Source organism: Echiichthys vipera, assembly GCF_963691815.1.
Source record: "Echiichthys vipera genome assembly, chromosome: 13".
Taxonomy (NCBI): Eukaryota; Metazoa; Chordata; class Actinopteri; order Perciformes; family Trachinidae; genus Echiichthys; species Echiichthys vipera.
Genome location: NC_139838.1, coordinates 26,461,872 through 26,606,050, shown reverse-complemented (window position 1 = coordinate 26,606,050; position 144,179 = coordinate 26,461,872). Strand labels below are relative to the sequence as shown.

General features: G+C 41.0%; 5 protein-coding genes across 13 annotated transcripts in view; 3 read left to right on the top strand and 2 right to left on the bottom strand.

Moving 5' to 3' along the window:
* Nucleotides 1-10,906, top strand: part of LOC310955406 (uncharacterized protein) — a 13,924-nt gene extending 3,018 nt beyond the window's left edge. The window contains exons 3-13 of the mRNA XM_083925225.1: nt 177-455; nt 598-900; nt 1,748-1,840; nt 2,176-2,193; nt 2,376-2,407; nt 5,779-5,896; nt 6,356-6,622; nt 7,722-8,000; nt 8,106-8,819; nt 8,917-8,970; nt 9,447-10,906. Of these exons, the coding sequence (XP_083781351.1) occupies nt 177-455; nt 598-900; nt 1,748-1,840; nt 2,176-2,193; nt 2,376-2,407; nt 5,779-5,896; nt 6,356-6,622; nt 7,722-8,000; nt 8,106-8,695 (1,979 nt within the window). The 3' untranslated portion in view covers nt 8,696-8,819; nt 8,917-8,970; nt 9,447-10,906. The remainder of the gene's footprint in view (nt 1-176; nt 456-597; nt 901-1,747; nt 1,841-2,175; nt 2,194-2,375; nt 2,408-5,778; nt 5,897-6,355; nt 6,623-7,721; nt 8,001-8,105; nt 8,820-8,916; nt 8,971-9,446) is intronic.
* Nucleotides 10,907-27,878: 16,972 nt separating this feature from the next.
* Nucleotides 27,879-50,861, top strand: rxrba (retinoid x receptor, beta a). 4 transcript variants are annotated; one of them, XM_083925884.1, is made up of 13 exons: nt 27,879-27,955; nt 28,570-28,755; nt 30,953-31,185; nt 32,579-32,732; nt 32,890-33,069; nt 36,134-36,154; nt 38,155-38,315; nt 38,937-39,066; nt 39,335-39,467; nt 42,730-42,765; nt 44,263-44,354; nt 44,492-44,597; nt 44,910-50,861. In XM_083925884.1, the coding sequence occupies exons 2-13, from the start codon at nt 28,740-28,742 to the stop codon at nt 45,055-45,057; spliced, it is 1,410 nt and encodes a 469-aa protein (XP_083782010.1). In that variant the 5' UTR covers nt 27,879-27,955; nt 28,570-28,739; the 3' UTR covers nt 45,058-50,861. The 4 variants fall into 4 exon arrangements, with proteins under 4 accessions (XP_083782010.1, XP_083782011.1, XP_083782012.1 ...); XM_083925885.1 differs by lacking the exon at nt 36,134-36,154; XM_083925886.1 differs by lacking the exon at nt 42,730-42,765.
* A 17,703-nt stretch (nt 50,862-68,564) lies between these two features.
* On the top strand, nt 68,565-118,263 carry col11a2 (collagen, type XI, alpha 2). 4 transcript variants are annotated; one of them, XM_083925876.1, is made up of 65 exons: nt 68,565-69,037; nt 81,098-81,259; nt 82,599-82,809; nt 83,011-83,173; nt 83,974-84,096; nt 88,297-89,487; nt 90,843-90,956; nt 92,436-92,651; nt 93,837-93,890; nt 94,656-94,697; nt 94,986-95,048; nt 95,197-95,271; nt 95,593-95,679; nt 96,077-96,133; nt 96,402-96,455; nt 96,808-96,861; nt 97,208-97,261; nt 97,689-97,742; nt 98,145-98,198; nt 98,332-98,376; nt 99,958-100,011; nt 101,464-101,508; nt 101,593-101,646; nt 101,836-101,880; nt 102,598-102,651; nt 102,768-102,812; nt 102,916-102,969; nt 103,280-103,324; nt 103,498-103,551; nt 103,705-103,812; nt 104,438-104,491; nt 104,591-104,644; nt 104,799-104,843; nt 105,863-105,916; nt 106,296-106,340; nt 106,480-106,533; nt 106,738-106,791; nt 107,511-107,564; nt 107,709-107,906; nt 108,051-108,104; nt 108,342-108,449; nt 108,553-108,660; nt 108,773-108,826; nt 108,974-109,027; nt 109,430-109,537; nt 109,665-109,718; nt 109,831-109,884; nt 110,141-110,194; nt 110,319-110,372; nt 110,491-110,598; nt 110,778-110,831; nt 110,941-110,994; nt 111,092-111,145; nt 111,538-111,591; nt 112,193-112,300; nt 112,420-112,473; nt 112,646-112,807; nt 112,906-112,959; nt 113,115-113,150; nt 113,261-113,314; nt 113,402-113,687; nt 113,881-113,993; nt 114,380-114,448; nt 114,669-114,905; nt 115,900-118,263. In XM_083925876.1, exons 1-65 carry the CDS (start codon nt 68,920-68,922, stop codon nt 116,044-116,046), a joined length of 6,507 nt encoding a protein of 2,168 aa, XP_083782002.1. In that variant the 5' UTR covers nt 68,565-68,919; the 3' UTR covers nt 116,047-118,263. The 4 variants fall into 4 exon arrangements, with proteins under 4 accessions (XP_083782002.1, XP_083782004.1, XP_083782005.1 ...); XM_083925878.1 differs by lacking the exon at nt 88,297-89,487; XM_083925879.1 differs by lacking the exons at nt 88,297-89,487; nt 90,843-90,956.
* A 1,899-nt stretch (nt 118,264-120,162) lies between these two features.
* Nucleotides 120,163-125,943, bottom strand: hsd17b8 (hydroxysteroid (17-beta) dehydrogenase 8). The gene is made up of 9 exons (XM_083925895.1): nt 125,449-125,943; nt 124,567-124,769; nt 124,279-124,395; nt 122,925-123,020; nt 122,517-122,602; nt 122,327-122,411; nt 120,823-120,865; nt 120,382-120,456; nt 120,163-120,299 (listed from the first exon to the last, which is right to left on the bottom strand). The coding sequence occupies exons 1-9, from the start codon at nt 125,492-125,494 to the stop codon at nt 120,280-120,282; spliced, it is 771 nt and encodes a 256-aa protein (XP_083782021.1). The 5' UTR covers nt 125,495-125,943; the 3' UTR covers nt 120,163-120,279.
* Nucleotides 125,944-134,699: 8,756 nt separating this feature from the next.
* brd2a (bromodomain containing 2a) overlaps nt 134,700-144,179 on the bottom strand; it is an 11,727-nt gene continuing 2,247 nt past the window's right edge. Inside the window, exons 2-12 of one of the 3 annotated variants that reach the window (XM_083925880.1) lie at nt 141,153-141,453; nt 140,602-140,739; nt 140,094-140,235; nt 139,726-139,925; nt 139,084-139,611; nt 138,864-138,992; nt 138,536-138,727; nt 138,163-138,428; nt 137,545-137,864; nt 137,244-137,375; nt 134,700-136,570 (exon numbers count right to left, since the gene is read on the bottom strand). In XM_083925880.1, coding sequence (XP_083782006.1) covers nt 136,443-136,570; nt 137,244-137,375; nt 137,545-137,864; nt 138,163-138,428; nt 138,536-138,727; nt 138,864-138,992; nt 139,084-139,611; nt 139,726-139,925; nt 140,094-140,235; nt 140,602-140,739; nt 141,153-141,453 — 2,476 coding nt within the window. In that variant the 3' untranslated portion in view covers nt 134,700-136,442. The remainder of the gene's footprint in view (nt 136,571-137,243; nt 137,376-137,544; nt 137,865-138,162; nt 138,429-138,535; nt 138,728-138,863; nt 138,993-139,083; nt 139,612-139,725; nt 139,926-140,093; nt 140,236-140,601; nt 140,740-141,152; nt 141,454-144,179) is intronic. The other 2 variants (XM_083925882.1, XM_083925881.1) reach the window with 2 other exon arrangements.

Sequence of the window (144,179 nt, the reverse complement as noted above, 5' to 3'; positions counted from 1 at the left end):
TTTTGCATCCCCACTTTTTAATCGTGCAACTTGAACTTCTCTTGAATCATGAGCACCCCATGAGACTGGGATAGAAGCAGTGTATCACACAAATCCCCTGTAATGTTCTCATCATCTTTCCACTGGATCATTATCACCTGAACATCCTTTTTAATGACGCTCTCTGTCTCTCTCAGGTGTCCACATTTTCCAGAGGTTCAGTGGCTGTGAGTGGGACGATGAGACCGGGGAGGCTAAAGGTTTTAATCAGTACGGTTACGATGGAGAAGACTTCATATCATTTGACCTGAAGACATTGACATGGATCGCCCCAACTCCACAGGCTGTCATCACCAAACACAGATGGGAAGCTGAAAAAGCCAGAACAGAATTCAACGAGAATTACCTCACTCAGATTTGTCCAATGTGGCTGAAGATGTATGTGAACTTTACTAAGAGCTTTCTGCTGAGAACAGGTACAATAACATCAGGGCTGCATCTATTGATTATTTTCCCAATGAATCAATTGGTTGCTTTGTCGGAAAATGGTGAAAAATGTGGATCAGTGTTTCCAAAGGTCTATGATGACTGTGCCTCTCTCTCTCTGTTTGTCTGCAGTCCTTCCCTCAGTGTCTCTCCTCCAGAAGTCTCCCTCCTCTCCAGTCAGCTGCCACGCTACAGGCTTCCACCCTGACAGAGCCATGATGTTCTGGAGGAAAGATGGAAAGGAGCTTCATGAGGACGTGGATATCGGAGAGATCCTCCCCAACCACGATGGATCCTTCCAGATGACTGCTGACCTGAAACTTTCATCAGTCGCACCTGAAGACTGGAGGAGGTACGACTGTGTGTTTCAGCTCTCTGGGGTGAACGAACCCATCGTCACCAGACTGGACAAAGATGTGATCAGGACCAACTGTGGTAAGACTGACACACGAGGGTGCTGGGGATCCATCATCAAAAAACGGATAATAATAATAAACCAATGAAATTACTGAATGAAACCAATGCATGTTGCTCGCCCCTGGATCACTGATCAGATCATGTGAGCCTCTCAACCCGTCCTCATCCCATGTTAGCACATACGGCAGTTTTGTCAGGACCCTTTAGCGTCACTTGACAATACACCGGTTAGTCCTACACATCACACGCATGGTTCTTCGCTACAGACGCTGTTTTAAACACGGGGAACACTGGATTAACATTGTAAATTCACACAAAACTATCTGGTTAGATTAAGCAAAAGATCGTGGCTGGGGTTAAAATAAGTGTGTGTGTGATGTAATTACAGTGGCCACAGTCGTCTGGGTGAAAGTTTGTTTAATCCATCCACCACCACAATCTGCCTCCTTCTGTGGAGTTTGGCATTCTTAAGCCTGGAGCACTTGCTCTTAGCGTCTAATGTCACCGCAGACAGGTTTGTAACTGTGCGTTGGTGTCAAACACAGAGACTGAAAACCCCTTCAGGTGCCAAACTCTGAAGGCCACGATAAAACGGTGACAATGACACTCTGGGAATGAGAGCGGGCTGGGCAGCACTGTACAGACAGTATAGTTATTACCACACAAATGATAGGTTTGTGCTAAAACGATATCAGTATAAGTAGTTTCTTATTTAGTATAAGTATATTTATTCATTTACACAGAGACACACACTGCAGTCAGTCTCAGACACATGTATGAATGAAATGTTGGATGTATGGGTATTCTTCTGCTCTAACTTTCTTTATCTGTGCCCGTATTATTTTATTTCTTTTTTGCCCAACAGCGAAGCCCATCCACATGATCGTCCCCGCCACGGTTGTTCCTGCTGTCGTCTTCATCGCTGTCATTGGATTCTTCGTTTACAAAAAGAAGAAAGGTGAGACATTAAAAAATGTAAAACTCTACTTAATTTATTGATTTTTTTTTTTTTCAGTAGCCTTAAGTCTTTGAGTTGATGCTCTAATCAGGTTGCATTTGAATTGAATTGAAACAAGCATCACTTACGCAACCAACAGTAAACTCTGTCAAGCTCAGAGCCTGTGAGTCCTGATAATATGACTATGCCACCATGATGTGGGAGGGAAGAGAGAAGAAAATAAAGTGAAGTGTAGGGAGGATTTATTTAGTTTGAGTGAGAGGAAGAGGAGGTCATATTCATAGGAAGAAGGTGATGAAATATTCTTAAATTATTGTCTTTTCTCTTGATTTCAGCCCGATGTCCTCCAGCTTGTGAGTAAAACAAGTTTTTCATTCCATTTCACCTGATCTGACACACGTGTTGTGCTGTAGATTAAAGAAGGGATTCACATTATTGTGCAGATGAACCTTTTCAAGACTGCCTCCTGCATTCCCGAGCAGGATGAGACGACTTTTCGCAGGTTCACACTGACAGTTTGTTTCTGACCTTACAGCTCCTGACAACGTCTCTGAGCTCTCTGAGAAACTATCTCCAACCTGACTGACAAAAACAACAGATATGCACTGATTTATCGGCATCGCTGGAACATTGGTGTCGGACGGTCTTTGCTGATGTTTATCTGTTGTGTCTCATCAATTTTGCACTGGCTAAGAGTACTGTTAAAAGGTAAATGTATTATTTTTGATCTTTTTCATATGAAAGAAGGTTATATTAGAGGTTGTTTGTATGGATGAATCTGTTCTCCTCAAAGATGGTATTATGAACGACTGACTGAAATTAAAACTGGTGATTAACCGCTGGGCGACTGTGGATCATTCTCCTGTCGAGAGATTGGCAGTTCGATCCCCACCTCCCCCGGTCCACATGTCGAAGTGTCCTCGGGCAAGACACTGAACCCCGAATTGCTCCTTGTGCTGCGCATGGGTGTGCAAATGTGGTGTGAGCGGTTAGATTAGATGGTATGTAGATGTCCACTGTCATCAGAGTGAATGTCTTAGTGAATGGGTGAATGTGACAAGAAGTGTGTAAGAGCCTTGAGTGGTCAGAAGACTAGAAAGGCGCTTTATAAGTACAAGTCCATTTACCATTTACCAAAACAGTTCAGTTATGATTTTATATTTAGGATGTCTTTGTTTCCCTGGCACAAATGGGGGAGTAAATAACAACAAACATCAGTATCAACTATCAGCCCAGAATTTGACCTGTGTCATTCAACCTTAGAGAACTAAAACACTGAAATGGGCTTCCTGCAATAAAACTAAAGTAGAAGTTTTATTGTGTGTGCTTGATAATTAAACGTTGAATGTAATTGTGGTAACCCGAGGGCAATAATGCACGCACACTTTCAATGCAGCTCTGCGTACTTTACTGATCTTTGGTGTAGCCAGCCATCCATGTGTACAAGTGGGGAGCAACCACAATAACAGTCCCACAGGGTGCAAAAACCCGACACAAAGGTTCCGTGGTGCAAACCTCTAATAAAGTACCGACACACCGTTAAGGCTTTAACAGTAATAGTCACAATAATGTAGAATTTCATTTCATTTTATTCATTTATTTAACATTGATGCTAATGTGTTTCCTGTCAAAGTTTCAAAGCATTTTAAAGGTTTTTGATCATTTGATTATTAATGTTTTATGGTTTTAGAATGACTACATGAAATACAGGTTTCTGTGAACACTACAAGATTTAGTAAAATGATCTATGGTGCATTTCTAACATGCTAGTTAGACGGAGCATATTCTGGGTGCAGAGTAAACCACAAGGGGCAAAGGGGTTGTATTTAGTCTCGTCATTCATCAAAGCCGTGTTTTGGGCGTAAAATGAATTATATCAATCAGAGTGTCGGGTGTTTCAAGGCAGCTGTGTTGCAGCAGGCACATTGATATGTAAACAGGTGATCAAGAACTCAAATATACCGATAAACTATTTAACTTAGGAGGAGGAAAAGTTTGTGTTTGCGTGTGCGTGTGTGTGTGTGTGCATGTGCTTGCGTGCGTGCGTGCGTGTGTGTATGTGTGTGTGAAGCATTATGGGGCAGAGCTGCTCTGAAGCCACCCTTAAATCATCCACCCACCGCCCACCTCAATGAAGTATTTCCACTCCCCGTTGGCTTCTGCTTTTTAAATGATGTTCTGATGTAATTGTTTAATTAACCTTTTGCTTAAATGATGACAGAGGCTGTTTTCATGCGTGCAGTGAAGTCACTGCAACAGATATTGTGGGGCATTTAACCAGCAGAGTTAAAAACTATAGTTGTAAACTTGACAGAAGAAACAGAACTAAGCTGTTAAAACATGTGTCAGTGTGAAACTGTGCGCTGCTCTGCACCAGATCTAAGACAGAGCCTGCAGACACAGAATATGATGCTCAAAATCATAAATTATTGAAACCATGTTCTTTTGTTTGGTCAAACCGGTCAACGGACACAATGAAAAGTTGCCATCACATTCATGAAGTTGCATGTAGAGTCAATTAGTTCAGCCTGAGCAGATCCAATGTAGATCTAAGGGAGCAGATTATTGGCTCTTTGCTTTGGTCACTAAAGGGTTAATGGGGTTTTAACTGAAAGACATGTGTGGTCAGGGTTAGAGAACGGTGGCTCAGTATTTATGATGGCAAAGCCAACTGCACAACCCAATAAAAGGTCCATGTTTGGTACATTTCAGTGTGGTGATAACCATAAATGGATGTCAAAATCAAATGTATTGTTCTTTGTTTTGTGCTGATGTTTCATTTTTCAATAAAGTCCACCACTTTCAAAAGTTTGTCTGGAGTCCAAATGCTCATCTGTGACGATCGGGCTGTTACATCGTGACGTCACGCCCTTTCAAAATATGAATTCCGGGTCCAAGCCGGCCCGAGTCTCATATTTCTAAAGTGTCGCAGTGCCTCGTTCCCAGTTGTTTGAACAGATCTGAGTCATTTTACCTCATGTAAAAGGCGTCTAACTGACACTAGAGGTGATCGTAATTGTTCACGTTCGGCCATTGTGTCTGTTTTATTTCAACGGAGCGTTTGGACCCGGAAATCTTATTTTGAAACGGTGTTATGTCAGACTTAACGGCCAGATAGTTGCACTAATATGAACATTAACTGAGCGTTCAGTTTTTCTCACCAATCAATGAAAGGTGTCAACTATGAGCAGAGTTAGACCCCAGACAAGATTAGCTTAGTTTAGCGTGAACATCAGAAGACCGTAGAGAACAGCTAGCTTTGTAAAAGAAAACATGTACACTGAATCACATTCTTGTTGGTCTATTGTGTTAATTATTTCTTTTTTCAACTATACACAACTGAGTTAAAAAAAGAAAACCTTTTAAAACCAGCTTAAGGTTAAGAGGCCAGTTCAGCAGCGGCGTCAGCGTCAGGTCCATCCAGTGGTAGAGGCAAAGTGTAAAGGTTCTGTAGTGGGTCCAGTTTCTCCCTCAGAGTTTCCTGCTGCTCCTGTTATTGGAGTTGTTGTTGGACTGTTGCTGCTGGCACTGAGCGAGAAACTCACTGAGGTTATTCTCTGTCAGCCTGCAGCTGGAGACATTGTCACTCTTCAGGTGACGAATTGCATCACTTTTTATGTTGTGCATTACATGATATGATGTGTTTTGGAATTTAGCAGCAGACAAGCACAGACAAAGAGCGCTAGTGAAGCAAGCAGGGACAGGTAACAGAGACCTAACATAAATAGTTTACACACCAGAACCAGAAAATTCCTTTTGAATTACATCATTGATCAGCTGTGAGAGTCTTCTTACAGGGGGGGGGCGGGGGTGCAGTGGTGGTCTAAAGGTTAGAGAAGCAAGACTGTTTAACTGTGTGTATTCCTGCAAAAGAGAGGCTTCCTCTCAGTGACACTCCCCTGTATAAAACAAACAGGTGAACACACGTCGTACTCTAGAATCATTCCCATCTCATTAAACCAGGAAACTGCTTCGGACTGATGAAAAGATTGACTTCTTTTATCAAAATGATGCATTTATTTTTCTTGCTCCTCTTCTGTCAGGTTTCATCTCCAGGTAAGATGACATTTTAAACCCTCTGTCAGTTTGATCTACGAGCTCCTGTGGGGGTGGATGACACCCTGACACAGCCGTGTTCGTTTAGTCTGAGTGACTCTTTCATAGAGTAAACGTGTAGGACATTTATGTTTATTAAAATCTTTTAAGAAATATAAATTACATCATGTATCTAATGATAGGTTTTTCATATGATTCACGAGTGAGCAGGTGTATGCTGTTAAATCAGAAATGCCATGATGAGGTGTGCCCTATAATTGTTTTCTATTTATAGAGTTATTAAAAACACATAATGGTCGCTGCTCAAGACACATTAGAATTGAATGATACTAATGCTTGTATTTATATTTATATAACATTTTGTCTTTAAGGACACACCATCCATTTATCCCAAAGAATGATAATGTACCAAAAAAAAACAAAAATCAAATCCATGACCTGAACCTGTTTGTCCAACAGTGAAACACTCCTTCAAGGGTTTCTTGACTGCGTCGTCTGTGGTCCAGAGCTTCCCAGAGGTTGTGGCTGTTGCATTGGTTAATGACGTCCTGGTGAGTTACTGTGACAGCAAAATCAAAACAACAATACCCAAACAGGACTGGATGGAAAACTTAAGAGACGGGGATCCCAACTACTGGAGGTTGTACGCACATGACTGCACTGTGCAACAGCAACTCTTTAAAGAGGAGTTTCTCATTTTGAAGCAGCGCTTAAACAAAACTGGAAGTATGTAACACATTACCTTTTTTCTTTGTGTGTGTGCGTGTGCGTGTGCGTGTGCGTGTACGTGTACGCGTGCGTGCGTGTGTGTTTCTTCATTAAAAAATTGGGTAGTGGGAACTACAACCGAGGCAGTTTTCAGTATTTTGCACGTGTTTGTCTCTGGACATATTTTGTCATCACAAGAGTTCGATACAGTCATGAAACCTTGCAGGTGTGAGTTAAGATCAAAACGAAGGCCAAGACCAAAAAGGGTGTGATTCAAGCAGTGAGCAATGTGAAAATACAACCGGGCTCTCTCTTTCATACACACCTCTCTCAATTAAATTAAATTCAATTCAGTTCAAATGTCTTTATTGGCATGAATGTTATACAAACAATATTGCAAAACATAACATATTAATACATTAACACAAAAAAGCATATCAAAATATACAATTCATTGATAAAGTGGTACAAAACAATACAAATCAATTCAAATCAAGAAACTTTTTTTTTACCAGAAACCATCCACAATATATTGATGATCAGATGCTACTGATGGTTAGTCCTTCAGGTTGTGGCAGGCAGAGACACATTGAGCTGCCAGTGCTGCTGCTGTCCCTTTCCTCTGTAGCCGAGGTCTCTTAGTGAAGAGAACTTCTCACAGTGAAGGAGGAAGTGCATCTCCATCTCTACCTCCCCCGTCGAGCAGTGACCACATGCATGCTCCTCCCTGGGCATGGTTTCAGCATATTCATGTCGTAGTGTCGTGTCAAGTCTGTGTCTGTGTTTTTGGTTTGATAGTTTCTTTACATTCACCGTCAAACCCCTTTTTTTCAGAGATTTTCTGTTTACCGTTTCCACGGTGGGGTTTGTTAGTTTTTAGATTTGCATTGAATGCAGCTTTTAGATGAAGATATGGTTAATGTCTTTAGCTGCATTATTAACATGTTCAAAATTGTTGAATGTGTTAATTGCATGTTTCATTTCATTCGAATTCAAGATTTGAATAAATTCTCTCTCTCTCTTTCTCTTTCTCTCTCTCTCTCTCTCTCTCTCTCTCTCTTTCTCTTTCTCTTTCTCTTTCTCTCTTTCTCTTTCTCTTTCTCTCTCTCTCTCTCAGGTGTCCAGATTCTACAGAAGATGCTTGGCTGTGAATGGGACGATGAGACAGGAGAGGTTCTTGGATATTTGCAGTACGGGTATGATGGAGAAGACTTCCTAACTTTTGATTTTACCACAGAGACATGGATCGCTCCAAAGCCACAGGCTGTCATCACCAAACACTTTTGGGACAGACAGAGAGCTAAAAATGAGTTTTGGAGGGACTTCCTCACCCACAATTGTCCTGACTGGCTGAGGAAGCATCTGAACTATGGGAGGAGCTCTCTGCTGAGAACAGGTAGAATCACATGATGGAACAACAATGTACACAACCGTTTTTAGTCTCTGTAGTGTGCAATTACAGTGGTTTGAACCTCTCTCTCTCTCTCTCTCTGTCTGCAAGTCCTTCCCTCAGTGTCTCTCCTCCAGAGGTCTCCCTCCTCTCCAGTCAGCTGCCACGCTACAGGTTTCCACCCTGACAGAGCCATGATGTTCTGGAGGAAAGATGGAGAGGAGCTTCATGAGGACGTGGACATCGGAGAGATCCTCCCCAACCACGATGGATCCTTCCAGATGACTGCTGACCTGAAACTTTCATCAGTCGCACCTGAAGACTGGAGGAGGTACGACTGTGTGTTTCAGCTCTCTAGGGTAATGGACAACATTGTCACCAAACTGGACAAAGATGTGATCAGAACCAACTGGGGTAAGCGGCTTCAACATCAGGTCCATCCAGTGGTAGAGGCAAAGTGGGAATATTCTATTATGGGTCCAGTTTCAGAGTCGCCTGCTGATCCTGGTATTGGAGTTTTTGTAGGACTGCTGCTGCTGCTGGCACTCTGCATCACTGGACTCTTCATCTGGAGGAGGAACCAAAATGGTGAGCGAAGAAAGATGCTTTTACTCACCATAACGCCACTGTTACTCCACTGTTTCGGCACAGAGTGCAAATTAGACGTCAGTATTTCAGGGAAGAAGATAAATTCTGATTAAAAATTACAATGGTGACAAAAAGAAGGAGCTGGAAACTGTGAAATGAATGCAGTGCGTCACGTCTGATCTTAAATGTTTTAATATTGTAATCTCTCCTGTATTCCAGGATTCAGGCCTGCAAACTGTAAGTATTGTGTCAGTGTAAAGGTCTGTCTCTCTCTCTGAAATGAACACAGTTAATGCTTTTAATCAACTACTGACACTTAGTTTTTCCTGTATAGCTTCGGACTATTCATCCTCTGAAACGTCTTCGGTCAGAGATGCAGCTGAACACAGTGAGTACTTCATCAAGTCGGCTACACTAGGCAGACACTGTATGCTGAATCCCTCCTTTGTTTCTTTATATACAACACAAATTATTATATAATTCTAACTTCCAAAAGCCTGGTGTCTGTCATATAGACACTAGAAGGTGCCAAAAAGATTTCCTACCAGTGTTTCTGTGGTTTGCAGAAACTAACAATGCTATACTAGGTGAGCTAAAGCTACTAGGGCGGCCTGACTGATGTTTGACACTTGCAGCCCCCTACCAACCACTTAAGAATGGTGGAGAGTCAAGGAATGAATCAAACAGTCAATAAAATATTTTTTTCAAAATGTGCAAATCACGGTAACCACAGCAGGTCCGTGAGCATACAGTCATAAACGTGCAGAGAAATATAAGTACAGAGACACACACTACCAACCAAACACATGATGATAATAAACATTTCTAGTCCACGTTCCTTTGTATTTCTCACTGTCGTTACAGCTATCCAGTGAAGAGTGATCATCTGAGAAGTGACAGAAGCATCGCTGAAGCAACAACATCTGGAGTGAACTGTTCTCCGGTTCTTTCTGCCGACCTCGGGTAGAGACGAATCACTGCAGCAGCTATTAGCACAGAACACACAGCCAGTTTTCCAGTGCAGAATCTTTTATGTTTATATATCAAATTCATGTCATTCAGTCATTCAGTGGGGCTGCAACTAATGATGGTTTTCAATATCAACCCCAGTTGTTTGGTCTAAAACTAAACTTTATCTAATGTTGATCAGTGTTTCCAAGATGACTTGTACGACCGTTTACTGCCACAGAGGAGGAAACAAACCAGATGTTATTTATATTTCTTATTAAAGAAAAATGAATCAAAACAATTCATCAGTTTTCATATCAGTTAGGGACTCATTCACCTGTTGACAATCTATCATTTGTATATGTTCAATAGACTAATTGTTGCAGCTCAGTCATTCAGTCATGTGATCTACTGTCTTATAGCAAAATAGATTTGACTAAAAGATGATGTCCTACTTTTGAGTGTCTGGATCTGTTTTTGGCTAAATGTGTTCACTTCAGCTCGGACATGGGGCTGTGCAGATGATCTTCCTCTACCTTAGTTTATGATGAATTATGGACTTTTAACGGATGATTCATAAAACCTTTGGAAAAAACATTTTTGGGGGGTTCAAAGGTTCAAGTCTTAAATGATGTCACGTTCTGCCTCTCTGTCCGTCCCTCCAGCCACATTCGTACTTCCTCAAACCTCTTTCTCTCCGGCCTGTCACCTCACCTTCCCTGCAGCCCTGCAGCCCTGCACCTGTTCACACTTTCCTCATCAGCCCTGCAGATATTCAGCCAGTCCTTTTCCTACTCCTCAACAGCTCATGTCATTGCTTTCTAGTCTCTGTAATATTTGCTCCCTGAAACCATGTGAAAAATGCCACCTGCCTGCTTTGAACCTCTGCCTGATATTTGTGACTTTTTCCTCCTGGTTCTGACTCTTGCCTGCCTCATTATTCAGTAAGCGTAAGCACCTGCATTATTACCAATAAATCGCTGAACTGTCCCTGTCTGCCTCGACCATCTGGTTTTAGGACCTTCAAGCCTCAAATTCTCCGGACAAACGATGTAGAAATGATATCCAGTGTGTCGAATGGTAATCAACAGAATTATCATTTTTCTATGCGATAAACTGAATTTTGTGTTGAGGTGCTGCTAAACTTTCTTAGATCTTTGTGACACTTCCAACTTTGATCTAGTCTTCTTCAAATATGGATATAATACAAGTGTGTTGTATTTAAGTTACATTAGAGTTTTGCATTTTCAGTAAGGAAGCCGAATTCATATTTACCCACATTTATTTTTTATAGGATCTGAAGATTTACGGACGTTTGTCAGGACTTATTCATAAACTAATATAACTTTTTTGTTACATTTGTAAGAATAAAGGAACACTGCAATCAAGATCCTTGACATCTGTTTGTGTTGTGAACTTGAATCTGGAGGCTCGGAGTGTCCTTCCTCATGTCGCCACCAGAGAGCAACATAACTCTGAAAAGAGTCGGCTGTGAGTGAAGGCACCGCAGAGAAACAACTCAGCCTTTCAGTGAGTTTCCATACTCGCACTTTTCAAATATTAGAACAAACTTGGTCTTCTGTGGAAGATCAGAAGTTAGTTTAAAGATTTAAATTAATATTGTTTTCCATTGTGGTGTTGATACTAGGATTTGAGCACAATTTAAAGAAAGTAATGTGCATCATCAGTGATTTTGTCTTCAGTACAACAAATCTGAGTGACCTTTAGAAGTGTCCATCTGCAGAACGTTGTGCACAGGGATGATGGCGGTTGTGGTTCAGAACGTCTCAGAAATGGACACTGAAAACACTGAAAAGTCAATTTTACCTCGCTGAAACTGCTGCGACCCACATGCATCATGTAGGTGTACCAAAAAGGTGTCTGAGGATGGGTGTCAAATAAGGCAAGAGTGACTTACACACACAGCCCCAGACCAATTGTATGGCTAAGCCCTAAAACCGCCCCTGCTGTAGATGTCTTGGCTCTTTGCTTTTACAAATCTTCCATTAAGTGCGTTGCAGCTTGGCGTGCGTTGTATGTATTTCATGCAGTGCTAATATTTACATTTTAAGAACAAGAAGGTTGGAAATGCAAGGAACCTGTTCAAGCCTTGTTGATCATGGTGGAATCTAATTATAGATCTTTTCAAGTTGTAAACATAAACGTTTTAAATGAGTGAATGTGAACGACATCAGCTGACAGGAAGTTAACAAGGACTAAGGCGGTTGCCTAGCAATAGAATTCCATTAAAAAGGTCTATACATCTTTACTTGATTATTTTCTTTTCATGCCACTTTATACTTTTTTCAGTTTTTTTGTCAGGTTATATGTTAACATTGTGAAGGTGTTACTTCGTGTAGTTATGACGGCTTTTTTTTACTATTTTCAGAGATTTTACAAACCAGACAATCAGTCGATCCATGGAAAACATAGTCAGCAGATTAGGCCGCAATGAAAATGAGCATTAGCCTCAAAATAGTTAAAAGTTAGCTCCACCTCAGCTGCAACAGTAAAAACCTGATTTTTCATTAATGCATGAGTAATCATACTGGAATGATATAGAATAACAATCACAGGGGACAGTATTTTACTTTACTTTTAAATTCAGAGTAAAAATATTCAAGTATTAAAAGTGTCCACACTTACATTTCCTGGTGAATGTGCAGTGATCAGTGCAGAGAGTTTTTTACAGTGGTATTAGTACTTTTCCTTGCTGTTCTCTACCTGTCCACCCGAGGCCCTCTGTCAACTCCTTCCTGCAGTGCAATAATCAATGTCCCTCCAGTCCCTCACCTGTCCCCTGTTCCCAGGACCAGTGGGTGACCTGTTCCCATTTTCAGCATCAGCCTTGCAGCCACTCTTTTCCACTCACTCTTTGTCAGATGGCCATAGTTGCTTTGTTGCTTCTTGCTATTGCTTTTAAGCCTCTGTTACCTGGAACCGACCTGCCTGTCTGCACCCATCTCTGACCCTTCCTGCCATCCTCTGGACTCTAAACTACCTCTTGTTTGGACTCGCCAGTAAGCTTATGTACAATCACTTTTTAAAGTTCATAGTTCCTTTATTGTCCCTGACGGGGACATGGATTAGCAGCCAGGAGTTATTTAAAAACAAGCACAAAACACTGAAGTGCAACAACAAATGGGTCATCTGTTAAGTCGTGACGTAACGCCATTTCAAAATATGATTCCCGGGTCCAAGCCTTTTATTTCTACAACGCCGCAGTGCCATGTTCCCCGTTGTTTGAACAGATCTGAGTTTTTAAAAAACAACGTAATTGTCATTTTACCTCTTTCTCATCATTTAAAAAGGTGTTTAACAGACGAAAGAGGTGATGTAATGGTTCACATGTTTGACCTTTGTGTCTGTTTTGTTTCAACGGAGCATTTGGACCCAGAAATCTTATTCTGAAAGGGTGTTACGTCAGACTTAACAGCCGGATAGTTTACAGAGTGGGTGAGCAGAAGGTTCTTCAGCCTCCAGTTCAAAGTACAACTAAACTATGTAAGCAATGTGTGCAAATGAGAAATCTGAGCTAATATATAATATAAGTCATTTGTGCAAAAGAGAAATCTGTGCAATTCATGATCAGACAGTAGTTATTTTCTCCCATTGAGCTTGTGAATGACAAGTCCCTTGGTCCTCATATCCAGCACTCTGAAACGACGACCTGAGGGGTAACGGTCGAGTGTAACTTTTTGCAATGAATCCCTAATCCGTCCCCGTCTGTCTGCATTTGCGGTTCGTTCCTTGCTGCCTCACACTCACCCCGTGGACAGTGTTGTGTCAAAAACTGGTGGCTTATTTTGCGTAATTACAATTCTTAATAATATCAGAATAGAAATTCAGCCTTTCTTTTCCTGTCATTTGCATCGGTGTTTCAACATTTCGAATGAAACTTAATAGTCCTTTGTCCAGTTTGAGTTTGATCACAGAGAAGTTGTGTCTTTGGGGGCTCTCTTCAGAGACGTGTCTTAATGTGAGCTGGCTGCTCTCTGCTCTCTGTTCCTGTAACCTCTGTCTGATTGAAGGTCCTCAGAATCAGGAATACTTTAATAATTTAGTCCTGTTCCTCTGTTCCAAATGTTGCTGCTCAAGGAACTGATCAAAGTAGAAGAAAAGGTGAGAATTCATGCTGCTTTTTTAGGCATTAGGGTGGGAAAGTTAAACCATGACAAAAAATTGGGATCTCCCTCTTTATTCAAAACACAATTGGTCGCTGAATTCCTAGTCTTGGCCCTCTCCCTGAAAAACATAAATCTGAAACTTTACATTCAGTACTTAAGACATTTTAATCATTTGATGAGGTTTGAGCTTTGAAACCGTGTATTTGTGTGTTCATATATATATATATATATATATAAAATGGTATGTCAGTCAGGACAGTAAGACAGCAGCATCTGAGTGTCCTGTTTAGGTTTTTTGGAGCAAAGCACTAAAAAGCACTAAACACTTTTTCCATTTCATACTTTGAGAAACAACATCTTCACTGGAATGACAGATGTCACATGCACTCCCAGACAGACAGACAGAAATTTAAATCAATCAATATCCTTGTCATTGAGTAAAGTCTACTTCAAGTTCACACGTTCTCAGGGGCCTCTGCAGCCGGCTGCTCATTTTGTCCGGGGGAACTCCGCTGACCCCTGAGCCACTGCCAGGGATTGTCCTGATGCAAATCAGGAGGGAGAACCAATTCATTGGCGCACAATTCGATTAGACATCTGCATATTGAGCATCTGCACCCCATGAAAACCTGCCAATACCTACTCTCCCTCCCCCCGCTGCCCCCACATTCCCTGCCCCCCCACAGGGGTAGCACCCCACGACCCCAGGGGCAGCCTCTGTCCCTGTTCCCCACCCGCCTCACCGTCTCCCCTCTTGTCCACTCCTGACCCTGTCAGGCCGGGCTACAATACCTGACCCCGCCCCAGAGACGGGACGATTGGAGTTCAAGGTAAATGTCCCTTTCTCTGGGTCCGTCTACAGGCTGCCCTGCATGGCCCCTGTCCGGCTCTTGTCCGATAATTACATGCACTGCTCTTTTTTTCCACACTTTCTCACACACACACACAGAAACATTTTTTTTTTCATTACAACCGTTTTCCTGAGAAGACATGCTCTGAAAACGAAGGCTTTCCTTTCTCTGGAGCTGTTCCATTGTAATCAAATCGGACTGCCGGCTCTTATTCAGACGTCTCTGCCACTCAGACGATTTCCCTCCTTTTTCTTTCTTTATCGCTCTTATTGATTCATCAGACTCTCTTTCAGTGCTGGGAAGAGAGAGAGAGCATGTCAAGAAGTTTAAAGCAACATGTGCTCAGACTTACCACACACAATGCAAAGCTGAGATGTGATGCCCATGCCATAAAATCCACAAGAGTTGTTAGAACTGCTAATATGTTATAAGTTCATTTTGTGGTGATAGAGCAGGTTTTTAGGTTGACATTCATTATTTCAGCAAAGTGCATTTTGTCTTGGACGTAAACACTTTTTTAAAAAGTGACATTTCTGGCCATCTCCTTGTAGTTTTTGTCTTTTTAAAGACACTTATGATAATGGTATGTTGATGAAGCACTGCTGGTCACTGCTAGCTGCAGTTGCATGACAACACTTGACTTAATTGCTGTCTGTTAATGCATTGTTTTATGTAATGTGTTTAATCTATCTATCTGTCGTGATCTGTTGTTCTTGTTGTTCTGTGTTGTTGCTTCTGTGTGACGCTGTCTTCTGTAGGTCTCGCTTGCAAAAGAGCTTTTTAATCTCAGTGTGGACGGTGCACAGCCAGGGCTCCATGTCTGCCCATCCTTTAGCGTGGCTCTGTGAGTCGGCCATCCACTCAAGAGGCTCCTCAGGCCCCCAGCCTCCTATCTGAAGCAGGCTCCAATATGTCGGCCTGTGACTGATTATCTCCGATGTTTAGCCATCCTGATTCGTTCTGCTTTTTCGGAGAGAAACTAGATTGTAGTCACCAACCTGGTGCAAGCACAGGCAGCGGTGAACGAGGTGATGCCAGATCCAGAACTTCTCAGTGAGGTAGAATGAGTAGATGTGCTTGAGTTTTTTCTGATTTTCTATGTGGGAAAAGCAGAATATGGATCATAGCAGAGTGTTTTTTTACATACTTTAAAACATGTCCGGGGTTGGGACTTTAAATATTGTTGCCCTCCTTTAAAAAAGCTCTACTGTAGGTAAAGTTCATTTGTGATAAGTTGCTGTAATTGACTCTTTTATTCAACTCACTTTCCCTTAACCTGTTACGTCTACCTCTTCTGCTTTTCTCAGGATGCCTTTTGACAGCAGAACAGGCCTGGACTTGTTCCATCCACCTGTTGGCTGTACTTTCAGTGACAACGTTGTCAGAATTACACAATATCCAGGTTTTAGAAAAGACAAACTGTTCAGGTTTAAGCACAAAGTCAGATGGTGTGACACGTCCAAAACTAAATCTTTAAACAAGTGTCGGGGTTGATGTGCGTTCCCTTATTGCACATGTGTTGGTATGTGTGCCGCTGATCACTTTGAACCTTGTCTCGCTGATTCTTGGCAGGAAGTGAGCGTCAGCAGCTCTTGGTCATAAAACTGCTTTTGTTCGCTCTCCCAGGGTGCACTGGGAGGAGAGAAGACAGAGAATCTCTGTGTCACCTCGCCATGGCACGGGATGTGAGGAGATCGTTGGGAATGTCAATAATCACTCGAACGAGGGCGAGCTGCTGCCTCCTCTCAGAGCGACAGAACCACCTGAATATCAATGTAAGAGACATTCAAATGCAACAACATTTCAAAAGACAGTGGATGCTTTTTTATGTTTTTACCATGAGCAATGGAGATGATCCCTTTCTACAAATTCAAAGCACGAGGGTTTGAGCTGGTTTGAGTTCTGCTAACTGAAGGTCCGTCTCCAGAGCTGCAGCTCGCTCTCCTCCCAGCGAATTTCAGTGTCATTCATGGTCATGGTCTTTTTCGACACTTACATTCATCAAATAAGCCATCGAGACAGTTTCTTTGTGTAACAACTATTAACAGTGAAATCCGGGAGAGTTGCTAACAGCAGGACGTGGCTAACACTGATTAGCTCGGGGCAGTACGGTGAAGGCATTCAAACGTCTTTTTTAACCACTGATACTGCTCAAATAACAGCAAACCTCTGCAGCAGCATGAGAAGAGTCCCTACGCGGAAAACAAAGCACCAACAACGGAGTTATTGAACCCAGAGTTTATTAAAAGACTGTTTTAAAGACTTACCTAATGACCCCTGTACCAGCTCCTCTCATAGTAAAGTCCATTCAAGTGGATTACCAAAGTCAGTCCTAAATGAAAGGAGCCCATTGGTGCTTTGTTTTGTGTGTAGGGACTCTTCTCATGCTGCTGCAGAGGTTTGCTGTTATTTTCAGCAGCATTAGTGGTTAAAAAAGAAGTTTGAATGCCTTCACCGTACTACCCCGAGCTAATTACTGTTAGCCACGGACGGCTGTTAGCGATTCTCCGGGATTTCTCCGGTAATAGTTGTTACATGAAAAAACTGTCTTGATGGAATCACACTTTTAGTCTCATAGCAGTGGGGAGAGAGCAGCCACATTAGTTTGTTATTGGGGGTCAAATGTACATGTTCTGTGTCCCCCACCCCCAAAATCTACACCATTCATCAAGGAAGGAGGAATCACTTGCATTTTGTGAGAAGTTAAGAAAGTTAAGTTTTAAGCAAAAGTTAAGAGAATACTCTGTTGTGCAATTGGATAAAAAAAATATCCTTGCATCAATATAATTAATATAATTCTCAGGAAAATCTTGAAAGCATTAAACGTAGGTCATGGCCTGTGGTGTCATAACATTTCCCCTCCAAAGGTTCGATTGCACTCATTTTAAGTGAGCAGCACAGATCTTTTTTGTTTGCAGGTACAACATTAAATTGATTTATTTATAAGGAGAAAACAGGATTTCTCTAACACTTGATCATCATCCACTGATTGAGTCGTCAAAATCACTGTCTGTTCGTTTTATCTGCTGTGGGACTTAAGGCTCAGCGTTCTCCCATCAGGGTATATTTGTAGCTACAACACAATGTTCAAAAGCCTTTGTACCTCATCCCATTGCTGTGATCTGCGTCTCAGGGATCGTGGACAAAAGGTGTCAAACGGAGCGTTGGACTTGGCCTGCCATGTCCTCCCGAGGCCGCTCCTAATCCTATTACTGTGAGCTGTGGAGGAGTATGGATCCCAGCAACTATTAAAGTCTAAAGGGGCCCTAAGTATTTACTCTGTATGTGTGTGTGTTCTTGTGTGTGTAATTGCATTGTAAGCAACTTCTTATCCACGTTGTCATAATGTGTTATCCACTGATGCGGCTCAAGGTTTGCCGTCTTTTTCACTTTGCTACGCTGCAGGTGGACATTTCAATTTTTACTGCAAGATGCTCGACCCATGTAGGATGAAGCTTTACCTCTAATCTTTCCACTTGGAGGGTATTTGATGGAGCAGTGAGAAACAAAATGTCACTTGGTGTGTCTCACAGGAATAGGACATAAAATAAGTACAATAAGTTGGTTCCAATAAATATAAAATACTTACTTTTGTTTTATGATTTCTGATATTTGACAACTCTGCTGGCATCTCAGAGGTTTATGTCAAATTGATTCAATCATAGTTTAGTACCACGTATTATTTTGTATCGTACAAGGTTCACATAACAAAACACTTTGTATATTGATCCACTCAAAGAGGCCTTTTTTCTGTCATCACCACATATACACATACACGAGCAGTTTAAAAGTAGTCGCCTAATATCAAATATTAAAGCTTTTGAAAGATAAATTGTAAACCAAACTGAAAATAGGAATATGAGGCAGATTCTCATATATGCATTCATTAATAGATTCCCAGGAAGTGAGTTAGCATGTTTTGTTAGCACAGTCAAAGTCTGTGGTGTCCAACATTTCTGCCACAGGAACGTTTTCCTCGCCGCTGTTTGCAAGTCGGTGTTCCTGATGTTGCCGTCATGACTTGCTGTTTGCTCATTAGGGGACTATTGGGTCTCTGTAAATCAAAGATTGTGGTCTCGACCTCCTCTCTAAGGAAAAGTGTCCTGAGATAACTTATGTTATGATCTGACACTATAAATAAGGATGAATTGAATTTAAAGGTGGTAGAAGCTCTTTATAGTCTGCAACAGTTCAGTCCCCGACTGTAATGACGGATGGCACCAGTGTTGAAGCCGATATGTTGAGCATTATTACCACGTTGACGAGTGTGATCAAGCATCTACCAGCTCATGCAACCGTGGTGTGGTTTGTTCTTAAGTTAGCTTTTTACTTCTGCCGATATGAATATTATCTTGATGAGTAAAACATGTAAGTATCATGAACTTTTGTAAACCTTCCTTCTTATAAACTATTTGCCACAGAGCAAAAATCTCACAGGGAACCAGGGTGATGCTAACTTCTGTGTTGGCATGCAAAAACTACATTATCCCTGCAGCACTCGTTAGCACTTGTTATTCTGATGTGTTAAACGGTGATGCCACTATAACATATGGTATCTTTACGCCTCAGTTTAGATTCTCTGCCAGTGATCATAAGAAGATAATCAGCCCGATCACCAGAGACAAAATGGGGATATTATGGATAAAAGGTCACTCTGAATAAGTGTTAATGAACTGGGGGAATGGTGAGTGGATGTGAACGTTAAATATCATGGGAGGTAAAAGTAAAACCTTCTTTTCCATTACATTTCATGTGTTCTTTCCCAAAGAGACCAGCAATAACATGTGAACAGCCAAAGTTATATTCAAGCTCTTGGATATGTAACATTTCAGATACGTTTGCCTTGATTGAGATTTGTTACATGAAAAATGAATTCATCATTACATTTACAACTGGTAACAAAACAGATGCAGTCAATAAAAGGCCTGCATTTGTACTTTGAAGGCACAGAAATATGAGTGTAGTTAGAGTCTAAAATCACAACAGGGTCTGAGAAAGAAAGCTCCTCTCACCTGGAATAACCTTAAAAAAGCTGCCTGCTTTTAAAGCTCTTATAAGTACAATGGGGAATGAATCAGTTGGTCCTTGTATATGTGTGCATATTATACATCTATTTCTTTTGTGTATCTGTAACTTCTTATTCTGCTGTCTTGGCCAGCCCACACTTAAAGAGATCATTGACCTCAGCAGGTTAAATAAGATATAATAATCAGCAGAAGACTGTCCAGTGTTGTGCACTGAAAGAAAGCACCTTAATGTGTTGATGTTTTTACTTTCAGATTCAGTTTTTATTCAATTGGAGACATTTTCATACAATGTTTTCTTTCCCAATACCGTCTCCAATACCTGGACTTTCATAACTGCCGATACAGAGTAAGTAGTGAATTGATTTATATTTATATATGTTTAAATATACTTATATTTACTGGGAACATCTGTAAAATCAATGCACCAATGTCTAATTGCACAAAACAATAATTAAAGACAACGTGGACTGCATTTGAAACGCGTAGGAAAGTTTTAGTTAAAGATAAAAGATGCAAGAAGATTAAAAAAATGTCTTTTCCCATGTGGAGGTAAATATTGATTCCCAGTTGGTCTCATTGTCTCCGAGCCGTTTTGAGCTTAAAAAGACCGGAATGAAACGTCGTCGAATGGCCTTTTGTTTTCTCTGGGTATCACTTATCTGGATAAAGTGCAGGCTCGGCCACACAGACAGATACACATGCAGCCGTCCACATCCTCTCAATAGTCGCATTTGCGTGTTACATTGAACAGAGTCAATTGGCTGTCAAATGCTGTGTGCGATTAGACGCCAGTAGGTATAAGGCCTAATGCAGCAGGCGAGCCTCCCAAAGCCTCCTCGTGTGGGGGCCCCCACTCTGTGCACCCCCTGGCCCTTCTCACTCCCCTTCACCCTCTAAACCCCCTCTCTCTTTTTCATCTCACCGCTCCAGTTCAATGTTAATGTCCAGTGGTGTCCACTCTTCGGACGTCTCCCTCCCGAGCAAAACCCCAGAGAAGAAAGGGAGAGAAAGAGAAAGAAAACCTTCCCTCCTTCTTTTCTCACCCTGGCCTCCTCTTGTGTGCTGTCCAGCTGGCTGTGACCCTTGACCCCCTGACCCTCACTCCTGACCCCTGGACCCATTCCCACGCCACGCCTTTTTGTGTCCACCTCCCCATGGCAACACCTTGGTCACTGCTGCTGCCACGGTAACAGATGGACAGGGGCCTGGAAATAACTTCATTCAGCCCCGCCCGGAGGGGTGAGTACCATGGACAATCTGCCCTAAGCCCCCCTTCCCCTGTCTCACACACATACACATACTTGGACACCCCCAACCCAACTTTGACACCTCCTGTGCCACATTCTAACACCCCAATCCCCTTGGATGCATTCTCTCAGCGGGGGCCTCCGGGTATCAGGACCTGATAGAGTCATTAACACAGAGATCCCAGATCCACCCTGGCATGTACACGGAACATACATGGGAATAAGAATAAGTTACCGTTGTTGGCACAGAAAAGCATAAAAAGACAACCCAAAGTCACCCACATATCCTATTTCACACTGCTGGTATTTATGGTTCGGGGTGTAGGACGCTAACTTCATCACCGCGCTGTAATTATCTCTCTGCTTCTTTTATTAGCTCTATTGTTTTCTCACATCCTCCGATGAGAAGACTGGCTGGGCTAGGAGGGGGGGTTGTAAAGACAAGGAACTGAGCAGCGGGGGATCTGTTTGCTAACTCGGGGACAAACGAGAAACTGAATAGCATCACTGAGGAGCTCAATAAGGTGCAGCAGGAAAATGAACTGCAAAAGTTTTGGTGCTAATCAGTAACTAACCTCTAAACAAGGTTGTGTGTGCTTTGTCTCCTTCTTTGTGGAACACCTCTCGCACAGACACTGTGAATAGATTAAAGGGGGACAGTGTAATTACTGGTGCTGAATGGGGTCCGTGTTGTGCAGGGGAAGAGAGGGTTTACACTGTCGAAACACACTTGTCTTTGTACAGAGGGCTCTGATCCTCTGGGTCCCATCTTGCACTCCCTGCAGAGAGCAAACAAACAAGTAAACAAACAAAATGGCGACACACTGACACAACAGAGATCACCAAGCTCATGCTTATATGAGGATGTTCTTCAAAAAGGAGTGAAACTTTCATTTTTCTGTTAGTGAGAATCTTTGAGGTTATTTTACTGGGGTTTACTTGAAACGTGTTTTTTTTTTACTTTAACCAACTGGGCTGGCTGGGGAGCAGGTGGGGGGGGGGGGGATCACAGCCAACCGCCAAAAGACTGACCATTGAGGCCAAATCACACAAGCGAAGCCACTTATTCAATTTTTGGGATTTCGTATCCCCCTTCCATCCCTGCATACATCTGCATCCCACTATCTTTCCCTCTCGTTTCCCTCCCTCCCTCACCCCCTCCCTCCCCTCCTGTGTCCAACACCCTCTCATCCTACCCTGTCCCCCCCTTTTCTCCCCTCCCTCCCCTCTGCCTCTCGCCCAGTTCATTGTACCAAAGGAGATTTTCTCCATTGAGGCCCAGTCTCTTAGGTAACCCCAGCGCTGCATGAAATGAGGAGAGGAAGAGAGCGAGAGACAGGGAATGAGAGAGAGAGAGAGAGAGAGAGAGGGCGGGGAAATTGAGAGAGAGAGAGGGTGAAGGAAATGTAAAGGCGGAGGGAGGGCCGGACAGAAAGGGTTGAAGAAGGAGAGGGAGAAGGACGCAGGATCAGAGGAGGCAGAGGCGGGGAGAGTGAAAGATGGAGAAGTAGGACAAGTGCGGTCAGACGTCGACAGCCATGCAACTACAACTCGACCCAGAACTGAAGGAGGACGAATGAGAGAAGTGGATGTCTGTCGCACATGTAAGGATGAATCCTCTGTGGCTGAGAGGGACTTTATCACATGCTTTCTGCAAAACATCGTGATCCAGATTTTAGGCCCCAAAGGGTCCGAACACTGGGCACTACTCTGCTTTTGTCTTTTTCTTGTTTTTTGGGGTTTTTTTTGCTTTAAGTTGATGTAACCGAATGTAAATTTAGGGATTACAGGCTTTTTTCACTTTTGAACAGCACAAGTCTTTTTGAAATGGGTCCAGTCGCCTGTGTGGCAGCAGCTCCTGAAGAGGAGTGTGAACGAGACGAGTTCAGGCCTCTGGGCCTCTTCTGAGACCAACATGATCACAGGCTGTTGGAGGTTTTGTCAGGAAAATTGAGCGTGCTATTTTTGTTTGATAATGAAGCTAGAAAACTTTATTGCAAAGTTTTTTCCTGGGAAAACCATCGTTTCTTATTGCCATTAATGACAGAACGTATTTACTCCAATGTTGCTTATAGATTACATGAAGAAGTCAAATGTTTTCCTGTTTATTTAATATTAGAATCTACATATATGTTTCAGCATTCACATAATATTTTCTCTTTTTACTTTTTGAACTGTGTGGTGGATTTTCTGTCTCTGTGAGTTAAGTTTAAACTTTGTCCTGAACAGAGACTTTAACTGTAAGGGAAAGGACTCTGAAACGCTGCCATCCTTTGTGGCCATGCTGCTCTGCACCTCAATGGTGGGCACACAGCACATGGGGTTCCCATGAATAGGCCAGGCCTCACCAAAGACCACATCATTTGGATAAAGACGGGCTCCCACAGAAAGAGAAAACACCTCACGGAGCGAATCAGATAAAGAGAAAATGTTGTGTACGGCAAATCAGATTAGGGCAAGTCAGAGCTTTATTTTTTTCATTTTCAGTTGGGGTTCCCCCCCCCACCCTCCTGCCTCCAACTTAAATTTACTACTGCTGCAGCTCATGTGTCTAATAATAATGCGCTCTACTGCTGCGCTGAGTTATCATCTCAGGCTTTTGTCTTCTTTGATCCGTGTGACCGTTGGGGGACCCACTTCTTCTTTTGTACAGGGTCACATCGCCGTCTCCTTTTGGACGGGCCTGCCCCCGGGTGGTGACCCCTTCGTTCATCATGGTGTCAACCACACAGAGCACAAGCATGAGTTAGAGCTTTCTCCCTCTCTCTCTTTTCTCTTCTTTCTTTCTCCCGGCCTTCCCGCTCATTCTTCTGTTCTAGTTTGACCATCCTTTCCTTCCTTCCATCCATAGGTGCTGACCTGAGGAAAGCAGGAGGTCAAACGCCATTATTAAACTGAACTTCAGCAGATGGAGGAAGGGATATTTGGATGGAATTGCACCATTCACTCTCTGACATTATTGAATTAAAGCTGAATTTACATCAGCGACCAGCCAGTGAACCAGGCCATCAAAGCGTGCGTGAGTGTGTGAACATACCGACGAGCAAGAGAAAGACGGAGGTCCGGAGCTGATTGTCCAAACGCAATTCTTGCGTCTGCCTTTGTGAAACCAGGAGTTGTGGATGGACATCACGCCCCTGACCTCTGAAAATCAGCGAGGAACAGACCACCATGGACGGGATAACACTCAATGGCTTTGTGGGAGGATGAGCGAGAGACACTGGGAGACAGACAGAGAGAGGGAGATATTGAATGAGGGAGAGTGTGTGTTTATGTAAATGTGAAGCCCGTAAGAGCCTCTCTTGACATGTTTGGAGGTCAGGTCAACTTTTTTTTTTTAACAACTTCTACTTGTAACAGAAAAACAAGATGTAACATGAACAGTGACGTCAGTGAGGTCAAGTCAGGTGTGTAGTGGAGAGAGAAAATGTGACTTTTGCAGAGCAGTCACCACAAATGTCAAATTAGGAAACAGAACCCCACACAGGAGAGACTGTGGCCCTGCCACTCTGGACACAAACTCTTCGAGGAGGCTCCGGTCCATCAGGACCAAAACTGACTGCAGCTGGCCTCCTCATCAAGGCCCAGACCCCCACTGATATGGACTCTTATCCCTTCCTGTAGACATGTTACATTAACTTCACATATACAATACTTTAACACACAGCTTTGGGACTGTATTTCTGCACATTGCATATATTTCTGTAGTATGTACTTAACACCTCTAAAACTGCACAGTTCTTTAATTTTAATTTTAATTTTTAACATTTTTTGTAATTTCCTTCTATATTTGTTTTTTTAAAATCTTGAAATACTTGCTTTTATTTCTTTTTTTTGTGATGTTCATGTTGTGCATCAATACACCAAAGCAATTTCCTTGTATGTGAAAACCAACTTGGCAATAAACTGGATTCTGATTCTACACATTATTTCACGGCAAAACAAAAGTTTATCCAAAACATAGAAGATACTGTTTTTCTTTCACTCTAAAGTGAAAATGTGACGTTTTAACAGACGTGACTTGATGCTTAAATCTATGTTAACTTTAAAGAAGAGGAGAGAACAAATAAACCAACTATTAATGGCATTGATTTCTTACTTTTCTTGTATATTTTTGCTGCTAAGATGCAAAGTCTAACGCTCGTACAGGCCTGGCTCTGCAGATCAGGGGTGTCCCTTTTAGGAAAAGGGGCTAGAGTCTGCTGGTGGAGCAGAAAGGGCTGCTCTAAGCACAGTTGAATGTGTCCGGTTCACACTTCAATACCGACGTCTAGAGAGGGTCTTGCTAAATTTGCAGTGTAACGGGTGAGAGTGACAGAAAAAAAGAGGAGTGGATGAGGGGAGGGAGGTGTGTGCGTCTGTGTGTGTACTTACCCTCTCTGTGTTTGCCACTGTGAATTTACCTCTGTGTGTTTTTTCTTGTGTTTGACAAAGATCAGGGGGGGGGGCAGGCTTGGAGAGAAAGTAAAGGATTTGAATGAGGTGGTAAGAGAAAGGGAGAGAGACTGTGAGCAGGATGAAAAAATGAAGCAAAGATAGACAGAGAGGAGGATAAGAGGACATTTTTGGAGGGAAAAGAGCAGGCACCTTGAAATTTGTGTGGCGAAATTGTCCCCTGCTTCACAGCCCGAGTGGCGTAAATTGGTGATATTTATAGATTGGAGCTGCAGGAAGCGACAACTCATTCTGGGAAATATGTATAGAGAAAGAGAAAGAGCGAGGGAGAGAGAGAGAGAGAGAGAGAGAGAGGGAGGGAGATCAAGAGCGAGGCTGCATTAATATGCTAATGGGTTGAGTGAATGCACAACAGGCCCACTGACCAGGCTAATCACTGGTGGACACACACTGAGGCTAATCCCTCACACAGCGCGCGCACACTCTCACACACACGCACTCACACACGTATGTATGTATGTATGTAGCTACACACACAGGCACACATGCACATACACTGCTTTGAAATGAAGCACTTAGAATGATCTTAAAGGGATGACTTCAGGTTGAATTTGAGGGTGTTTATGTCCATATTGGCTGATTTAATGTAAGAATCATATTCATTAGTATATATATATTAGTCCATCATTTCTTTACATTAGCATTTATTTTCATTTGCATTGTATTTTCATTGTATTGCTGTGTTTTGCTGTGTTAACAGGGTTGCAAAGGTTTTAATTGGAATTAACAGGAACATATGTCAGGAAACGGGACTAAACTGGAAATATTACAGTTACTTATACTTATGTTTTACCACATCATATACAGACAATAATATAAACATGTTGTAATCTTACATACAAACATTTTAATATAATTTTAAATCGAGATTTGACTCCATCCTTTGAATAAAAATGAATTATTTCACTGAACAAACTAAAAAACATGAATGTTGAATTAAATAAATGTATCCTCTCTTGAAATTCACCAGCATCGTTCCACTCCAGGTTTTTAAGCACCTTGTATTGCAATTTTGCTCTACATGCACTATTTAATTAAACTAAATTAGGTTTATAGAACCTGTTGTTTCTGACAGTGGAGCAGGATAAAGATGCCAAACAGCAAAAGCAAACAAATCCTTTTTAAGGAACAATTGTGTCTACTGATGTCTGTAGGTCGCAGAATTCAGACAAACTGACTGCAAATGGTTTGAATTGTAATATTATAATTGCATAATTACTTTATTGTATGTTCAAGTAACATTTTCAGTTATTTGGGTCCCTTAAATGAAGAAAAAAAGGGGGATAATAGATTAAATAGTTGGACAAACGGAAATATCTTGTATAAAACATGTGTAGTTATTTTGTTTAAATGATGCATTCATATAAAAAAAGAACCCAAGGGTCCATGAGTTTTATGTAATGTCATTTTAGCCCCCTTGAGGGCGATAAAGTATAATAAAAAACACCTGCTAGAGCTTTCTGCCACATGAAGTAGAGGGAACAACTCCCTAATCAAAAGTGATTTTTTAATTTTGCACGTTTGCAACTCATACCATGCCACCATAAATCATAACTTTGTAGAGGCTCGCCATATCATTACATTAACAGGTCTGCACATGGATTCATTGACCGTGCTTAAACTTTTCTTGTTTAAAGTCCTACAAAGCCGACAGAAGCAGTTTACTTCACTGTTTTATTAGTAAATCATAATTTGAAGTGTCTCGGGCATGTAAAGTCTACTCACCCCCAGTTCTTCTCACCACCTCCCTCTTCTCCCGGTGTGTGGGGACTACTTTATGCATGATTAACTGATATGGATGATATTAAAATATGAAGCCCTTTGATTTAAAGCCTGCTGATCATCAGCGTCTGTGTAAGGAACCACCGTTCATGTGTGCTGTAGTGGACGAGAGCAGAGATGGAGTCAGAAATATGTTTGTCAAACATTAATTTTTCCACCGTTGCAATCATTTCTTTTTAGATCTGAAAATACATTTGATCCATTTTGAATAATTTAGGGTATTTAGGGCAATTCATGTTCTTCAGAAATTGCCCCCCCCCCACGATCTGCACCCATGAACACAGACACATATTTTTGTAGTTATAATTAACTTGCAAGTAAAAAAGATTAGAATATAAATACTTTATTGACCCCAAGCTGTGGGATTCCAGTGTAACAGCAGCATTACACACAGACACATCAAAGCAGTATTATAAAAATATAATATAAAAGAAACCTAAAAAATAAAATGCATAAATGAGCAGTCAGAAGATGAAGATGTGATAGATTAGTTTCCCAGTGCAACAGCTCCACCAGTGCGCCAGTGTGGCCGACAGTAACCTTTGCAGCAAACGACACACTGAGCTGAACTCGTCTTGACCTCTTGACCTCTGGTCTCCCTCTCTCAGTGACATGCAGCACACACACACACACACACACACACACACACACACACACACACACAACACAACACAACACCACCCTGCTGCTCCCTGCAGCTGCATGAAGAAGCAGCCGGGCTGCTGCAGTCTTTCAGAGCCAATGTTGAACTGTGAGAGATGCACCAAAGCCAAATCCTTCCACCATCATCATCATGGTTGCATCCTTGCGGGGGGAGGGAGAGGGAGGGAGGGTTGACTACGAGGCAAAGTGTGTGTGTGTGGGAGAATCAGACACACACACACACGGGGCCTAGTCGCTACATCTTTTCATGAGAAGAAGCTGCGCCGCTAAACCGTCAGTAAACTGTATTTTCATTTGAACTCAATATGTATTTGAGACATTGAAGTAGGTTATGTGCAGGAAAGGGAGCTGTCGGTGCAACAACCAGCACCGAACCGGGTCTGCTGCTGGCTCCAGCTGCCCGGTGCTAGGCTAGGATGCTAACCGTAGTTAGCCGTAGCAGTAAACTTCCAGCGTGATTTCCGCGGACTGTAACAGTAAAGACCCGTTTATCTTTAACGTAATGCTGAGATATTTAATGACAATGTGCTGTAACTTAGAGGAGGGTAGCTAACGCGAGCTACGAAGCTTTACGGTAAACATTTGAAGTGTGAGCTAGTGTCGCTAATGCTAAGCCAAATGCTCAGTATAATCACTATATTGTTTATTCTGCATTGCATAATCAAGTGTATTTGCACCATGCACCGGTTTAGCAGCTGACTGCTTTGCATAGCCCTGCTGTAATGTTACACCCAAAAACAAATATGCACCAAATACACAAATGCATCTGTCATGCAGGAAGCTCAGCACCTTCCTCTGGACTATAAGTGTTATCTGTTGTTGTGTTATAATGTGCATGCTCTGTGTCACATCTTCTTCTTCTTTCTCTCTGTGTTTTGGATTTTCAGACCCGTTTTTGGTTTCCCAAAACCGCTCCGGCCCGGGCCTCAGTCCGCGGCCTAGAGTTTGAGAACAGGGCTGTTTGAGACGGAGGCACGTCGGTGTGAAGCTGCCACCCAGCCCCTGTGCGTGTGCGTGTGCGTGTGTGTGTGTGTGTGTGTGCAACCGAACCACCATCATGGGAGACAGTCGAGGTGAGGAAACCTAACTGCACTGATCTTGTTATCTGAATGCAAAAACATGAATGTCAATCAATAATTGCACCAGGAAACTAAAGTTAAGTGAAGTGCTGTATTACTATGACAGTCTCTAAGGCAACTGTTGGGCCCTGTGTTCATTCCCCTTATGTCAAAACACCATATGGTAGGGCTCATCAATTACACATTTCATTGGGTCAGAGTTTTAAAACCACGAAATGTTGATGGGCCGGACATTTGCAGCAGCCTGTTTATCATCTGTGTGTCTGTCCGCTTGTTTGTTTGTGCGTGTCTGCTCTTCTCTCTCACTCGTCACAGCTGACAAATACGTGGAATAAGTAGCTTACGTAATCTTAAAAAAACAACACAGGCACAAACAGCAGAGATACTAGGCGGTTTCTAAGAAATAAAGTGGATGAGTACACAGGAAGTGGAGGCACCACTAAACGCTGGGATGCAACGCCTGTTTTTTTTTTGGCATCCATGTTTACAAACTGGGCTGATCAGACCGACAGGCCACTGCACGGCGCTCCCCGGCCAGCTTGTGATATGCACCACTATTTTGGCATCTAGTCTCATTCCTCCTGGTGTCGCAAGTGAAACTGGCAAGAACACACACTGAGTAGCTATTATAAATGATAATGGATAGCCTATATTATGTATGATATAATGATCTGACTCTGTTAGGCCATTTGGAGGTTGCTTCTTGGCCAGATGTGTCCCATGGGCAGCCAGTTGAATAGGTGGACCACAGAGAAACACAAGAGCAATGTAGCAGCTTTGAGCCAGAAGGCTTTGAACCTCGATTCCCACATCAGGGGAGTAATGGACGATCACGCCAGTGTTGGTTACATACTCGACTTCTTTAGCCACACAGAACTCTTCACATGTCTCACTATTCACCTTGTTTTCCTTACAAATGATGAAAATAAAACATACATATACACGAAGCCAAGGCTGCCTAGTAGTTGTAGCAATTGTTGCTTAATTAGAGATAGATCAATATTTTTGTAAATAACGATTTTCACAGTGGCTTGAAATGATAATTGACCTTGCATATGTCTCACTATTCACCTTGTTTTCCTTACATGTGCTCATTCAGAGGGCTTGGTGAAATGTGTGACAGAGTTAGAGCCGTTAGACATTTATGGAGCTCTTTGAGGGAAAAATGCCTTAAATTAAGAAGAGAAAATAAGTCAGTACTTAAAAGCCTTATTTCCTTTTGTTTGTTCACTTGATAAGTGTTGCACTGGCCTCCAGGAGCCACAGTAGATGATTTATGAGAGCATGTGCTGGTTGATTTCTCTCCAGTTTGTTTTGAGGCAAGAAAAAACGATTAGACCAGAGGACAACCAAGTAAACAGCCTGAAGCAGTGAAAATGCAGCAGGAGGAAGCCAACACGATAGAACCACAGCGTAAACTAAATAAATAAAACAATTGGCATCATAAAATCAGTCCAAAGTTCATTCAGATTCAGATCACGATGCCAAAAAAAGGCTTCTAGAAAACTGAAATGTACCTCTTTCTCATGACTGCACACCAGTCAGACAGTGAACCTCACATATCTCTGGTAAAAGTCACCTCAGGTGCAACTGATGAAAAATCCTGACAAATGTGGGGAATAACTACTAAACTAAATCTTGCCTTTGGTTGTCCAGTGCAGTTTCATTAGGAATCAAACTCGGATGCTAAAAGCAAAGCACAATTGACAGGGAGCAGAAATCAACCTTTATGCTTTACATGGTGTAATGACTGATGTGTTGAGTGCCTCATCAGAAGTTACACTCAAGACAGCAAAAGCGATCAGTTGTCAGTTGTTACCAGCAAAGCTTTTTTTGCTGTTTTTATGTTAAAATTAAAAGATTAAAAACTGAGCAAACTTGCAACATTTGACTGAAATCCTGTTATTCCTAAGGACCGACCGTTTCCCTGGATGAAAATAAAACATACATATACACAGAGCAAAGACTGCTTAGTAGCTGTAGCAGTTGTTGTTTAATTAGAGATAATCAATATTGTTGTAAATGATGGTTTTCACAGTGGGTATTTGGTTGAAATGATAATTGACCTAGCATATGAGAATACCTTTAAATGATCTCTGAACCTCACCTCCATAAATAAGCGTAGCCCTTTTTTCAACACATTATGTTTATGAATGATTACATTAGCTGTTTGCCTGCTGTCTCTCATCAGATTCCCACAGCCCGGACAGTTCGTCTGTGTCCTCCCCTCCATCGGGCCAGCGCTCCCCTCCGCTGGTTCCCTCTGCAGCTTCCATGACCTCGCTGCCTCCCATCACCACCACCGGGGTCAACAGCCCCATCAGTAGCATCGGTTCCCCCTTTTCCGTCATCAGCTCTTCATTGGGCTCGCCTTGCTTACCTGGCACGCCATCAGTTGGCTACGGCCCCATAAGCAGCCCGCAGGTAAGGATTCAGAATCAGAAATACTTTAATAATAATCCCAGAGGGAAATTGTTTTTGTTGCAAGGAGTCTTCTGCTGAAGGTGCTCCTCTGCTGGGCCAGTGTGTCGTAGAGAGGGCTGGAGACATTGTCCTGGGTAGACCGGAGCCTGGACAGCATCCTCCTCTCTGCCACGGTCCTCAGGGTGTCCAGCTCTTCCCCCACAACATCAGTTTGTTCAGTCTGTTGGTGTCTGCGACCTTCAGCCCACTTTCCCAGCATGTGACAGCGAAGAAGATCGTACTGAAAACAACAGACTCATAAAACATCCTCAGCATCATGTTACAGGACCTCAGCCTCCTCAGGGAGAAGAGTCGACTCTGGCCCTTTTTGTAGACAGCCTCTGCGTTTCTAGTCCAGTTCAGGGAGGACTGTTTTACTTCAGGACTATTATTTTAACATTTATTCTGTCCATGGAGTTGATCGATTGTATTCCTAATGTTTTCTTTATCCATATTGAATTGAGTTTTTCTTATAACCAGACAAATTGATTCTCTTTGGATGTCCTCTTCCCTTAGCTTAGCTGACCGTTTGGGCTGTACTCCAGCCTCCCTCAGAGCCTCTGTTTTCTTCTGGGTTTACTTTGAAGTTTCCCGGCCCGGTCAGCTGTTAAAAACCCGTCATACCCGGAAGAAAACATAAGTTCTGAGGGGAGTACAGCCGAAACTGTCAGCTAAGCTAAGGGAAGAGGACATCCTTACCAGAATAATCAATTTGTCTGGTAAGAAACACTCAAATCATTCATGCAGTTGTTTACCTGCTCTATCTCAGGTCAGATTTTGCTTTGTTTTCCACATTTTAGTACAGTTTCTCTCATTATGTAGTAGGAGAATATAAAAAGTTAGTTCAGGAACACCTAGATATGTGTATGAGCATCCTTTACAGGCAAATACTTTCATTTTGGTTGCAGTGGGAAGTAGAAATGAACACCTTTAAACATATCAGGCTATACTTTTCTGAAATTACAATAATCACATATTTAAGTTGAGTTTTTAAAAATTCATCACTGTTTTGATTGTTGCTCGCTACAACCAAAATGACGGTTGATCCAAGTGCCGCTATAATATAATAAAATATCCAATAAATCACATGTTTAATCATAAACAGAAATGTTTCATGTAAGTAAATGTCTTTATTTTCCATGGGGGCATTCTTTTCTTTCTCCTACAGCTCTTGCTCACTCCCACTCCCCTTTCTCCTGTCTGTTTACCTTGATGTTTACGTGGTAGATGTCATGAGCTTTGTTAAGACCTCACCTTGTCCTCTTTGTTCTAACCACAGAGGTCTGTCACAGGGGGCTTAGAGAGAAGGAGAAACCAAATATTGTGTTCACCTTCACCTCTGTCCTTCTTTCAGATCAACTCAACGGTGTCCATGTCAGGGCTCCATGCAGTGAGCAGCTCCGATGATGTGAAACCTCCTTTGGGCTTGAAGCAGCTGTCGTCCCACAGCCCGGGGCCGATGCTTTCCCAGAAACGCCTTTGTGCCATCTGCGGAGACAGATCCTCTGGTGACTAAACTCCTGTTTTCTGTGCCGTCTTTGAACTAGTGCTGAACAATTTAGAGGAACTGAATTCTTTAAAGATTTCAGCCTTGAAACAAACCCATTGTCATCCTCTTGTCTTACTTCTTTGGCTCTTTTTCCTTCCTCTTCCATCGCCCTGCAGGTAAACACTATGGTGTCTACAGCTGTGAGGGCTGTAAAGGCTTCTTCAAACGCACAGTGCGCAAGGACTTGAGCTACACCTGTAGAGACAGTAAAGACTGTATGGTGGATAAGAGACAGAGGAACCGCTGCCAGTACTGCCGCTATCAGAAGTGCCTGGCCATGGGCATGAAGAGAGAAGGTGAGCAAGCAGGGGCATTATAGCACACCCCTAAGATGGCTGGTTCTCAGCCCCTTCTGCTCATGACCCTAAAAACGAGGCCGTTTCACCTTTTCACACACACAACTTTAGGGTTACATTCATAAAATTATGGATTAATTTAGGTTTTAAAGGCTGTTATGCTTGATACATTATTTGCAGACAACTATTTACATGACAGAAAGAAATATATTAACTTAAAAAGATATATTAACTTAAAACTCTGCCGTATTTGTTAGGAATAGATGGATAAGCCTTTGATTTAGTCTAATACAAACTCATATGGGAGTTGTCCACTCCGGTAGTTGGGGCTGAAGAAAACAAATATGTTAGGCTCCTTCTCTTGCAGCACTCTTCAGTGATGATGTTCATTGTTCTGCTAATTTTGCATCCGTGGAGCTTGAACACATTAGTTTCCTTTAACACAGGCATGTTTGATGAGTGGGGCTGACACTACCAGACTTAGACTTAGAGACTTAGACAAGCAAATTGAATTTCCAGCAGCTTACAAAAACACAAGGGAGGTATAAAAAAATACAGTATAGGATAACCAATAAACTCTTAGCTAAATAAAAACAGAAAGTATACAAAAACAGTAAACAATAAACTCTAAATAACGACACAACTCAATATTTATCTGAAGATAATCTGAAGTGCTTCCAATTTGACTGCCTGCTTTGCTCCCTACAACCACACCCACTGTTTCCCAGCTGGGGCTGCGTCGTTCAAGCTCAGCATTTTAAAGCCGGACATGTCATGAAGGGTCTCCCTTTCCAAAGGCCCTTACAGATGTGTTTGAGAAGTAGCAGGCTCCCTTTAGCCTGAGGGACACAACTAGTGTGTCATTTTTACAGTGTTCTGTAATCCATTCAAACACCAGTCGCTTACATAGAACCTAAAAGGTATCTCTGCCCCTTTGTGTTTTTCTTCATGCTGTCACTTTGTTTGCTGTTGATCAGTATCCGAACTCTTCAATATATGATTCGTTATTGTAAAACAATAAACCTTGAAAGAGTCCGAGGGGGTTAAATACTCTTAGATAATCGTTTTCCGCTAATTGCCTGGAAGTGTCACGTTCTTATGTGCTATTTACCAGATGTTTGTCTCCGATGGCCATCAGTCTCAGGTGAAAACATTCCAGGATTTTTACCAAAGAAAAAGCTCAAACGCCCCTCGTCTCGTCAGCAGTTATCAAACAATATTAACATAAGCTTCTTAGCACTGAAATTCACGTTTAAGCCAGTCAGTGTGAGATAATCTGCTGCTAAGTCTCTGAGTTGAGCCGTGTAGGTGAGAGCTAACTGTACCGTGAACTGTGCTTTCTCATATTAGATTACATATTAGGACTGAATGCCCCAGCACATCACAAAGCTTTTATTGTAGTTTGATCATAACTCAATTTATGTTTGACAAGTTACTGAGATGTTGTTGTTGTTGTCGTTGTCGTCGTCGTAGCAGATGCTGATCACTGTAGTCATGGAGTATTAAAGGGGAATTTCCGTACTGGTCCACCTGAATATTTGTGTCTAAGTAACAAATGGGGACAACAGTTTTTTAATTTGGTCCAGTACTGAGTGAGAACACCAGCCGTGAAACAGGCTGCAATAAAATGTCAAGGGGGGGGGATGGTGATAGTCAGTGTATGTCCACTAAAAGTGCTTGTTTTTATCACTGATGGCTCAGATTGTGATTATAAGTGTCTGTCAACATTATGGGAAGATGAAGAGGTTGCCGTATCCTGCCGTGCTTTTGTGTTCAGATGCAGGTCAACACAGAAACCTTAGTGGATAACGTTACCTCCACTCTGTCTGCAGCAGTCTCTCCACTCTTGGAACAGCATTTTTCTAGGATTTCTTCTCCTCTCTGGCAGAAATCATCCCGGTGAAAATGGTCACTGTAGTCCCGATAAGACGCAGTGTATGGACCTGACTTTGAGATCAATTTGTGGCACCATTAGCCGCAGCTTCAGCCTGTCCGTAACCAAAGTAACGTTAGTCTATCAAAAATGTGCAGATACAGAAATACTCAAAAACAAGCTATTGTTTTAATCCAAAAATATAACAAGGCATGGGAACTGGTTTCTGTTGAGAACTGGTAACAACAATTGGAACTGGAATCGTATTCGTATCAATTCCTTTTATCAATGCCGGCATGTTTTTGTGACATTTGCTTTTTACAAAACAGTGACGCTAAACTCGTTCTAACTCAACTTGCAACGAGGGGTCGTGTCAGAGAGGAAGAAAGTATGCCGTTAACCCCATGGAGGCAGATACCTGTAACCTGACTCATCAGATGGTTTTGATGAGTCAGATTAGGAAAGGGCAGGTACTTTCAAAAAAGACAATTAACAATAACAATTCCCATCCCTCATGATAACACAAAGCTAAGCTTTCTGTAACGTAACTCCAACGCCACAAACTCTCCCCGGCTGTACTCTTCTCTCTCCAACTCTCTCACTCGTGTTCCACGCCATATTTCCATAATGAAGTCAGACACTTAGTCACAATCTGAGCCTGTCAGCGGCAGGCAGACGAGCACTTTTAGTGGACGTAAATTGATGTTACGCAATAACCCATTCATTGCAATACAGCAGCCTGGTTCACTACTGCTGGGCTGCAGGACTCTCAGTCAGTACCGGATTAAAAAGTAGTTGCTCCCCTAAGTCACTTTGACACACATACATGGGAAAATGCTGAAATTCACCTTTAAGTTAACAGCGATCAAGGCGGACGCTTTCTGTGACAAATCATTTCTAAGTAATCCGCCTCCACCTGTAAACCCTGAGTCTGTCTTTTTAACTTGATCCATAAATGAGATATAATCTAAGAATAGTAGTAAATGCATCAGTGTTGATATTTGTTCCTGTGCATTGGAATGAAGAGAGCTTCAGTGATATTTGTACAATAGGGGATAGACAGAACGAGCACAGAGTGGTAGAGAGGGAGATGGGGGTGGGTAAGCCTTGTAAACACTAACCCCCTTTCCCCCTCTCTTCCTCTTTTTGTTTCCTCTCGTTCTCTCTCTCCCCCCCTCCCTCCTTCTGTAGTGGCCAAGATGAACGACAGATGTAAGGAGAAGAGGGAGGGAGGGGTGTGTGTCTGTGTCTGTATGAGTGAGCGAGAACTAGAGAGCATTGCATACGTATGAGAAGGAGCTAGGTGAAAATGTTTCTTCCATAGTTTGTTGCCAGTGTTCAGAGGTGGACCAGTGCCAGCTTTGACTCACTCCCCATGTTGTTTTTGTAACCTTTATAGATCCAGGGAAAGTCTGCTGCGTATGCACACTCTTTTAATCATCATCCTGCTTTAATGTAAATCTACTTCATGTTAATCCCACCTGGGTGCTGCCCAGTAAGGTGTCAGGTGTTCAGGAACCTTCCTTTACTTTGATGCTTGTAGAGGAAGGATACATTTCCCACCCTGATTTTCCACAGTGGCATCTTTCCGTCACAAGCCCACTTCTCAAAATTCGTGACCACTGGCACCCCTTTTCTCTTCTGTATCAAATACAGACACAGTGCAGATATATGGTGGTAAAATAAAGCCTTTCTTAATGTGCTTGCTTTGCTTGACATTAAGTGCACATAAGAGGATTAAAACGTCTGTAATCTGCTGACAGAGAAGTTAAAGAACCATAATTAATCATCAAAAGAATGCAAAATATTGTTTTTGGCAAAGGTTTTTGTAGCAAAAAACAAGTATTTGAATCATAAAGTAATCTAAAAACATCACTTGCAATTGGTGCTTCCGCTCAAATAACGCTTGCTGTTATTTATCAAACGACCCAAAACAATGAAAGACTGTTAGTTAATACACTGCTATTTTTATATAGTCTTATATATCCTATTTGGTGAACAGTGTAGGACTCCCCAATACCCCCCCCCCCCCCCCAGGTTTATAAGGTAAGGCAAGTTTATTTATAAAGCACATTTCAGCAACAAGGCAATTCAAAGTGATTCATATCAAACATTAAAAAGCAATAAGACAGCCGTTATAATAATGGGAAATAAAAACATGCTAAATGGAATAAGGCAGGTGTAAAAGACAACGTTACAGTGCAGCGTGATTAAAAGAACAGAGTTGCAGTGGACCTGTGGAGTGGGTGGTAGATGTTTGACAGTGTTTGACCGCAAAGAATTTGTAGCAAAATATTAGATTTGATTAGATTATGAAGCTCATTTAAATTAATCTGAAGGGGATAACACTCTCCATGCATACTGTTACAGGACAGAGGCTTGTATAGAACCTCAACATGGGGGGCAATGCAATGTGATTGCATGGAGTTGTAGTCATTGGATTTACATGCACTTAAATCCAATTGCTGTTGTCCTTCTGCAGTCGACGTGACAACAATAGACCTTGTTTCCTTAATCTGGGTAAGAGATTAAGAGAAACAGTTTCCTGAAATTAAATCTGCTACTACTTTCAGATTACCAATTACATTTCATTGTAATTCCCGACTGACTGTTGCTTTAAAAGAGTTAGTTAGTAATGATGATTTCTGTTGTGTATGTCTTATATGGTCCTTTTCCACCTTGGTAGTGGGCCTGAAAGAATGAATGAAAGACAGCATGAGAGACTGAATTATCATGAGTTGTAAATCTTTTGTTCTTTTCCACTATTTTCCACTTTTTCCATGTTAATTTGGTCATACTCTTTTTTTTTTTTTTTCTTCTTCTTCTTTTGTATAGCAACCTCTTTTGGTATGACACTAATATTTCTCCTCTTCACTGTCGACACATTTTCGGTTCATTTCCAATTCTCTCTGATTTTATCCATTCTGTCGTCTGGTGGCCCGTCCTACTCATCGCCTTTCCCCCTCTTGCACTACCTTTGTTTTCTTTCTGTTGTTGTCTTTAATGATGTGATATGTTCTCTACCTTGATCTGCCTGCCCTTGAGTCTGTACCCTAAGCCATTCTTTTGCTCATGCATCCTTTCTGCAACTCACCCATCCTTCCCACCCACATGTTCTCCTCTCTGCTCTTCTTACTGTTCCTCTCCCTTCTTGTCCTTCATTGTTTTTCTCCTGTGCTCCTCTCTGTCCACCCCGATCCCCCTTCCTGCAGCTGTCCAAGAGGAACGGCAGAGGAACAAGGAACGAGAGGGCGAGGTGGAGTCGACTAGTGCCGTGAACGAGGAGATGCCGGTGGAGAAGATTTTGGAAGCGGAGGTGGCCGTAGAGCAGAAGACAGAGCTTCATGCAGATGGAAGTTCAGGTGGCAGCTCTGTGAGTAGCCTGGGTGATGAAATGATTGTCAGCTTTTAGTTTATTCAGTACATAACCAAGCTTATATTTGTTGATTTTAACCATGTTCACAAGCTGTTGTATAGCTCCTCAATTATTATTATTGACATAATCACGATTCTTGATCACAAACACTGACTTTGGGAACATCATGAATTCATTTTTTAAATTTTATTTTACATATAATTCAACTGAAAAACATATAATTGGGAAAAAAAGTCGTTAAAAATGTGTAAATACATTTAAATGAATAATATAATCATGAATAAGATCAACTAAGTTGTAACACCAGTGCAGCGCCATGACCTTTCAATGTTCCTAAACATATATTCAACATATTCGAGTTAGTAACTCAGCAAAAGTGCACCGCAGTAAAGGAAAGGGGTGTGCTTGATTTACCAAACGATAAATCGAGAGCGTCAATGTGAAACGGAATTTGGCCCAATAATCTTCTCATCTCGATTATCTTGTTTCATAATCGTTGGGAGCCAGAATTGTAATTTAAAATCAAACTGGATTAACTGCCAAGCTCTCGGTTGTTGGCATGAATGAGACGGTGTCTCCTGAATATTACCAATAATCTCATAAACCTGCTTTCTTCAGCCCAACGATCCTGTCACCAACATCTGTCAGGCAGCAGACAAGCAGCTCTTCACCCTGGTGGAGTGGGCTAAGAGGATCCCTCACTTCTCTGAGCTGGCCCTGGATGACCAGGTCATCCTGCTGCGTGCAGGTAAGTCTGACTCAGCAACACCTAATGAATCGGTAGTGATTACACTTCATTTACCAGTATTTTATTATTCAATAAAACAGTGTCAACAGTACATACAACATCAATGACAGAAGAAAAAACAATTACACAGTTACTAACTTCCCATGTTGAGAAGACCATAAAGATAATTACTACATAATTTGTCAAAATTAGGACCAGGAACATTCAGTCATTTCAGGTATTAAGACATAAAACAGCACAACAGGCACTAACACTAACTCTTCAACAGGCTGGAATGAACTCCTGATTGCATCGTTCTCCCATCGCTCCATCTCGGTGAAAGACGGGATTTTACTGGCCACCGGCCTGCATGTCCACAGGAACAGTGCTCACAGTGCGGGTGTCGGAGCCATCTTTGACAGGTAACACACAGATGCATATATGCACAAACAGACATACCACATCAGCCATTTCCCCAGCACTGGAGAGGACGTGCCACCATTGTCACGTTGGCTGTGATTGGCTGAGAGACTTTGCTTCTTTCGTGGTGCCTGCAGGGTGACAGTGCATGCCGGGGAAGCTGGTGACTAATGCTTACCCATAGACATGCATGCGCACACACACCCAGTCAGTGGCGTAGTACCTATTGCAGCATTTGATAATGTGATAATGGCTGGCTCATGTACAATACTAACGGGTGCATATATAAATGGTTAGTCCCTTCAGATACGTTCACGTGATAGTCATAAATCCCATTATTGTGCAGAACGTAGTAAAGGTCATGGCTTTGTATTTTGGTTCAAGAATAATTGTTTTGTGATCTCATCTGGACTTAAAGATGTTCGTTGGACAATAACAAACCAGACTGGCTTTTCATGTTCATTAGATCCAAATGCACAATATTCCGATCAATATCATCTGTAATCTGTAGACTTCACTGCCCAGAATTATGTCAGACGAGTCAGATTTGGCTGTTCAATAAGGATTTTCTGCCGATTTGTTCCGTGTCGTGAGCGTGTGTTCGACAGAAAGCACTATCAAACTCCCTGATTGTTGAAAGGGGTTCTGCGAGTTCAGAGTGACAGTAGCGTTGACATAATATAATAATCAAACCAAGTTAGCCCCCCATGCTATTGCGTGCTAACTACACTAATAACAGATCGGACACATGCAACGTTTTTTTTTAGCTTACACTACATCGCAAAACAAAGGCCAGAAACTGTTTAGTGTTAATTTGCTGTGAGCTGTAAATTCATTTCAACATGAGGTTATCTCAGAGCCAGACCTGGCACAGCCTCTCCTACTCTGGGCCTCTGTTTCACTCAGACGCTCCCTGGGCCTGGTTTTCAGCTGCCTGTACAGGAGAGCAACGTGAAAGCAAGGAGAACTCACTCTGCAGCTACTTCTGGGCACAGAAATGTCCTCAGAGGTACACCGCACGCTGACAGACACCAAAAAAGACCGCTCGACTGGAATTTACTGAAGGGTTTCAAGTGATGATTCAAATCTTTCAGACTTTCTGGGGGCAAACCTAACTCTCTTTTTATCTTTACATCTAATCGAAGGTCACAACATTGTAAAATATGTTATCTACCACAGGCACACTATACATAATACTCTGTTACTGTGCTTTTGTATGATTGGTGGCAACAAGTGCACTTTAAGCCAGAGTAATGCACGTTTAAATCTAAAACAAGCTTGTAAGTGTGAGATCCCAGGATACTTATTCCATGATCAGTGGAAAACATTAATATGAGTACAGCCATGACCTCTTCAGCCGTCTGCATTATGGCATCTACCATCACTTCGTTCAAAGAAATCAATAATGAGAAAACTCCCATCATGACATTTTTTGTTTTTTTTTGGTAAGAGTTAACATGTGTTTCAGTAATTTAATTCAGATGTGACACCTTATGCTGTAATAAACGCTGATGCGTGATAATGGGACGTTATTGCATCACCCAGGGGTGGATTTCATCCGCAGGATTTAGTCCAGTTCTCAATGATTTTTATGTAAAACCCCAACAACATCACAACGTGTTCTTTCACTGTTGACTACACAGCAATTACATTGTTATTAAGGGTTCATTTGTTCCAGATATCCAGGCAGGTGTACAGCATTTACAGCATATACAGCTGGGCTTGTGGCAAACTGCTCAATGATCTTCCTCTGACACTTGTGGATTTCCTTATCGCACTGCTCTCTTCTAGCAGCAACCTTTTGTTCCGGCTTCGCATCCGCATCTGTTTAAAGCTACTGAATCATGTTTTATCAAGGAGGATGAATATCATAAAACATCAGGGTGTCGTTTCTTTGCATTTCTCAAGGGGAACTTCTTACTTGGTAGGCCCCTGAAGTGCAACAGTTAACAAAACAAAACAAAACTGATTTTGCAGACACAAAGAAAAACACTTCAGAAAACTCAACATTTTAAAACCTGGAAAGGATGGATACTTATGACATTTGTCATTCTAACTTTGGCGTCTTTTGTCGACCCACATCTTTAATATCTGTGTCTTTATCAGAAGTTACGTCGTCATTGCTATATTCCTTATTTCGTACAGTAGCCATCCAATCAATGACAAGAATGACAAAGACAGTAAGCACCTCTCTTTTCTAGCTTATTTTGTTTTCTGAAATGTTGTGTTTTCTCTTTTTTTGGACTTATGAGTCGTTGATTTCTGTGTTTCTGTTTTGTTAAATGTTGGATTTTGGCCACAGTTATTCACACAATAGCCACAGTTTGGTGAAACTTGCTTAAAGTCCAACTGAATTCAATAATTTCGTCATGCTTTTTGTAGTCAGAAATAATAACAGGCTGTTTTTAAATGTATAGGTATTAGTTTTTCCTTATTAAAAGAAAGAACAAGGCTGTTGTACTGTCCTTGGTGAATGTTTGTTTGGTGGCTCCTTCAACAAGCTAACATGCAGGACAAGATGTTTGAAGTTAGATGACGAGACTTTAGCAGCAAAGCAAATGTGGGTTGTTGCTCAGTGTGTGTGGCTCTTGTTCTGTGCAGCAAGCTGCTGTCTGGCTTAATGTGACGTCTGCTCTGTCCATGATCCAATGCTGATGCAAGTTACTGCTCTATGCTAAATATAGGTCGCTATCTACGTAAACGGATACCGCATCAGTCAAATGAATGCAAGACTAGGAGGCACCATCATGAAACAAAAACTTATATATATAAATATCTCTCTTTTTTTTATTTCTAAAAGTCGAGCACAAGTGATTTACAGGGCAGATATGTGTGCTGAAGCCTTTTTTATTATTATTGATCCGTCAAAATCAGTTGGACTTTAATTTACTTTTCAAGATTTGGGTTTATAGTTTTGTACTTATGAACAGTTTCATGTGTACTAATGGTTTTCCGCGTTTATGCATTTGGCTCATAAGATTTATCATAACCTCCTTTCTGCTTATTTTAAAACATGTGGATATAGTTGTCGCCGTGTGTAATGCCATGCACACATGGAGCAATATCCATGGGTGCAGGTCCCAGGAAAATTCAACTTTGAGTCTCTGAAAGTAGTTTGCACCACTACAGAGTTTCACCATGTGAAATCACATGTAAGCACTGACCATCGGTACAGCTGCAGGGCTCAGGAAACAGACAGAATTCTGTAATAACAATGTAACTGTGTAATGACATTGTAATAACACATTGTGATTGAATACACAGGGCGCACAATGCCGAGGTTGGGGCCATATTTGACAGGTAAATACGCCACTACACAAACACTTTTCTTAAACCCCTCCTCTTAAAACAAACACAGTTAAACGTTTGATGCTTTCAGGCTTTTCAGACAGTTTTATTATTAATTATTTGACCCAATCTCTCAGTGAACTTTAGGGGTTTAGATGACGATGACAAAGAACAGCACTGTATTTGGTAGTTTGTGGCTTTGACTGCTAGAAGTCTCGTCCAATCGCCTGCAGGATACTCATCTTTCGCCCATTGACGATGCTCTATGTTCTTACCAAACCATATGATCGTTGAGCCTTGCCAGACCATAATGAGTAAATGTGTGGGCGCTCCCAGGGCATTAATAGCTGTACATTGTTCCAGTGCAGGACACAGTCAGGTGAGAGTGTGTTCAGATGCCCTAAGTGATCTTTGAGCCTTTGGAGGTGGCCCTCTTCAGTTTTATAACATTAATGACATAAACTCTGGGTGTGTACCAAAAGTCACTACTACTTTCCTCCATTTTATCAACTTAATATGAATACAACAATTGAGTGTGCTGGGTGTGTATTTTAAAACAAACTTGATCTGCCAATGCACTGTATTGTGGGCTTGGGTGGTGTCTGATGATGGAGTATCACATAAACTCTCTCTAATGGCCATGACTTCGCTCCCCTCACTCGCTGGTCTGCATAGTCCTCTCCTCCCCCGTATTCCAGGCAGGAGAGCAGAAGTAGTTGTAAAAAGATGCACTTTTGCTTCACACTATTATTGTACTGCAATCTGATGAAGCATGATAACTCAAGTGGTTAAAAAACTGTACTGATATGTGGGTAAGTTGGTATTTACTCTATTCTTGCTACGTTTGTTTCTACTTGTTGCATGCATTGCTCTTGAATAACAGGACCTTATTTCCTTAGGTTTCAAGATTTGTGAAGCATTTTCTGGCCATTTCTTCATTCGTGCATCAACACTTTATTTCTTAAGTAGAACGACTTGTCAGAGATGTGTGTGGACAGAGTGGCAGTTAACCCTAAAATGAGCCAGTTTTGAATCCTATAACTATATTAAAAAAAAGGCATTAAACGTTACAACGTGGTGTATTTATTTATTTCTGTCAGTGAGAACATTTGTTTAAATCGTGTTTGGTCTCTGAACCCTGACTGGCTGACTAAAGTCTGAAACTTTACAGGAAACTATAAAGTTTTTACTCTCCAGCCATAGTAGATTTCAACATTTTTAGTTATTTGTTTTTTTCTGTCGCTGCAGAACCAGCAGGTCAGCCTTGCCCTATCTAGTTTTGACATAGAGGCATTACATTGAGATCATAAATAACAATGTGATTATGGAGTCTGGTCCCTCTGTGTTCTTACTTTCTTATTCCCTCCCTTTCTTCCTCTTGTTTTTATTGCTTTCTCTGCTTTGCTCTCTTTTTCCTTATCTTCTTATTCTATCCCTTTCCTTGCCTCCTCTCTCTTTCCAAATCTGAAATCTCCCCCCCCCCCTGCGAATCTCCTCTCCTCTCTGCAGGGTTTTGACAGAGCTCGTAAGCAAGATGAGAGACATGCAAATGGACAAGACGGAGCTGGGCTGCCTTCGAGCCATCATCCTCTTCAACCCAGGTACACAGACAGGTGGAGGGTTGAAAATCATGAGGAAAATATGAAGGACACCAAATGCAAGAGGACAAATGTATGTATTGTTGTGTGTTTCATTCCTGAGTAAAGATCATATAAATGTTCTCTGTTTTCACCTGAAGATGCCAAGGGTTTGTCCAACCCCAGTGAGGTGGAGCTCCTGAGAGAGAGGGTGTACGCATCGCTCGAGTCTTACTGCAAACACAAATACCCCGATCAACAGGGCAGGTAGGTCATAACATACAGCCATACTGAAAAGTAAGGTGTGAGGTCAGTGGTTGTGACTGGTGCCTCTTCTGCTGCTGCTCAGACATATAATAGCTTTAACATGTCACTGAAGCACAGAGCAGCAGGTTGAAGCCTGGATATGATGCAGTGGTTTCTGACCAGAGCCTCAGCCAAACAAATCTGCCTAAACCTTTTCCATGTGTCCTGGAAGTGCTCCTGTATTTTCTGGAAAGGTCAAAGAAAATGATTTCTTAAAAAGAGAGGGAACCCTGATCTGCGGTATTTTCTCACTCTACTCCCTTCGTCATCCAGGTTTGCAAAGCTCCTCCTCAGGCTCCCAGCACTGCGCTCCATTGGCCTAAAGTGCCTGGAGCACCTGTTCTTCTTCAAACTGATCGGTGACACGCCCATCGACACCTTCCTGATGGAGATGCTAGAGGCGCCTCACCAGATCACCTAGAGGAGCCAGGTTCATCCGATGCACACCAGGATTACCAACACGTTACCCCATGTTAGGTGGTTGGCTCCTCTTGTTGGGCCTCACTTAACTGCAGCACCCGCTGGCTTTAATGTACCAGCTCTCACACTTGTGTACAAACACACACACACACACACACACACACACACACACACACACACACACACACACACACAAACCACACACACATCACTGGCTAATTGTCTTCACACATGCCGATTTTAACTTGCACACATAAATTGACATGCAACATAATGAATAGACAGATAATACCGCTCTGAATGAACAGTATGCTAATACACACTCACACACACATTTTCACCATCTTTTCCCATACTCAGTTTTCCACCAGAGGGGTTACAACTCAAGGAATATATCCCCTTTGTATCACACATGCACAGTAAATGTCTTAATTTTAAGTTAGCCTTCAGTTTTCCCATTTTCATCTCAGTGGGTTTTTGCTTCCGCGTAACTGGTATACTTCCCCTGTTTTGACTTGGGTTACTTAGTTACACTGCTAGTTGCACCTCTGTATATTATATCCATCACTATGTGGTTAGTTATTCATGTCTGGTTTTAGCTTAAAATCAGGTGCGTAGCATTTCAATCAACTGTCCATCCTAAAACCAATTCACTTGTTATTGGTCAGGAGGTGTCCCACAATGGACGGGCAGACAAACCCTCCCAATGAGTTCATCCAATCTCGTAAACATTGGAATATTTTATGCTTTTTTTTGAATATTCATGCTGAAACTTGTTTGAGTTTCTATTTTGAAGTACTGTACTCATGAAATGAGAGCTTTTTCCAAGGCATTGAAACCCAGGAAAAGGGGAGTGGGAGCACTTTGTTGAAAAGACAAACTTTGTCCCTCCCACCCTGATGCGCACAGCGGGCTTTGTAAGACAAGAAGAATGACTTGAATTATTTTTTTCTTAGTTTTGAATTTATTCTTTTCTCTATTTTGGCAGTTGGTTGACATTTTAAACAGCATGAGGCTTGCAGGAAGCACAGCTTCATGCAAGACAACATCGTAGTTGTTTGTCTTTTATCTCCTTTTCCCCCAAATCCTCCTCTTGCTGGTGGTCATTTATGCACTTTTGTGAGTTGTAACTGTGTTAATGTTCCTGTTTCCTAAAAAAAAAAAAAAAAGACCATCTATTCTCAGACACCTAAGATGACCTTGAAGGTACTATGTGTAGGGTTTTCTCGTTATTGCGTTGTTATTGAAACAGATAACACTTTCTAAATAATACAGACTATGACCCGGTTTTGGCTGGCGGCAGGTGTGTTAGTCGGTGTTAATTCTGAGTGTAGCTGAAAGTCCATTATTCTTGATATGTTGCTCTCGATTCCAAAAATTTTCTTTGTATCAAGAAGAGAAAAAACTATGGTCTGTGCACTTTGAACAGTTCTGCGTATGGGCTACTTGGTCAGCCTGTATCCAGATTGTGTGAGGCATTGCTTTGCATTCAAGATGCTGCACTCTGTCCTCTCTGTGATACCAGGTGCGAAAAGATTGATTTTTCTTTTGTGCAACACAAAAAGAAGCAGCCGTGACGGCAAATGTAAAGACCAGCTGAAATGATCTGATTTAATTTCACCTGGTCATTAATCAATATCAAATTTGGCTTATCTGCAATACTTTTACAGCCCACCACTCATGGATGGATTGCTGGCTGTGAATACAGATTGGTAAACAATGCACCTATGTTTGAATTGTTACTGTAATGCAATAATGAAATGAGTCAGTGCTATATAATGAAAATCCTACACTTACTACCTGCAACTTTGAAACCTTTATTCATTGTGTATTGGCTCAGTGCTTGCGAATTTTGTACAGTAGATGTAAATAATAACAAAGGAAAGACACAGGAACAGAAACAAAGGCCCGTTCACACTCACGTGAATGTGAAATATGTGGCTCAACAAACACATTTAAAGCTCTATTGTTGAATCAACATTAGACTTGCCTCCCGTGTGAGGACACCACCATGAAATTATTATTATTATTATTATTATTATTATTATTGAGCCCAGGGCCAAACCACACCTCACTGCTGCTTTTGCACCAACTTCTGCCAATGTTTCCTCATGTTCTTGGTAATTAATTGGCTGGATTTCATTGACAATGGCACTTGACATTTACTGTGATTGAAATTTGTGGCCAACTGAATCTGAGCATAGCAGTGAAAAGTTAAATGCAGCTACCAAACGATCAGGAGATGAAGAGTAAACTATGAATAAAAACCGTCTACACATGCTCAAAGGGGAGCAATACTGGGGTACACAAAGATTTATTACCATTTGTATTAGTATTTAAAAGAGTGATGGCATTCTTATTATCATCAGCCACCACATTTAATAGCAAATAGAAACATTAATTTTTTCAGTATCATTCTACAGGGAAGAGGTACAACTGTCCTCTACCAGGTGCTAAATATATAATATGGTCTTTTAGTTTAAGACCTGCACATTTACATCAATGCAGACACAGTATGCAAGTACTCAGATAAATCATTCTCCACTCATTGAACAGGTCTGCTTAGGATGTGGGATTCCCTCTTAGATTTTCTTTTCTTTGTGTAACTGTATGAACCCTAACTTTAGTGCAGATTCCCAACTATGGAAAATGAACACCAGCCAAGTGCTTGTTTAATTGGGCTGTGGCTGTAAAGTCTTTGTGCTCTACCAGACACAACGGGTGTCTTTTGTATTTTAGAAAGCAGTTAGGCTGGTGGAGGCAATGAAAGTAGCTGGTGAATTCTGGGGTTCACCAGCTAATTTGACCAGAATGAGCGATGAGCTTCCTGCCCTGCAGTTAGTCCAAATACTTCTCAGAGAGGATCCCTGGCCTCCCCCATGGGATGTGGACTTGGGGGCTGACAGTTAGATGGCCTGTGAGACAGGTGGTTTTGTTTAACGTGTCAGTAAGTTCGTCTAATCTTAGAGTTTGGTGTTGTTTCAGTTTTTCTCCATCCATGCGAATGTGCAGCCAAATCAGCAAAGAAGTCTCCAGAAAGAAGTCGGCTGCACCATCGCTGCCTGGTTTTGGTGTTAGTTGGCAAAGAAAGCGAATGGTTCTCATCTACTAGCATTCTTGTACTGTATGTGATGCAGTACGGTTTCAGTGCTTTAGTGTAGTTGGTTCAGATGAGCTCATACTAGCAGTCTGAGTTTTGTGGCCACCAGACTTTGACATGTGTTGTCTGGATGAGAGCACAGTTCTCCTAAGCTATGGACTGAAGTTTGTGTGCAACACACTTGTTCCTCAGAGAGTAGAGTGACCTAAGAATGCTTGCTCATCTTCTGTCATCTCAGTTTCTCTGCAGGATTCTTTATTGGGAGCTTCCTCTGTTGAATGTTTAAGCCTGCTGCTACTGCATCATGTTTAAAGCTGGGGATGGGAATGATTATACAATCAGTCAAGTGCTGGAGGATCCACTAGTTTGATCCACATTATAAAAAAAGAGAGTCACACACGCTGACTGAGAAAATGCCAGCCGTAAAAATATGCAACTTGTATATTCATATTGTGGTAAACAGTTGTCATGCAATATGTGCATTATGATTCTGGCTTTTGCACATTTTAGCCTAGTCTGTTACTTAAGTTGATATTAATTGGCAGTGAAATGATTTTAAAAATTCCCATCCTGCTTATAACAGCAACGCGTTTAAGTTTTGCCATTTCTGTATTTCTTAACATTTTGATATGAGCTTAGGTCATTCAGAGGATGATCAACAGATACAGTAAACAAAAACTCTGCTGCTCAGGCAGACTGTTTTAGCAAGAGCTGATGGTTGGGTATTTCACTTTTTTAGCATTTGTTTTAGGGTTTTGTGGCCACATGTGTATGCTTTTATGCACATGTGTAATGAATCTGCAGCTATGCCTTTTGACTGGCATATACTATATAGCTTTGGCGGTGATGTGGCTGAGCGCTGTTATATTGGTTTGTTTAGCAGAATAATCAAAGTATGCACAGAGGAAAAGGAGCCAAGCTGGAGGGGTGATTAACTGGTGTGTTGACCCGATGCTTTATCAACACAACCCAGCTTCCTCCCTTCCTCCACTTCGGCCCGTCTCTACTGCTTTTCTTTAAACTTAACAAATGCTCACTCACCCATGTGGGCTGAGAATCACTGGGCTTTGCATTGCAATTACTTGTAAAATAATCCTATGATTCTTGGACTGTTTGAAAAGCATGTGAAGCTCTTCGTGGGACGAGCATTGAAGAGCTGTAAGGAAGGGATTCAGTGCTGTGTGTCCCTCATTGCTTACTTGACGGCAGAGCAGCGATGATCTGCGGTCGCCATCGGAGACTGCCGGATCACACCGCACCGCCCACAAATGTTTGTCGTTGCAACCGTGTGCACTCAAGGCAGACGCATGCTGTGACCTTTTGACTGTGTAACAGTATTGTTGTCGCCATCTTTGTTACATTTTAATGGATCACAGGCTGTGACTGAAGAGTTGATCATTGTGTGTAGATTAGATATCAGGGCGTCATTTTTACTTATTGACACCGGCCCCCTGGAGCCAAGGCCCATCACGTTATGATCACTGAGGCAGTGTGTGCTATGCAGCCTTGAAACCACCACCCTCACTGGTTCATTTATCACTGCCAAGTTGTTTGCTGATATGGCTGTTTTTAAATGCAGGGCCACTCAGTCCCCAGTGCTTGTTTGTCATGTATGTTGTGATTATTGTGCAGCGCACTAAAGAGTGTGCGCTAACCTTGGCCTGTGTAGTGCATACTAAAGAGGCCCTAATAGGAATGGAACGACAGCTCGTGTGGAAAAGGGAGGACTGGTCACTGGAGAGAGAGAGAGAGAGAAGTAGACCAGTGTGGCCCCCTCTTGGTGCTCAAGCTGTGCATTGGTGCTTTTTTTTTAATAGGGTTCCCCGACCCTTGAAACGCCTGCTTTGGTTTCCAACACACAGGGAAATGCATATATGACTGAAAAGCAAAGAAGGAAAGATTGAGCAGGGGTAGCTTAGCCCTACACCTGCTCTTCTTCACTTGCATTTGTTTGGTTGGTTTCTGCAACCAGGTCCATTGCCCCCTGCTGTGTTTTGACTGTGTTAGAGTCATGTGTGGCTGTAGCTTGATACTACCACCAATAGAAACCTTCAGAATTTGTTTGAGGCAGAAACTGTGGCTTTAATTGTAGACTCAGTGCAAAGGCCACTGGAATCCACAGGTCTGATTTGCAAGAGGCGCCTCTGGTTACATTGAATGAACTTGATGGGAGGATCAACTGAACATGATTGCTCTCTTTAAGGAGGAAGTAGATGTGAAGGGTAGGTCAGAGAGAGAAAGAGAAAGGAGAAGGGCAGAGACTCGACAAACGTGGATGATTAGGTGTTTATTCGTCGGTCGAGAAGAAAAACTAAAGCTATTTTCCGGTAGATCTAGAATCTTCCTTAATTGTTTACTCTTCCTCATAAAGAAATTCACACACTGTTTCTTTGTCTTGTTTCCTGTCTCCCTCTTCTCCGACTTTGCTTTTCATATTTTGTTCATTACAAAGTATTAAACAAATACAAGAACTGTAAAATGAGATTGGAACCTGTCCCTCTTATTTGTTCTTTTCTCTCTTTCTCTCGTGTCTGTTCTTTGTCATGTTTGTATCCTACTCCATCGTACACATGGAGCTGATTGACTATTGTGTGCTTTGAGGATTGGAAGAAGAAAAAAAAAATTATGAATACTTTTTCAGTCATTAATTCTGATTCTTCTTTCTGTTCGTTGTATCATGTCTGAGTAAAGGTTTTAATACTGTATGTGAAGTGTTTTTCATTTATTATTGTTTTCAAAAAACTGCAAAACGTTTTATTATCAAACTGCCTTGTTCACATATCCCAAGATGTAAATGAAAATCACTTTAAATTGCAGTAGTTACACCCCTTAAACACACTCTGTGGGATGAAAATTGCAGTGCACTAATTTCCTCTAGGCTCCACATAAAACACCCGCTCACTGTCCATGAAATGGATCGTCTGAACTCGGCTCCCACTTTGTCCTGGAAAAAGGATGGTGAGCTCCTCAGTCCAGCAGGACCGCAGGGCCCCGGGTGACCGCTTGTGCCGCACTCCCATCTTTCAACCTCTAGAGGGGGCACTGACCTCTTGTCCACTCCCAAGTTCCAACAACCGTGGTCTCCTGTCGCGCCACCTCCTCCGTCGTCCTCCTTCGATTGGAGCTGCGGGGTGGAGAAATTGTCCTGCACTGCCTCCCCGCCTACTTAACGCACCTTGGCCAATAAGGAAGCAGCCGAACTGAGATCAGAACATTTTCAAAGTACATTTCACCCTGCATTGGTGGTTCTATTCCCTCTGCCACATATTTAAATGTTGAGAAAGACAGGAATGTGGTTATGGGTTTGTATCTGTGTGGCCATGTAGTTAAGGGCCTCTCTCTCTCTCTCGCTCTCCTGCCATCTCCTCCAGTCTGTCTCCTCCCTCATCTCTGACGGCCTGTCCAGAGCCTAATCCAGCAGCTTTTCTTCGTCCTGGTGCACAGGAGCTACACTGAAGCCCTTGGACAGTTGAGCTCACTGTTAAGGGCCTGAGATAATGCACAGAACTCAAGTTCCTAAAAGAGCATCAGTCCCTCTGTTATCTAAGTTCTTTATACTCATATTTGTTTTTATGAGAATATTTAAAAGATTTACAACACTTATATAGGATTAGGCAGTTACTTTTATTGTACAGTAACATTTATTCATCCTTCCAATTACCCCTGTATGATCTTCTTAGATACAGTTTTGGTACAAAACAGGGTTGGAAGAGAGAAATGAATGTAGAGCACAGCAGTAGTTACAGTGTTATGTATTCCACCTGGGTTGAAGTATGGTCGGCCTAGTCATAGATCCCCCAGAGTCCTTTGGCCTCTTATATGTCGTGCTCACTGATCAGGCCAAATCTACTCAGCTTTGAATTGTTCACGCTTGAGAAATATTTAGCTAAACTCTAACGCAGAGTAGTTGTAAATGTCCTTTAACACATGAGTTTGATTATTATGGAGGTTAAACATCACTTTCCATGTTTCAGATGTCTGAGCCAAGTGTGCCACAGTGGAAGCTGCTCCTGCAGTACCAGCAGAGGGAGCAGGCACAATGACTTTTCTGTTCAGGACCATGAAGCACATTGCAGCCGTGTCAGCACCATCATATTTAGAGAAGACGTAAGTTGCTCATTTTGATTCAGGGAAATAGTTACAACATGAGTTAAATGTGTTACTTGTTAGATTCCAAAATAAGATTTCCTCCAGCTGAGACTTTTATTCTGCTTCTTTCCGAACGTTAACAGAAGCACAGAACCACTAAATGCTGTCATTCATTTAGTGATTTCAAATAAACACTTCATTATAGTTTTAGAGTTTCAGACACCTAGTGGTCTCTTTGAACTATATTGTGTGATACTTTAAAACCTTTCTCAGGCCCTTTTGCATCTTGCCAGCTTTCCTTCCCCTCTCCTTTTCCCATCTTCACGCCTCTTCATCTTTAAATACTGGCCTCAATTTTCCCTCATCACAATCTCATCTCCTTGCATTTCCCTCTTCTATCCTCCTTTCTCGCATTCTGACTCCCTCCATCCTGTCTGTTAACCTTTCGATCTCTTTCCTGCCCTCCTCTCTCCCCAGTCTCCTTCTGGCTCTAACTCTTCCTTTCCCTCACTCCTGATTCTCACCCTCCCCTTCAGCGTGTGAGGGGGAGCGCTGCAGAAAGACACCTTTATTCCGAGGGTCAAATTCCTCCTAATTTCTGCCTCACGAATGTCAATTTTCACCAGGTGAATGTTATTCCGTGCGCCGAATAAACCGGCCGTGTTTGAAGTCACTTTCCAGCTGCGCTTTGGTTAAATCCTGTGTGGTAGAAATATCCCACACATCGCGTTCATTCACACGCAAACACAACACCGAAGAAGACAGAGCTGTATTGAGCATGCGTACTCTCTAGGTAGCAGGGCAAGATGTCCTGTTTGTTTACTGCTCACTGTTGTTTTCTGTTCTAGGTAGGTAGGTAGGTAGGTAGGTAGACCTACACAGTCAAATAAATACTATAATCCCCAATTTAATCTTCAGCAGGGTTCCCTCATGCTTGGTAAACCGTGAGACACATGGGAAATGAGACAAAAAGGTAAAATGTCCTGAAAAATCTTTCAACCTTCTCCTTTTTTCCTTTAGCTGAGAACGAACTACTCTAGGCTCTCCGTCAGAGCTCCCAAAAACGGATATCACTGTCATCTGAAAGGGCTGAGTTATGTTCAGGATCATATTAATGTTAATGTTCAAATGGTAATGTTTATGCATGGGAGTATTCAGAAGTGGTTGGTATGTTGGGGAAAACTTGCTGTGTATATCGGATCGGTGCACATACAGTACTTACTCAACATAACAAATCCAGTATTTCAGGCCGTATCCAAGGCATTTTTGATTTCACTAGTATCTGTATCACACTGCTGCTGAATAATGTTCATCAAAACAACCTGATTTCTAGGTAGGTTTAGGTTTTTTAGTAAGGCAGGTGCCAGATACTTTTGCAGAAAGACAACATGACTGAGGTGAGAGTTGTAAAACCCATCACTGTAACTTGGTTATACTGATAAAGTGAAACGTGTCAGCATCTCTGAACACGTAAGAGATGATTCCATAGATAAGTTATAGCCATAGAGTCTTTAAAATCAGTGTCAGATAAGAACATATAACTGCATTAGTAGGATCCCTGCCAGTCATGCCACCTAGCCTATCACTGAAAATTGCCTCATTTTAACTGTATTGGAACTAATGCGTGTTGTTGAAATTTGAACCCCCAAACATTTGAAATTCGGACTGCAATCCATTTAAGGAGGAAAAAACATTTTTCTATGTGGCACAAAGTCGGTGTTTAATCAGCATTTAATCAATTCTGTCACTCTTGAAAAACATCCACTGTTGGCAGCCTTACTGTAAGTTTTTACTGCACTAGATTAAAGACAACATTTCTATGTTTAAAGATTAAAGAGACACGTCTGATGGGTGACAGTGAACACAGCCATTAGTGTGGAATTTTTCAGATCTGTATAAACTTTATATGTAGTCATGTCTCTGCAGGTTATTTATCTTTTTATGGCATAGAAACGCCGACTGCCCACTACAATGTACAGCTTGTTCCAGCTGTAATGTCCAGACTGTGGGGATGACTGGTGACAACGTTTAGGGAAGCCGAATTACTGGTCAGCCACTGTCCTCATGTTCTTTCAGCTGTAATCATATGCTAGGCTTTTTGAATACATCTGCGCCAGGGTACACTTACTGAGAGCGCCTCCTGAGCAGCGCTAAATCTGGGTGAAACTGAGAATGGGTTCCACATAAAGTATTATAAATAAATCCACATTTGAGCGCGGTTATTCTTGCTTTCTAATCGAGGGAACATGGCAGAAAAAAAATATGTCAGACTGAGAGATGTGCTGAAAGAAAGACATGTTGCCAGCTGGCATGTAAAACTTAATATAAAAACTGCAAAAGCGCAAATATACTGCATTATATATACTACTGCATTTCACATAAATGTAAAGGCCTAAATCGTGGGCCAGATTCATAGTTTCATGCATAAGCACATTGTGTACTTGCTACCTTTGTTTGATGATAACAGTATGGCACTTTGCATGTACTCTACATGTTATAATGCACCCAAACAGAAGAATCACTGTATAATTAGTCATTCAACGTCATATTGTTTGTGAATTAAGCTTTAATAAAGCAGTGTTGCACTTTCAAACTTAAGAAAAAGTTTGGAGCAACAACTATTTAATTAAATCATGTAAAACATGCAGGAACTTCATTAATGACATATTCCGTGCATGAGCAGTGTACATAAGAAAAGATTGCAAAGCACCACCGCTTAATTTCACTCTCACGACAAGAGAGACTGTGCAGTGCCTCTGGGAGGATTAACGAGCACTTGTCTGTGTGCCAGGAGTGAACGTGCAAGGGCTGAAATGTGTCAGCGAGGGGGAAACTGTAGATGGAAGAGGCGTTGATAGGAAGACAGGAAAAAAGGAAGAGGGAGGGTGGTATTTTCATTCTGCAGCGTCACAATTGTTTATCCTGCCGCCTTGGCGTGTGCATGTTTTGTTGGTGCAGTAATGGCCTGAACTAAGATAAAAAGCTCTTTGATGACACTTCAGAGGACAGACGGACTGGAATGAGCTCATGACCATTACAGCTCAGATTGTTTTTATTGCTGGTTTTCCCTGAACTCATTGACCGGCTGCTGTGTCTGTGCACAAATACTGCGTGGGCCTGCACGTTCAGCCTTTTGTTTTGGAAATTAATATTTAGCTCTTCCGTTTTTGATCTTTTGTGCGTGCATGCGTCCCCCATTTGATTCTGTTCTCATCCTCCTCCTTGCCCCCACGTCCGCTTTCAGCAACTTTTGAATCCCTTCCGCTGTTGTATTGGGACCCTTCTGTGTGGAGTTTGCATGTTGTCCCCGTGTCTGCGTGGGTTTTCTCCGGGTTCTCCGGTTTCCTCCCACAGTCCAAAGACGTGCAGGTGTTCGGTTCATTGATGACTCTAAATCACTCGTAGGTGTGAATGGTTGTCTGTCTCTGTTCGTCTCTATGTGCCCTGTGATAGACTGGCGTCCTGTCCAGGGTGGACCCCGCCTCACGCCTGATGTCAGCTGGGATCGGCTCCAGCCCCCCCGCGACCCCGACCCCGGGATAAGCGGTTGAAGATGAATGAATGAATGAAGTATATGTTTCATACTTTTCTATATTTCTCTCTCGACTTTCTGGATAAACGTACCTTGATTTTTGCAGGTAAGTTTCAGGAATGCCCTGTTCACACACACAGTTAGACACATTCACATATGGAAGCTGCACAGTACAACCCGGGGTGAACTGGGTTGAAAATAAGCAGTACAAATATATTGTTGTAAAATAACAATATGGCCTGGTTAAAGACACTAATATAAATAAAATAAAAAAGGGGACAGCATGAATTTCTGACATTCCAGTAGATGGTGTGATGATGCTTCACATGACTTAAATACAGTAAATCAAAAGTTAACTACGATATTTCAGCTCAGGGCGAGCATGGTAATGAAAGAATACTATTCTCAAATTCAACTCATAGTGTCAAATCAAAACATAACTTATCTGGAGACACTTTTCATACAGAGCAGGTTTAGACCACACTCTATAATTTACCCTACATTCCCCCATGAGCAGACATTTGGCAGTGTTGGCGAGGAAAAACTCTTTTAACAGGCAGAAAACCTCAAACCTTATCTCAAATTAAAATATTTAAACATTATAGTCATGCCAACACAGTTCCCTAAGCATGTATTTTGTATGTATATGTAGCTACATACTTCTGAGACATTGTGCCTGGCCACAGCAAAAAGAAACTGCTGTAAAACCAGAAATAGACCTTTAAAACAAACTAACCCTAAAATGAAATTAAAAGTCAACACTAAGATAAAATAAAAGCTAATTGAAAACCCCAAATCTACCCCAGTCAGATTGAGCAGGTCACTGTTCAGCTCCAACTGTCGGGGGGTTAAGGACCTTGCTCAATGGCACCTCAGTTGTGTTTGGCGCTGATCTTGCACTTTCTCCGCCCAGATGTATCCTGCCCCTGTGAGTCGGGGGATTAAATTGGCAACTCTCCAGTCACATGCCCACATCTATAACCCTAGGTCCCCATTACTCAAATGAGACAGCTTGAAGACTTCAGTGGACCTGCCTGCTTTAAGGTGCTCCACACAGCTCTTGAACAGCGCCTGCTCACTTTGTAATACCTTGATATTTGTTGTTGATCCAGTCTTTTGTTCTTTTTCTCTTTTGTTCTGTGAGTTTCTGTTCTACAAGCCGCCCAAGTAAAATGCCTTTATATTCATAATTCCATGAAGACTACACCACACTTCCAACATGGAGTCTGAAATGAATGTGGGGCTTGTAGACTCACTTCATTTAAGTTTAAAATCCTGATCTCGACAGCTCCATTGTATTTTACTCACAGATCAGTCTGGTGATGTGCGGCGTGTGCGACGTTTGCCAAGCGACCGAACCGAACAACGTTGGTTTCGAGGCGGTTTACTGTTCAGTGTAAACAACAATGGCGGCTTCAGCGGATGAGATGAGCGCAGCTATGGAGCAAAACTTTTTTCTCTTGGATCCTTCTGTTGAATATGGACCGGCACCTGGAATTGGGCCTTTTATCTGTAAATTCACGTTACACAAACGGCAAATATCCTTTACTTTCTGAGCTTTGCCTTGACGCTGTTAGGAGGTCATATGCTTCGTTGATCTGATTGGTTGATTTGGCCCCTTATGTTGGTGATGGAAAGATGGTTTATCCAATCAGCAACCAGTATTTTCGCCCCTTCCCAAAAGATCACCAAACCAGAGTTCCCAGATGGATCTGCTGAGCAAATGTGAATTGTGTAAATCAATCCATCTACACAAAAAAATTGGGACACTCAACCCTTTCCACTTTTACACCATATTCGTTCACATCCTCCATCCACTTGCATGTTGTTCACTCAGGGTCACTCAGCCCTCTTACTACCACCTCCCAGATGTCTTCTACTCCTGCATGTCCTGAGGAGAGCTAGAACTTCATCTTCATCCCCTCGTCACATCTTTCTCATATCCCAGGGTTCTCTCTGCTCCACTACTGTACCCAGAGAGAGGGCCGTGGTCTCAGCAGCTTCCTGTCTCACAAAAGACCCCTCTGTTTCCCCCCTCTGTGTTTCCTCCGCTACCACCCCACCCCCTTCCTCAACACCCCTGTGGTACATTCCCTCCCTCTCCCCTGGTGCATTCCTTATTGACCTCGGCCGGCTGAGGAGTCCCTCTGTCAGTGGGCTCTGCCCGAGCGGAGCTGAGCCTCAGCAGGAGAAGTCAGTCTAGAGGGCATGCCTTTAAATATGAGCTGTGGTAACTTTATTGATATTAAAACTTGCCTTGGTGAGCTGATAAAGACAGTGCCGACAGGACAACATTCAACACAATTCTAACTTTTACACAGCTACTGCCCTGATGCCACACACTGCTTCATGCTGCAGCTTTCACCACCCCCAAAGCATTATGCTGAAGTTATTGTTGACGTAACACTATCAAAGGTCTTCATCATCTGTAGTCATCACTCTTTTCTTTGTTTTTTTGCTTCCTTATTAACTGTTTACTCTCAACGCTTGCAGAGACCTTTACACATCACTTAACACACATTTATTTAATTGAAAATCTTCAAGATTATTACTTTGACTGACTCTCTGCTTCGTTTTTGTATCGTTAGTGTTTGTTTTCTGAACAGAATGATTGTGATTTTTCTTGAGAACTCCCTTAAGAAGTAAATCCAAACCTAAACACCTGAATTTCTTTTATTTTTCTTAATGAAACACTTCCTTGTGATGAACAGACAAGTGCAGTACTAATACCTCAGCTCATCTCAGCCTGAAAGAGCTCCGTTGAGCAGCTGGTGTGAAAAAGCTCCTGGCTGCTGCTCTGGCTCCTCCACAGCTCTTTGTAATGGTCAGCTGGGCCAGGTATAGCATGGTGTCACTCTAACGGCAAAATGACCCATCTGACCTTCGCCTCGACCTTGCAATGGCCAGCTGACTTGTCTGGGTTACAGCCGGGCCTCACTGCCCTCTGTCCCTTCACCGTTACACTAACTGAATACTTTTAATGCTTCACATACTTGCTGCTTCTCCTCTTTCATCCCCTTACAATGAACCCACAAGACAGACTTGTTCTCAGTCAGAATCTCATCCTTCTAAAAATGCGCCCCTGCCCTGGCAGTCAGTGAGGAACTCTTTCTTAACCCAAACAATGCAAGTTATTTTTACTGTAAACCACAACAACAACAAGTTGTGTTTTCTAGTCAAGTTTATCCTGAATCATTTGACCCATTGTTTTTTTGTGGTTTTCACATAGATGGGCTGTAAAAATTAAACTGGAACATTGGAAGTATCCTTAGTGCTCTTCCCTTTGTGGGACGTTTTTTTTAAATTTACTTTCTGATTTTCTTCTACAGTCCAAAGATGAGCAGGAGAGTCAAACTGTCAGTCTGTAAGGGTTGACCCTATTATGGAGCAGTCCAAGAAGTTCCCTCCCCTTCAGCCCGGTATATGCATGCCCAATGACTCTGAGTAGAAATATGTGGTAATTAACCCAACAAAGTACATGTTGCATTTAGACGTGAGTGTCAGTGTGTGTGTGTCTGTGTGTGGTTCTGTGTTTCTGTGTGTGTGTGTCCCACAGCAGGACCAAGCGATTCCACCATCGGGTGCAGTTTCCATCAGTCCAATCCTTTAATGTCGAAGTTTAAAAGGTTATATACAAGGACTGTTTATGGTGTTGTGTAAGAAGACCAGTTTCAATAATTTTGTCTTCCAAAATGTCTTGGCTATGGCGCGCTCCTTGTGGCGTGTCCAATCCAGCTTGAATTACCCCTAACCTATCCACACATGTGCCACCATTAACGGCTAATGAGTGCCTAAACCATGCCTACATCTGAAAGATACTTATTAAAATAAAGACTTTTTATCCTAACAGTGGTATACAGTAATATCTCCTCACAAGTCATTTCTGCCAGATCTCTACTTTGATATGTTATTTTTGTGTTACAATAGTTACAATAATATGCATCAAGATTGTTAAAAGTCAGGTTATTGTTAATTAGGCTACCAAAGTCATATATGTGTCATCAAATTCACAAAAAAAACCCTGTAATTTCACTTTTTGAACAATATACCAGTGATCCAAGCTTTCATGGGAACCTCAGTGCCGTCTTTAAACTGAGGTAACCTTTGCACCTTTGGGTCATTCTGAGGGAACCTCTGCTCTCTTTACTGTAGCCTACTGTGTACTGCAGTGACAGCTGTTGAGGTGACTTCATTTGTGGAAAAACCTGCGACTTTGAGGATACAAATATGCTGCTGTGTCAAAGATGCCAAGGTTCCACCCTGTGTTTTAGTCAGTAGGTCAGTTAGCGATGCTTCTGTCCCTCCATCCATCCATCCACCTTTTCCCTCCCCACCTCAGATTTTTTTTTTTCAATCTCTGTGTGTAAATACCGTTTGATCCCTCCTCCCTCCCTTTAGCTCTCTCTCTCTCTTTCTCCCTCCCCTCATCTCCATCCTCTCGCTCCTTCTTTATCAATGGCCCTCTTTCATTCCATCTCACCCTTTGCATGCCTGTGTGCCCCCCACCACCAGCTCTCTGCCCACCCATCCTACCCCCTCCCATCCCCTCTCTCTCTATTCATTCCTGTGATTTTTCCCTGCCTGTACCTTTCCACGGCCCTAACGTCCCCCTCCCAGGCAGCAGTTTCCTCAAACCTTCACTGGAGTCATATCTCTGTCCTCCATCTTTGGCTAGGTTTCATTTTGGGGATTTTGGTATTTAGATGGAGATCTAGATGCTGTTCTTCCAGGCTTAGATGATATTCACTGGCATTTATGAGGACCTAAAAAAAGTTAATTGTGGGCACACTTCTCACAGTTCACAGTATTTTAGTGTTGGTTAGATTTGGATCTTTTCTGCTACTGCCTCTGTGAAGTGCAGTGAGGCTGATAGTGTGATGAATTTATGCTTTTGGCAGATTAATACATGTAAATGAAACCTGCTCCTCGTATATATGTTAAAATAGTTTGACTTTGTTTGACTCAGTATTGTATATTCTCCTCTTTCATGGTTGGTGGTAGATCTCCCTTCCTTCTAATTGCCTTGTATTAGTGCAGCCATTATGCTCCATCTGGGCAAATTACCTTCTAACAGTGAGTAATTGTGCTAAATTGAGCAGATCTTGGAGTTCACCTCCTGCTATATTTAACGTCGAGGGTAAGGAAGCTGTCTTTAAACTCCCAAAAAAGAATTGCTAAGCGTTTAAACCCACTAATGAAACACATGCATGAGAAAAATGCTGAGAATGACAGAGAAGGGAATACACACTTTGCTTTTTTTTAAACTTTGTACAAATGTTAAAAGACGAGTACACTTTGTCAAAATATACCGCATGCTCTTATTTAAACTGTCTCTTTCTCTCTCACAAACAGACACTGTTATACATCAGTTGGCACGCAAACTTCAGAGCTCACCCCACACAGAAAAACACACCCACTTAGGTGTACCCTTGCTGTGCCTCGCCCCCCTCCTCCCTCGCTCTGCCCCTTAGTTACCCCTTGTCCTCCCTTCTCCTCCTCCTCTCCTGCCTATTTCGAGGTATGTGGTTAGCTGGGTGTGTTCAGTGGCCAGATTGAAAATCACTGACCCATTCTCTTTCTAAATTCCCTTTTTTTACCTGGCTCTGCACACCTCCAGTAGTTTCACCGGGGGAAAGCTGAGTGTATTCATCCCACACAGATACACATACTCTTTGACCCCACTGTTAGTGCCGGGAGTATCAGTCCACTCCCTTTCTCTGTTTCCTCCCAGGCGAGCCCCTGCTCTGATCTATTTCAGTGTGTTGTGGCTAGCAGGGTGTGTGTGCATTTGCGGGCCCTGCCCAGTAAAATACAGACTTTTCAAGGAAGTCAGCAATATAATATGGCCGCTTTATTGTAATTACAAGGTTCTCCTTTTGGAAATAGTGCACACAGAGAGCTGCCCACAGGCACTTGCTGAGTCTGTCTCCAAGAGCTAATGCCATCTCTTGCTAACCTTCTGCGGGCTCCTTGGACTCATCCATCCTTGAAGTCTCCCTTGCTTGCTTTGACCCAGATGTTGCCACACCAAGCAGCTCTATCAGCTGGATATTCATCCTTTGACATTACAGCCAGTGGAGATTCCAGTGCGAGAGTGTGAGACATCAGTTTGGTGGGTGGCCACCTCCGATGGAGCTTTGCTGCAGGGAAACTTTGTGATCTCTTGGTTCTTATAACCCTTAAATTACCGCCCAGCAGATTATAAGGCTTTATTAATTCAAAAATGGCTGACATTGAAGCTTAATGGTGTAATTAAGAGCTTAACAATGACCTGGTACACATTTTCTTTTTCTACTAGACAAGTGGAAGCACCTGTCAGGATATTTTACCCTGTTGTAACATTTTAGCAGCTTCACCTGTTTGGTAAAGTGGTCGCTGGGATGTGCCATGAGTTTCTTTGAGGATGATGAAGTCATGCTGCTGGTGGGGGCATACATGCAATTCCTGTCCTTTGGAATTTGTGGTACCTCCATAATGTGGATACTCAGCAGATTGGGTGGATTATACTGTTGTTAAGGCAGGGCTGCTTTATGCGGCGTTTGTTTAAGGGTGTGGGCCCTCACGATGGCACACAGTGGATACTAAAACTGCATCAGACAAGATGTTAAAGCCAAATTCTTCCCTCTTACATGCTTAAACAGCAAACAAATAATCAGTGGATCACCTGGAGGTAACAGATCTAAAGTCTACTCATGGATATACACTTGATTGGGTTGGACCCCCTTTTGCCTTCAGAACTGCTTTAATTATTCATAATACAGATTAAAAAAGGTGCTGGAAACATTTTTTTCAAAGATTATTTCATGTTTTTTTTACGTCCCATTCATCAGAACCACTTTCTCCCTTCACAGTTACAGTTACAGTTACTGGTCCTTTCTCAAACACCAGAAACTTTTGGATTACGATGAGCTGCTTTGCAAAAAAAGTGCATTTATTGTATTCAATTGTTGGCTCAACACAGCATTATGTATATTTTCATTACTACTTGGTTCCTATTGTCTGTTTTTATTTTTCCTCCAGCTTACTCGCTAAAAACTCCAAACATCTAGATGCAGACTGAATCTTCATCAAGTCACCTACAGGGACGAACAACTCATCAAAGAAAATGGAAGAAAGCCACAGGATCGAACTGAGAACAAGTAGGCACCTGCTAAAGCACCTGTTGGGAACCTGCTTTAGGACAGAAACACAAACAGTCTTAGTTTGGATGTTACAGTGTCATGGTTGACTTAATGAGAATTGGACACTAAAATATTTCATTTAAAATCACAAACAACTCATTGAAACCACATCTGCTCATCTGCCTTTATAGGGGAAGCCGTGGTCTACTTTAATGGCAATAATAAACTTTATTTCTAAAGCACAATGAATCCATAAAATCCAACACAGAGTGCTTTACATAAAAGCAAACGATCATGACAGATATGATTAAACAAAACAAGGATACATACAATGAAATAGCGTACTGTAAATGAAAAGAATAAGATGAGATTATTCATTAAAAAACAACATGTTTGGGTAAAAACACTTGTAGGAGTGTGGAGAGATTTAAAGGTAAAAGTCCTTTGAACCTAACCTGAAGAAGCACGCACACACGCACACCCACACACATGATTATATAATCCTTGACTTTCCTGATATAAACAACAAGACAAGACATTCGGTCCCCACCACCACCTTCTGTCAGGTCCCTGATGAAACCACGCATGCAACCAAAGCAGTGATTACAATCCTTGAATATGAATCCTCGACTTAAAGTGAATAAAAACTGCATGCACACACATGCCAAGTGTTGCACAGACACATACCACAGATGTCTCTTGAGATGTCTCTTTTTTACGACATGTGGCATCTACTTTGAGCACAACGGAGACCAGAACCAAAAAAAAAAAAACACTCAATCCACTGTGTCCAGGAAGCCAAACAAACCCAGAGTTGCCACAGCGAGGGAGCGTTTCCTGGACTTTCTGATTTAGTATGAATAGTGAAAATATCGTCTCAGTGAAGCTACAGTGTGTACAAAAGGAGGAAAATAGGCATTCAGGTACATGACGAATTCTGGGTTTATGTTGTTTATACTTTTATATTTTATACTCCTATATTTGGTTTGTTACTCTGCTTTCCTGTTGAACTTTTTTACATTACATCAAAGAAATGTTTTATAGCTTTTCTTCTAAGAACATGAAATGTGAGATTCTCCTTCTGGTTTTCATAAAGTAATGCATAGGTATAAAAACTGCCCTAGCCATGTTCTCCTTAGGATTCCTGATGGTATAATTGCTAGATGCAGCAGCTTAGTTGATGGTTTCAGAGAGTGATCACACAACGTCCGCTCCTTCTCATTCTACGTACATCAAAGCTCACCCTATGGTTTCTTATGAGACGGCGGTGCAAGTTTCTACTTTTGGCAGCGTCGCATGCAAACTGATAGACATTACATGACCACTGAGCAGAAACATGGCCATCCTACTTTAAGCATGTCCCTTTTCTTTGGCTGGAAATATAGATGTAGTATCCAGTAGACGTGTTCATTGGGTCCCAAAGAAAATCACAACGCATCAAAAGAAAGTGACACTGACAGAAACCTGGAGAGGATCCACACTGAGGCTCATACTATATACAGCACTATACTTATACTATACTGCCTTCATTTGCACATATACATTTTTTTTAAAGATACAATATATAATTTGCAAAGGAATGTGAAGGAGAATTGCTGAAAAGTGGCAGCATATTACAGGAAATTATTATACAACGTGCACACTGTGTATGTATCAGTAACACAGTATAGCATGAATGCATCCCATAAACAGTGATGGAGAGAACTGAGTCCATTTACTCAACTACTGTTCTAAAGCATTATTTCACTTCTACTCCATTATATGAAAATATTGTTCTTTTTTACTCCACTACATTTATTTAATAGCTTGAGTTACTTAACAGATGCAGATCATTAGTATAAAATATAAATGATTATGTATTATAATAGGTAAAGCTTACCAGAGGTATATAAAGTAGTTGAAATTAGCTCCACCAGTTGCATCAATATACGACACAGACCCAGTTCATATAGGCAGTCCATAGACTTACTGATTGGTTAGAAGAAAACAAATTAATAAAATGTAAACTTCCTTATTTTAGACCTTTGGTAGAATGTATTCAACTGAGACAAGAGCTATTTGTGGACTAAATGTGATAAGTGTATGCAATGTAAGTTCCACCAATGTAAAAGATTTAAGTTGTCAAAGGTGGAATATTGTATGATATATATATAATATGCATGTTTCACTCAAAATGTCCATGTTCTTAAGGTAGAAAATCCTGCAAATCAGCATATTAACACTTAAACTCCCCCCTGATCTTTGAGATCATCCAGCGTTAGGGGAACCCAATATGTTTGGCTTTGTAAAATTAAGACTCGATTCACCCAAAATATAAAGATAAAGAATAGAGACAGTTTAATTCATTAAGACAAAATGCATTTTTTTTGTAAAACGTTTTAGGAAACTTGGTCTGAACTATTTGAACTATAGTATTTAGCCTGTAAGTTTACTTGTTATGTCAGCTTTATGCATACATATATAAAATGCATACATATATAAAATGCATACATATATAAAATGTATACATATATAAATCATAATCATGAATTCTACATGTAAACAGAACAAAGACGGGTCCCAAAAGATACTGACTCAAATGTTCTCTTGAATACAAATAATTAAACAAGTAAATAAATCAAATAAACAAGTAAACGAGTACATACAAGGAGACAGTGGATGTCTGGATGACACTGAAGTATGGAGTTGTTCCCTACGCCATCTCCAACAACACGTCTCCGTCGAGGGGCAGATTTCCTGAACTCATCAGGTGAAACCTGTTTTACGGATTCTCGTCACTATTTTACATCAACGGGTTAAAGTGTTAAAGTCACTGATGGTTATTTTTTATTATATTGTCTGTAAATATTGAGAATGTCTGTACCCGATATTCACTGTGCAGTCGCTGCAACACTCTGACAGTAATGCTACAGTGACACAAATGTTTAGTTTCTAATGTATACCTGCATGTTTATGTTTAGTCTGCCTCCACTGACTCCGTCAGTGAGGTCCTGTTGGGATTCTTCTCCTACTCGGGCTCATGTGCGGTGTATTCAGAATATTTAACCCAAATACATTGTTAGGGTCATCGGTTTCCTCCACGCTGATGATACATCTAAAATCATTTAATATGTAATGTGCTCAGGTGATCCTGAAGTTGTAAAACATCTCAAATTGTAAAATGTGTAAATTTGGAGCACACTGATTTGTAAGATTAAATATTAAGTCAAATCTCATTTTAAAATGTTTAAATGTTACTTGGTACTTATGTTAAACCACAATTTAAATATATGAACCTTTCAAATTTTAGTTTAAAGTAATCAATGACAGTAATCTAAGCTATAACGTGTAAATCTGTGTAAATAAGAGCACTGACTTAATACCTCAAATCTAAACTAACAGGATCATTTTACCCGTCACAAGAAGAATAATCTTTCTTCTTAATCCTTTAATTTAGTTTTTTTTAAATTCTTGATTGATCTTATGCATGTAGACTCGTGAGACACACGTGATGAATATGTTTAACCAGTCACGCCATCAAAACCAAGAACTACCGAAACGAGGTAATACCTACACATCACTTCTAAATCTTTAAGTATTGAATTTCAACATTGCAGCTGAAACAGATCTCTGATGTTATTGTCTTCTCCTTAATTAACGCTCGCCCGTTTTCTTTATTTTGCATACCCAAATGAAGAACTGTAAGGCCAAAATGCAGTCTATATATGAGGCTTCAACTGGAAGGTACTATCATCTAGTTTCCGACAATAAGACTGTTTAGCAAGTGGCTGAAGAATCAACCTGGTTCAAATATGGCTCAAAAAAGCTCTTTTAGTCTATGATGTGTATGATTTGAATAACAATAACCAAGACATGCTTTATGCCAGCACTGTGCAAATCACCACATACCTTCTTCATCTTGTCAACCACACCTGTATAAAATTCCGTACCTCCAGGCCTACGCTGATGGGAGCTGGGGAGTTTTTAGCTTGTGGTGTCACTTGTTAGAAGCCTCTGTCTGTAATGTATCTGTCATCAGAGTCATATGATTTTTTAATTGAATGTAAGGTAAAGAAAAAACCATTAAGTCTGAGTTTGACTGTGTTTGTGACTTTACAGTTTTCTCTACTAAACCCTTGGAAAGCATGATAGTGAGGGGGTAATCACAGAAATGCCTCTGAATCCCCCTCCTCTCCCTCACAGAATTAGACAGAAATGGAGGGAAAGAAATGCAGGGTGGTGAGAAAGAGTGCTACAGAGCATCAAGGGATAATTATGGTTAATTGCTGCTTTCTGGATGTGCAGTCTGCATTCAAAGAAAGTGACTAACCATGGGCTTTGTGACTATAGAAACATTTACAAGGCAGATGTCTGGGCACAGGGGATAGCTTTGAAATATAGGAGATGCTGTTGAGTGTTTATGACAGGTAGGGGTATGAAAGTGGCTTTGAAATTATGAAAGGAATGTTTCTTTGAGCTCCCTCCTAAAGTTGGTTTAGAGTTTATGTCCCAGTGGTCTCATATCTTCTAAGTTGTAAGTGTTCGCATCTTCATATTGTTTTTGGACTTTCGAGTATTCAAAGAAACATTCACGAGGTAGGATAATGTCCCAATAAAGTGTTAATACTGTGTAAAACAATACAATACAATAACCTTACAGCAAGTTTCTGCAGAGCTTAATGTTCAGTTCTTGTTGACGGGTCACTTTTGATTGGCTTGGCTGGGTTGATGAAGTAACAAAAGGCCATGTGGCCACTTCCAGCAGGCAGCACCTGGATGATTGTTGGATCTAAACCTGAGGGGTGCTTGGTTATTAAAAACATGGAGCACACTTGGTTTTGGTCATGAGAAATTTGGGACATAGAAATGTTAGGGTAATATAATATTTTGTCTCACACTAATGATTTTGACTATTTCTAAACTATTTGAACATGTCAGGTGTCCTGTACCCGTCTACTTCTAAACTGGCATCTTGACTCCAACAAAAAGGTTGTTCGATGGTTGATAGATTTTTACTCATATACTGTAGTCTGTCTCTTCCCATGTGCACCTGAGCTGATGCTGCAAAACAAGGCCACGTGGGACTGACCAATCAGAACGAGAGGAGAGCTCCGAGGTTTGCGTGAAGGGGCGTGGTGAGTAGCGCGGACAGAAGCCTGATTGGCTGCCCGAGCGCTCACTCTTCTCTGTTGGCACAACGCGGTGAGTGGCCCTGCTGTCTTGTCATTAACAGGTTAAAAAGCCACTCGTTTCATGCCACAGATACGAAGTCAAGAAAGTAGGAAAGGTAAAAATAAATGCTCTTTTTAGGATAGGATTGTTTAGAGTTAATCAGACGGACAGAAAAAGGTTTCCATTGACTGCTGTTGTGCGTAAAATGAGCAACATTAAGCTGCTTACTCCCATTTGAAAAAGAAAGAGGCAATTGTTGTGTTTGTAAGGTAAAATATTTGTATATAGCTCACTCTCAGACGCTCCTCCGTACACGCAGATCTGCATATGCCAAGGGCGCAATTACGCACGCCCTCTCTCTCCCCCTTTGCCATTTACTCTCTCTTTCTCTGTCTCTCTCTCTCGCTCTCTCTCTCTCTCTCTCACACACACACACACACGCACACACACTCACTCACTCTTCGTGGGAGTAAGTGTGTAAGTAAAGAAGGGAAGAGGGAAAGAGAGAAGGGAGAGAGAGCGTGATTCCAGGTCTCTCTCTGCTGCTCTCTCCACTTTGGCTACTCGAACCCAGTCTGACTCAATGGGGCTTTAGCACTAAGGGGTTAAACGTTAAAATAAAGTATATGTATTCACCCCAAACCCCTTTAGTGTTGAAGTTGTGTGCATTAAGATAGACAGACATAGGTAACTGATTAAGGAAAGTCTCCGGGAGAGAGCCAGAGACGTCTCCAGAGGCGTGCCTTTTTGTCTGTTGCCTCGCAGAAGGTTCAGTCGAATCCGTCTCTTCGGCTGGCTTTCTGTGAGAGGATAACTTCCACCATATCCTACATTTACAGCTCAACCAGGCCGGTAAACTACTGCAACACTATGGATACTGGAGATTGTACCTTCCGGAAGAAACGGAGACCTTGGCGCATGGACCTCTCATCCTTCGCCTTGGTACTCGTGACGCTCGTTGTGTGCCAAACGACCGTGGTTCGCGCAGGTAAGATGGGTTCCGTTATTAATAGTTGTGATGGATTTTGTGAGTTTTAAATGAGATTTGGTCATAATATTTGGTGTATTTTTTTTTTTTCGTCTTTATTCTTCGCTGTCCTGGAGCGTAATACACGTATACCTCCATCCATTATCGGACACTTACGCACCTGACGTGCTTTCCCCCGAGAACTGAGTACAACAGCAATGGACCTACAGTTTTAGGTTTAGTGTTTTATTCTTTGGAGTCCATACCTGCATATTTAGGAGGTTATCTCAGCCTAATTCCTGCACTGAGTCAGATCAACAACTTGTGTTTTCTCCCTGGTTCCTAAAGGCCTCACGTGGCTGTGACCATGACACCGAGCATTTGGTAATTGACAAAGTTAGTCGGGAAATACGAACAAGTCCATTAATGGACCAATGAAAGGTCCTTCCCATTAAAACAAACTGAGAAAAACATTAATGCCGTTTTGATATTATTTGTGTGTAGGCCTATGTGTTGAAAAAGTTGTTTTTCTTATCGAGGAGCTGAAATCTCACCAGCCTCAACACCTCTGTCCGATAATGGATATTACACTCGGTCCGTGGCCACAGAGGAGAGATCTTACAACATATTTATTCTATATAAAAACATACAGTATAAGGGCGTTATTATGTTTTGAATCAAACGTTTTTATGTTGCTTCGTTGGACATCATCGACCTCGACTGTCTCCTTCTCTGCGTGCATGCAGTCTGCTGACAGGTGCCATCTCTGTTGCGAGTAGCAGATATTTCAGGCACTCAATGTTATTTTGAACAACTGTAGTATATGTAACAGTATATCTTCCTATAAACTTAATCTCACCACTAAGAAGCACGATAGGGTTTGCCTCATTTTCTCCTGTGTCCCCCAGCCGCAGGGGGTCATGGGGTAGGACGGTGTAAAGAGCAGCCTCAGTCACTTTTGGGACAGCTTTGTTGGCATCCCGTTTCTTAAATTTGTACCGGTATATTTGTCTTTATCGCAAGTGAACATTGGCCTGCGAGTAAAGTGGGCTGTGGATACAGGCTGGCAGCAGGGACTGTGTGAGTGTTTACCAGAGCAGCCTGTGCACCAGTGCATCCATCACTGCCTCAGGGAGGAGGGATTTCTGCAGCAAGTTTGTAGGATGTGACAATAAACGCATGGAAAGTAGAGTTTGCGTTATTGCCCTTTTAGAACAACTTGTCACGTCTGTATTGGTTTTAACAGCCTACAGTGATAACACAATAAATGCATTCATATTAAGAATAATGGTTTAGATATTAGGGTTTATAGGAATTCGAGCATCTTTCTAAACCCCTCACTCTCCACAGTTACAGTTCCCTGACAGACCGCCAGGTGTCTTGGGTTATTTTTAACACAGAGATCCATTGATTCACCTGAGTCCAGATCAGTTCAGATGCGACTGGAGATGCGGACTGGCACGCCGTGGAAATAAATACAATTAAAGATGAATGCATCATTTAATCTTTTGTCCTTTGTTTTTAAGTGCAGCAACAAGACTTATTGTGATGTTTGTATGTTGTGAGGTTTTAATGAACCTTTTAAATGTTTGACTACAGTGGATCTGAAGCTGGTGGTTATTTGATATTAACTGTTTCGGCTGAGGCACATTATGCAGATTTTGACCAGAAACACGAAAGCAGGTTTAGTTTTCACAACTTTTCTTGAGAAATACATTTTCTTTTAAAATATCAGATGGATCAATGACTCTTCATTCCTTATTTGAGGAGCTGGCGGCGACAGCTTACGGACCAAGGGGGCTTTTGTAACATAAATTGCCCTCCTTCAGTGTATTCTTTGGCCCCGTTTCCAATTTCAGATTGCGAGAGGCGATTGCACCTTCCCAGCGTCTCCCGTGTGTGTTTTGGAGGCGGAAGCCTGAGACATTTTTGCTTTTTATGAATAGGTTATTATGCAGCGGAGCACCTCGGTCACAGGGGTTTGAGAGTGAAAGCGTTCAGTGTCTCCGTGTCTGTGCGCGCTTTGTACAGTTCTGTGTGTGTGTATATGCGGCTGTAAGCTATGGATGTTTTTCTCCAGTTCAGGGTGGGGAAATGTATGCCACATCTGTGTGAATGTGCCTCTGTGTGCAACACCTCGTGCAGGTTGTATTTCTCATCTTAAAGGATGCTTATGTGCGCTGTGCGCGTGGAGGTGTTCGTTGGCACGTCGAAAAAGGTTTTTTTTAGGATCATTCTCTGTGATAATGTCAGAGTGACTCAGATAAAACACTTGTTCTTTGCGTGCATGTGCGTAAAACGTCCCTGCGCGCACAATGCATAATGTGCGCACATTGGCCAGGCGCGCTGGACTACTGCATGCGCAGTGCGTTAGTATGCTGTTTGTTTCCTGTGCGCAGTGTGGTGCAGCAGCGCAGATTAGTGTAAACTATAACAGCGCCCCACCCAAGCAGTGAAAGACGGATTTAGGGAAGAAAGTGGTCAGAATCTTTCATGTTTATTCTCTCTTCCCTGGGAGAATGAAGACTAGAAAAAGGGAGGGGCGATGGATGAGGCACCCAGAGAGCAGGAGGCCTAGAAAGGCATGAAAGCAGAGTTCTGTTCAAAGGAGGAGAAAATCAGAGGGCAGTATTTTCTTGACATGGATGTTCCTCAACCTCATTTCAAAGCAGAGCGCTCCTCAAAGGGCAGTCTGTCTCACTCTGGCTAAACATAACTTAACCCTGCTCTCTCTCGCTCTCTCTGCTGGTGAATAGAGCTACTATATGTGGTGGAAGAGCAGGCGTTTGACAGCTCATTCCTGTGACTGTATGGAAGTGTGTGGTATTTCAGGCTTCTGATGGTCACATGTGACCCAGTCTGGTGGCTTCAGCTCTGTCCCTTGGATTCTTTCCTTTGCTTTGTCATTGTTTCCCCATGGGCCCTTGTGGCTCTGGTGATTTACATGCATAGTCTTTTGTACCCATACCTTGTGATATGTAGCACATATTTCACAGTAGCCACTATTATAACAATAAGATAAAGCGGACACAATCAGATTTTACTATTCAGCCATGTGGTCATCGAAACATTTGACTCTTTGACTGTTGACTTTTTTAACTCATCAAACACTTGACTTTCCTTAAAACAGCACCAAAGCTTACCAAACCTCTTTTAGCCCTGAGCTGAGTCTCCCAGGCAGACCTGACTCTCGTTCTGCATTTACATTACATTTGCTAAGATTGACAAACCCCAGCCATAGCTCAACCCTAAACCATTCATGTGTTAGGTTGCTACATTGATTGGTTGGACAGGCTGCCTGGGACTCTGAGTACAGAGCAAAAATGCCCCTTTTCTCAAAGCGGCCTGCTGTTTTTCTAAATTTTTTGAATCAGTTTACAGACTGTGTGAACACTGGAATAGCTCTAGGTTTGGCTTATCGTTGTTTTTAAAATATATTAGTGTGAGTGGGGGATTACATTACTGACATTTCCTTTTAATATTCAACACTTCTCAGTGTAACTGTTGGTTTGAAGCCTACACAAACAAACTCTTCCTTTTCAGAGCCCGTAATCCAGACTGCTGAGAGGCTTAGATGTCTCTTTGGCCTGGAGACTGTGAGTGTGTGCCTGGCACCCTCTCCATCACTCTCAGTATCTCAGGGGCCCTAACCGCAGATACATTGCATCATTTGCATGAACAAATAATACCCTGACTTTGTTTGTAAGATCAAAACACACCGAAGTCAAAGCTAAGATGCACAGAAACACTTCTGAGGCTTCGGTTCTACACCATGACATCCCTCAAAATGTGAACTTTTAAAAAGACTTTCTCAGACTAAACCACATTAGCTCTGCAGACTTAAGGGGCCACAGTGATCAGAAGATAGCTCTTCCTTCTTCCTTGGTTTGATAGGTGATGATTTAGTGGTCTGTGTGTGTGTGGATAGTCAGGCGTCGTTCCTCCGAAGCATTCTGTTCAAGCAGAAGATGTACAACGACAGCAGGAGAGAGCGCCAACTTTATAATGACAGGCTTCCTGTATAGGATGCTATTCCTAGTCACTGTTATTTTTGCTGCTTCTAGGAAGTCGGTGTAGGAGGGTGCAGACACCAGCTGTGTGCTTGTGTATGTAATGTTAATGTACATCTTTTTTCCACACATCAATACATATCCATTTGAAAATAGTTTTAAATGTTGGTTTAAGATTTGCTCAGCTTGCTTGAGATGAAAGTGGTACTCTTCAGTCCATCGTGTATCAGCAGACAGAGGAGCCACTTTCCTCCTGCTGCAAGTCATAACTTATCTGGGACTAGTTAAAGTGGCCCAATGCAGTAATCCCCAATTATGTGATAGTATCAGACGCATACAACATTCTTTTATTCTTTCTCCATTAATGTTTCTTTGGGAAGATATCCCAGAATGCACTGGGAGGATGGGAGGGAAACCTTCAGGTATGGATTTATTGTTTTAGTCACCAAATGCAATGATCATACATTTAATGAGTGTTGGCGACAGTAGTGCAGTAAAACTGATATACAGCACAAAGACAACAAGATGTCCAGTATTCAACATCCGTGGATTACAGATATGAACAGATTAGCTGTCAGATATTGATTCAGCATCTCTTAAAACATCCATAAATATACACTGGGTTCATAATCAGTGTAAAGTGTTTCAGTAACACACAGCACATCCCATCACTCTGCAGGGCTCTGTATGCATCATCTCCTCACACTTGTTTTTTACAGCTATAATCACACCTGTAAAGATCCCCAGAATGTAGCGTAGATTTTTGATGGAGTGATTTCCACACTGGAAAGTGATTATGATGATGATGATGATGATTATGTGATGCTAGCCCACTGCAGTTTCACTTGTCTTTACTATTATAGACTGGTCACCTCTGGCTAGACTCTGAGATAAATGTAGGTACCACAGGCCACTGTTATTAAAGATGTTTGATTTAATATGAATATATTTGCTGTACACTCACTGTTCCAACTGCAAGTTTGTATAACTTTTAGGATTCCACCAATAGACTGGTGATCTGGTTTGAAGAGATCGAGAGTTTATATCTTCAGGTGTTATTAAAACACACCATAAAAAGCTTTTTTCTCTTCCTCGCACGACTTAAGTGTGTTTAGGCTTTTTGCATAAATTACCTTTAATCTGCATTAGCACTGAGCAGTAGTAATATCAGTTGAACCTAAATAGCGTCACAGTCATTCTATGATATGATATGAAAGTTTAGTGTAGGGCCAAAATCTTCTATCCTGATGGAGATACTTTCATATCTCGATGATGATATTTATATATCACGATATATCGTATTTTCTGGTAAATCAATAAATAGTCTACATGAAATAACCACATGGTAATGCCTATTTTTGTATATTCCTGTTAGTTACATACATAATAAACAATCATCAAGAACTTGAGTGTTAAAAAAGAACATACACATAAGTCCAAGAATCAGAATAGTTTCTAATTCGCACCCTCACTGACTGTCTGTCCTGTGTGATAGTACGGTACAGGGAGCCATTGACTGTCCCCTGCTCACGGTCCTGTGGTCCCGTGAAGGTCCTGCGGTGTCAGTATCCACCCTCAGATCCAAACTAAGACTGTGGCCTCCAGCCCTGAAACCACACGAGACTCCAGCATGATACACGTCGGCAGCACACACTGATGGCACAGACCACATAATGGTACACAGGGGACAGAAGAGGGCTTATGGTGTCAGCAGAAACCACATAAGGCTGCATCACAGCATTGGCATTTAACTGTATTGATGGATAAACCACACAGACTATGGGGTGAATTAGTATTGATACTGCAGGAAGCACCAAAAGCAAGAACTCGTAGTGATATTGTTAGTAGAAAAAAAGAATGCTCTCATAACAGAGAAGTTATTTGATTACATGATAATGCAGACTTGGTGTTTGTATAGTAGGCGCATTAATGGGGTGGTTAGCTTCACCATGAGATGAATAATAGTAAAAAAACAACTGTCTCATTTAGCAAACTTTTAATGTTTTAAATACGCTGTTCTTGAAGAAAGCACACCTGCAACTTGCTTTTCAGATTTCTGTTTTGATGTGGGGGCGACAGAGATGTTGTTAGATCATGTTTGAAAATGGGTGTTTTTACTGAAATAAACTGAGCAGCATTTCCAAATTCTCCTCAGTCCTAAAGGCAGCTCATACATGGATCTATGACAAGGCTGTCTGCACAGTGTGCTTTAATTTAATTATTTTACTCAGTTTGTCAGATATTTTTTACTTTCTCATCATTAATCAAAATCAGTTTAGATGAGTTGCAGCAGAGTTTGTGTTTGAATTTCACAACTTGTTATTGATGATAATAATCAGATTAGTTTCAGTACTTCTAACATCATTTTCTTCTTGTTCTTTAACGCTGAACTCCTTCCAGTTCTTCCCTTTTCCTACAAACCTAAGTAACCTACAGTACTATTCATATAACACAAAAGATTTTGAGCATTGTTGTTTTTCCTCTCTGAGCAGCTGGCCAGACACTGTGTCACATGGCGTGACTCTACATGATAATTAACACCACACTGACAAACCAAGGCCTCATTTTATACCATATAAATAATGTAAAGTCTAATAACCCCCTTCTTTACAGCATGGGTATTCATAATGGATTTTCTGTCTGTGTGTACACAAGGCATTATAAATAAATCGTAACTACAGAGCACCATGTTGGAAATTATAACCTGCAGCAGCTCATACGCCTAGCCACCGTGGTCAGCTGGGTGGATGGGAAAACAGCTGGGAATTGAGAAACAACTGGAATTTAGTTTGTGCTTTTCAGTTTCAAAATGAGTTTTATATATATAACTTTTTTGTAATGTCTGATTGGAGATCTTATGTTCATATTATTTTTCCTCTCATCTTTAGCTGCTGAAAAAATCTCATCTCTGTTTGTTCTTGGAAATGGCAGCAGAGGGATGTGCAGATGCTTTTGTGTGTAAATCTGTGGTCAATATTTCACGTCCCTAATGCTCAGTGTGTCTTAACAATGTGTTCGTTGTGTAAAGGTGAGAGGTGAGGGGTCAACATGTCAGCTGGAGTGTGTCTCTAGTATTTGGCACAGCTGCACCAAAAGAGGAAAGGTACACACACACACACAGACACACACACACACACACACACACACACACACACACACACACACACACACACACACACACACACATATGCATCTAAGGCAGAAAGCCCAGGAGAGGAAATAAGATAAGAAAATATTTTATTTTAATATAGGGTATTGCAGCAGCACAAAGACGGAAATAAGTACAGATGATAGAAGAGAGTAGAAGAAATAGGGTCGGGCCCTTTGCCGCCCCCCCCCCCTCTCACCCCATTTCCTGTCTGTCCTTTATAATGTAAAGGTTAAAAAACTGCCCAAAAATTGAAAAATAATTTTTCTTCATGGTGGCTTCATGAGAAACCCAACCCCCTGAATTCAATTAGTGTGCCAAACATTCTTGACCATTAATAGACGTGATGTGTTGTGTGCATGCAGAGACTAATCTGTGTGTCCAGCTGCTGTGTGTGCACACAGAAGAGGTGTGTGTGTTCAAGTCCTTTACCCTGTTAGCTGACAGAATGTACAGACCCTGCTTAATAGTTACTTGTTCAGTGAGCATTAGCTTTGTTTATCTCTCACTCCTGCGTGTCTGTTCGCATAGAGTGTGTAAATGTAAACGTGTGTGTGTGTTCGTGTGTGTGTGTTCGTGTGTGTGTGTGTCGAGGTAAAGACTGTCACAAAGTTAATTAAATCTCTTTCAGCTCCATCTAGTGGCAGCTGAGGGGAACTACAGTGATACAAACAGCCCGCTTCATTTTACAGTGACTGCCAACCTGAGCATCACACATGTTTTCTAACAGGTTGAAATAAGCTGGTGGTCTGTTTTTGGTCAGTGGTGGGGTTAGAGTGTAACAGTGAAAGGATTGTTTCAGGTCACCTGTACATTCAACGTATAGTACAGTGCTCCATTATTCACCAAACCGCGTATCATTCATTTTAAACCCTTTGGCGGGTTTGAATCAGAATATTTCACCTAAGAAGTGAAGTCAAGTCAAGTCTTTGTTTCAAATTGTTCTGATATATCGCTATTTTGGAGATATGAGATATTGTAGCATTATTCAGCTTCACCGATCACTGCTTTTAAGCACTGCAGAGTGTTTTTAAACATTCAAAGTATACTGACAAGATTTTAAATTTATCTTACACATGTAAAAAGTTAAGTTTAGTTTAGCTGTTTGTGCTCTTAGAGTAAATAAGGTCCAGGAGACTTAGACAATATTCTCCCCAATCTAACAACAATGTCAGATTAAGTTTAATCAGTTGCATCAGGTGGATGAGTTTTAGTCATTAAGGCACTGTATTAATGTTCTGTTATCCATCAAGGTCTGCAAATATGTCACAGCTACTGTACATACATTGCTTGGGTTGCATTTGATATGTGTGCATTGTAACAATGCATAAAAACAAATAAAATATATATTGAATATGGGTTTTTCTGTGCAGCTGTCAGTAGGGATAACTGTACCGACTACTGCAATCTTACAACACAGGTAGTAACTGCCCTCACATGCCGGCGAGCCCTGTTTCCTTTCTTAATGACAGCAGGGCAATTGTCCTGCGTTTACATCAAAAGGCTGCAGCCATCTGTGAGCGCTTATGGAAAGACTGATGGAGTGGGAAGAGGGAGAAGAAAGAAAGTAAAGAGAGAGTTTGTTCTCCCCAGATTTCTGTTTTTCTACCTTGTCTAGTTCCATATTTGCCACTCCTCATCTCGTGAGGTGTGCTGGTGCCATTTTCCTTGCCTGGGCTGTGTGAGTGTGCACCTCTGTGGCCCCATGTGTTATTCTTGTGGGTGTGTTTTTGTCGTGATTGTGGTCCTCCAGGCAGGAAGGGCCCCGGCTGCAGATGTGAGCTGGGCAGGCGGTGGGGAACAGAGCGGCACATTGTACTGGGTGTACTGGGGGAGCTCGGGCTGCAATCTGATCCAGTATCCGGACATCTCAGAACCACACTGTCTACTGTCACTGCCTGACCCCCCAACATATACACACACACACACACGCACACACACACACACATACACACACACACACACACACACACTCTGCCTTTGCCTGAACCTCTCTCTACCTCCTTTCCTCCCTCGACCTCTTTCTCATTCCCAGCATTCCTGTGCAGATGTGCAAAAACCTTGAAAAGTATGGAAAACAAACAATATTTGGCAAAGATACACAAAGTGTAGAAAGGCCTGAAACCATGTCCATTTAGGAATCGCCCAATTCATTTAGAATATTATAACTTACTTTTGGAAAATCTACAGTTTCACTCAAGACATTGGCATTTGAAAAAAACCATCACATCACAATACCACTCAATACAGATTTCTGTCCTCACATATTGCTAAAACTTTCTGCCCTCCTTCCTCGCTCTATCTCTTCCTCTTTCACTCTGGTATAGAGTGGCATTAATGGATTGTGGTCTAGACACCCTGAGGCTATATTAACGCACCATTTGCTCTGTCTGAATAAATATTATCATCTGTGGTCCCATTTGGCTAACTGTTACTCGTGGACACTGGGTGTCACCCAAACACAAGTACCACTGATGGATCAGTGTGATTTCTAAGACAAACACACAAAGGAGACGTCACATAAGGTGCAAAGCATCATAAGTGGCTGCAAGTTAACATTTATAATGCAGAGTTTTAGTAGTATATTATATAGTAGTGTCATGGTACATTCATGCATGTTTGATTTTATTAATCACTGTGACTCTGAAAGTGTGAAAGGAGCCTGGATATTAAAACACTGGAGTTAATAAGTGAGCTGCGTCCATGCAGTGTATATTTAACAGTAATGGCCCAAGTGGAGATGGACTTCCTCAGTCTGTTAGAGTGTGTGCCATGCTGTTATATGCTCTGCTGTACTTGTAAAACCTGCTTAACGGTGTACATGATTACATAATTTATGCATAAATATGATTGAACTGAAATTAAATTTTCAGTTCATAGCTGTTGAATGAAAAACTTCATAGGTTGCATCATAGAAGGGAGTGGTTATCTTTTCATCAGAGCTTCCACCATAAGTTTATTATGAGAAGTGTCATAGCAGGGCTGGCTGTAAATGAATTTAACGAGCTGTTGAGAGCAAAGTTAGCTCTCCGGTGCACCTCAAACACAGGAAGGCTGGCCAACAACACTGAGGGAGGATAACTGAGATCAGGAAAATGTGAATACTGCAGTGTTGTTGCTTCATTTCAAACCATAGCTTTCAAGATGTTGCAACTGTCTGAGGTTCTTTATAATGACATATAATGTGGGTTCTCAGGATGCAAAATACTTTTAACGTGTACGCAAGCATACCCTCTGTTTTGATAGCTTGGCACAATTTGTGTGACACATATTTGTTGCTGCATCTTGAGCTGAACAGGATGGTACACAGCTGCTCTGCACCTTGGAAGAAGTTACATTTAAAAAATGTGTGGCATGGAAAGGTGTCTCCTCGGTGAGCTAACAAAATTAGCATTTCACTAATGTGCTTAACCCATTATCTTAATAAGCATGATTTTCACAGATAAAGCAACATACAGCAAGACTGAGCAATACTGTGATCTAACAAGTCAACTCATGAGTAATTAGACATCCACCCTTTTTAAGAAGTACCCCCTAATGTGGTGAAATCAGTGCTGACATTAATGTTAAACTGACTGTGAATTATGTTTAAGATCAGTTCATTCAAGACGTATGCTACCAAATAGTAAGACAGAGGAGGACAGAGCGAACATTGAGCATTGAACAGATAGTATTTTCTTTTTAATAATTGATATATGTGTATAGAGTGACTCCTCTCTCTCTGCCTCTGTAATAGTGTACGTTTTGATGTTATTCCATTCTTTAGTAGCATGTGAAGGGAAATGATTTACAACATAAGAAACGTGATCATAAAGAGAATCAAACACTGAAGTGATGAGGAGCCATGCTTTTTAAACTGCAATACACATACTGACCAAGTGCCTTTGAGCAATATGAGAAAGACAACAAGGTAAAAAAAACCACTGTGCAGACTGTGGTCGGAGAAACAGACTGGTTGACCTCAGCCTGTGAAAGTGGAGACAGGATGTGAGACTGGTGTTTGTGTGCGGGCATTTATGTGTTTATATGATGCTAGGATGTATATCTTGCGTGCATACCTGATATTTCCGTGCGTTTGTCATGTGAAACTGTGAAAAGGTTGTGTATTCTCACACAAATATTCATTTGACTCAGCACTATCACTTCAACTGCCAAAGCAGAATAGAGGCAAGGTTCTCCGCTCTCATATTCAAACTGAGCTTTACTGTACCTGCCCTGCAGTGGTTCATGCATGTGGTCTGGACTCTGGCCCATTTGCTCGGACACAGAGCTTCCTTTCTTACATTAAAGCTTAATGTATAGTGGTAGCCATTGTGGACATCCCCTATACCTGCTCCTGTATCGCATTAGTGCTGGAAGAAAGTTTAAGATCAGCTGTGAGATTAACTTTTTTGATCCTCGGGGCAAAGCTAGGTCTCTGCAGCTGCAAAGAACGGCTGCAGTGAAATATAAAACTGTTTGGGAGTCAATGACATCGCAGAAGTAAAGGAGTACCGTTAATAGGTTTTGACCTTTGCAGGGATTTCTACACAGCCTGTAGGATGATGGGCCTTCTGAAAAGATGCTGGAGAAAAACCTGCTCTGTAGTTTAATTAATCAATGGTCTTTTTTTAATCTGTTTTATATGTATGCAAGAGTACACATAATCAAATCTGTTACTCTTAAAGTAGAGCTGCAATAGAGATTAAATTCCATCAGTGTAGACATTACAGATATGCTGTATGTGCACCTCTTAATCCACAGAAAGAGAGTGTGTGTTATTCACTGATGTGACATTACAGGATGTCTGGCGATTGAAGTTTCGGCTTTGACATTATTTCACTTGCTTACTTATGAACTGATGTAATGTGTCACACACACACACACACACACACACAGCAACTATTATAATGGCCAATTTATTCCTCTTCTTCTCTTCTCCAGACCCAGTGGATGTGTTGCGGGCTCTGCAGGTTCCCTCTCTCCCCGAGGGCGTGAAGAAAGTCCCCGGCTTCTGCACATCCCGACGCTCCGGCAGCCCCGACCATGCTTACCGCATCACCAAGAAGGCCCAGATCTCTGCCCCAACCAAGCAGCTCTTCTCAGGTAGGCTTCAACTCGACGGTGCATCAGGTTAAATCTAGTGAGCCAGACTATCATCTGTATAGTGCTCCTCTTGATGAATGAACTGAACCTTTAATATTAAATGTAACCAATGTAATAATACATCTGGTTTACAGAATTGTTTTACAGTAAAGCAACAGACTGAATAGTTGACCCCTGTATTTAATTATTTCTTATATTAGTTTCTCAAATTTTGCTTTACTGACCTGAAGTAGGTGCATTATTGCCAAAGCAGTTACAAAAAGGTGTACAATATAAGTGCCTTAATATACTCCTAATAATAAAAGAGATCTAATGGTAGGCTATGCATCTTTCTTCATGATATACTATAATGAGAGAAGTGTAATAACTGCCTTTCCCTTTACGTTTCGCTAAAATTGTATTTTATATGATTATATGAGACAAAAAGAGGTTCCTAGGTTGATCAGATATTGCTGCTTCCATGGCAATGTTAAAAGTAAAATATAGTATGTCTGATAGTGTCAAAATGTATTATTTGTATTTTAGTTTTATTTTGGTAAAGGATGTAAGTTTGTGCACGTGTGTATTCTCAGACTTATTAAGGTGTTATATATTGCACCAGTACCAAAGCACACTTTTCGATGGCCTTAGTATTTAGCATATGAATTCAAAGATACGAGAGTAGAAACCTATAATTAGAGTTCAAGGTTGCTTTTTATGTTTGGATGTATTTTAAACTGAGCTCTATAGAGTTGCCATGGTGCCCTGTGCTAGATCGCTCATGGATATAAAGTATAATTATGTGTTGCCGTGCAGGAGTTAAACTGTGTGGGAGAGCCATAACAAATTAACTTAAGAATACCGTCTGACACCCTGCAGTAAGGGGTGAGAAAGAGAAAGTAGCACTTATGTGGTTGTGAAGAAATCCTCAAGAGTCAAAGCTGATTTTCAACTCATTATCTGAGGTTTAGCCTTCGTTCTCCACCTGCTATTATGTACTCTGATTTTCTGTAATCAGCTGATCCTGACACAGATCCACAGATCTTACTTTAATCACTTAAAGTCCAGCACTGGTGCCATTTTCATATTTTCTTCCTCCATCTCTCATCCTGCAGTACTTCATTCATGTGTCTTCCCTCCCCAGCCAAAACTTGTTGATCTGTCCTTTGAACCTCCTTCTTTTTCCTTGATAAATAAATTTTCTGGTGCAAAATCCAGGTCAGTCACCTTACACCTCAGCTTTTCTTTGTCTCTTATCTCCTCCTGAAACACTCACAGACCAGTCTAGCAATGAGCCATGTTTATGATCTAACTCTTTAACTGTCTCTCTCCTCCCACCCCTCCCTCCCCTCATCAATAGGTCGATTCCCAGAGAACTTCTCCATCATGGCTCTGGTTAAGGCCCAGTCTGGTCTCCAGGCCTTCCTCCTCTCCATCTACAGCGAGCAGGGCATCCAGCAGCTGGGCATTGAAATGGGACGCTCACCTGTTTTCCTGTACGAGGACCAGAGCGGCAAGCCAGCCCCTGAGGATTACCCACTGTTCAGAGGCGTCAACCTGGCTGATGGCAAGTCAGTAACCAGCAACAACCAGTTTGTGACTGGTTGAGATGACACGTTTGGGGTCATGTGGGTGTGAGTGGTTGGGAGGAGTATGTGTGAGTGTTGTTTGGAGTGTTGATGTGATACAAGGGTTGGTTTGATACCTTTTTAATCAGGCCTGTAGTCACAGTACACATTTATTCGCCTTCGATTCCTCCTCCTTGTCTCTAGGTGGCATCGCATCGCTATCTCTGTTTCAAAGAAAAATGTGACACTGCTGCTGGACTGCAAGAAGAAGATGACCCGCCCCCTGCCCCGCGGCAACAACGCAGAGGTCGACACCAACGGCATCACTGTGTTCGGAGCACGTCTGCTTGATGAGGAGGTTTTCCAGGTGAGGACCTGTGGTTATTGGTTGGGTGGCTGATTACTGGTGAGTGCACAGTAGCAAGTTTTAGTCATAAAAGGAAGTGTTCATTAAAGTAATTACACTATAGAACAGGGGTCATCAAATTCATTTGTCCAAGGGACAGACTGTTTTCTAAGCAGACACTGTTAGGGTCGGACTTTCAAATGAAAAATAAATAACCCTTTTTTTTCCTTTTAATATTTTCCCTTTCTTACAAAATTAATGTTATTTTCACTAGCCTATATCATCGTGAAAAGACTTCTGAAAAATATGGGTAATCCATAAATGTTAAATGGTCTCACTACAATGAAATGGCTACTATGGGGACTAACATCATCACACATAAATACAGTTGGACTGATTGAATTGAGTCTCAGCTTTCCAGTTGGACCCAATTTATGACATTCAAAACTGTTTATGGACCCCAGTATTGATAAATATTAAAATACTCAAAGCAAAAATAACACATTTATATAGAAAAAAAAAACATTTTACATACATTGAGCTTTAAAACAGATCCTGCTACAACCTCTTAAAGACAGTAATGTCGGCCAAGATCGCAGACAGTACCTTGGGTCTCTCAGTTATAATTCTGCAGGCCGAATAAGAAGCTAATGAGTAAGTGGCCCTTGGGCTGCCAGTTGACGATCACTGCAGTAGAAGTTTCCATTAAGCCCAGCAATAGAATTTCCCCGTCTGCGGGACATTAAAGGTTTTCTGATTTTGAATAGATGATGCAGCTGTGCCGTTTTTTTGTTGATCTGTTTGTTTGTTTGTTTTCAAAGGGAGATATCCAGCAACTGCTGATCGCCTCCAACCCCCAGGCTGCCTATGACTTCTGTGAACACTACAGCCCTGACTGTGACTCCCCACTGCCCAAGACCCAGGCTCAGGACCCCAACACATACGTGAGTAACACCAACACAGCCCGAGTTCATCCACAGATGTATGAAATCAGCATTTGCTCCTGCCCCACACATGAAACATTTATTAAACCGTTATTGTACCCCTGCAGGGTACACCTCTTATAAAGATTACTAAAGTGTCAGTTGTTCACACAAATCCCATTGCACTCTAGAATAATGAGTAGCATCTATTAGAGCGGATAACCTCCGACTGTCATCAATCTGTGTACCTAATCATAGTCAACTGTAGACTCATCTGTAGCTCCATTAAAGCAGGCCCAAACAGAATCTGTGGACTTTGTTTTCCTTTTCTGTGGCACTTTTCTAAAGGATGACCAAGTGTATAATACAATAAAGGGGACAGGAAATAGACTTAAGCACCTTTTTACATGTATAGAATTTAGAGAATTGAGCGAGTTCATCCAGCCTTTATCAAGACTGTCAATTAATAGATACCTCTGTGTCAATTAAGTCAGTTAAGAATCTTCATAAATGGAAAAATACTCTCTCATCGTGTGATTTGGCACTGTGGCCCAGTGGTTAGCATTGCCACCTTTCTGGAAAAAGGAGTTTCCGTGTCCTTCCCATGTTTGATTTAAGTTCCTCCCGATGTTCCTGGTTTCCTTGGTATGGTCTGATAGTAAAAACATACACTAAACGCACCAGTTCTCTGAAAAGGAAAGAAAAGTCCTCAGGTTCAGTTTAGGTCGTCTGATAACGTCATCAAAGTGCTGCTCTCCCTTCCTGTCTTCCTCACGCCTCCCTGTCATCAGCAACAGTTTGTATCCATCCACTCTCCTCCTCACCTCCTCGGTCTGTGTGTCCCTGGGGTAACCAAAGAAAACACCTTTCTATAACTACACCTCTAAAAATGGGCACATTTCCATCATCTCATACACTTTGCGTTGGATAATCAGCCGCTTGAATAATTACAGCAGTGGATTAGTTGTCACTTTTTTCTGCAGTGGACCGCAGAAAGGTAGAGGAAAGAGGATGATACAAGCAGATGCTTCATTCCCCAATGTTGTCACCATGGACTGAAAGAAAGAGAACTTGTTCAGTACATAAAACATGCAAATGAAGTTTACATTCTGATTGGTTTTCTGGTTAAATTGAGACATATAAGCATTTGGCATGAAGATGGCTTAAGGTGGAGCCTCTTTGCTTACTGAGACTGGTTGTTTATATTACATACAGTACATTATAAGCTTTGCCTCATTCTTTTTTTTCTCAAAAACATACTAATATATATTTGGGAGCTGACAGTTCCTTGACACCAGCTGCGTCACAGAGCTCGAGTAGCAAGTGATTTCCATCCATCCATCCATCCATCCATCCATCCATCCATCCATCCATCCATCCAAAGTACATGATATTTGTTGTATAAGCCTGCAGGATCAGTGAATGCAGTAATTCAGTGTACAGAGCTCCAACACTTTGCGTCCCAAACCCTGTCATGTTGATGCTGTTGAAACTGCTTTCTGAATGAATATAAATCTGTGTGGTTTTATTCATTGACTTTACCCATTGTTCTATTTGTTTGCTGTTTTTTCATTCATCATGGTCGTCTGTGCATCGACACTATTAACATCAACAGCTTTTAACCAGCAGCACAGACTCTCTCTGATGAATGGAAAATAAAAGCTTTAGCATTGTGTCATTATCTCCTTTGCTGTCTCTTGCTGGGTTTTATTTTTTATCCTCTTGCTGCTTCACCCCATTTCTTCTTTTCCTTCTTTCCCTCCCTCTGTGCCCTCTGCAAACCATTTTCACCTCCCCTTGGAAATCCAATCTCCTCTTCTTCATGCATTCCTCAACTTCCATTCCTCTTGCTTTCATGTCCCTTCTGCCAACCTATGCCTTCCTCCATCCTCCCCATCTTTCAATCCTTCCCCATCTATCTCAGTACTTTGATGAGGAGCAGGATGACCATGAATACCCCTATTATTATGAGGAGACAACAGGCGTTCCCTCCTCCTCTGCGTCCCCCTCTCCCCAACCTGGCGCCCCCAGTCAACAGGTAAAGAGGGAGCACGAGAGAGGGAAAACACGAGCGGGGTTTGTGGAAGGGAAGGAGAATGAGGGAGAGAGGTATGAAAGCAATAACAGAGGCATCATTCATAATATAGGTTTAGCTTTCTATATATTTGACTAAATTTACATTTTTTTATTCCCTAAAATATCTGTTTGAAAATCTACATTTTCACTTTTAGCACCCCACATGCCTCTCTCATCCCTCATCACTCCATACCTCCTTTGTTTTATTTACATTTCCCCTTTCCTTTAATCCACATTGACCTTTCACGTGCACCTCATTTCCACCGTCTCCATCACACAGGATTAACTTTACTACTTATGATTTTTTGTCCTCATGTCATTTACATGTTGTCATATACAGTGTATATGTGTGTGTGTGTGTGCGTGTGCGTGTGCGTGTGCGTGTGCGTGTGCGTGTGCGTGTGCGTGTGCGTGTGCGTGTGCGTGTGTGTGTGTGTGTGTGTGTTCGTTCACATGTGGCCAAGTGGGGGCACTGGGGTGGCGTAGGTGCAGCTGTATTGTTATGCACACATGCACACTTTATCTCACTTCTTCATATATCCTGATTAAAGAAATCAAGTTATTGTGCCAAAGTTTTTCAGCACATAATTGGCTCAACAAGTAAAAATATGAACGTTTAGCTATAGTACTAGGCAAACAATCTGTGACACAAAAAGGTCACAGTAAATGTGTTAAACATAATCTAACCTAAATATGTGGATCGGCCGATTAACATATTACATGATGATTAGTTGTTTTGTCTTTGATAACAATCTGAACACATGCAAGTTCAAGTTAACATAGTAAACACACGTAAGAACGTGCCAGGTCATCTTAAACGGATCTTGGTCAAATTGCCTTTGTAAATAAGTTTTGTGTTTATTTACATTGTGTTCAAGGTAAATGATGTTTGTCACACAATAGGTGTTAAGTTGCTAATCACAGAATAGCATCATTTCAAATGCTTTCCTGTGATTTTCTGATACATTTTCTTTTATGATAAACCCCACTCTGCCTCACAGTCAATCACAGAGAAACACACAGATTTGCAATGCTGTCTGACATGGGAATGTGTCTGTATTGTCTTCTTACGTGCATGATATATTAATCGTCTTGGAGGATGTCAACGCATGCGTCTGCTGCACTTCTGGGTCATCAGTTACCGTACCAATGTTCCAGTCAACATGGGAATATCAATGCACATGTTTTTGTCTTGGTATATGCATTCATGGTTGTATACATCAGATCTTTGTACGGCATACATGAAAACATATGCCACAGTCTCCTTTAAGTCTGTTTGTGTTCTGTATTGCATATTGGAGGAGTTTATGTTCACTATGATGGCTGTTTTTTTCTTCACACTAAAATACTTGGGTTACATATTTGTTTGTTTACTATGTTAATTTGCATGTATTTTTATTAGAGCAGCATGATAAGTAAGGATTAATCATGTACTGTTGTTTTCATTTTGTGGTTTTATGTGACTAACATGCATTTGCATGCTCACTTGGCGTCCCCGCTCCTTCTTCTGCATGACTAAACAGCAGTAACCATCTGGGTCCTGCAGTTGGACTGCTCAGAGCATTATAAACTGTGTGTCTGTGTCAGTGTTTGTGTCTGTGAAACAGGTCAGTTCATCAGTGACGTGTATGTGTGTATGTCTGTACAGTGTGGGTGTGTGTTCAGCACCAGCTTCACCTGACCAGTTACACCCTCAGTGCCTCTGCCAAACCACCGGCTCCAGTTCATATTAGCGCAAAGATGCTGCTTTGTCATTAAATATTGGGAATGGCATTACTGGAGAGATCAGCAAAAAGTCCTCAAAATAACTTTCGGGTGGAATCTCTCAAAGTGTGGATTTTGAATTTGTTTAAGAATTGGTATTTTCATCAGCTGTATATTTGAACTTTTATTAATCAGCTGCTGTATCCAGTAATGCCTGTACAGTCTCAGTAAATCATCCAAGCCTTGGCCATCTTTATGTCATTGTTTCTCAAAACATCCACTCTTGTCTTTCTCTCTCCTTCTGTCCATCCCTTGTTTGTGCTTTTCACCCCCCTCCCAACCCTTCCATGTATCTTTGTCTTCCTCCACTCTCTTTTTTTGTCAATATGCACTTTTACATACTAAACAACATCTCCACCAAACAATAATCATGGATATTAGAAGAAGGCTCTCAATGGAAAAGCCGCCCCCACTAAATCCACCCCTGTCAAACCAAAACCTGCTGCAGCTAAGTCTGCCAAGACTGGATCATCCAAACTTGTAGTCAAGTTGCCTATGCCCACCAAAGCTCCCAAGTCTGCCACAGCCAAGACAACCAAAGCAAAGCCTACTGCAGTAGAGATCCTCTTGTCTAAGATCAAACCAACAGCAGCAGCTAAATCTAAGGCCACGGCTGCCCCAGCTAAGAATGGCAATGGTAAACCAGCTGCTGAGAAGAAAGTAAACGGTGTGGCTAAAGCCAACAGCAATGGCAATGGAAAAGCAGCTGTTACAAAAGTTATTAGCAATGGCAAAGCTACAGTTGATGCCAAGCCTACAGCTCAGGTGAAGGTGAATGGAAATGGCAATGTCAAGGTTGTAGCTGAGAAGAAAGTCAGTGTTAACGGAAATGGAAAGTCATCAGCAGAAAAGAAAGCCAATGGAAATGGAAAAGTCACTGTTGTGTCTAAGACTAATGGAAATGGCAATGGCAAAGCTACAGCCGAGAAGAAAGCCAATGGAAATGTCAAAACTACCATTGAGGTTAAAGAGGTTAAAGTCAAGATTAATGGCAAAACTGAGAATAAAGTCTCTGGCGAGGCTAAGGCTAATGCCAATGGCAAAGTTATCACTGTGGTAGAAAAGAAAGTCATTAGTAATGGTGCTGCAAAAATTGAAACCACTACAAAAGCAAAGACTGAGAAAGTTGTTAAAGTAGAAAAGACTGTGGTCGTAGCAGCTAAATCCGCAGCCAAAGTAGAAGCTACAAAAGCACCTAAACCCACAAAAACATCAAAACCTGAACCTACAAAAATGGCAAAGGCTGTGGTCACCAAAGTTCCAGCGGCAAAAACTCCAGTAAAGGTGGAAGTCAAAGAGGTCACCAAAGTTAAAACTGTTGTCTCCAAAGTCCCTCTGGTCAAATCGACGGTGAGCAAAGTCGTGAAGAATGTGGTCGAAAAGGTTTCCATCACGAAGAAAGTAGCTTCAACGCCTGCCCCTGTCCGACCCACTCCACCCAGACCCACGAAATCCAAGGTGGTGCTGGACATTAATGTCAAATCCCTGCACAAACCATTCCCACCCTTCGGCAAGGCTGTGCTGGGTGGAACTGCAGTCCCAGCGAAGAAAAATACCAACGGTTATCAACAGGTACAACAAGAGGGCCCATTTTTGGGTCAGAATGTCCAGAGTCGTATGTCCCATCTGTCCTGTCTGGTTTCCAGGTCTTTTCACCATCAAGGGTCTGCAACAAAATATTTGTGAAACTTAATGTTTTTTCCTTTTTTGGGGATCTCTCTCATGAATCATTTGATCTTTTAATAGGTGGCTCACAGAGCAGATTTTGAGGTAAATCCTTGATGGTGGACAGTTTGGTCTTCAGAATGGAAGTTGGTTCATACCAAGCTGGGTGCCTTCTCTGTTTATATATCATATGATCTTTATGATCACCCCAACTTCTCCATATGATATCATACAGCGGTGCACATTGAAGCATGGCTAATTGTACAGTTTCATTGTTCTTTACTTCACTTCATACTCCTACCTTCAAGCTGAAACTGGATCTCAGAACCTGAATACACTCCAGCTCTCCGTCTCTTTCTTTTCGGGGGAAACCATTTATGTACCGGTCAAATGAATGAGCATGGATTTCTATGGCACAAAAAAACTAAACTTGAGAAAACACAAATACTATCACATTCTATACACAAGCAAGACAACAAACATCCTCTGTAACTCTGTCGTTCTCTCTCTCTCTCTCTCTTTTATTTGAAGTACCTGTGTTTTCTCTCTCTGTCTCTGGCCATTTTTGTTTCAAATATAAATAAAGCAGCCTCACAGAAACTAAAAGAAACCTTCATTAGAAGATATATAATATCTTTTTACATATATATATAATGTGTAATCTGCTGCGAAGCCGACATGCTTCAAGGTAGAGTGACATTGTGAGATTAATGGGTATTAGTGGGGTCTGGACAATTCATAGGGGGCAATACATTGAATTAACAGAATTATGTTCTGTGAGGCTGTTGATTGGGTTGTCTCTCTGTCTTCTGGTCTTGGGTGAAACTAGACATCCCAAAAGCATCAAGTTATGATGTTTTCATCTCAAGGGATGGATAGAGGCTCTCAGTCCTACTTCCAAAAGAGCAGACTTCACCCTTTCATGAATATTGGCTTTGTGAAAAAAATGTCAACAATACAATAAAAAGAAATCTCAGCAAAGAAGTCTCAATGGCTCCCTAAATCTTGCATATGGCAACATTTATAGTCACTGAGGTTCTGAATCTACCTGAAATTTCTTTTTTTAAATGGATTTTCACAACGTTAAAAATGTGACTTGCCAGTAAAAAAAAAAAAAAACTTTGGCGACCACAATTTTATGATGTGTTCCATTTTTTTTCCACTTTTAACTCATCATCAGACTTTAAAACTAACCGCGCTCTTCCATTAAAATCTGCTTACTTCCTCCCTGCTCCCCAATTCCTGTCAACTTGACCAATCAGGATGTAGATACTGAATATGCCGAGGCTGGCCACACCCCTACAGAGACTGATTATTACTATGAGGAGACGGTGCCAGAGGGTGAGGTGTTTGGACAAGAAGAGGTCCCTGTACAGGTAAAGAGAAAATTACACACTGGATCGAGACACAGATCAAGAAGATGAAATAGCACCGAAAGATTAGAGAGATCTTATGAATAACGTACCGTATATGTAAATTAGAAGAATAAATCATCGCCTCAATGCAAGAGACTTCCATCACCAAAGGGAGAAGGCAGTGTAATACCTGTGTAGTGGTGAGCCCAGTCTTTGTAGTTTAACCAAGTAGTCTCTCTTTAAACCTTTCTAACCACACATCAATGTTTTGTCGGCACCGATTGCCACATGACAAGACATAAGAGAAAATCTTTTTTTCAAAGAGAATGCACCACATTCATCTGCTTGTATCATCAAACATTTTTACGTGGATCCCTTTTTTCCTCCCTAACAAAAGATTCCTGTTCTCATTTTGACGTCCTTGGTTGACCAGGTTAGGATCTTGACATAAGAACAAAAATCTTGTTAAAAAGGGATCCGCATAGGAATATTTGATATGCACTTTTAACCACGGCGACAAAGGGAGATGAATATAATGCATTCTGGTTTGGAAAAATCGAGCTGAACTAAAGAATACAGCGCTGTGGCTTATACGTCACAGCCCTCAACTATCAGAATCTGAGAAGGAGTTTCTCACAGTTCTGATCTGTTTCTCACAGTTCACTTATTTTGTTATCATTGTATCATCTGTATTAGCTGACTTTGATGACTTTGTTTTGTTTTGGAGGTTTTTTTGCTGATGTTTTGGAGAGAAATGTGTCAGTACTATATGGTATATTTTAGAGACAAATATACACACTGTTCACAGATGGTTGTTTTAGTATTTTATTTCAATTATTGCTTTTTATATGAGATAACAGTACAGCATAATTCCACTGGATATTTGTTTTTAAAACACCCATGGTAAGTAAAATAGAAAATAACATAGTGTTTGCTTTGCATAGCACAGCACATAGCAGCAGCTTGTTTTCACAAAGTGCTTCTTATCAGTTGTGTGTGTTTAGGGACTAGAAAAGCATGACCTCAAAATTCAAAGTTTTAAACCAAATGTTTACAAGGTCAGTTTATATGTTTAGGCAAATTTGGAGAAATAATCTGGTCACGGGGCATCACACACAAGCTGATGAGGAAATGCTTTGATGGAAACACCAACTATTGTAAGCTCAGCATTAGATGATTAACAGGAGACGTAAAGTCGCAGGATAAACCTGAAAAGTTCACCTGAAAATAATCAGACTGAAGTTACAGCATGAAGGGCTGATAGTCTGTCAGATGTCTTTTTGTTTTCTGTCCCTGTTTATTTGCAAAAGGTAAGACTCACTTCTTCCACTCCCCCTGTTGTTTCATTCTATATTTCTCTTTCCTGTACTAACATTTCCCCATCATACAAACCTCTCCTCACCTTCTTTCTTCTTCCTGCTACTTTCTTTTCCTTTGCTTTATTTCATCCTCCCGTGCCCCTCTCTCCATCCTGTTGCGGCTCTGATAAACCCAACCCAGCCCCAGGTGGAGACAACGTTGGTGGGAGAGGAGGTAGATGCCACCAAGGCAGGCGGTGTGGGCGAGGAGGCCTTCACTGAGGAGTATGTGACTGGGGACGTGGGCCTTAAGGAATACGACTATTCCTACAGGGACTACAATGAGCCAATACTGGAGACTGGAGAGGTCGATGCCGACATGGGCCCCGCCCTGTCCGCTGTGACAGACGAGGGAGGCGTAAGTCGTTTTGCTTCAGAGGCAAAAACAAAATCAGTTTCAACCAACTCTGAACCCTAGTCTGTCGTCAAATTGTATTCAGTGTCCTCTTGTGTGACTGGTTTGAGTTTGCCATCTATTAAAGGCCATTATGGAGAGACAGAGAGCTCCTTTCCCATGATGTAGAAAACTTTACCTGAAAGACTGGGATAGAGAATGTAGCCGTAATTACCTTTACTTTAACATGTGCGGTCCGCTTCATTGGTCCCCAAGCTGATCATGTGGACGCTCAGCAGTATTATCAGCAATAATCCACACTGACTGGAAAAATATGCAGTTGTGTTTGACAAAGCAACATTCTTGAGATGAGGATGCAGCTGACTGATAGCAATGAGGCTGTTATTTTAGATATGTGGACAGATTATTACCACAAAATCATTTATCTTTGTGTCACTTTGATTTACATAGACAACATCAATTTATGTGTTAATTGCTAACACTTGTTTTAGTTTCCCACCAAAGCGTGTGGTCTGTAAATTAAAAATGGCCACAATCCAATTAAGATCTCTTCATAGATTAAAGGGAAGCTCAATCAATCACAGAGAAACCTGCATTGGGATGCATTATGAATACTTTAAGGACCAAGACATAGTCTCCACAGCAGTGGTTGAAACTGGTTTTACTCTATACGGTGTATAGTGAGAAACTCAGGACCCCAGGAAGAATAGCTCTTAGCCGAAGCTATTGGGGATCCTAATAAGGATAACTTCAGCTATCACATACACTGCATAAAGAGGCATTTGGAAGTGAAGATTGCTGCATCTTTGCATTGAATGCCATTTATCTAGTGTATGGCTTCATTTAGAGCTGCTAAGCCCAGATGATTCTCTGTATCTATGCAACAAAAAAGTATTTGTAGTTTGGAGAACGATTGAATCATCTGTATTTGGACGAGAGCGTATGCCTTTATCACAAAACAGGTTTTTATTTTGTCATTCTATTTTTCTACTCTGGTTTAATAGTGTTTCATATAATGAACACTACTGTGGGTGTCTGCCAGTGTGCACCTGCTGTCTAAATGCATGTAGCCATATCTGTATTCTATGAGTGTCTTTTTTGTTATTTAGATGTGTGTGTGTGTGTGTGTGAGAGAGTACCTTTATATTGACTATGCTGCGTTGTTGGCTACACGTGTGTTTTCCTCAGGCTGCAGTCAGAGGCCAGAAAGGAGAGAAAGGAGATCCTGCTGTTCTGGAGCCTGTGAGTCACTGATTGTCTTTAAGCAGCTTTACCTCAGCAGGTGTATTTAAACTGACCTGTTCTTTATCAGAAAGAAGATGTTTTCCCCAGGCCCTCAGTAACCTTCCAGTCCCAATCTTGCTTTTCTCACTCTAACCCCAGATAGGTTTGCCACATCATTTTGAGGCTGTGATTGAACACATACTCACCTTTGAGAATACTACTTTGGCATAACCTATTCTGTTATGAAGTCACAGGACAGTACAGCCGGTTACCTACTACACTGTTTCATACCGGCCATTATAAATGTGACCTATTCACCAGCTGTCTATCTTCCATGGGGAACCTGAGACACTCCCTATAGCTTAGACAGATTGTTGTTCAAATGGCAGCAACCATGCCCATCCACAGACTAAATGTAAGGCTCTGCTCCATTTGACTCACTTTTTTTGCACCAGTACTTCTGTCTTTTCATTTTCAACTACAGATAGTAGCCTCTCAGTGTATTCTCAACTGATCCTCCATTTGCAACCACATTTTCAGTCTTAAAATGCATTTATAATAAATTATTCAACCTTATATGCAGCCGTTGAAAAAGGAGAGATCTTCCCAGTAGGATCCAGACATGGTTTTAGTTAGGAAACGTGAAAGTTGCCTTGCAAACAAAATCAGAAGAGCCTCATTAATGGAATTAATGGAATGACTTATATTGTTGCAATATACACTCTTGTATTTCTTTTTGTGAGGTTTTTGTCCTATGTAACATTTTTAACTTGATTTCTGCAGGGTATGCTGATTGAAGGACCTCCCGGACCTGAGGGACCTGCTGTGAGTCAATGATTCCTGTGTTTTCTTTCATTAAGAAATATCACACTAATACTCCGGGAGTATTGATTCATTCTTTTTGAGAGTAGTGTTATTTGCTTTTTGCCAGTATTACATATCATCTTAGGACACTTCTCTATTGCAAGTTTATGAGAATTAACATTATTTATTGCATGCTATGTAAAGGATATTCCTTTGCAACGCCATAATCACACTGTGCCCGACACTGACATAAAAGACGACCAGCTCATTCAATCTAATCAGAACACTTCTCCCTCCCACCTCTTTCAGGGTCCTACTGGTCCCCCTGGCTCCTCTGGACCTTCTGGCTCTGTTGGTGACCCTGGCGAGAGGGTGAGTGTTTGATTTTACCCTCTTAATCTGTACACAGAGGATTTTGAGACATTAATGGTCTTTGCAAAAAAACAAAAAGAAGTGTATTTCACTTCCACTCTCTCCTTGAACCTGAACCAGCTCACTCCTTCCTCTCTCCATCCTGCAGGGCCTTCCTGGTAGGGCTGGTCTGCCTGGAGCTGATGGAGTCCCTGGACCTCCTGGAACCTCAGTCATGCTGCCTGTGGGTCACCGTTAACTTCTGATCATTTATTAGAAATGTATAGACTGTCTGAATGCCTATAAATGTGAGTTGTGTTTGCTCCAATAAAAAAAGTATTTGTGGATACCTTATTAACATTCAGTGTTTAGTATATTCTGTCTATCAAAGGTACCATCTGTAAATCAACCCTCATAGTTTGATTTGCTTGTCCTTTTAATAAGTCCAAGTCAATGTTCAGCTGTGTTCTTGTTGATAAATCAATTGCTTTAACTGTTGCCCCCGATCATTAATTACAGTATCCACTCTCAAGGTCTGAAATGCTTTTATGTTTTCTTTTTGCAGTTCCGGTTTGGTCAGAGTGGAGGAGATAAGGGTCCTGCTGTTTCTGCACAGGAAGCCCAGGCAGCAGCCATCTTGTCTCAGGCGAGGGTCAGTCATCACTGTTTACTTCACATTTCCACTGTGCAGTTAGTTTGATTCACGGAGGAGTCCTCATGCGTCGAGAGTTGCTGAACTTTGTGTCCATAGATGTATAACAACATTAATGCACCAATGAATTAGTAGATATTATGCTTTCATTGCTATTTATGTAAAAAAAAAAAAAAAACTTCCTCAGAACAACATTTTACACAAAACAAGTAAAAAATCGAGTTTGCACAGAACACAAAGCAAGTTTTTGACTCCATAACATCTGAATCTGAAATGTAGTTTTAGTTGATGTATTCATCCACAGAGATTAATAATGAGTGTGAAAGGAGATTTTTCCAACATAACAAGCAGCCATGTGTCTCCATGATCATTGATTTTGAGATGTTGTTGACTCTAGATGGCTCTGAAAGGACCTCCTGGACCAATGGGATTCACTGGACGCCCTGGACCCCTGGTATGTTTGCTGTCATTTGGAGCCTTGCCTGTTTATATCAAGAGTTTTCTTGTTGTTGTTGTTGCTGTTGCTAACTTCCATTTTCACAGTCTCTCAGATTCTATACCATACACAACTTGTTGACTTTTGCAGGGATTTCAATCTCATAATAGGTCTCTTAAAATCTGGAGAATATCTTTTTCGTGTCAATGTCTTATCATTAGAGAGGTGAATATGACTGTTTTGGTGGTGATGATGATGATAATTATGGTGATTGTGTCTGATTCAGGGAAATCCAGGAAGCAACGGTCTGAAGGGAGAGAGTGGAGACCCTGGTCCTCAGGTAAAATCAAATACCACAATAAACGTCGACATTGCGATGATATTTTAGGGTTGATTATTGGTGCTTTCACAAAATATTTACAAAATGAGATTTTTTATAAATAGTCATCAGTAAGGTGGATATAATGTGTTAGTGGATTAAGGCTCGGTCATAAACAGCTAGATCAGCCTGGTAAGTTCAGAAAATGACATCACTTTACTGTTATTTCGCCTTTAAAACCAGAAAAAAAACACTTGTCATATAACAATACCCGATCAATATTATATCCATATATTGCCCAGTCCTATGGTGTGATTGAACTAACAGCACATGTATACATAGCCATATCAGAGACATCTTATTCGTTTTTCAGGGCACCAGGGGACCCCCGGGTATGATGGGACCTCCAGGCAAAGCAGGAAGAAGAGTGAGTATGAAAGTTGTTTATTGTTTGTTTAATCCAAAGTACAAAGGACATAACTGCTGTTTCTCTAAGAGGCTGATACACATTTAAGTATATTGTGTAGTGTGTGTGTGTGTAGATGTTTCAACCAATAAGTGTGTTATCAGAAAGTGTTAACCCACTGCACCTCCAGACATCTTACTTCAACAAAGAATCATCTTTTTCCATATATATACACATACTCTTATGGTCCTCTTTAAATTCTATCCATCTATAACCAAACATGGGTATTTGGTAATCATGGGGTCTCATCTACAAAAGCACTTTTAAAACAACAACAACAACTCTTCCCCTGCTTGTCTCCCAACAGGGCCGTGCCGGCGCTGATGGTGCCAGGGGAATGCCAGGGGAGTCTGGAACTAAGGTAACCTGTCTCTGGTATCATTCCTCTATCGACGTCATCAAAAATAAACTCTATATGGGCTCGGGATTGTCGCTGTTTGTTTGTGACTGACCGGGCATTTAATTCAAAAGTCCTGTGACAGATAGAACATTAAATACTGGTGTCATTTAAGTGTCATTTCATACAGACAGTAACTTTGAACCTATATCTTTCCCAATGAGTCTTTAAATGCTCGAAGTTAAAACATTTTGTGCTGAATTTGTGAAATGATAAATGTGCAACCTGGAATATGACTTTAACTTTACTTTCTCGTTTTTTTTCTGGTGTCAAAACAACCGAATCAAAAGTTCAAACTCAGTATTAATGCATCAACTCCACTTGTGATGCATTCTTACATCTATTACAATGCAGTAATAATATTTTACATGTGTGTTTGTCTCTCTCTCAGGGTGACCGTGGTTTTGATGGCCTTCCTGGTTTGCCTGGTGACAAAGGACACAGGGTGAGTCTAAAGCAAATTACAGTCAAAATGCCACATACACGACACACAGTATTATTAGTATAACTTATATTAACTAATAGAAAGAGCTGCTACAGTGAAGTTACAGTCGTTCACTGGCTGTAATGAAGGTGCAGAGATGCTGAGAGTGCAAGTGGGAACTATACGGGAACACCAATCAGAGCAGACTGGGTTTTTTAAGGAGGAGGGTTTAAAGAGACGCACCATATGTTTTTGGACCTTTGTCAGTCACATGCCTGATTATTAGTAGTAGTAATGGTGGCAGTAATAATAAACACATTGAGTGTTCTTTAATATATTTAAGAACTTTAATACTCGAATATCTGTTTGTAAGCAGGGCTGAATCATTTTCTGATTCTTAACTTCATTCTTTTATCTCCCCAGGGCGACTCCGGGGCACTGGGACCCCCAGGACCTCAGGGAGAGGACGGAGAGAGGGTGCGGAGATATGAGAAAACAATTTGAAATGGTTCCAGGCACTACTCAAAACATCTGTCTCTGTATCAGCCCATAACTGTACATATTCAGCATCTTTGCACCGTTGGCATGTTGTTTCTGTGTGTGTTTCCAGGGAGACGACGGAGACATCGGACCTAGGGGTCTCCCAGGTGAACCAGTGAGTGTTTCCATGACAACATAGTCAGATTTTAAATTTCTTTTTTTTTGTGTCTTTGTTATGAACAACAAATCTAAAACACATCTCTGTGTATCCATCTGTAGCAAGACCACAATAATATATTTGAGGTTCTTCATTGAAATTATGTGCAGGTTCAATGGTTCCTACAAAACAAATACCATGTAGTGACTGTAATGTAATAGCTTGCAAGAAATACATTTCTTATTAATAACATTAACTCTATGAGTAAGAAATAATACATGAACAAAAAATCATAACTGTCAAAGGTATACAAAAGTTATAAAATAAGACTAGTTGCTTTTAACTAAAGAGAAAACATACATACACTCAATTGCCACTTTATTAGGTACACCTGTACATTGTAGCAAAATCCAAAAATGATTCCTTCTGTTCTGTTTTTGCTGTGTGAAATGTGTAAATTAAATTATATATATATCTATTACTGAGGTTGTCGTTAAAGGCGGTGTGGTGTTGTCCCAATTAAGACACATGTGCAGTTGTATTGGATGCATTAGATTGTGCAGGTGTACCTGACAAAGTGACCACTGAAAACAAAAAACACGTCCACTCCAGACTGAGACCTGGCTTTGATGCCCTCTAGAATAAAATGGCTCTGGCAAATAAATGAAAAGCCCCATGAGTCAGACTTGATTTTCCTGTAAACATCATAAAATACATTTTCTAGTCAGTTGTAAAACAGTATTTAGAATAAGAGGGCTGCCGGTCTTCAAGCGTTAATGTTTTTGGGCACACGCTTGTGGGCTCGCCATCTCTTTATATCCACCCACAACACATCAATGAGGACAAAACCAAAATAAACACATTCTTAAAATCACCATTACAAGAACAAAACATCTGCTCATTTCCTGAAAGCTTTTGTCTGGCTGGAAGGATCTTATATAAAAGTTTTGTACACAAGCCTCCAAGAAAGTGACACATCAAACGTTTCTCCCCAGTAGTTGAAATTTATAGGGAATTACAATTAAATCATATTCTTTAGAAAATAATTAGAATATACATTTCAATGTATATCAATAACATCATTAAAAACAATTCCCTTTGGCAAAAATGTTGCACCATCTACCAAATTATTGGAATCAGTCCATATAGTTTGTTCCAAATACTTATACTGTTATAAACAATACAATATAAAAATCCATTTACTAATACGTATTTATTTTTCAGTATGTCCGCATGCTGATGTTAGCGCTGTTGCTGACCTCCGTCCTCTCATTAATATTCATCTATTTTATGATTTAATCTAGAATCCAATTTGTTTAAATGTCATTTACAACTTGAATTTCTGACTGATCTGTGTGTGTGTGTGTGTGTGTGTGTGTGTGTGTGTGTGTGTGTGTGTGTGTGTGTGTGTGTGTGTGTGTGTGTGTGTGTGTGTGTGTGTGTGTGTGTGTGTGTGTGTGTGTGTGTGTGTGTGTGTGTGTGTGTGTGTGTGTGTGTGTGTGTGTGTGTGTGTGTGTGTGTGTGTGTGTGTGTGTGTGTGTGTGTGTGTGTGTGTGTGTGTGTGTGTGTGTGTGTGTGTGTGTGTGTGTTCTTCTCCAGGGACCTCGTGGTTTGCTGGGACCCAAAGGTCCTCCTGGAATCTCTGGACCTCCTGTGAGTAAAAACAATTTCAAACCACATTGTGCTGCTGTAATTTTAGCAGCATTGTTGTATCCCTGTGTGACCACCGAACACCCACAGCCCCCCCTGGAACAACACCCTCTGACCTGATATACAGACGGGGATATCCAGTGATCTAAAAATGAACATGTAATGTTCCCACAATCGCCTCAGAACCAAACCAACGCACCAAGTGTCACCCAGGAGTTAGGCAGCCAAGTCCCAAGTATCCATTTTGACACACATGGAGTACTGGAGATGTTAGGCTGCAGTGGTTGAGGCTCGCCCTTAAAAAGAGCACGCCGTCAATTTAACATGGCACTCCGATAACATCGTCTGACTCAGACACTGTTTTTTTGATCAGAACTGATGAACCAGAGACATCAGGTCGGTTGGGAATCACATGCTAACTTACTTTTCATCCTAAGTATGATGTAAAATGGATTATGTAGGGAGTCCCACTGCATGGTACAGTATGTGGATTTTGTAGTTAAGTCCTCAATTAAAGAAAGTCATAGTTGAATTACACTCACATGATGTTGTTGACAAATGAATTAGAATTTAATTTGATTTGACTTATTCATCTTTTGTCTGCCAGAGATGTGCTAATACGCGTCTTGGAAATAAGTCACTCAGCATGAAAAAAAGCATAAAGAACGTCTAAGTGACAAAATAATTGTCTCATTATTTGTATAGCACCTTTCAACAACAAGGTCATTCAAAATGGTTTAGTGAAAATATTAAAAGCATTGGAAATAAACACATAGAAAATGACATTTAGATTTAATAAGACAGCAGGATTTTCTGAGTACGGATGTGAGGTTACTGCACTACCGCCCCAAAATGCATTGCAGCTTTTCAGACTGACCAATGGCAGACTGAGAGTAATTAACCATTAAATATAATAATTATGAATGATGGCGAGAGACATTAAGGTACAATTAAGAGGAGAAACATATATAATGTACTTTAGAAGAAAGAAATATTTAATCAATTTAATTTGCCCTAAAAAATAATCCTGGAAAATATTAAATTGACTGGAAGATTGTGATCAACAATTTCCATTGGTCAGAGTCAGGTGTGGTTTGTGTGTTATGCTGGTAGCAGCTATTGTAGCCTCAAGGAGAGATAAGGAGCCAGCATCACTTTACCATCCTTCACAGTCGCTTAATGCACTTTGTTCAGTTGAGTTCCTCTTGAAGCTGCAGGCTTTAAGTGCCTGCTGTTTCCCACAAAACATGCACAACAGCATCGTCACCAAAATCTATATTAGCAATGAGAGGCGCTGAGCAAGGCACTAGCAAGGATAGTTTCAGTTCCTATTGAAGTAAAAAAAAAATTACCTTAGTAAACAATTAGGATGTAGAACTGTGTTTGAATTGTGGACATCAATTATGTTCAGACCTGCCTTCTGATTTTTCCCTGTTCATCCTCTTTTCTTCTCAGGGTGTACGAGGAAATGATGGGCCCCACGGTCCCAAGGGAAACCTGGTCAGTGTCACTATAAGTTTTCCACCATATTATCCTGTAACTTTGTACTTTTAAAACAGTGCTAACAGTCTTTCACTTTGTCAGGGTCCCCAAGGAGAGCCAGGACCCCCAGGTCAGCAGGGAACCCCAGGAACTCAGGTGAGACAAAGGACATCTGGCCACTACAGTATCACATACTTATGATATTAACTTCTTTCACCAAATAATTGGGTGTGAAAGAGCAAGCGTTCGCATTCACATGCACACAGACTAAAACAGTAATGTTGAGTTTGTGTATTTACTTATTTATCCATTCATTCATTCATTCTTTCTTTCTTTCTTTCTTAGGGAATGGCAGGACCTCAGGGAGCCATCGGACCCCCAGGAGAGAAAGTATGATACAAAAAATATAAACTGTGTCTCTGTCTGTGTCTGTAACTGCATTATAGTGCACAGACATTTTTCCGTTCTCTCTACATTGAGCCTTGATTGTGCTGTTTCCACCAGTTCACATTACCACAAGATACAGGAAGTTAATATGTTTTACATGATTTTACTGGTTAAACCCTTTCATTCATGAAGGATAAATGTTAAAGAGGAAAGGCAGGGTGTCCATTAAGCTCTTCAGCCCTTTCAGGTGTTTTAGACATCCATTATCGCAGCATGTGGAGAACACTCTGTAACTGCAATTTGCTGTATTTCTTTTATTTAAAAAACAGATATAGGAGTGACACATAATGCAATGTGGGTTTAAGTGAGTATATAGTTGTAGACGGAAAATGTGTCCTTTTTCCCATTATTCCCAAACATTTGCCTCTCCTGAAGGTGCGCCCCTGCACCAGTTTAGGAGAGACTTTAGAGATTTACATATTGACCAATACATTTATTACTTGATCATCCTTTTTTCCACCCATAAAGACTGGACACACTGATAATAGCGGTTCTATCACAATAAGAATAGAAAGAAAGCAGCTCCCACCTGTCAGCTTGGTAGCTACACAGTTTTTAGCACAATTTATTTGTCTTATGATGTTTAATGGCTGTTACCCAACAGTGCAGCACCACCATCCTCTGGACTCTTACTCATGACCACCTTGTCTTCTTCTCCAGGGTCCCACAGGAAAACCAGGTCTGCCAGGAATGCCTGGAGCTGACGGTCCTCCTGTACGTTTGTGTCTTTTCTTTTTTCTTTGTCTGTATCATTAAAACTGAATTAAGTTGAATCCACCAACACTGGATGTCCTGCCTGAGACTTGAGCTCTTCTGTCTTCCCACCTCAGGGTCACCCAGGAAAAGAGGGGCCTTCTGGCACCAAAGGAAACCAGGTTTGTGTCAATCATGACCCCATCACACCAGCTCCCTTCCATCTAACAAGCCTAATAATTTAAGCTATTCATCGTGTTAACTTGTCCTTCTTTCTTTCTCCAGGGTCCCAACGGTCCCCAGGGAGCTATCGGCTATCCTGGCCCTCGAGGCATCAAGGTCAGTTAGTTTTTCAGTTACTCAACACGTTTCTAGATTGTGAGGGAATTTTGCTCCTTTTAAACTACTTTTTACTTTTTAGGATTTTGTATTGCATGTGCAAATAAACAGAACCAACACAAGCCTTAATTAGAAGGGAACCTGGAGAGCTCATTGCACCTTGCAATGTTTCCGTTGTGAAATGTAATGGTTTCATGAAAATCAGGCTGCAGACAGACAAACAAACAAACCAAAACCAAAACATAACCTCCTTGTAGGAGGTAAATAGCCTTTAATATATCAGCGTATTGATGCAATGTTTTAATTTCAGGGAGGTCAAGGAATCCGTGGACTGAAGGGCCACAAAGGAGAGAAGGTAAGTGATTCATTACAATTTAAAACTTCCACTCAAACAAGAAAAACTCTATTAAATCACAGTTGAATAGTGTACATTTTATTAAGCACACAAGAACAAATTTAAAAATGTAAAAAAACAGGCCTGTTGTGCTGAATATGTGCTGTACGTTTTTGATTTGCTTGTGTTTTTAGGGAGAAGATGGTTTCCCTGGAATTAAGGGAGACTTTGGTGCCAAGGGAGAGAGGGTAAGACAGCTTGATGGAGGAACTGCTTGGTCGATGAGTTCATTGATAGAATGATTGAATGATCAATGATTGTTATTTCTATATAGAGTCATTACTCTCTCTTTATATCGCGTTGATTTATTCTGATAGTTTTTCTTTGTCTGCCGCTGACAGGGTGAGCTTGGAGTATCAGGACCCAGAGGAGAGGACGGTCCAGAGGGGCCAAAGGGTCGCGTTGGACCCCCCGGTGAGCTCGGACCACTTGGACTGGTTGGAGAGAAGGTACAACCAGAGTACATGATTAGCTCTTAGTATCGGGGAATAGGTTTATGACATCCTTAGGAGCATCATTTTCCTGCTTTATGTAGCATTCACTTCATGTGAAGTTCACCTGAAATTGGATTTTAGGTTTTTGTTTTGCAAATGTCGATATTACCCACAGAAATATTGTATTTTTATTAAGATTAGGGTAAGACCTCATATTTGACAATACATTAGAAAAATCAGAAAAATCACTGTGCTGCCCTCTTCTGGATGTACATGCACGTGCTTTTGAGTGAAACCTGACATTTATTTCACAAGTGTTTTCATTTTTGTTTTAGTTGCTGCAACACAACATTTGACTATTTCCTGTTACTTTGATTGCATGTTAACATGACTAAAGCGTACCTGAGCATACTCAGTGTAGGAATGACACTATTTTATTAGCAGATTAAATTAAAAACAAAACATGTTTGGCACGTTGCTTCATCAGACTCGCTCTGTCTTTGCCATCAGGTGTATCTTCAAACAGTCAGGTGTTGATCAGCGAAGAAGCAGCATTTCTGAATTTGAACCGTTTGCAGATGTTGTTGAGACCCTTTCAAGTTAAAGGATCATGATCAACGATGTCATCATGTGATTTCAGGGTAAACTTGGAGTACCTGGACTTCCTGGATATCCTGGAAGACAAGGACCCAAGGTAAGAGAAGCACACACACATCCTCCTCAGTGATGCATTTATTAATCCAGGAGGACTAGCGATCACCAGGAGCAGTGCTGAAGTTGATTTGTTTTTTAGGGATCTCTTGGATTCCCAGGATTCCCCGGCTCTAACGGCGAGAAGGGAACAAGGGTAAGTTAACGGCTCTGAGGTTCAGCTTCAGATTAAAGACTGACTGTAGGTATCTGATTAATGAACAGATAAGATACACTGGTGGATCATATATTGTCAGTAATGTACAGTTTACTTCTGTCTACAATTGTTTTTTTTCCTTCACTTTTTTCAGGGTCTTGGTGGCAAATCAGGGCCAAGAGGACAAAGAGGACCAACGGTACCATTTCCTATTTATTCCTTCTTTCTTTCACTCAGTTTGTAGAAGATTTTCTGCTCAGAGGTGAGATGATGGTCTTTGATCTGTCTTTCACTCTGTTGATCACAGATGGACAAAAACAGTTTTGTCTGCTCGGGCTAATATAAGTTATGTAACACCAGAGTTAAAAGCAGATTTTCACTGCCCTCTCAGGTTGAAAGTTTCAAGTCGGTTTCACCTGTGATCATTGGTTTTGGTCAGAAATGTGCTTTGTTGGCACCTGTTACCATTAGTGCTGGGTACCGAACTTTGATACTTTTAGGCATTGCCTCCATAGTATCCCTTTTTTTAATGCCTGGTCATTCAGTACCAAATTTCAATACCTAAGTAGTAAATCTCATCAGTGTCGGTGAGCTAATGAACATGCAGAAGGCTTGTACCAAGATCATGCCGGTTACAGTTGCTGCTGCTGTGGTCCTGCTTGACATCTGCTGCCCTTTCTACTACTATTCTATTATTCATATTCCCATTAATACTACTGCAATTATTTCTACTATTTGACTATAGTCACTGTTTCCGATGTTGCTCATGTTCGCTCATGGGGTAATTGAATAGGGTCTCTGTAAATCAGAAATACATCAGAGTGTAGTCTTCTCTATATGGAAAGTGTCTTGTCCATATTATGGTTTTACACTGTAAATAAAAGTGAATTGGTGATTAGCTGTCTAACATTTCACTACGTTACACATAGATCAAACGTGTGTGTGCACAGTGTACGTCTTGTAGATGTAAAGGAGCTGATAGAGAAATATAAAGATCTGCACTGTAATGTAATTTAATTTTGTTAAAATTAATTTTATTAAATTGGTATTGGTAAAAAAAAAATACATCATACAGAAACCAGTATTAAAGTCAAGGTATCAATATTGATAATAATGATATTGATTCATTAAAACACTCATCGACCATCAAGGTAATCACGGATAGCATCACGTCTGCTTTGTTTTTGACTAATTCTGCTTCCTGTTCGTGTCCCTCAGGGCCCCAGAGGACAGAGAGGACCGAGGGGCTCCACTGGGAAACCAGGAGCAAAGGTTTGTCTACGCGGTGAATTTATCCTAAAGAAAGCTTCCTGAGTGCCATTATGATGATTTTGACGCTGATAATTACTGTTGATTGTCACGTTCATCGTTTTTGTCATCTACATCATAATCATTAACGATGGAATCAAAACCTCAAACCCGGATATTTTGGGAGTTTTTATTTAATAACTCAAAACTTCTTAAAGTTTGACACCAAACAGTTTAAATACACACAGCACAGTATGTTGATATGCTCATCTTCTCTTATCTCTTTCTTTGGCTCATTTACATATTTCTTTAGATCTTTACCTCAAAATAACCTTCCTGTAAATTGTAATAGTTAGCAATAGTTTATTATTTACTGTGTTGTTGTTGTTTTGTTGCCTGTTAGGGAACATCAGGAAGTGATGGCCCTCCTGGTCCTCTTGGAGAGAGGGTGAGTGCTTCATTTTCATTGCATGCACTGCTGCGTGGCACTTTGTCAGAGCTTATATTCAAACCTGTGCAAGACTCTGAATGACTCTATTGGGGATTCTTGCATGTTCTTATCATATCATGTGTTGTTGTCTCTCCAGGGATTGCCCGGACCTCAGGGAGCCAATGGTTTCCCCGGACCAAAGGGACCTCCTGTAAGACAATGTTTTGTTTCTTATTGACTGATTCTTGAGTTTGTATACTGTACATTCAAGGTGGTATCACATGGCTGGTCATAAGAGAAATGTAGTACATTGTTTCAACGTGCTGATGGGTTTTGCGTTCCCTCTTGGTTGTAGCGAAAGCTCTAAGGTGGAGATTTACTTTATATACGACGGTTGATTGATGTTTCCTCACAGGGACCACCAGGAAAGGACGGGCTGCCCGGACACCCTGGACAGAGAGGAGAAGTTGTAAGTTGTATTTTTTTTTTGACTCTTAAAGATGGTAAATTCAGTCATGGATTTCTTTTAAGGTGCAGTCTTTCAAAAAATGGACCTGATGAAAGTCTAACAGACTTGTACCAGTAGTAAGCAAACAGCGTGCAGGAGCTTTCTCCTTTCTAATCACTGATACAGTCACTCAGAAATCTTTGTTTCACACAGTTTCTTAAACTGTGGGGGAAAAAAATATAAGATTTGTGTTTTACACCATTTTCTGTTGATTTTGAAATCTTTGGCGCTGGGTCAGACTCAAAGAGCAGGGATCCTAGACCTTGTTCCAAAGTCAAATTCATGCACTTTTTCAAGCATTTCAAAGTGCATTTTCAAACTTTTTCAGCAAATTACAGCTGTGTTAAATTACATATGTCATAAAATTAGATGTTATTGTGCTAAAACCACCAAAATGATGTTTCATGACATCATTTTACAGAAGGTTGACACATTGAAGGAAACATTACAAACTTTTGTGTTTTAAAATTTGTCAATTTAGCAAACTATAAAACCTCAATTTTAAGTGGTTTCAAGCCCTTTATTTAAAATTCAAGCACTTTTCAATCCTTGAAAACACCACATTAAAATTCAAGGATTTCCAGCACCTGCAAGAACCAATTACAGTATGTCGCTACTCAGTCTTTCTTTAGATTTCAATATTTTGTGGGTTCTTAGTTAACTGCATTTCTCTCCTCCAGGGTTTCCAAGGTAAAGTGGGTCCACCTGGGCCTCCTGGAGTTGTTGGACCTCAGGTGAGTTTTTCCGAACATGGTGCAGAATGTTCTCATTGCTGATACAGTAAACCAAATCATTTTTAACTACAAAACAACGTGTCCTCTTTTCTTTTATCCCAACACCTTCTTCCCCTCTGTGCCTTCTCCATCTCCATCCTCCAGGGTCCATCAGGAGAGACTGGCCCCATGGGCGAGCGCGGCCACCCCGGACCCCCAGGTCCACCTGGAGAGCAGGGACTTTCTGGTCCCTCAGGGAAGGAAGGCACCAAGGGAGACCCTGGACCCCCCGGAGGCCCCGGTAAAGATGGACCCGCTGGACTGAGAGGCTTCCCTGGAGAGAGAGGACTGCCTGGAACCCCTGTGAGTATGACCAAGAGACATACAGTGATCATCAGGTTTATATCGATCAGTTTGATAGCAGTAAATCGGACTTTGGATAAAAGTGTTTTGCAGAGGTGAGGTGAAAAGATTACTGATGAATCTCTTTCCTGTCTCTTCTTCCAGGGAGGTGGAGGACTGAAGGGAAGTGAAGGACCTGCCGGACCTCCTGGACCTGCTGTACGTTTCAAACACCCTAACTACAATTTATGAAATGAAAAAATGACAGTAATGTCCAGATAGCCCACTCTGTTAAAGTACTACAGTTTTCTTGCTATAGTTGATTTTATGGGTTTTATGGATGTGGTTATGAAACAGTTTCAGTTTATCTCAGTTTATCCCACTGAAGAATAAAGTACTAAGTTAATGAATACCCGCTGTAATCGACACTGTCTTTATGATGTTGTGCCTTTGTAGGGTTCTCCTGGTGAGAGGGGGCTAGCTGGTACTGCTGGACCTGTTGGACCTCCTGGCAGACCAGGCCCTCAGGGGCCTCCTGGACCCTCTGGAGAGAAGGGAGTTCCTGTGCGTATTCTTGACATTTCCATCCAATGTGCAGCGGCGCATTTAACTTGACATTTGGAGTAAGATTCCACTACTGATTCTTTGTTCTTCTTCTCTTTTTAAGGGGGAGAAAGGCCCAATTGGCCCAGCCGGTCGTGATGGAGTGCAGGGTGCCGTGGGTCTGCCTGGCCCTGCCGGATCACCTGGAGTACCCGGAGAGGATGGTGACAAGGCCAGTAACTCTTCATACCAACACTTAAAAAAACACCTTATCATGGGTTGTGATGATCATTCATTTCAGTGCTTTGTTTCAAACTTGACGTGATGTTTCTTATTGGATGCAGGGTGAGGTTGGAGAGCACGGTCAGAAGGGCGCCAAGGGAGGAAAAGGAGAGCATGTGAGTGACGCTGCATCAAGCCCCTAAGATTTCAGAAACTATCAGATTAATCTGTGTAAATAAACACATCTCTTCTCTGTTTATCGTATCACTGCTGTTTTGTTGTTTTGCTCATTGTTTGTTGGCTTGTTTATTGTTTGTTGGTAGGGTCCTCCCGGTCCACCCGGACCAATGGGTCCTGTCGGTCAGCCTGGTCCCGCTGTAAGTACAATCCTTAACTCTTTGACAGACAAAATCTAAGAGTTTGCAGTGCCACTTGGTTGAACCTAGTCCCCGGTTGTATGAACTCATTAAATATATAAATATAAAATATATAAAATTGTATCACTAATCACTAACAAAGACCACATCAACAGAGATGGATTTAGAATAGTTTAATGCATATTGTAGATGGATTGCCATGAAGATGTGTGTGTGTGTGTGTGGGGGGGGGGGGGGGGGTTAAGGGTTCAGAGGAAGGGATGAGGGATGAATGGAGTGAGACTCTTGGTCATGGATGAGATTAGAAGTTCAAATTCAATCTATCATCAGGTCACTTATTTTTATCTTCTTATCTCTTATCTCTTATGCCTTTATTTCTGTTTTTCTTCTTCTGTGGTGCAGGGTGCTGATGGAGAACTTGGACCAAGAGGCCAGCAGGGACCTTTCGGAGCTAAAGGTGACGAGGGAACCAGAGGATTCCCAGGAGCTCCAGGACCCATCGGACTGCAGGTAAATTAAAAGACAAAATACTCACGTTTATTTGATATAAATATTTAGATCAGGTTATGAGCTACACTCTTGTGCTAAGCTACCGAGCTAACTAATAATTTCTGTAACTTTCCCTTCTGTCCTGCAGGGTTTGCCAGGACCACCAGGTGAGAAGGGAGAGACGGGAGATGTTGGACCTCTGGTGAGTTTCACAAACACACAGCATCAGTCACAAGGACTGCTTCAGCCACTTCTTATTTATCACAATAACATCATAAACAATGATTAAAGCGAGAGCCTTTTTATGTTTCCAGGGTCCTCCAGGCCCTCCAGGACCCCGTGGCCCTGCTGGACCCAGCGGTGCTGATGTGAGTGTTTACAGCTCTTATTTATGAAATAACAACAATATGTCATCTGCATGGGTTAACCTTCTGATACTGTACTATTGTAACATAAACTGTATGTGGTGGCACAACAGCACAAACCACCACTCTGCCATGGTGTGCTTATTAAGAATTATGATTATAACAAGATACTTTTAATACTAACAGTGTTACATAGGTGAGTAGAAAAACTCCATTTTGATGTGAATTATTTAGTTGTTTTGTCTAAATTGTTTTTCAGGGTCCTCAAGGTCCTCCTGGTGGTTTGGGTAATCCTGGACCTCTTGGAGAGAAGGTACAGAGATGAAGAATTTTAGCTATTAGTCCTGCAGTATTTCTGCATGAGTTTGTGTCCAAAGGAATAAAATGTTCATTACAAACTGTCCTGAGAAGAAACAGAAATACTGTTTGCTCCACAGGGAGAACCCGGTGAGAGCGGACCACCTGGAATCTTAGGAGAGCCAGGAAAGAAGGTGAGTGCCTGAGTGTCTGACACTAACACCTTGTGGGTTGAGATATCAAGAGACGGTGCCTTTACTGACTGGTTAATAGCATCCATGAGTTAACAGAGTATGTTCCCCCCTGTTGCAGGGTCCTCGTGGAGAACGCGGAGAGAAGGGAGAGTCGGGACAACCTGGGACTGCTGGACCTGCTGGAGGACGGGGGCGACCTGGAGACGACGGGCCCAAAGGCAACCCTGTACGATACCAACAGTGAAATGCACACAAACACTCACACACAGACCACAAAGATCAATGACTTTAGATTCCACTGTAGACGATACAAAGTGATTTTCACTGTAAATTCTCCTAATTTTATAGCCATGAATCCATGTGACATTTTGACCTCTAACGTTTTGTTTTTGACTCCAAATCCAGGGCCCTGTTGGTTTCCCTGGTGATCCTGGTCCCCCTGGTGAGGTTGGACCCAGAGTGAGTACCCTTATTTTAGGAATACATTCTCATCTCTTGTCTCGGGATTTTTACTTAACTGATAAAGACGAAGAAAAAAAACACTAACCCTGATCTGCTTTTACTTTAGGGTCAAGATGGTGCCAAGGGAGAGAGAGGAGAAGATGGTGAATCAGGAGAATCTGTAAGTCAAAAGATGCAACAATGCAGATATGTAAATTAATTGTGATAAAAATGCCTCAGTGTTCTCAGTGTGCTGTTTCTGTTTCATCCTATTGCAGGGCTCACCTGGACCTCCTGGTGAGAACGGACCCCCCGGCCCCCTGGGAAAGAGGGTAAGGTCACAATCGCTGGTCCTACCGCGAAAAAATATGAATGAATGCATTCCTCCATCATGCATCTTTCCTCCAATGTCACAGACTAAAGCATTTTCCTTGAATTGTAGTCTTTCACCAAGTCAACCTTTGTTGTATCATTTGATTGTTAAAAGGAGAAGAAATCATTTACTTACAAGCACCTGGTAGTGCTGCAGAAATGCATGTCCCAGAATAAGTCAGAAAGTGATATAGATTCTCTCCAGTGTTGAGGAATAGCCTGTATTTGACATACAGCTCAATGTGTAGTATAATCTAGTTATCTTTCTTGCTATATATTTGATGAAATCATGATATTTTATTATGGAAAACATTATATTTGGGGTTTTTTAATGCACTGTTTTATTTGCCAGGGCCCTGCTGGAACAAGAGGACCAGAGGGACGTCAGGGAGAGAAAGGAACTAAGGTGAGTCCAGACGATTTTAGTACTCTAAACAATACAAAATTGGTATTAATATACAACAAAACTGACATCAGATCAGGGTCTCTCAGTGTCTCTCTGACTCCACGGAAGCTATGGGGTATGGCAAATGGGCAATCAACGGGTGCTGCCATGTTGGGCGGGTTACAGCAAACGGTGCTACAAATAAAGAGATGTTTTCTGACCAGATGCTCTTCTGGTGCGTTAAGTCTGACAGAACTTTTTTGGGTGCGCTCGAAAGGATGGTTGGCAGTACTGTTATTTCTCATAGAATATATATTGTGACCTTCTGCGGACGCCTCAGTGAAAAAATCAGTCATCCCCATGTTCTATGATCATGTACCTGCCATTGAGCCTTTTAGCAAGTGCAGACTGTTCTGCACGTGTTACTCCAAAATATGACATGATGTGACAGCCTGACTTCTCCTCTTTTTATTGTCATTGGTTCTCTGAATGATTTCAGAATAAACACTGAATCTGATTTTATTCTGACAAACATTTGCAACCTGAGAATGTACCTCTCTTTCTCTTTGATGTGTTTAACTTACACTGTTATAAAATGCATGTTATTTTTCATCATTTACAGGGAGACTCAGGTGCTGTTGGCCCCCCAGGAAAAACTGGCCCTGTCGGGCCCCAGGGTCAACCAGGAAAACCAGGAACAGAAGGTCTCAGAGGACTCCCAGGATCAGTGGTCAGTAAACATTTAAATGTGTTTTTTTATTTGTTAATGAAAGCACTAACTAATGCAATATTTAAGTAACAAGTGATGTGTGGATGGCCACCTGCTGAACGCATTTCTAACTGTTTCAGGGTGAGCAAGGATCTCCAGGACTGGCTGGACAGAAAGGACCACCTGGACCTCTTGTAAGACAACAATGCCTTTGTATTGTCATGTATCTACTCTGCGTCTTTGACATGCACAACATTCAGTAAAAAAAATAAACTTCCATCTCTTCCATCCCTTCCATCCTCTCTCATCTCCTGTTCTCTGCTGTCTTCCTCGTCTCCTTTTCTTTCTCTTCTTCTCCTCCTGCAGGGACCTCCTGGATTGCCTGGCCTGCGTGGAGAACCTGGTGCCAAGGGAGAGAAGGGACACCCAGGTCTTATCGGTCTCATTGGACCCCCAGGAGAGCAGGGAGAGAAGGGAGACCGAGGCATGCCTGGGCCTCAGGGATCCTCTGGATCAAAGGGAGAGTCTGTAAGTCCAACCTGAGGGCCACTCAACCACCATTATTCACATTGATAATGTAATACCAATTTATGTTTACTATTGTCATGTCTCGTGTTTTATCACAGGGAATGTCTGGAGGCACCGGTCCCCTCGGCCCCGCTGGTCCCCCTGGTCTGCCTGTGAGTGCCTGTACTCTTTTAATGTGCCATCTCACTTTTTTCTTTCTCTTGGCTCAGTTTCCAACATGTTATTAAGTTCCATTGTAATTAGTGACAGACATAAAACACTGAAGGATGGTCACCATCATTACACTAAAGCTTTATATCTTTTACAGGGTCCTCAAGGTATCAAAGGAGCTAAAGGATCTTCTGTGAGTATACTTGAAGAGTGTTTGTACCCCGATAATTGATGAAATTGTTCACAAAAGATGCATCAACGTGGATCTGCTTCTTGAATCTTTCCTCTCGCTGCTGTGTTTAGGGAGGAGCTGGTCCAAAGGGAGAAAAGGGTGTACAAGGACCCCCTGGACCTCCAGTAAGTACTTCATTATCATTTAAATTCTGCTCACTTCATTGCACCTCACTGTTGATCGTCAGTTAATTGATTAACCTTGCTCCCCAGGGCCCACCAGGTGAGGTCATTCAGCCTCTGCCCATCCAGAGGAGTCCTAAGTCCAAGCGTTCCATCGACGCCAGCCAGCTGCTTCCCGAGACCGACTCTGACATGCCTGCATCTGACGCCACTGGCACTGAGTTCCTGATGGGCAGCGAAGGCATGGAGGAGATATTCGGCTCTCTAAACTCACTGCGACAAGAGATCGAGACCATGCGTTTCCCTCTGGGCACCCAGGACAGCCCTGCACGCACCTGCCAAGACCTGCACCTCAGCCAGCCAGACCTCAAAGACGGTAAGGGAATCAGCCCTGAATGTAGTAATGTTCACTTCATCTGGTTTTGGTCCTGTTGTTTGCGATGACTGTTGTTTCAACATGTGGACGATGCTAAACAACAAGTCTTTTTTTACATTGAATAAGTCACAACTAGACTCTTAAGAGTTTTAACCTTTTATCCACCTTTGTTTCTCTCTGTCGCCCTCTGCAGGAGAGTACTGGATTGACCCCAACCAGGGCTGCTCCAGAGACTCCTTCAAGGTCTTCTGTAATTTCACCAACGGAGCAGAGACGTGTCTGTACCCCAGCAAGAGCATCAACACGGTCAGTCAGCCCACATAATCAACAGCACTGTAAAACCTTCTCAAAATCCTGGGAAACTGAATCTCCCAACACTAACTCTGAAGTGTCTGAGTTAAGAATTTCATTAACCTTAACATGTAGAGGAAAGGGCATTTGTGGAAAAGAAAAAAGGTGGAATACTAATCAGTGTTGGTGGAGGTTTGTCCACATTCCAGAAACTAATTTCCAAATTGCATCTGCTCAATAAGATTTTCATATTCTCACATTTGTAACAAGTTCTGTAATGATTCAGAAAAACTTAAGGTTGGTGCAAAATAGTCTTACTTTCCATCACAAGATGCATTTATTTATTTGTGCCAAAATAAACAAATCAAACTGCTATTTGATGTGAATCATTCTGGTGGCAGGTGAAGATGAGCTCCTGGGACAACGAGACTCCAGGATCCTGGTACAGTCAGTTTACCACTGGTAGTAAGGTTAGCAACCCTCTGTGACATGAAATCTGGCTGTAAAACTTTAGTCTTTAGTTCATTAGCCTCTATTTTGTTCTCATCATCTATTTTCTCTTCCCAACTCACCTTCTTACCCTTCTTGCCCCCTTTTTCACTTTCATCATTCCTTTTATCTGCTTGTCCTTCCTCCAAATCCTGTTCTGTTACCTCCTCTTCCTCCTCTTCATACTCCTCCTCCTCCCAGTTCACTTACATGGACTCTACCGGTGAGCCTGTGGGTGTGGTCCAGCTGGGCTTCCTGCGCCTCTTGAGCGTCCAGGCCCGCCAGAACCTCACCTACCACTGCCACCGCTCAGTGGCCTGGGCCGACCGAAGCGCCAAGAACAATTACAACAGGGCGCTGCACCTGCTGGGAGCCAACGAAGACAAGCTGAGCTACGAGACCAACCCTTACATCAAAGCTTTGGTCGATGGCTGCTCTGTGAGTTTACACACATAAACTAACTCTACGCTGTTGAAGACTCCATGTTATCGAGTCATCCTGGAAATAAGTGTATCTTCGATATTGACTCAATTCCATGCACTCGTAAACATAACCCATCCAACATCTAGAGCAGACAACACATTTTTTAACTTCTTCCTGTTCTATCACAGGAAACTGCCCCACTTGGTTTTCACTGCAGATTGCACACTCTCTGTGTTATGTCTTTAGACTGTATGAAATGTCCCAGGAAAAGGAAACGCATCACATTAGGAACATTTCATCGGACCTTTAAGTTTATGAACGTCAGAGGGTTCCCCACCTGCCTCTACAACTGTTCAACATGCTATTGATATTTTCTTAGAATGAATATATTGTTAGCTTAGACTCTGACGTCACATATCATGAAGTAAACTTACTTAAAGTACACAAAATATAAGACGAAAGAATGCTGTTTCCCCCTTCGTTGAGAATCACAGGAGAAACCACACCACTGCAACTTAAAAAAGCCCACTGAGACTTCCTAAACTATGTTGTTGTCCCTGTGAACCTTACCCTTAATTTATTGTTAACATTTAGCACACAGGAGTAGTGGGCCTTCAGGGCTTCCTTCGACAATCTTTTCATAAACGTAACCAAGAGATTTCCAGCTGAAAGCCCTGAAGACTTAATTCTCCCCTGTGGTGACGTTTACAGAATGTAATAAGTATTTATCTTAACTTAACCCTTTGCAATCTACCGTCTATTGGATATAGTGTAACCCTGAACATTGTTGTGCCGTGTCTTCTGGATGAATTTTTTAGGATTGTTGTTTTAAGGAATATCTGAATACCAACATTAAAACCAAAATATATAATATGATGTTTCAAAATATGAACATAATTAAAATCATGCATGAATACCTAAATGCAACCATAGATAAACAATCTGTGTTTACAGATGTGGTACATATCTTGTTTCTGACACGTTTCTCTCTCTCTCTGTCTCTCCGCAGTATCGTAAGGGCTTTGACAGAACAGTCCTGGAGATCAACACACCACAGGTGGAGCATCTTCCTCTGCTGGATATCAAGGTGTCAGACTTTGGGGAGAGCAACCAGCAGTTTGGCTTTGAAGTGGGACCTGTCTGTTTCCAAGGCTAAAAACACACACATCCACACATCATGCAAAGAACAACACGTGCAAATACTCACGCACACACACATGCACTTAGAGACACACTTATATATGATAAACATACATGCCCAGTAATTTGTAAATTAACTTGTAAATGATATAAAAACACACACACACAAACCCACAGACACACACACTTACACACGCAGATGCTGTTTTGAGACAAACACGCACTCACGCTCAAGTACGTGCCTGGGGAAAGCAACATCCTCCCGACAATTAATGGACGTCAAAAAAAGTAAAGAGGAGTGAAATAAAAAAAAACTTGCGGAGATGAGACCATCGTTTGGGCACACGACCGCGAGAAAGGAAGAAAAAACCAGGAGAGAGTGTTCTACGGAATAAAACAGTGTTTTCTTTACCAGCAGCGAAAGGGGCCGGCCTGAGAAAGAGGGAAAGCCGGTAACTTGAGTCCCGAAGCCCCCTGTCTCCAATCCCCCTCTCACTCTTCTCTCCTCCCCGCTGTCGTTCTTTTTTATCCACTCATCTCACCCGCTCTACCTCCCCATCCTCCTCCTCCCAAAAAAGGGTCACACTTGGACATTTATTTCCATTTCCTTAATTCCACGTTCACACTGTGAGCAACGTGGTTGGCAGTCACGCTTTCATGACGGACAAGAGGTGCAAGAGGCTCCTTCTGTAGCAGTCTGCGTCTTAGATGTTTTAGTTAAATCGTGTGCTTTGGTTCACTGCTTTGGCATTTCATCCTGTAGTCATTTAGATAAACGGTTGCTCAGAATTGAGAGTTTTGAATCAACTTTTTATTTGATTTGCTCTTGCCAGAAGTTTTTCTACTCATGAACCAAAATCAAGTCATAACCACAGACATCAAAATGACAAGGAAACAGCGGTCAGTGGTTGCAAATGTTCAGCTGTTGCTAAAACAAACCTCTGGCCCATCTCTGACAGGGCTAACTCGTCGGGTCTAGTTCTGTAAGAAATGAATCAAAATCCAGTGACTTGTCGGTCACGATGCTCACATTGAAAACAGAGTAACTCTCAGCTTTAGTCTTATTAAATCAAAAAGAACCAAATAATAAAAGCCACCAGCTTCCACCCAGAATAAAAAGAGGGAATTAACCCAATCATACCAGCTGGGTCTTTCTTTGCCTTGTTTAAGCTGCCACCAAGTGAATTTCCTTCTCTTTGTAATATTGTCTTCATGACCTCCTCGCAGTTTTATTAAAATGTGATTCATATCTCAAACTGATGATTAAAATTATCTTTCTGGTGTCATGCAGCAGGGTTACTGGAGCCCGGTGTGATACAGGATTTATTCTTTTTTAAACTGGGCGATCTTTCCTCAGCCCTCTTTGAAATGTTCTTTTGTTATCATTGAACAAAACCTGCTGCATGCAGTGAGGCAGGATAGAAGATCTTAGATCAGTGAATTTAAAGCCATTCTTCTTTGTAAACTGTGCTGAACTTGACACTATTGTACTGTTGCATGTTACCGGTGCCTTTTTAAAAGGGCTGATGCTTCTTCTTTAGATCATGGATCAGGCTACCAGGGTCGCTACCACACACCAGTCCAGTATTTGCTGAGTCACTTTCTGGGTACTTTGATTATTGTTTTCCATCCAGAATACATTTTCTAATTTTGCATCCAAGCGCAGAACATCATCAAGGTTTAAATATGTATATGAGATTCAAAGTTCCCACCTTCTTCTTTCATACAGCAATTCTTTTTCTTGAAAGAAACTACGTGGCAAGGTGCTAATTATACCAAAGCATAAACGTTTTAGTATTCACTTTGAGTCCTTCGTTTTTCCTTTAGTCTCTTTTACAATTTCATGAAGCTTTTTACTGGGGAAAATGTGCATTACATTCCATTTGTACAGAAATAGTGATATTCTATTGTATTTATTTAAAACAAACAGGGTGCTTTGAGATTAAAAAAATACACGGACCACCAAGTATTCCAGTCAGATGTGGTATATTTCATTTGTATTTATTTCCTGTAGCTGACACTTGAAGGTCAAGTGAAGCGAGCGACTCACTTGTTAAACTCACTGCCAGCCTGAGTTATGGTGCTTCTGTTCACGCCCTGTCCAAACTCCTTTTGTAGAACCAAAGAATCTGTGGCCATATTTTATTGTAATTTTCCCTTTTTAGTGTTTTCAACAACTGTACTGTGCTGTTAAATTTTGCTTCCTCTGTAATGATTAAATGGTGACTCTCCAGTTCTGTCACATGTCCTTGTTGTTGCCACTGTTTGACTTGGCGTATACAGTTTCATGCTCAGGTTAGTGCTTCACTGGGCTTTGAAATGCATCACAGAAACACATTTTGCTGAGTCAGACCCTGCATTGATCTACACTGAGGTGCTACCAATATTGACACACATTCGTCTGGTCTTTAAATTTCTATCTGAGACAGCGGGCAGGAGAACGGATGAGAGAGGGAGGAAACAGCTCTGTCAGCCACCATGGGACTAAAAGTGATTAATAAGATTATTGTTTGTAAGTATAACGTGACTATGGGGCGGTATCATACTAGGGTTCTGTTTTTTTTTATTGTCTTTTTTTTTTTGTACCTAAGCAGGGAAACGGGGCAGGATGGCCAAAACCTAAAAATGAAAACAATCTGACCTTGAGCTTCTCCAGAGAGAATGACCTCAAATATTTGTTTATACTGTGTTGAAGACAAATGTTTCAACACGAACAATATGGTGCTGAAAAGAGAAAAAAGTATTATTTTATAATGTGTGTAAGTAATTTTTTAAAAATTCTTTTTTCTGTAATATATAATCTTTTAAAAGGAGCTGCTCGACTCTTGTTTTTCTTCCAAACCCCTGTCACATAGTTCCTGTGGCTGCTCCTCATTTACACAGGTAGTTTAATAATAGACAATATCATCTACCACTAACTAAACGCTCATTATCAAAACATCTGTGTGAGCTAAAGCAGTTTTATCTCAGAAGTAACTATCTTTGACACGTGCGGTTGCACTGAAGCCCTGCTGGCTCACGGTACAGCTCAAACTGTATGTACTGTACAGCTGTAGCTATGGTGTAGTGGCGACCGCTCAAAGAAGTACATTAAACATTTGTCATTTTAATACTATGATTATAACAGCTTAACCCTTCATGTAACATTACTTAAATGATCTAATACGTGGTTTCTAAGTGCGGCCTGCGGGGCAATAGTGGCCCTCATTAATAGTTTGTGTTGCCCTGCCTTATATTTTAATTGTTTGCAGTGCATTTCAATACTTTCACTTCAATAGCTTAGATTTACTACCCTTAACAAGCTTCTTTCGGGTTAGGAAAGACAACTTATAAAAAGCTAATGGTTGCAAGACAACTGAAAACTCTGAACTCAGTAAGTATGTGAGGATCCCCGGGATGTTTTCAATAAAAGTCATAGTATAGTGTGTCCTAAAAACGTCATACTGGCTATTGTCACAACAAAGTAATAGTATAGTATGTTGTAGGAAAAAGTCATATGACTCCTTTTTATAAAAGTCATAGTATTGCATGTCATAGTCAAAAAGGTCAAAATAAAACAGTCATAGCATAGTTTGTTGAGAAAGTCAAGAAAAGTCAAAGTATGTCGAAAAAAGTCAAAATATGTCAAAATATAATTTGTCCAAAAAGTGCTTAAATCAGTCGTAGGAGAGCATATCTAAAACAGTCGTAGCATAGTTTATTAAGTAAAGTCATAGTAGAGTGCGTTCAAAAAATTAGCCTCTTCAAAAAGTCCAAATATGTCCAAAAGATGCTTCCAACAGTGACGGCATAGTTTGTTGAAAAAACGCCAAAAAATCCTAGTGTGTCGAAAAAATAAGCCCCCCCAAAAAAGTCATAGTAGTTTAGTATGTCATAACAATTCATAGTTTAGTATGTCGTAAAAGAAGTCGTTAAGAATTCATAGTATAGTATGTCATAGTCTTTAATGTCCGCCCTGAGTGCAGTTAGTGTGGGTCAGGAAAGAAAGGACGGAGCTTTACAGACATTTTAAAGGGAAAAGTAAAATAGTTTGAATTCCGAGCTTTCAAAATAAAATACAAGATTCTGTATAGAAATATTACAAACATGTTTATTGGCAGAAAGGACGGCTTTACACAGTACAGTACATGTTCACGGTCAGGTTTATGAAACATAATCATCAGTAATCATGACTAAAGTGCAACTGAAGTAGATTTTTATTAACAATCAAATCAACCATGAAGCAGCTGCCCTCCTCTTCACAGACGACTTATCCCATGAACAGTCCACCTGACAAAGAGACACAAGCATGAGCATGATGAAGAGGAATGAAATTCAGAGTGTTTTCACAGGTAACTGATTCTCACTTCACCTGTCACTTCAACACTGGCTCCTGTGATGTATCGAGAGTCATCTGAAGCAAGAAAGGCACAAACATCAGCGACCTCTGGAGGGGGACAAAGAGAAGGACGAGTCAACAGTGTGACCCTGTCTTGGAAACTGCGCAGGTCAGAGTCACACACACACACACGTAGACAAAGTGTCCTTCATTTCTCTGTGCAGGAGAAAAACTGATGTGTGGAGAAGTGATGGAGAGGCAGGAGAAGTATTTATAACTGTCAAATCATATTTCAAGGTCTTTAACGTTCACCACGACACCAAAATCTTTATAACTGGTATAATAAGAAACCTGAGACCAACGTGGAAACTGTTTTCGAAGTTTAGATTTTAGTGTTAAACATTTAAAATGAGTTATAAATAGTTATGAAAGTCAATGAAACGCAGTGTGCAGGTCTGCAGAGTCCTCACTGACCTGCAGGCTCACCCATTCTTCCCAAAGGCACCAAGGACTTCATCTGAAACACAAACAGCGTGAAAGTGCAGATTTAGGGAGCAGCTTTACTTCTTTAGGGGGCTTCAGACTGCTTGTAGGAAGGCTGTTGAGACAGTCTGTGGGGGTCTGCACTTGTACATAACTTAACTTGTACTTAACTTGTTCTTTGCCCTTTGTACGGCATTATTTTACTGTTTCACTGGTTGTGTTGTGTGTTGTGTGTTGTGTCTCCTGTGTGTTCAGTCAGTCTGTAACTTTGTGTTTTGCTGCTGCCGACCTGAACCCTAACTCTAACTCTAACCCTACCTCTCTTGCAAATGAGACCCTGGGTCTCAAAGAGATTTGACCTGTTTAAATAAAGGTTCATATATAAATAAAAAATAAAATAAGGAGCACTGTCACGATCACGATCACAGGTTTCATGTGATTGGACTCGAATGATGGATAAGTTGTAACTATATTTTTCATACTCATTTTATCAGGTTGATAAAAAGTCAAAAGTCTCTTAAATGTGAATAGTTTCTTTCCTCCTCTATGACAGAAAACTGGTTATGTTTGAGTTATGGACTAAACGAGAGGACGTCATCTTGATCCACATTTTTCAACTTTTTCTTAAATTTTAGAGACCAAACTAATAAAAATAATCTTCTGATTAATGGACATGAACATGAGTTTGTTAGTTGATATTAGAGGGTTCAACCAGATCCCCCCATTTACTTAATGTTAATTTAATCATTTCTGTTTGGTGAATGTTGAACTTTATTTAAATGGCTTCACTTGCACATATAAGGTATATGCTACATATACAGTATATATATATATATATATATATATACTGTATATATATATATATATATATACAGTATATATATATATATATATATATATACTGTATATATATATATATATATATACTGTGTATATATATATATATGTGTATATATATATATATATATATATATATATATATATATATACGGTATATATATATATATATATATATATATATATATATATATATATATATATATATATATATATATACGGTATATATATATATATATATATATATATATGTATATATATATATATATATATATATATATATATACTGTATATATATATATATGTATATATATATACCGTATATATATATATATATATATATATATATATATATATACCGTATATGTAGCAGAATATTACTGCAGCAGTTTCGGCCTCAGTCTTGATTTTACTCCTGATAGATGACATGTTTCTAAATCTGTGTGTACCGGGGTGTGTGTGTGTGTGTGTGTGTGTGTGTGTGTGTGTGTGTGTGTGTGTGTGTGTGTGTGTGTGTGTGTGTGTGTGTGTGTGTGTGTGTGTGTGTGTGTGTGTGTGTGTGTGTGTGTGTGTGTGTGTGTGTGTGTGTGTGTGTGTGTGTGTGTGTGTGTGTGTGTGTGTGTGTGTGTGTGTGTGTGTGTGCGTGCTTGTGTTGTACCTTGCTAATAACCTTCTCTGGAACTTTATCTGTCATCGGCGTCGATATGAAACCTGGCAGCACACAATTACACCGAATCCCAAACCTGGAGAAGAAGAGAAAATTACTTCTATTTCCGTTTAAAATACTTTGAATGTAATTAGCTGTGTGTGTGTGTGTGTCATGATGTGTGGCTTCAGACTCTTCACACCTGCTGAGCTCTTTGGCAGCGCTCCTGGTTAAACCCTCCACTCCTGCTTTAGAGGCGGCGTAATTTGCCTGTCCGATGTTTCCCACCTACAAACATTACACACACAGACACGAGGACACTGTAGCTTTTTCTGCCAGAGTTCAAACCATCCACCAGATACCTTCTCAGAGGACTCACACACACATTTACCAGCTCCTGAAATGTGTGGCTTTGGTTTTCATATTGTGTTTTTGAGAATAAAAATATATTCTTGATGGATTTCTGCAACTGCATTCTTCTGTCTTATGCTTTGGAAGATGCTGATCAGAAAATGACATTCTCTTAAAACGTTTCTGGATAAAAAACTTTAAAGCTTCAGCTAAATATTAATCCTGTACAACAGAGACGGTGTGACTGCTGGCTTCTCACCTTTCCCACGATGCTGCCCACAGTAATGAGGGATCCTTTGGGGGCTCCACAGGCCACCAGAGCTTGAGCGACAGCCTGAAGGACCAAGAATGAACCCTGGAAGAGACGCAGGAGGAAAGACGACTGAATTAATCACTTCATTCTTTTCTGTTCTCTGGTCTTCATTTAATATGCAGTGTTAACTTTCACTGTTTCACACAACAGGAAGAGAGCGATGAAGGTTGGAGCAGGGCTGTCTGATGAGCAACAAACTATGAGGAATATGTGCTGCAGAAGAAGTAATGTGGGATGTTTCTTCTGCCAGAGCCAATGCTGATGAGGTACATACTACACTACATACTACTACTACTACTACTACTACTACTACATACTCAAACTGTCACATTCATAATTCTGGGAGCGAATTAACATTGTGTAGATTTTGTTTTCTAAGAAAAGACAACAGAGGGTTGAGTTTTTCTTCATCTTATTCTGAGCTGCGGTGATGGAATAAGAGTGTGAGAAGCATCCAGACTGACAAAGGGAAAGGTGAGGTCTGTTCAGCTTCAGGACAGGTCACCGTGGTTATCTTGTTTAAAAGCGAGCCAGCTTTGAGATAAACCTGAAAAGTTAAGTCCAAAGAAAGCTGGATAATCCAATACTCTCGCTCCCCAGGAGGGGGGCATGCAAAGGACTATGGTTGACCCTTAAATGGAATCAAATACAACAACTTACTGACTTATATCACTGACTGACAACACAAATTATATGTATTTATATTAAAAAGAAATATATTGTTACGAAACACATTTCAACTTGTTATTCGATATCCCAACCGCAGGGGTCTGATCAACAGAACACACATGCTGAAGTAAAGATGTAAAGTAAATCAAAATGCTTTCCCAAAAAATGAGAGGCTTAAAACAGAAAAGCCAGCATAGAGAGAGAACAAGGGCATGAAAGGAGCGGAGATGGAACTGGACAAATTTCTGACCCAGAAGGTGAGGAGCTGGGCAGAGAAAAGCTGCTGCAGTGGGCTCAGTTTTAAAGCTAGAGGAAATAAAATTGGTGTCATTAAACTACACGTCATAAGGCGTCTATTGGTATCAACCATGTCCTGTTGTCTAAATAACGAGGGCTAAAGAACGCTCAACAGTTAGGCTAGATTTTGGCGATGGGAAAAAACGTTGTTGCCATTTTCCAATAGTGTGTTTGAATATTTGGTGGGGTCCTTCAACAGTGTAGAATTGCAGACATTTGCTGGTGGTGCTGCAGTTGGTGTGGATGAGGGTCCCAGTTTGGAAAATGTCCCCCCCTGTTGTTAACTCCTAATGCCTGGCTTAAGTGCGGGCCCCAGGTGAGACGGCTGTATTACCTTCAGGTTGACCTGGATGACTTTGTCAAAATGATCCTCCTCCATGTTGAGCAGGAAGTCGTCCTGGGTGATACCTGCTGCGTTCACACACACTGAGGGAGGCTGAAAGTAGTGCGTCTGTGGAGGGAGAGGAGGACGTTAACAGTCAACAGAGAGGAAACATGCAACAGTCTCTGCAGCATTCTAACACATCAAGGGAGTAAAAGGTATTTTCATGAAAATGTTGCAGATTATGACTTTAATAGAAACAAAGTTTGCGTTGAGGTGTTTTCTGTCTTTAATACACACCTGTATACTTGTGACCAGCTTCTTTACACTCTCTTTTGACGACACATCCACCACAGCCGCCATGTGACCCTGTCCTCTGAGGTCACTCGGCAGGCTCCCGAGGGTTTCATTGGCCGACTCCTCGCTGATGTCGGCGACCACCACGGAGGCGCCCTCAGAGGCCAAGCGCTGACACACCGCCCGTCCAATCCCACTGCCTCCTCCTGTGTGGGAAGAGAGGGAGTCAGTGACACCTGAGCAGGACAGCACGTGTCGACCAAAACACCGAAGCTTTTGTTCTGCTCTTCATGCATAACTCAAGTCTTGATTTTGCCAACATTTATTGTATGTATTATTATTTTTTTATCTGTGTTGTTATTCTGCTTCCCTGCAAACTCAACATCAAGCAACAAACGTTTTATTACAAAGAGCATTAGCTTCAAATGCCTGCTGTTGGAAATGAAAGAGGTCAAATTATGCTTTTATCATTTGCATTAGAGGTAAAAAATATTATAGCCGAGGAACGATGAGAAAAATAATCTATTCATTAAACTATTTAGTCATGTGTTAACCAGACATGTTTAGCAGTCACTGGTGGATGCTTCCCCAAAGTGAGGATTAGCTGATCACTGTGTTTATGTGACTATAACGTGAATATCTTTGTGTTTTGGACTGCTGGTCAGACTGGGACACCTATACATGTGTTTCACTATTATTAACCTTCATTCATTTAATAATCAGTGTACTTAATTCATGTCAGCCCCGAACCAGGTGGTACCACTTTACTGAATGTCATGGATCAGATCTAACTTGCTATAGCTGAAGAGCAGTTGTACCAAGCTTGCGTTAGTTGATTTAAACACCCTTTAAATATCTGTCTGTCTCTCTAACATACACACGTACCGGTGACCAGTGTCAACCTTGATATAAGTCTTGCGGCAGCCGCCATGATGACTTCGTTTCCACGGTAGTTGTTTAGTTTGTGTACAAAACCTAAAGTTAGCTTAGCTAGCTAACAGCTGCTAGTCTTGACGAAGAAAAAAAACACACTTCTCCAAACTTGTGGAAAAAGACGAGCGTAATATACTACATTAATAACTGCATTGTTTTTCTACCTACACTGTAAGGTTGCACTATAAAAATCCAACCATAACAACTGAGACAAACGTTCACACGGCTCTCGTCTAATGAAGTTTTATTTTGAAAGCCTGTACCGGAAGTATCACTACATGCTATTGTCTCTAGCTTGTTGTAGCCGCGAACATGAAAACACCACAATATTAATGTTAACGTTGATCAAATTAAATAGAGATTAAAGTGAGAAAATCGGCGAACTGATAAATAAATATAAAAACTTTAATTTTTAATGTCAAAAGTGTTTATTTTCTCATTTGTGACGTTTAAAGACAAATGTGCAGTGACTCATCCACCAGCTAACAAGAAAGCGAACTCAGCTGCGCGAGACAATGGACGTTACTAGAGACCGGAAATGCTCCAGGAGCCAGTTACGCGACTGACATGATGATCGGTAATTTATGAGGTTTCTATAAAGTTGGGATAAAGTGCTGACTCACCGCCTTCTCTCTGAGAGTCACGGGTCAGACATGTCGGTAACGGCCCCGTTACATTAACGGCTGACTAACGGCGTCTGTTGCTGCGTCACGCGGCGGCTCAGAGTCTGACGTTAATGTTGACCGAGTGGGGAAATAGTTACTCATGTAACGCGAATATGTGGGTTTATATTTCATCACTTTGTGTTCCCACATGATTGGATTTGGTAAATTATCCGCCGTTTGTTTACTTCAAACCGGAAATACCGTTGGCAGTGCGCGCAATGCATCATGGGATAAGGAACACCATATATTAATGCTTTTATTTTGGTAGTAAAGACAGGAAGTAGTAGAAGTATCACTTTGTAGTTTTGTCTTGACAGTTGTGCCCTTTGTTGTGTGACTGACTTTGTAAAGTTTATGGTTAAAGACAAATAAATAAATGCGTGAATTTATGAAGAAATAATTAACAAATGTATTCATAGATAAATACAATAATAAATAAATGCATAAATACATAGATGAATAAAAAATAAATACATTGATGAATACACTTATAAATTAATGCTTTACATTTATTTCTATATTTTTGTTCAGCTACATTTATTCATTTATTTATGTTTTTCTGTGTCCATATGTTAATGAGGTAGAAGGTCCCATTTATTCATGGGTTTATTAAAAGGCTTTTATTTCATTCATTTATTCCCGCATTTATTTATTTATCGATATATTTATGCATGTATTTATTGAGACTTACGGCATGTGTAGTCCTACATTTAAGAGTGCTGCTTTCACAATGAAAAACAGATTGGTTAACAACCCTTACAGCCGTTTCCTCTTTGCTGTGGACAGTTTTATCATTTATAAACTCCATAATTTACTGTAAATGCATCATGAACTGAACAATGAAAGAAAAGTGTTCACAGAAAGTCTTAATGTGCTATTGTGTTAGCGCTTGGTAGAGTTTATGGTTAAAGCAGCGTTTCTAACCCGATATAATACAATCCCGTGTGAAACACTGCCCCCCGGTGGTCACAGTGCGGTACTACACCATGTGTGCTGTAGTACCGCACTGTGACCACCAGAGGGCAGTGAACAGACAGGATTACGTTTCTCCTTGCCAGTCTATGCTCACCAACTATCAACAAGTGTGTAAATTGTGTATTTATCAACTGATTTCTGACATTAAAACATTACAGTAACTGTAATATGTTTGGTTCTCAAGTCTCTTTGTCTCTAAACAATAAGAAAATATGGAGTTTCCTGTGGCGGCCGCCTGTTTTCATGGATTTCTGACCAGTAGATCATAAAACTACTTCCTGGGAAATATGGAGGACTAAAAACATTTCAAACGTCTCAATTAAATGTGTAAATGTGAAATGAATAAATACACAAATAAATTAATAAATAAATGCTGAAATAAGTTATGTATTTATGTAAATGTATAAAATAAAGGTCATCGTTCTCCCCAAAGCAGTTTCATTGGAACATGGTAACAATAATCTCCTTATTTTGGCAAAATACTTTATACACAAATGTTGTTTCTTAAAAACCTTTTCCTATTTTTATGTATTTATGAATGAGAAATATGTAAAATGTAAAATTGCAAAAAAATCCACATATTTATGAATATCAAAATACATTTGACCTGACTGACGGGTATTTTTATTTAAATGTACTTGTTTTTTATTATATTTATCATTATTATTATTGTTATTATTATCGTTATTATTATTATTATTATATGTAGTATTATTATTATCATTTCGTTTTGTCTAGTATTTTATTTATTTATCTGTTTCTGTTGTCACTCACTCGCTCGGTTGTTTATATTGTAAATAATAATTTGTATCATCTTGAATATGTCTTTTTGCTGTAATCACGTGATCCTGGCTGTACACTGCCCTCTGGTGGTCACAGCGCGTTACTACAACACTGCTGTCAAGATGTAGTTACGCACCATGTCCACCGGAGGGCGGTGTTTACACGTGGTTTTGATCACATAGTGTTATAAACGCTGCCTTTAACCAGGAACTCCACCAAGCGCCAAAGCTGCTAAAGCAAACGCATATTAAGAATTACGGTGAACACATTTGAACTTTGTAAATGATATTTTTATAGGATATTATGGATTTCAGGAATCTAACACTCCGCAGCAAAGGGGAAACGGCTGTGAGGTTTGTCAACCAATGTGTTTTTCATTGTGAATACAGCACTCTTATATATATATGACTGAACATGACTTAAGTCTCAATAAATATAATAGATAAATGCATTAAATCCATGAATAAATGATGTAATTATATATGTATCAATGTATTTATTCAGATATTTATTTATTAATGTATTTATGCATTTATCATTTTATTCATATTATAATTGAAATAATGTACTGTAAATGCATCATAAACTGAATAATGAAAGAAAAGTGTTCACCGAAAGTCTTAATGTGCTATTGTGTTAGCGCTTGGTAGAGTTTATGGTTAAAGCAGCGTTTCTAACCCTATATAATACAATCCCGTGTGAAACACTGCCCCCCGGTGGTCACAGCGCGGTACTACACCAGGTGTGCTGTAGTACCGCACTATGACCACCAGAGGGCAGTGAACAGACAGGATTACGTTGCTCCTTGCCAGTCTATGCTCGCCAACTATCAACAAGTGTGTGAATTGTGTATTTATCAACTGATTTCTGACATTAAAACATTACAGTCATTGTAATATATTTGGTTCTCAAGTCTCTTTGTCTCTAAACAATAAGAAAATAGGGAGTTTCCTGTGGCGGCCGCCTGTTTTCATGGATTTCTGACCAGTAGATCATAAAACTACTTCCTGGGAAATATGGAGGACTAAAAACATTTCAAACGTCTCAATTAAATGTATAATTGTGAAATTAATAAATACACAAATGAATTAATAAATAAATGCTGAAATAAGTTATGTATTTATGTAAATGTCAAAAATAAAGGTCATCGTTCTCCCCAAAGCAGTTTCATTGGAACATGGTAACAATAATCTCCTTATTTTGGCAAAATATTTTTTGCCAATTTTTGGCGAAATGTCGTTTCTTAAAAACCTATTCCTATTTTTATGTATTTATAAATGAGGAATATGTAAAATGTTGTAAAATTAAAAAAAAAAACAAATTTTTATGAATATCAAAGTACATTTGACCTGTCTGACCTCTTGCAATTTATCAAAATGTACTTGTTTTTTATTATATTTATTATTATTATTATGATGATGATTATTATTATTATTATTATGATGATTATAATTATTATTATTATATGTAGTATTATTGTGATTATTTCGTTTTGTCTAGTATTTTATTTATTTTTATTTCATTTATCTGTTTTTGTTGTCACTCACTTGCTCGGTTGTTTATATAGTAAATAATAATTTGTATCATCTTGAATATGTCTTTTTGCTGTAATCATGTAATCCTGGCTGTACACTGACCTCTGGTGGTCACAGCGCGTTACTACAACACTGCTGTCAAGTTAGACGTAGTTACATAGCATTACTTCCGTTGAGCGCTTTCAAAATAAAATCAAGAGCGGGAGGGCGGTGTTTCTAAGTGATTTTATTCCACTGTTCTGGACGTTTCTGTCGGTGCTCACTGTGGTGTAGTGGTTAGCACTGTTGCTTCAGATTTAACAAGTTACGAGTTCGCAACCCGGTTGGGGCCTTTCTGTGTGGAGGTGTTGGAGCACGTTCTCCGTTTGGCGTCCTGTCCAGGGTGGACCCCGCCCCGCGCCCGATGTCAGCTGAGATCGGTTCCAGCGACCCTGACCCCGGCATAAGCTGCTGAAGATGAGACAAGACAATAAATAAAATTATAATATGAATAAAATAATAAATGCACAGTTAAATATAATTATGCATGTTTTTATTCTTTCTATATTTTTTTATTTATACATTTTATATATGAGTGCTGTATTGTATGTGTGTGAAAAACACATTGGTTGACCCTGGGCAGGACCTGCCCAGGGTCAACCAATGTGTTTTTCATCGTGACCCTGGACAGGACACAGAGACAGACAACCATTCACACCTACGGGTGGGTTGGATTCATCAAGTAACCAAACACGTGCAAGTGTTTTGATTTCAGAGAGAGCCCACGCAGACACGGGGACAACACGCAAACTCCACACAAAAGGGGCCCATTCGGGATGCGAACTTGAAACTTGCTAGCTGTGTGGCGACAGTGCTGACCACTACACCACCGTGTGACCCGTCAGGTTTGTTTATAACAGTGTGTGATAAAATTACGTGGAAACACCGCCCTCCGGTGGACATAATGCGTTACTACATCTTCGCTCTTGATTTTATTTTGAAAGGGCTCAACGGAAGTATTGCTATGTAACTACGTCTAACTTGACAGCAGTGTTGTAGTAACGCGGTGTGGCCACCAGAGGGCAGTGTACAGCCAGGATCGCGTGATTACAGCAAAAAGACATATTCAAGATGATACAAATTAATATTTACTATATAAACAACCGAGCGAGTGAGTGACAACAGAAACAGATAAATAAATAAAATACTAGACAAAACGAAATAATAACAATAATACTACATATAATAATAATAATAATTATAATCATAATAATAATCATAATAATAATAATACATATAATAAAAAACAAGTACATTTTAATAAAATGCAAGAGGTCAGACAGGTCAAATGTACTTTGATATTCAAAAAAATGTTTTTTTAATTTTACAACATTTTACATATTCCTCATTTATAAATATGTGTATAAAGTATTTTGCCAAAATAAGGAGATTATTGTTACCATGTTCCAATGAAACTGCTTTGGGGAGAATGATGACCTTTATTTTATACATTTACATAAATACATAACTTATATCAGCATTTATTTATGAATTTATTTGTGTATTTATTCATTTCACATTTATACATTTAATTGAGATGTTTGAAATGTTTTTGGTCCTCCATATTTCCCAGGAAGTAGTTTTATGATCTACTGGTCAGAAATCCATGAATACAGGCGGCCGCCACAGGAAACTCCATATTTTCTTATTGTTTAGAGACAAAGAGACTTGAGAACCAAACATATTACAGTTACTGTAATGTTTTAATGTCAGAAATCAGTTGATAAATACACAATTCACACACTTGTTGATAGTTGGCGAGCATAGACTGGCAAGGAGCAACGTAATCCTGTCTGTTCACTGCCCTCTGGTGGTCGCAGTGCGGTACTACAGCACACCTGGTGTAGTACCGCACTGTGACCACCGGGGGGCAGTGTTTTACACGGGATTGTATTATATAGGGTTAGAAACGCTGCTTTAACCATAAACTCTACCAAGCGCTAACACAATAGCACATTAAGACTTTCTGTGAACACTTTTCTTTCATTGTTCAGTTTATGATGCATTTACAGTAAATTATGGAGTTTATAAATGATAAAACTGTCCACAGCAAAGAGGAAACGGCTGTAAGGGTTGTTAACCAATCTGTTTTTCATTGTGAAAGCAGCACTCTTAAATGTAGGACTACACATGCCGTAAGTCTCAATAAATAAATGAGTAAATTAATGCATAAATATATCGATAAACAAATAAATGCGGGAATAAATGAATGAAATTAAAGCCTTTTAATAAACCCATGAATAAATGGGACCTTCTACCTCATTAACATATGGACACAGAAAAACATAAATAAATGAATAAAATTAGCTGAACAAAGATATTTAAATAAATGTAAATCCTTTATTTAAAAATGTATTCATCAATGTATTTATTTTTTATTCATCTATGTATTTATGTATTTATTTATTAATTATTTTCTTCATTCATTTTCACATTGATTCACGCATTTATTTATTTGTCTTTAACCTAAAACTTTACAAAGTCAGTCACACAACAAAGGGCACAACTGTCAAGAAAGAAGAAGTGATACATAGTGATACTTCCTGTCATTACTACCAAAATAAAAGCATTAATATATGGTGTTCCTTATCCCATGATGCATTGCGCGCACTGTCAACGGTATTTCCGGTTTGAAGTAAACAAACGGATGATAATTTGCCAAATCCAATCATGTGGGAACACAAAGTGATGAAATATAAACCCACATATTCGCGTTACATGAGTAACTATTTCCCCACTCGGTCAACATTAACGTCAGACTCTGAGCCGCCGCGTGACGCAGCAACAGACGCCGTTAGTCAGCCGTTAATGTAACGGGGCCGTTACCGACATGTCTGACCCGTGACTCTCAGAGAGAAGGCGGTGAGTCAGCACTTTATCCCAACTTTATAGAAACCTCATAAATTACCGATCATCATGTCAGTCGCGTAACTGGCTCCTGGAGCATTTCCGGTCTCTATTAACGTCCTTTGTCTCGCGCAGCTGAGTTCGCTTTCTTGTTAGCTGGTGAATGAGTCACTGCACATTTGTCTTTAAACGTCACAAATGAGACAATAAACACTTTTGACATGAACAACGAAAGGTTTTTATTTATTTATCATTTCGCCGATTTTCTCACTTGAATCTATAAACGCTGCCTTTAACCAGGAACTCCACCAAGCGCTAAAGTAAACACATACTTGATTAAATGAAAAGAATGAATAAATGTATACATAAATAAATAAAATATTCATATGAATAAAATAATAGATGCATAAATAAATATTACAACGAATACATGTTATGTTTTGAATCTTTCTGTATTTTTTATTTACACATTTTTGTTCAACAAAATTAATTATTTCTGTATTTACGTGTCCATATGTTAATGAGGTAGGAGGTCCCATTTATTTATTTATGCATTTATCTATTATATTCATTGAGACTTAAGTTATGTTCAGTCATATATATATATAAGAGTGCTGTATTCACAATGAAACACACATTGGTTGACAAACCTCACAGCCGTTTCCCCTTTGCTGCGGAGTGTTAGATTCCTGAAATCCATAATATCCTATAAAAATATCATTTACAAAGTTCAAATGTGTTCACCGTAATTCTTAATATGCGTTTGCTTCAGCAGCTTTGGCGCTTGGTGGAGTTCCTGGTTAAAGGCAGCGTTTATAACACTATGTGATCAAAACCACGTGTAAACACCGCCCTCCGGTGGACAAAGTGCGTAACTACATCTTAACAGCAGTGTTGTAGTAACGCGCTGTGACCACCAGAGGGCAGTGTACAGCCAGGATCACGTGATTACAGCAAAAAGACATATTCAAGATGATACAAATTATTATTTACAATATAAACAACCGAGCGAGTGAGTGACAACAGAAACAGATAAATAAATTAAATAAATAAAATACTAGACAAAACGAAATAATAATAATAAATGTAATAAAAACAAGTACATTTAAATAAAAATCAGTCAAAAAATACAAGACGTTAGTCAGGGCAAATGTACTTTGATATTCATAAAAATGTGGAATTTTAAAAAATAAAATTCTCATTTATAAATACATAAAAAATAGGAATAGGTTTTTAAGAAACGACATTTGTGTATGAAGTATTCTGCCAAAATAAGGAGATTATTGTTCTCATGTTCCACTGTTTTGTCCTTCTGTTCTCCTGTTTTCATGGATTTATCACCAGTAGATGATTAAAGGTAAAAACAATAATTAGCTAATAAACACATAATGCATCTTCATACACAGATATTTAGTATTTTATAGTAATTAAGTCATATGAGGTTTTTATGCTTGTTTTTATTGTAGTTGTTAAGAATAATTTAAAAGTGAAATCTGTTTGTTTTTGGCATTTATGTGTTTTGATTTTTAACTCTCTAATTAATTTCTCTTTGTTTCTCAATTACATAAAAGCTATTTATCCGTTTATTCACGTTGCACGAAGCAGACATTTGGCAGTTATGTTGTCACTAAAACCTCAGTGAATGAACTCTGCCCTCCCTTTCTGCAGAAACTCAGTGTTTCAACAGTTTGATGCCAAGAGCTGATCCTGTTGCTTAGTAACTTTAACAGTATTTTCCTCGCAAGATGATTTTATGGAAAGAAAGCACTCGTTCTAATGAAATCAAAACCAAGTTTCACTCCACACAGTGCACAACATGCAGTTCTGAGAGATGTGCAGACTGTATGTGCATAGCTGACACTTACACACACAGCCGGCCTACGATGTGCAAGAAGCTCATCACAACAGTGAAGATTAATCATTTATTCTGGTTTATTCACTTTTTTTACACACTTGTGCAGCGTTTGCTACTGATGCTTCAGCCATTTAAACAACTGTACGTCATAATTGCAAATGCAACAACACAAATTAGTTACATTAGTTTACATCATAGAAAGAGTCACTGCTAGTTATGAATTTTTAAAGAGGAAAAGAAATACGAACACTTTGGTCACTAAGAACTGGGATGAATCTTAATTAAACTTAATTCAGTGGAGTAAGTAAAGTCAACAGTTGAATACATTTTGTGATAGTAGGCGTCTGTCTTCAAAAGTTTCTCATCTAAAGTCACATCCTTCTTGTGCAGGAGCTCAGTATGTTTCTAAAACGACACAATCTAGGAATAAAACATCCCTCCAGTCAGTGAAAAGATGAAAATGTTTCAGTTTATTTACAAATGTTCAGATGAAATAGTCAAGTACAGAGGCATTTAGATTTGTGACAAACCTCAGAAGAGTTAAGACGGACACCTGGAGTCTTTTGTTTTCCAACAGAAACCCCAAAAAGAGAAAGAAAAGGCTCAACTAAGTTACTGAAGGGAAACAAACACGCGCTCAAAGATTGAGACTGTAAATATGTACACTTCCACAATCCTGACAGTGAATCTGTGCATGTTTCATTTGATTAAAAGCTTTTGATTACTTTCACTATGAGGAAAACATCTCCATTCAAACTCCTAAATAAATAATCAGTTTCAAACAATCTCAAGTGTTAGGCGATTTAAAAAGAACACAAGTCTAAATCACAGAGCAGTGCATTATTACTCACAACATTCAACTGGCTGCTGGATCCCTAAATTCAAAAAGCCACTTTCACGTTTTCAAAAGCCACATTGCTGTTATTAAATAAAGACTTGTCTAAAGAGAAAAACCTCACATCCACAGTCTAATGTTGCTTCCCAGCCTGTTTTTAAAAATAATCACACAAAAACATAAATGTACTCTAAACAAAAAAAATGCTGAGATCTGAAATTATCTTAAAGACAAGGCAGTTTTGTGACATCGTGGGGTTAAGAAGTGAAGGCTCATGGGAATCATCCCAAAAATGCTTACACTTCTTGAATAAAATATCAGATATTAAAACCAGCAAAACCTTTTTCTTTCCTCGTCTCATCAGATGTCAAACTTAAACGCGAACACCAAAAGAAATCGAAAGAACCAAGTTGTTATTTGGGCATGAGTGAGTGGACAAGACACGTCCTCACAATTTATTAGCAGATTGGTCACAAGAAGGAAGGAAAAAGCAACATGTTTACAGAGAAATTGAAATGGATGAAAAACAGCCAGCACACGTGGGGACAGATATATGTTTGTATAAACTGATTTCTGTACAGTGGCCAACCCTGTCAAACAAGTACATGAGTACACAAGGATGCAGGAAAGTAGTACATGAGTATGCAGATGTTTGTCAGCTCCTCTGTATTGCATGCATTCTGTATTCTACTGAACCAAGGTGCTTCTGCGTGCAGACTGATTTTCAACGCCTGCGTCAAAACTATGAGGATCTCACACTCGCACATGCAAAACACATACGTGACACATTCACTCGCACGTTTCCCCTCTACCCTCTTTATCACTTAAGGGGGGAAAAAAAAAACCTAAAACACAACTCCACCCGCACCAGTTCATCTTCCCCAGAATGAGGGAATAAATTAGCTCCATAAAATGCTTCTTTATAAAAGAAAAATAGATATTTATATAACTGTACACCTCAACTATACAGCATAAAGACAGGGAGCACAAGAAGAAGGGAAATTATCTCCAGAAATAAGACAGATTCTGGCTCTAGCACCCTTATCCCTCCAACGCATGCGTCGCTCATCTTTCTTTCTGCAGGAGATGGAGCATCCCTCGCTCTGCCCAGCAAGACCGGGTCTCCAGAGAACGGCAGGACTTTACGACCAGTCTCCATCCTCTCATCCATTCTTAAATTTACTGTGTCCACAGAGGATCGGATGAATGAGCGGAGCGCAGGGAAAGCCCCATCTCTCTCTTTCTTGGTTTGACACTTGTCGAGTCAGACCAGTTCTGTCTAGTGCTGGTCTCGTCTGATCCGTCCTGCGGCTTCATCGTCAGTAGTTCTACTGCAGTTCAGTCCACTCGGTGGGAAGTGAAACACCGAGGGTCCCTCACATGACACCTTTCATAAGGAAACCCTCTGCCTCTCAGCCAGAGTCTGATTCACTTGTGTCTGAGGACGAGGAGGAAGAGGATGATGAAGAGGAGTCTGAGGAGGAGCTGCTGGCGCTGAGACGTGATGGCTGGGTGTTCTGCTCTGCTGCAGGTTTCTCTGCTGGAGGAGAGATGGAGAAAGTACTTTAGGCAACAGTGTAACTTGAAACATTTAATATCACGACAAAAAGAGAAATAAATAAATCCATTTTTCAACAGTACAGCACATGACAGTGTAAAACGTTTGGATCTATATGTATCTAAATGTCTTTCTTTTTTATCAACACGTTACTTTAAAGTCATTCTGTACATGGACCAAGAGCAAATACATAATGAGCTCGTAATAAAAATAAAATTCAGCTTTTAAAGAGTAAAATCCAAGCACTTTCAAGGCATCTAAACCAAAAATGTCCGGATTCTCAAAGCCTTTATAATTAGCATTTATCTAAACAGTTACTATAAATGCATTTGCAAAAAGTAAAACCTAGAAAATATCGACATGTTTATATATTATATATAAAGTTATGTGCTTTTATCAACTCATTAAGTTCTCATTTAGAGTTAGGGTCAGACACGGGTTCTTTCATTTCAATTATAAAAACATTTTTGGTCGACATGAGTGAGTGTGCAGATGAAACAGCACATCATGTTGAAAGTTAAGCATATCCCAAACCATGAAAACATAACGGTTTAAATGAAACATTTTCTAAACTTAGACTGAACAATTGAACAGCCACTAAACTTCAACACAATAAACTCAAGATCCTTCAGTTGAATAGCAGTATGGAACGTACCTTTGGTCTTAGCAGGTTTCTTTCCAGAGTTGAGCTGACCACTGACGTCCATCAGCCTTCTCTCCAGCTCCAATTGTTTCTCCAGAGCGAGCTCTTCTCGAGATTTGCCAGCAATGTTGTTTTTACTTGCTGCTAGAAAGAAAACAGTGTCCATTAGATGGGGGTACGATGCTACATGATCTACATATCCCCAATACTTGATTAAAGATACCCTGAAAATGTTTATTATAAAAGGTGAAACAACAAATCTGCATGATTATGGGTCTAAAACAGCAATTATTTCGTGGTGTTTGATACTAACCATATGGCTTTCGAGGCTTCTTCCTCAGACACGTCATGACGTATCGCTCCAGCTCCCGCAGTGTTGATGGCTTCAGGGTCTCAAAGTCGATCTCGATCTCCTCCGGGTTGGTGTCTCGGAGCGAGGGCTCGCGGGACTGGATGATGTAAACAACGCGGCCCAGCTTCTCGCCGGGCAGCTTGTTGATGTCCAGGCTGAGTTGGCGCTTCTCATCATACGACATGGGTGACGTCTCCTCCTCTTCATCCGAGTCGTAATGGCTCACTATGGGATCGTGGACCGGCTGTGGCATGCTAAACGTCATGCCGGCCTTTTTGGTTCTGATAGGAGAGAAGGAGATGAGGGAGAGACTGTTTGAATTGTCTATTTGAACCTTACAAATTGATGAGGGAAAACATGAGCATTAGAAACGGCAAGCAAGCGGGCATCACATGTATGACATCACCACACGATGAATTTGATTTTAAGCTACAATAACAAATTCCACAGAGACCTTACAGCGTATTAGTCTGACATGCTCGAGTGAGGCTCCTCTGGGACTTCTTCCACAGCCTCCAGAAAAAAAACAACCTACACTACATACAATTCCAACACTGTCCAGTAGGAGTCAGTACTCACTTGCTCTTGTTGTTTTTCTTGCTCGGTGCCTTCTTGACCGGCACAACAGGACCCGCCGGCGTTGCTCGGTTGATCTTGGGTTTTGGAGTCTTGGTGATTTTGGGAGTCTTGGGCGGTCTAACAGGTGTCACCTCTTCCTCTATCTTCCTGTGCTTCTCTTTTTCTACTCTTTTCTTCTTCTTCTTGTCCTTCTTCTCTTTCTTTTTCTTGGGTTTGACGATGGGGCCCTGTGAGAGAGCAGTGAGCTGCTCGTGTACGGCTTTCAGCTGAAGGAAGAAAAAAAGAAAGACAGATGTGTCAATGGAAGAGTGAGAAAAGGACAGAGCAAAGATTATACCATATATTCTGTGTGTGTATTCTCTGGAATACAAACCTGTTCCTGCAGCTCTGCCAGCCGGTTTGCTCTCTCCTCCTCAGAGTCTGAGCTGGGGCTGCTCTCGCTCTCCTCACTTTCACTGCTGAGCTCACTCTCAGATGAAGATGAAGAGGAGGAGGAAGAAGATGAGGAGCTAGGGGGTGCTGGAGGCTCATCTGGCATCTTTGCAAAGCAAAACTCAAAAACATCCTGCAAGCAATAAACAGTGTGTGAGTGAACCAGTTTAAAAACAAGTACACTGTGATGATTTAAGGAGATGCTAGCAGTAGAATTCAATTTTGCTTCTGCAAAAATACACTTGTAATCATCATCACAAGTACATTACCTGCAGTTTCCTGGCCATGCCCACCACATCATGATCAGGGGGGTTGTACTTGTAGCAGTTTGAGAACATCAGTCTAACATCAGCAGAGAACTGCTGGGCGTCGCGATATTCTCTGCCGTCCATCTTCCGCTAAACATAATGAGAAAGAAGAAGAGTTTAGCCACGTACTGTATGTGAGAAATCACAAAAAAATGCGTGTGTGTAATCCTATGGCAAATACCTTGATGGTGCTGAGGTCCATGGGCTGTTTGATGATTTCGTGGTAGTCGTGAAGACCGAGCAACGAGACATCCACAGGCTTGTAGAACGGCCAGGCGTACGCTGCATGCTTCTTTGACAGCAGCTCCTTCAGGACGCCATTGCAGTAGCGCAGCTGGGGATTCAGCTTGCTGCGGCGAACCGGTGCTGGCACCATGGAATCTGGTAAATCCTTCTTGGGGGGCTTTATTGCTCGTCCACTCACTCCTCTCCTGCCTCCTGCTGCTTTGGTACCCATCATCACTGGTCCACAGCCCATACCCATGCCCATTCCCATCCCCATGCCCATGCTCATGCCCTGGCTGAGGCTTAGGCCTTGGTTCATCCCCAGGCTGGAGTTGTGGTCCACCCCCAGTGAAGTGAGGGTGAGTGGTGAGCCGTGGCCGCCGCCCATCCCCAGGTTGATGCTGCTTACACCCAAGGTGCTCATGATGGGCATGGCTACAGTGGTTGGAGTGGTTGTGTCTGCTTTCCTCTTCACTCCTTTTTTCTGAGATTAGAGAAAAGAAGAGAGGGTGAGTCAGAGTCTGTGGTCTTCATTAAATTATATTCTAAACACAAACACACTAATACAACCAAACAAATGTTGAGCCTAACACATTACCTTAGTGGTGGGCTGTGTGGGAGGCAGAGCAGTAATGGTGGGGATGCTTTGTTCAGTTGTAAGAACAGGGAGCAGGCTCTTGGTCAAGTGTGTCTGTGGGGGGGTAGAGAGGATGGAGTCAGGTGTTTCAGGGGTGGGAGGTGAGTACGCCGACTGGGAAACAGCTGGGACCTGATGAGCTGTTGTCACTCCTCCAGAAACTGTGAGAGAGAGAGAGGGCAGGAGGGGGCAGATCCAGAAAAACAAATTTTCAGTCAAATGGTTTACGCTCATACATGCATGTGCATTTAGAAAGATGATATGCTTGTACTGTATTTATGAAGAGTGCAAACTTCACATGTCTGGCTTTATCAGCATGTTTGCATTACCTCTGCCTTTTCTGCCAGGTTTGCCTACTTTCATCCGCGGAGGGGGAGGAGGCAGCTCTAGTTCTTCCTGGGGCATCTGAGCCACTTTCTGCAGGAAAGCCTTCTCCAGAGACTGAGCCATCAGTACTATGTCATCTGTAGGCTGCAGAGGAGGAGATAAGGGCAAATGGTTACAACAGTAGAAACATCTAGATTTATGCTGTTCTACTCAATAAAGTACTTTTAAACATACAATGAATAAAGTGGCAAGATAACTTTTACAAAATTAAAACCACAGTTTACAAAATGGGTTCTTCACTTCACAATAATCAGAACCTTTAATGTTATGGTTAGCGTATGTCAGTAGCTTCATTTGATGTCCAGAGGATAGGTTTTTTATTTATTTTATAAAACCTGTTTTGTGGACAAACATAAGCATGTTTACCACATGCCCAGACTAACAGTAGAAGCTGGAATTAAACATTATCTTGCCAAGATGTCTCTGTCACTCACACACACACAGTCTTACCTTGTTGTAAATGTAGCAATTGGTAAACATGGTGTTGAAGTCCTGCATGCACTCACTGGCACAGCGGTAGTAGTTGTTTTCTAATCTCTTCTTAATAGAACCCATGTCCATGGGAGTTTTGATGATTTTATGATAGTCCTGGAGAAAGAGAGGGACATGTTCAGGATCAGAAATTACTTACGCACTGCGCTCTCTGTAGACTGCTGTGGTAAAGTAAAAATGAACACTAAAGTGGGTTGTGATGTAGTGGATAGTATCTAGAATATAGTTATTTTTTTTATCTGAATGTAATATTTATCTCAATGTCATTTTAGGTGTTGCTTCCCAATGCTTTTAATGTTTCATGTAAAGCACAGTGAATTACCTTGTTGTTAAAGGTGCTATACAAATAAACTTGCCTCGTCTCAACACTTTATTAATAACAGTGAGACATGCCCACTGTTGGATATTTGTGATTATGTGATAAAGCATGCCGTGATTTCTACAAATAAAGTTGATCCCTCCTTTAGACAGAAGGAAGGTTATACACAATTTATGGTATTTCTACTCACAGGCAGGTTGAGCTTGGCTGCATCTACGGGTTCATGGAAGGGCCAAGCAAAGTGGTGCCTCCACAAAGACTTGAGTAGGACTTTTTGTAGGAACTGAAGTTGGTTGGTCATCCTCCCCTGTCGGTTGGGGTCTTTAACCAGGGGCTGTGGAGGTCCTGAAGGAGCCAAGTGACTGAGGGGGGGCATCCCAGGACTCTCAAAGCCCTCATAGAGCAGTGAAGGTTTTCTGATGCGTTTTCCAGCTGTACCCTGGTCCATGGTTGTGACTCTCATTATGCCAACCTCAACCCCGACAAGGGAGCTGTAGAGAGCAGTTGAAAGACCAATTAACTATTTGGCATTCGTCAAAAGTTGCTAGAATGATGCCAAGACTAACATGTTGTACGTCTCGTAGTCTACACACACAAGTTTCCCATGTTGAGCGAGGTTTGCTTTTCACCTCAAAAAAATTATCACCAAAGTGTTGACTTTAAAAGCCAAAATTAATATTTTGTCAACGTATTGTCTAGTTAATGGAGCATGGTGCACTGCCTGTATTTGCACAAATTTGCAGCATAAGTATTAACCTTTCATGGCCCATATTTTGATAAATGCATCCATTAATACCTGTTAGACAGCTCTGAGTCATACTAACCCCAATAAAAGCAACATTTATACTGTATATTCAGTGCTATACATCCTGGGATTAATATGAAAAAAATATTAAGAAAACACTGTCTCATCTTGACGTAATGGTGTTCTCTTTTTGGCAAACTCACAAGAATAAATTCCCTTTCACGTCGTCTAAGCATTGTTCAGCAAGCACAGCAGCCTGACTTGAAATCTTCTCCTGCTAAATCAGCACTGCTGGTCCCAGGGGAACAGGCATGACTACCACTTCCTCCTCTTATGTCTATCTCACCGACTACACAAACTCCACCCCATTTCCATGTCAGGAAAAATATGTCCCAAAAGGATTGTGGGTGTTTCAGCTGAAATATTACAGTAATGACCCAGATTATTTCATTGCTAGAGTTGGACATAAACGTAATGTCCACCAAGCAGTTGGCCATGCTAATGATCCTTAAGTCTTAAGTCAAAACCCCGCTGTGTTGTACACACCCAGTTACATTATCAGTAGCACTGGGGCTTTGTTAGCCACTGCAATTTGTTAGGGTAGTTAAGGAGTTAATATGCAGTTGCCATGGGGAAAGCAAGCAAGACTCTATACAGAATGAACCAAGGGCAGGCATTTGTCTTTGAAAACCACTCTATAACGGGGAATGTGGCCGTGTTAGTTTAGGTCAGCAGAGAGAGTTCCTGGGCTGTGGGAGGTTTAAAACAAGACACTTCCAGCGTCTCTGAGCGCTTGTATAAAAAGTATTAATCCTAGGAAGATGGACACCTGTCCTATGCAATTAAACTTTGCACAATTCAATTATAGAGGGGGGCAGTTGCATTTCAACAATGCTAAGCTTTGTAAAGCTGAACACTGAGCTCTGATGTCAGTCCAATGTCAATATTATATATTATTACGTGATCAGAATTGCTGCAACACTACAAATACTCCTGCGTTTTGTCAGTCACTATGTTAAAAACATTAAATACCTGGCTTCACCTGAGGCATGTACTGTGCTAGTTACACACCACTGCAATCATGTAAACAAAAATCATGTATTACCTCTATCAAAATATACCAGCAAAGACGATGTAAGCACCCGCCCCATCTATCATCAATAGCATGAACTCCCCACAAACCTTCTCCGCCAGCCCGCTAACTGCAAAACAAAAGCTGTTCAAGGCGCAAACAGGGCTTACCTGCTGGAAAATAATTTACTATCACTTAGGACAGTCAGTGCCGTTTGTATTGTTTACATTGTCAATGTCCTTGCAAGTATATAACAAGTTTGTCTGCGCACCAAGAGCCCATCTTTAACATTTAACAACAACTGATGTAATATTACTGTTTGCACCATGCTGTAAACAATGGGCAATAAAGTGTATACATTATTGGTGCAGCTTTCAACTATCTGTACCTCGGGTTTTTGGAGCATGTTTTCACTTTTCCATCCTACTCAAGCACACTAGAAAAGGTTAAAGACAACTCCCTATAGTCTAACAAAAGTTAACTTTTATGAAAACTTTAAAGTACTGACAAGAAATACAAATACATCTATTCGTTTGTGGCATGGCAACCTGTTTTGAATGATACAACTTTTGGAAACACATTTGACAGTTAGTGTACTTTATTATTTAGAAATGGAAAGTAATCATGTACATAACATTAACAACACTAAACAAAAACAGTTTTGGTTGGCTGTTAAAAAAAAAAAGATTGACAATTTGTTTTAGGTAAACTGGGTATGGATGCCCAAGAAAAAACAAAACAATAATAGGAAACTGATTTGTTAGATAACATTGGTGTTATGATATAATTTAAGTGAACTCTAAATGAACAGTTGCTACCTAGCTGAGGTTTGAGTGACATTGAGCGATGTAACCAGGCAACCAACTGAAACACACGTGGGTAAATTTGAGCTGTAAGGTTAACGCAATGTTGTCGAACCGGTGATCACAACAACCCCTGCCCGTCACATGGCTACCATAACAACCCGGCGAAATGCCGATTCGACCGCGCACCTCTTTAGCGTCATCTGGCGACATGTAGTTCACGGCCCCCCCAACAATATGATATTGTTGCCGCTAACACACAACAGAAGTTAAACACTGTTGAAACGGTTGTGTTGACGTTAAGTTTAGACCCGAACACATATTTACAATTACATGTTAAACAAGCACGCCGGTTAGCGGGGCAGGCGCCGGTGTGTGACGCTCATACTAGCACCAACTGCCGGGCGGCGGGACAGAGCAGCCAACGGCAGAGGCGTTCCGAAGATGGCGCCGGCCGTAGTGCGAACAACAGTCGCAGCTTGTTCCCCACAAACACATTTTTATTTCCTCAACGTGATTTCGCTTCTAATCCCTTTTTAAACGAGACCGACCAAACTTCTTCCTGTAGAATATTCACTGTCCCGTTTCCCTTCTCTT

Coding starts and splice junctions, on each gene's coding strand:
- rxrba (XM_083925884.1), top strand. Junction 39,067..39,334: donor GGTCATCCTGCTGCGTGCAG/GTAAGTCTGACT, acceptor ACTCTTCAACAG/GCTGGAATGAACTCCTGATT. Junction 44,598..44,909: donor TACCCCGATCAACAGGGCAG/GTAGGTCATAAC, acceptor TTCGTCATCCAG/GTTTGCAAAGCTCCTCCTCA.
- col11a2 (XM_083925876.1), top strand. CDS start 68,920: ATGGATACTGGAGATTGTACCTTCCGGAAGAAACGGAGACCTTGGCGC. Junction 92,652..93,836: donor CTGTGACAGACGAGGGAGGC/GTAAGTCGTTTT, acceptor TGTTTTCCTCAG/GCTGCAGTCAGAGGCCAGAA. Junction 107,565..107,708: donor CTGGAGTTGTTGGACCTCAG/GTGAGTTTTTCC, acceptor TCCATCCTCCAG/GGTCCATCAGGAGAGACTGG.
- hsd17b8 (XM_083925895.1), bottom strand. CDS start 125,494: ATGGCGGCTGCCGCAAGACTTATATCAAGGTTGACACTGGTCACCG. Junction 122,603..122,924: donor TGGGCAGCATCGTGGGAAAG/GTGAGAAGCCAG, acceptor TAATGTTTGTAG/GTGGGAAACATCGGACAGGC. Junction 120,457..120,822: donor AAGAATGGGTGAGCCTGCAG/GTCAGTGAGGAC, acceptor GTCCCCCTCCAG/AGGTCGCTGATGTTTGTGCC.